Genomic DNA, 144,179 nt, shown 5'->3' with positions numbered 1-144,179 from the left:
CCTCAGTCTGGCCATTAGTTTGAGGATGGAAGGCTGTGGACTTAGTGAGTTTGGTGTCCAGCATCGACCAAAGGCTAGACCAAAATGTACTGAGGAACCTGTTGTCCTGATCTGAAATGATAGACTGTGGGATCCCAAAGTGTACCCATACTCGTTCAAAGAAGAGTTTAGCAGTGGCTTCTGCTGTGATATTCTTCTTGCAGGCCACCATAATGGCCATCTTCGAGAACCTGTCGACGACCACAAAAACGCAGTCATGTCCATGCCTGGTGGAAGGGAGGCCTGACATGTAATCCATGGAGATGGATTCCCAAGGTCGACTAGGGGTAGGCAGCGGGGTATAGAGGCCTTTCTTCTTGATGGTCGGTTTGGCAATGGCGCAAGTAGTGCATGATCTGATGTACTTCCCGACATCCTGTTGAAGATTCGGCCAATAGAAATATTTCTGCAGTACTGCCACGATTTTTTCGACCCCAAAATGCCCAACAGCCCGTCTGTAGTGTGCTTCCCAAATCATCTTGGCACGCTCGCTTGAAGGAACACAAAGGTGACCCAGGTGGCATAACAGGTCGTCCTGGAGGTGAAAATCTAGAACATACTGACCCTCCAAGAGTGTTTGGTATGTGTGGCCGAGTTCCAGGTCACTTTTGTAGAGCAGTGGCCAATCAGAAGTCTCGTGCCCACAAGAGTTGAGCACGGTGGTTAACTCCATGATCGGTGGTTGACTCAGGCAATCTGCAACATTATTGGTGCTGCCCTTCTTATACTTGATATTCAAATGGAACTGTTGCAGGTATGTGGATCACTTTTGATGGCGATCATTCTGCAATTTCCCTTGGGTCTGTATGAACTGCAGGGGTCGGTGGTCCGTGTGGATGACCGTTTCCTTCCCCAAAATGTAATGCTTCCATTTTCGATAGGCCTGCACAATGGAATACATCTCTTTGTCATATGTGGGATACTTCTGGACTGTGTCTGAAAGTGTCTCACTGTGATATGCCACTGGATGCCTGTGTTGAGTAAGGACTGCCCCAATAGCATAGTCAGAGGCATCTGTCTCGACCTCAAATGGTTGTTGCAAGTCTGGTAATGCAAGAACTGGTGTTGTGCAGAGTCGATCTTTCAACTCTGTGAATGCCTTCTGTTGAGATTCAAACCAAAAAATTTTTGCTTTCACTCCTCCCTTGGTGACCTGACTCAAGGGCCAAGTGATATGAGAAAATCCCAACACGAACCTGCGGTAGAAGTTGGCAAGGCCTAGAAAGCTGCGAAGCTCTGTCAGAGTGGTTGGAGATGGCCAATCCCGAATGACTTGGATCTTGGCTGGATCCACATGCACCCCTCGCTCATCAATAATGTATCCCAGATACTGAACCTGGGTCATGCCAAAAGTGCATTTCTCCAAATTGGCACATAACTTGTGTTGTCGCAGTGTTCGGAGAACCTGTCGGATGTGGTGGAGGTGCTCTTCCCAAGTCTTGCTAAAGATCAAGATGTCATCCAAGTATACCACTACAAATGAGTTGGTGAATGGCTGCAAGATGTCGTCCATTAGCCTCATGAAGGTTGCTGGAGCATTCGTCAATCCGAAAGGCATAACCAACCATTCGAAAAGGCCCTCATTGGCTTTGAAGGCAGTCTTCCACACATCGGAGGGTTCGATTGGTACCTGGTGATATCCTGACTTCAAATCGATCTTGCTGAAATATTTTGCCCCCTTTAGTTGGTCCAGGAGGTCATCAATCCGTGGGATTGGGTACCTATTATGGACAGTGATCTTGTTCAGCGCCCGATAGTCAATACAGAGTCTCCAAGCCCCATCCTTCTTTTGTACCAGCATGATCGGGCTCCCACAGGGTGATGAACTCGGACGGATGTGACCTTTTTGCAGCAGCTCCTGAATCTGCCTCTTGATTTCATCGTTCTCCAGAACAGAGCGCCGATAGATTGGTCCATTGGGCAGCGGCAAACCTGGGGTCAGATCAATGGAGTGCTTGACCTGACAGTGCAGAGGAACCCCTGCGGGGGAGGTGAAGATGTCCTCATACTCCTCCACGACCTTGTCCATCTGTAGTTGTCGTGCGGAGGGGCCCTGTTTGGAGGTCGTGGCCACCGTCTTCTTCTTTTCTTGAGGGCGTATCATCAGGAAAACAAACTTCCCGGTTTTTTAAATGAGCTTACTGCATTGTTTTGCAGTAACCAAAGAGATGGTGGTAGGCGGTGCTACCTCTGGTATCTTGTACAACTTATTTCCCAAAGTAACAATAACAGCACGGGGCCTTGACTCATACACAGCATGTCGCTTCCACAAGTATGGTTGTCCTAATAACACATCACAAACTTCAAGGGGAGCAATATCACACAATACCTCATCCGTGAAGGGCTTGATGTTGTATGGAAGGCGACACTGTTGGCTCACGCGAAGATCCCGTCCTTGGTGTAGCCACCCAATGGTGTATGGTTGTGGATGTGCTATGGTCGGTAAGCCCAGCCGTTTCACGACCTCTGTCGAAATGAGGTTCTTTTGGCTCCCGCTGTCAACAATGAACTGTAGCGGGGAGCCCTTTACCCACATCTGGGAGTGGAAGAGACGCTCCTCCTCCTCTGGATCTTCAGGTTCCTCCTTTTGGATCTTCGTGGTGGCAACGGTGGCGTTGGGCTCCGCATCGATAATCTGCTTTCCTTTGTCATTCCCCTTATCGGGTTCTGACTCAGAGTCAGAACATGCATCTGATTCTGAAACCTTTAGCTCGGCGACCAGTGACTGCTTGGCCCGACACTCACTTGTGTTGTGAGTGGAGCTCTTATGGAACTCACACCACTTTCCGGTGTCCTTTTTCGGCTTCGCGGCACTGTTCTTTGCTTGCAGCTTTGGCGGGTTGTCTTGGGTCACCCCGCCTTGGCTTTGTCCTCTATTCTACGGTTTGGGGGCACCTTTCCCTTGTTTCGGATTCACAGACCCAAAGTCTCGTTTCTTCTGTTTAAAATTTTGCTCGACTTTGACGGCATATCGGTATGCCGTGCCGAGCGAGGAGATGTTCAGGAATTCTATTTCTTCTTGGATGTACTTGTGCAGGCAGCCACGGTATTTGAGTACCAAATGCTGCTTTGTATCCTTGATACCCAACTTTGTGCGAAGGGTATGGAAATTATTGGTAAACTCTGGTACGTCTTGGTCCCTTCCCTGTCGTAGCATGGTCCACTTTATGTATTGATCCTCATAGCTTCTGACAGGGTAGTACTGCTCCTTGATGGCATCTCGGAATGAATCCCAAGTCGGTGCGACTGAAAATAGTGAGCCTATACTTTCATCCTTCTGCTCGCAGTACGTTTCCCACCAATCCTTGACGTGGGGGGTTGCTTTGAGAAGAGCGAAAATAATCTTTTCCCGACTGGAAAAATCATGAACAGAAAAATAACCCTCTAGCACATTTAACCATTTATCGACGGCATCTGCGTCTATCTGACCCTCGAAAATGGGGATTTCAAAATTAACTTGTACCTTAAATGGTGTGGCGTTTCCAGAGTTGCTGTTGGAAGCCGATGCGTCGCCCTTGGGTAGCCGCTGAAGGATTTGGGCAAAGTTGTCCATCATCGCGTTCCTTTGTCGCTCGAGGGCTTCTTCGAGCAAGATTTTGATAGGATCTCCTGCCCCCTCATCTTTCTTTTCATCCGCCATGGGAGGCCATCGGGATTTGCGAGGTTGGTCTTGCAAAGGTTCGACCAGTTCAAGCCCTAACTCCTTATATACCGACCTCGTTGGGGACATGCAAAGAAAAACAGAGAAGAAAAGCAGACCGCTCTGATACCACTAATCTGGATTTAAACAGGAATGCAATAAAATACAGAGATAACCATAAAGACAGATATGCAGCGGAAATAATACCTCAATTCATTACTGTAAAATACTGAAATATGCTTACAAACAGAAATGGAAATAAACCAGCTAGGGCGATGGTAGCTTATCTCTGAGAAGAGATGTGGTGGCTACATGCCTCTGAACTGTCTTACAATGAGGCTCGGAGGCCTATTTATTGTTGAGAAATAATGGAAAACCCTTCACATTCCAAAACCTAATCCTAGAAGATGAAACACCAAATTGTTGGCCCCGTTTTTGGGTAAGTTGGTACATCAACTTCCCGGGGTCGCGAATTGGTCGTACTATCTCCATTTGACGTGCATGATAGCTCGTTGGAAAGATCTCTCCGAGGACTACGATGGAAAAGACGATTTTTATCAGAAAAATCGCTGGTGGTAGATTTCCCAAAAAACGTCGTTTAGGGCCTCAAAACGGCTCCGAAAATTTAGGACCTGAAAAACTTCTAAAAATAGTAAACTGCGCTATAATTAAGGAAACTGAAAAAAACTGTAAGAAGCACTAGAGGGGATCCAAGTGGAATTAGTGGGTGGCCACCAATATCCACCTGGATCAAAAGACTCCCTAATTTTAAGGAAGTCGTTGATAGATTTAGTTGTATAAATAAGAAGGCCTAGGGCCTCATTAGTATTTGACTTTTTGTTGTAGCCAAGAGGCAATTTCAAGCCTAAGATATTGTGACTTTTATTCTCATGTAATTTTTGACATTTTGGTGTTAATGAAAAGGGTTTCTTTGATCCATCACTGAGTTGACTCATAGGGTTGAAGCTCTTGGGTTAGGGCCCAACCCTAATAGTAGAGGTTCCTCTTTTTTTTGGACATGCTGTTGAAATTATTTCTATTTTGTTGAATTTGAAAGTCTTTGAATGATTGGTTAATTTTGCTTCCATTAGTTGGAGAAGTAGATCACTATTATAATAGTGAAAAAAAACTTCAAAAAAGGTAGTGACAATGGTCTCATTATCCTCATATCCCTCATGGGATCATGATTTGAGGGCCACACTCTCATTGCCCCAAAATAGAGTTATATTTTGGTTATTACATAGATTAGGATTTCTTTTCGAGTAGATTAGTGTTAATGATTTCTTAGAAGCACCTGTAATTGTCATTTTGGTTATTTATGTTTGTTGTAGATTAGAAATCATTCCATTCCATAGATTTGATCCACTAGCCATCAATAAATTAGTTTCTCAAATTCAACTCATCTTTTCCACATTTACATAAAGTTGTGCATAAATGAAGAAATGCATATGTGTTGTTGCAGGAGTTTCTAATCTGTAGAGAGGAAATCATTCCACCAACCTCAGCTAAAGTTTTCTCCACCTCTTGCCAAACCCTACCAATCACCAATTCATATTTCTTTTTTGTAGCCACCGTATACAACCCCCTTGAGAAAATCCAACCATCCTAAAGATTTAGGCTTATCCTTGGGTAGCATGCACCTTCCCCATACCTTATCCCACCATCATACACCTTCCCGACACTTCCTTTGACCTTCCCTACCTTCCTACAACTTTCAGCTAAGTTTCCTATAGTAAGCTAGGACATCCTGTAGTAACTATAGGAAATCGTGTAGAAACTACATGAAACCCTGTAGCAGCCTGTTTTAGACTATTTTGGGAAGAAATAATGATAAAAGCCTAGGGTAGGCCTTCAAATTGACCTTCGTACCCCTCAATGCAATTTTTGACTAGTTTTCCCATACCTTCTTCTCCTGCAAAAGATCAACTTGATTAGTTTAACATTTACATTTCTAAATTGAAAACTAGAAGACTCTTTTCTACAATATTTAGCTAATGCATGCATACATTAGTCTTAGCAATTTTAGGATCATTTCCATGCCTACTTAGTTTAGATAACTAGATGATAGAATGCAAGGTTAAATTAGGTCTGTTTTGCAAGTAATGTATGTTAATTCCTAGCTATGTGATTTCATGTCATTTTCATAACACTTTATTCAACAATTTCATTTCCTCAACATAGGCAAGCATTCCATTTCTGTATTAAAGATACTTTACATTCACTGTCAGTAGTCAGCCTCCTCCTAGTCAATAGAATACTAGTTTGAAAAACCCTAATGGTCTATCGCCCGAGTTGAGAAGTGTCAAGAGTAGACTATTGCATCTGCTGTGCACATAGCACTGTCACCTACAAGTTTGTATGAACCCCAGGTTGATAAATCAAAGTTGGTCGCGCTAGGATTTGCAGCATCATTGCTGCAATACTGAGGCTCATCACCTGGGGTGTATATGGTTCTCTTATTATCAGTGGCATGGTTTTAAGATCAACCATATACACCCATGAAAAGCCATGCATGTCAAAAGAAACTAGTAAATCACACATGCAATATGTTACCTGCAAGTATTCCTAATAAATCTACTTGATCCTGCTCTTCCTTGCTTGATCTTCACTTTCCTTGTCCTTCCTTTGCTTTCTTTTTTCCTTCCTTGCTCCAAAGCTAGAGTGCTCCAAGAAAACTCTGTGTCCAAGGGTGAGAGAGAGAGAATAATGAGAGAGATCCAAAACTGATCTGACAAAAGGTACCAACTTATCCTCAGAAGCTTTATTATCAATTAGGCCTTTATTTTCTCCATTTTCCATTATTTTCCTTCAATTTATTCCTCACATGCAACCTGTGATCTTTCACCTTCCTTTTCTCTTATTTTCCTTTATTTTCATAAATAATTGTGCCAAAAATACATTTTTTCACTTTTAATGCCTTAGCCATTTCCTTTGCCAATTTCCCTTTGCTATAAACACATCTAGTGATGCCCACTAGGATATCTTTGCCCAACATTCATCTTCAAATAAGTGTCCCTTAACCGTGGCCCTATTTCACCTTTGTTAACTTTTATTACATGAAATTTAAAATTATTTTTGAATGCCTTGCTGCATGGGTTTCATGAGCAAGAGGTTTATTTGTTAGTGGCTCCCATTGAGAGCCTTAGGATTTATTATGCAAGTCACTCTCGCCTATGTTATAGTTTTTCTATAATTACATTTAAGTTACCCAATTCCTTGTGTTAATAGTTTAGATAATAGGTTCCTTAATGCATTCATTACTAGTTCTAAACCTACTGGTGTATACAACATGTATTTACTATTATTATATTCTTATGTTAATTCTTTAACAATTTAAATATGGGCTTCATTATTCTTGCCCATTGGTACTTCGTTCTACTACAGGGTAGGCTCTATCCTATATGTTATTATTAGTTATTTAGTTGGTCCAGTTTTCCTGCCTTGTACTTCAAGGGTTCCAACGTGGTCTTCCTCTCACTATTTTGATTACTAATAGCGAGACTCGATATTTTTATGGAGCTTGCTACTCGCATTTTTGGAGTTTTTAAGTATATTTATATAATTTTCAGAAGCAAGGATTATTCCACGTATTGAATCCGGTCCATTATTTTGGAATTAACATGTTTTAGTATCATTATTCGGAGTACATACTAGAATTGTCAACAAAGAACGCATCAACTATATTTTTATGGAACATTAGGTTTCTTTTCAAACCTTTTCATCACCTTATTAAGTACAAGTTTCTTAAAGATTTTTTTTTTCCATTCTTTCATAATAAACCAAATATAGATTTCTTACAAAGGGAATTACACCATTCCCTCTCAACTAGTCAAAGTTTGTCTTTCATAAAAAAATATGCAGAGAAAGCATACTTATGCAATTATAAAATTTACTTTCATGTTCCAGAACCAACAAATTAAGTTACTTATATGTTCCATTTAGATCTTGCAAAGGAATACACAGGGAACGAAGTTCAGTCCTCACGGCCATTGAGAATGGTACCCTTTACAAAATCTCCCCCCATGCTGTTTCATTTCCAGAACAATCGTAGAGAGTGACCTAACCATGTTTGCCCAAGGCATCAAGACTATACATGTCTAGCAAAAGGTACTCACAGATTCAACAACTTTGAATTAGGGATTCCATTGCCTCCAACTAGCTCAAGAATACCCTAACTAGCAGCGTCATTCCTTCCCTTGACAACATCTTATTCAAGGGATTAATCTTATTTCTCCCTCTTCTTGATTTCCTCTGGTTCCTCTCATACCCTCTGACATTTTTTAATTGAGATTATTTATCTCTAGGGGTGGGGGTAATTGTCCCCTAATTGTATAGTAAATGAAACTTTCAATTAGTGACTTTTCCCTGTAAATTCCCTAGCTGGACATAACCAACTTTTAACTAAAAAAACTCAAAAGAACCTAAACATCAAATTTTCCACCAGGCTTCCACATAGCCCACAGTTTATAGGATTACTACAGTAAAAGTAAATTAATTATTTACTTTTCATTGAGGGGTGTTACATTTTCCCCTCTTGAGCGAAACATCGTCCTTAGTGTTTGCTTCTAACCCTTCATGGCAGGATGGAATATACTTCATGCCTGAAATTTTCATCTGTCTGGCTTGCTTTTGTCGGTTAAGTTGCTGAAATATACTTTATCCTAGTGCTATCTTTCTTTTATAACACATTTTTTCTCTATTTGTGAATACATAGGTTTGACCGGGGAGCTCCCCAACCAGTTCGGCCTACATAAAGAATTATCAAAGGATATCATTAATTTTCCTTCAATCATTATTTAAGAAACATGTATATACATATAATTATCATTATACATATAAGTACCCATCAAGAGTCGACAACATGCTCTACAATCTCACAAGAGTTAGTAGCTTGCACCTCAATTAAAAATTAGCAACATTATTGCAAGTTCAATCATCAATAGAAGTAAATCCTTTCCTTACCAATGCTATGCCTATTAACTAAAACTCCATCACATGGTTCTGCTATAATTTCAAATTAGTAAAATACCAATTTTATTTACATTGCTTATATAGCGATAATAATGTTTTTCGAAAACCATCCATTGTTCTTATCTTTATGATAAATTGCAATTAGTGTATTGTCATGTTGGGTAGCATTATTATGCCTTTATTTTAATTCCAAACGTCACATATGCATTAATCATATATAAGTAGAGTTTTTAATAACTTTCCTAATTTCCTGTCATATTAAGCCAACTATCTTGTTGTCGACTTTGTCCAAGTAACTGAGCTATGCCCCTCCCGAGTTGGTTTGCTATTTCCTCTTTGAGAGCAAACTCCGGGGGGCCATTTGCAGTGTTGCTTCAACTTTGGCACTTGTCATTTTGCATTGCTAGCTATTGATGAAAGTTTTGATGAAATAAATACGTAAATTTGTTTACATTGGCAACCATAGGGTTTCTCCCTTTAGCGCTTGTGTGCATATTGATTGTCTCACATTGTCTATGTTATTTTTTTCTTATATATTAACCCTTAGCTTGTTGTTCATTTTTTGTTCCAGATCTGGCTATTCTAATATATATGACCTGGAAGGAGAATATTTAGTTACCTTATTATACCTTTATTCGATAATAAATTTTTATCAGTAATCCCTTTTTCCATTTCCTAAGAACATCACTAATGAACTGTCCTTTAGGTAACATCAAATTCCATAATAAAAAAATGTTGCAGCACAACATCACCAAAGTTCAAGGACAATTCTATTTTCCCTTGTCCTTTGTTCGAGTGGACACATTTGTGTCCATGCTAATTGTCTGTCAGTTATTTCATGCAAAAGTCTTGATTAATCTTTCATGGTTCAATTGGTTTCTTTTATTTATCTATTTATATTTATTCCTTTCCGTCTTTCTTAGTAGAATATCTAGGCCAAAAGTACAAGGCAATATCTGAAGAAAGCACTATGGAAATCAAGGGAAAAATCAGAAATGGTACGGGAATACTTAAATTTACATAAGATACTGAGGAAATTACAACTCCAAGCCTTACAACCACAGTTCTCCACACACTTCACCCATGCGTTTTTCACAACTCTCTTCTTAGAGTTGCATCTTTGTAAATTATTGACTAAGGTGGCTAGGGTTATATATGCCCCTCCTTTGGTTTAAGTGTATCTGCTACGAGGCTTCCCCCCTTACCTTTTTTCACTTGCTGTGGTTATCTTGAAGTAAGAAGTTTGTAAGCATATGGTCATTCTAGACAACAGTTTGACAAAACTTCCTTTATGCCCATAAAGTCATATTGAAGTTCTTTGAGGTATCTATTTGGGGTACTATTAATTGGTGGCACATTGCATTTTTCAAGATAGTTCATTGAAAAAAGACATGCATAGGTTACGCTTGCACCAATACTCTTCTCTTTATTATAACTTAATTTTTCTCAAGTTTACCTTACTTGGCTACCTAATAGTTTTAAAAACATTTTACCCTCAATCCTCCACATCACATTCGTTGTCGTATTTCCTATGTTGTATTTTGGCTTAATATATTTTCCAAGAAGCATCAGAGTAGCAAGGACTAGGGTAGGGATTTTTCCCTTGTAATTTATGGTTATATCATTTGGCCTTGTCACACACATACACACACATATATAACCCATAGTTCCACTAGACTGTCCATGTTATCTAGCTGGAAGTTATTCCTATTTAATCTATTGTACCAACTTAGATCAAATATTGCAATTAATCCTCCTTGCAATTGATCAAAGTTCTCTACTCATTTTGATTTCAGTCAAGCTTGGCTTTTTTCAATCACGTTGTGGTTATAAAATAGACCAATTAGAGAAACATTCCATGATTCACTTCTCTAAGTAAGTAGCTTACCACAATATTGATCCATTTTTATCAATTAGGCATAGGGAATTCAAGAACTAATTTGACTTTTTTTTTTTTTTACTGGCTCTAGAATTGTGCATTTATGCTTACTAAATCTGATGTAAAGTTGATACCAACAACACTATTTCCTAAGTATCAAGAACACTATTTCCTAGGTGATTTGGAGTTGCCCAGATACCACTAACATGTTATCTTCAACTTAAAAATTTCAATTATGTTTCTTATGTCACTATTCTCGAGACTTTATTTCGATCACAAGTTGTTATAGATGTCCATCACAGCTTATCTCCACTTTGTTAGTTTTTAACATAAGTTTTATCCAACAATTTTGTTGCAAGTCTCAATTTCTTAATACCTTCCTTGTAATTTAGTTACCTAGGTCTTTTGTTTAAGAAAAGGAACTTATGGATCATGTTTCGTGCCTTATTTCTTGACTTCTTGTAACTTGTTTGGAGGAATGTTTGCTTCCTACTAGTCACCTCACAAAAGTTTTCAAGTATCAAAAGATTGATCCTTACCATTTTTACCTTAAGAGATAAAAAATATTTCTTCTATATTATCTTACTGCACACAAGAACCCTTACAAGTTAAAATATTATCAAATGTTATTCATTTAGATATGATTATCCACATTGATGGTGTATGTCAGGGATTCACAATTCCTTCACCCGTTTTCTATATATATATATATATATATATATGTCAATCATGAAATCCAAACTTACTCATGCCAAGTAGTTATTACTATATCAGATTTATTTATACCTAAATCATATTGTTAACATGCAAGTTTGTATGTCATCATTATCGATTTCTAGCATGTCACTTACCAAACCTTAATGTGGTGCAAAGTAATCCAGCCCTACCAATCAATTACCCAAGATGACCCTAATGATATATATTTCACATTCACAAATGTTTTATATTTTTTTATTCTCTATTCCAATACACCCTCTTTATGTATTACAGGGTTCTTGATTTCCCCCCTCCTTTTATACAAACTAATCAAAGGGTCTCACAACTATTAACAAGCAATTGTCAAGTGGACCATCTTTCATTACCATCCTCTCTTTTCAGGGTGATCTCAGGTACAACACCCAATTTTTTATTATTATTATATATTCTTTAATTATTTTTTTTAATAAAAAACATATTTATTTATTGTTTTCATAATTGTTTAGCAATGGAGGAATAATTTCCTTGCACATATACTTCCTCATAAACTTCTTTTTCTATCTTTCTTCTTATAATCATGGAATATGATTTACCATTCCATATGTGTTCATAATTAAATCTTCTGAATAGTGATTCACTCTACTTGGCATCCAACATTTCAGTCTTGATAACTGTTCTATTTCTCTTGCTTGGTTCTATATGAATTTATTCGCTTCCTTACCTGATAAGAACTTTTAATATGTATGCTTAGTTGTAGTTAGACTCATAGGCCACAATATTGCAACTTGGCTCTGATACCACTTGTAACACTCATCAAAAGAAAATATGATAATTAAACATTCATTTGTTTCCTTGATATTTTTTTTATTTCTATATTTTACCATACATGAGTTTCAATGAGAATTCATTCATTAAAAATAGAGTGCACGACTGTAGTTGGATAATTTATGAATGTTATAAAGGCACTGGTGTATTAGATATTTCTCTTCGTAAGTGTTAAATTATTATTCCCTAGAGAACTGGGTCATGATCTATTTATTAACTTGGTGTTTAGTTAATATGCTAAGGTTTCAACATATCCATTATGCTCGCTTGATTAAATGGTTAACCTTGCAATGCATGTTTGAAGAATTCTTTAGAGCCTATCATTATAATTCCTGCCACCACTTAGAGTTAATTTGCACGTAATAGGTGTATTGATCTCCATCGTCCAAGTATTAGGGTTATCATTAGACGGTGCAGATGTCAGGGAAGAGGATAGTGGTAACCATTCCTAACTTTGGCTCCCTACCAGCTTGGTCATTCTTCCTCTCTATCCTAGCAACTCTACAACGTGTTATTTCAAGGAACTCTCGATTCAACCCTATCGATTTCTCATTAGCAAGTTGTGGCTACCCTTGTAATGGCATTATACACTGTTCTTTTCCTTTTTCGTTAGAGTTCTTCCAGGGTTGGGTTGGGTTGTTGCGTTGCCTAAATGGCATGGACGAGGAACCATTACATTTCTCAGCTACCCTTGCTCTGGCATGAAACCCTATCTTCATTTTGCCGAGTAACAAGGGTTCTTTTAATTTATTTTCCCTTATCCTCAATTTCTGCAGTAACGAGTGACAAACCCTTACTTTTTTTTTTCTACTAGGAATCCCTTCTGTAATTCGTTGTTCTGTGAATGCATCCTTTGAGGTATGATGCTTTATTGATGCTAGGACTACAATCCCCTTTGTGGTTTTTCCTATATAAACTATGTTATATTTATACAATTTATAGTTTTTGTTATTATGTACTTTGAGTTTTTGGCTTGATCTACTACTTTTCTTACTAGATTTTCATTGCTCTGCTCACGGGTTAATAGTCCTAGGTGCGCGATACAACCTCTGGCATTAATCACTTCATTCCCAATGAGATATTCCACTATTTATCATGCCACTATCTGACTAGGCTTCTTCTATGTTTTAGGTTTCACTTCGAGCTCTCTTTTAGGTGATTTAAGGATGAAATGGGAATTCATGGTTACGACTATTGTCAAGTTCTTTTTGGGTTTTGAACAATTCTTTCAGTTTGTTTTGCGTGGTAGTCTGGGGTCAATTTAGACTCTGTGTTTATTTATTACTGTGATAATCTGTGTAAATTTAGGGTGGTATTCAATTTTTTTCTATTTACATAATGGATACGATAATTTATGCCAGGAAGGATCGACTTTCTGTAACAATTACTCTTGTGTAATCTTGTTCAATTATTGTCTACGAAGAATTGAAATGACTTCTTTTGCTGGAATATATTCATGAATGGAATTTCCCATTTTTATTAATTTGAGCTTTGTTTCTTCATTGTGTTGAAATAATATGTTCTAGAATCTTGATTTGAGTATTTGTAATTCATGAAGTGAAATCTTCCAGGGTTTTGTTCTACAACCATATTTATGTTTTATTCTACTTACAACATTGCCTACTAGGATCGAGAATGGATGCTGGGTTTCTAGCCTAAGTTTGCTTGAGCCTGGTACCAAACCTGTATCTATAGGTTGCAATAATGGTCTCTGCATTATGTTGTAGGTCCTGTTATCACTCAGGTTGTCCTTAAAGCTCCTTAAAGGATACGACCGAGGTAACCACAAACCAATCTTTGGACTGCAGGTCCTAGCCTACCTGCAATCAGAGAGGGCTCTCTCTTTATAATTTAGCTTTGCTTTGGGTTGATTTTAGGCTAGTTATGATTTTCTTGGGTTTTGTTTTGATTTTGGTGGGATGGAGGTTTCTTTCAAACAGAGTTGGGATGTATAGTGTGAGAAGTTCAAACCATTGGGCATGGAGTCGTGGATTAGGCTTGCTGTTGCGTTTTCTTGGTCACAAGAGGAATACAGAGCAGGATAGTTACACATAAAACAATATCTAGCTGGAATAAGGATGGAATGAAGGTCAGTGAATGAAAGGAAACTAAGTAGCTCTCATTATGCTAACAGAGGGAAGGTGAATGAACATTTATATAGGAGCAATCAAGGATTCCTAAATAACATTCATATATGAAGGAAATAGTGTAAATATGAGCAAATCAGTATTCATATTTAGGACTAATTCAGAGGAAAACATAGATAAATCACAGAAATTGAGAACAGAATACAACTAAGTGAGCTCTGAACTATTCTTTCTTTTTGCTATTTAGATAGTAAAACAATGATGGCATAAACACATATAAACTGTAAACTGAGATAAGAAACACTTATTGGGCTATGTAGAAGCATTAGGATTCCATAGTCACTCTTCAGACATTAAAACACAACAGCCAGTTCATCTCCCAAACATTCCAGCGATCTTTGATTATAGAGACTCGTAGAAGATACAGTGCAAGTCTAGAGAGGAAGTTATCGACCAACCAACCCTTAAAACAGTGCAGAGGGTGGTTTAAATAGAAAATATTTACAAACATCAGATCTGGGATAGATCTCCTGAAATAAATGCCTTTAACCTAATTTGTACAGAAGTAAATGGCAGAAATATCTATCTAACAGCTGTGCTGGGGTAACTGGCATCTCAAAATATCTATTACAGTAGATCTTAGGCAGATCTGAGGAAAATGAGTGCTTTAATCTATTTTATCTTGAAGTAAATGCTTAAAACATTTATCTAAGTGTTGCGCTGGGGCAGCTGCCTCAAAAATGGATCAAAAGAGTTCCTTGAGCCACGTGCTGTCCTTTGTGTGATAACTGTTCATTTAAGGAAGCAACGCTGCTCCAAAAATATGACTGGGAACAATGTCTTTGTAATAACTCTGCCTTGAAAGCCTTCATCTATGCCTTTAGGTGGCTTTAAAGCAACAAAAGAAGTGTTGGTGTGCTTTAATGGCTGAATGATGCTTTGTTGACTTTGCTGGGCTTGCTTTACTTTCATCTGCTTTGAAAAACTAGACTGATACTCTTTGCCGTATCCTGATACACATTGGCACTGAATCTGGACCTTTTCTCACCGCTGATACTCTTTAGACTATCCCATCGCCCCCTTTCTGCCTTTTAATGCAAAAATAATTGTTGTTAATGTCCTCCGTGGCCTTTGGGTGCAATCGCTTGGATGATCAAAACTAGCCTTAAACTTTTTGAAAAATGGTGCAAACAGGAGGAAAAAGTGTTACCAACTGTGTCGAGGCCGAGACTGGCTATCTGAAGGCCTTGGAGCGATCCATAATGGCTTAAGGATGCATGAATTTCTTTAACTGGAGCCGGGCGCGGGCGCTAGAAGAAACCCTGTGAAAAATGGCTATTTTCCTTTTATAAGGCAAAAATGCCTTAAAAAATGAAATTTTACCACAACTAGGGCGGGAGCGATCACTGTTCATTAAATTAAATCATAGCCGTTGGATCTGGCATGGGTCGATCCAACGGCTAGCGCTAACTCGCATCGGGGCGGACCATTGGTCCCAACACATAAAACCTCAGAACTCCCGCGGACCCGAAATGCTTTGAGGCTGCCCTTTATAACTTTTCGGCTCCGCCATATCAGAGCTTTCCCTTTTTGCTGTACAAAGGATCCTTACGGACCCGAAATCCTTATTGTGCCACGCTATAATTTATTTCGGCTCCGCCAGTAGGACATGGGGAGAGCCGCGAACAGATCATGTCCGTTGATCTGGGAGGGTGATCCGACGGTCGGCGCTAAATCGCATCGGGGCGGACCGGGGGGCGGCACATAAACAATCGCCGAAAGCGCGGACCCGAAATGCTTATAGGCCCTTTCTTTATTTGAATTGGGTCCAGCCCATCGACGATGTCAATCGGCGGATTTAATAAAAAAGGGTTAGCGGACCCGAAATCTATATATGCTGTAGTTTATTATATTTCGGCTCCGCCCTGTCGGAGCCTTCCCTTTTCGCTGTGCAACGCCCCCTTACGGACCCGAAATCCTTTATACGCCGCGCCTTAATTTTATTTCGGCTCCGCTGGTCGGAGCCATATACATGGGGTGACTGCCGATTACATATGAGCCGCTGATTTGGGGCCCAAAAATGGATGGCTGTGATTAATTCGGTAATTCGCTATCGGCTGGGTCATGGGGCTGCCACATAGAAACGCCGAAATGTGGCGGACCCGATATGCTTTTACCAGTCCACTTTATATGTTTTCGGGTCCGGCCCATCGGCATTATGCCCCATGCCTTGAGACTTAGCCATTTCACTTATATATGCCACTGCCCCCTCCCGATAGCGATATCGCATCAGAGGGGGATCAAATAGATCCTTTTCTCATCGGGGCATGCATTTTATTAAAATGCAAAGGAAACATGAATTCACAGTAGTTATATATGGTGTTTGAACATATGACTGCCCCCTCCCAATAGCGATATCGCATCGGAGGGGGACCCAAAGGACCCATTTCTCATCGGAGCCATTATTTATTCAAAAATGCAAGTCTTTTGAATTCGGAGGGGGTAACCTTTATGCTTTTGCTTGGATTCTAAGGCATCGGAAGGGGTCCGATAGACAAAAAAGGGGAGGATTTTATCATTTTTTGAAGGTTTTTCATGGTTTTTGCATGGTTATTCTTATGCCTTGGAAGAAGTCCAAAGGCACTTAGGAGGAAAGTGTTGTGGTTTTGAGAGGGGTTTAGTGGCCAAAGAGGGTTTCATGCCTTATAAAGGCAAACCATGGTCAAAGGGGTGATTTTTAAACATGTGAAGGGGAATTATGCAAAGGAATGAGTCCTTATGCACTTGGGAGATAGTTAGGGTGGATGAAGGGTTCTATGCATTGGAAAGTGTCCAAAATGCATGAGAAGATGGTTTGAGGGGGCAATGAGGGTTCTTGCTGAGTTTCAGATAAACATAGCAATTCACAAGGATGCATATGGTTATTTTTCAACCAGGGGGAGGGATAAGTATATAGGGGAGTTATATACATAGTTTTAGTAGGGGAAGGGGAAATAGATAGGGAGCTACATAATAAAGTTAGTAGTTAACATGTCAAAGATGAGAACAAGCGCTAAGTATGATGTCTTAGGCTATCAATGGGGGAAAATGACTGATAGAAGATGTGTAAGCATTCCTTGAGTGAAGCAGATCTCCACCAAGGCAAATGATATGGAGAATGATGAATCTAAGAGGTATCAAGCAGATCTTGACCTCTTTGGGGGAAGTTAGAGAGTGATTTGGGGAAAGAGGAAAAAGGGGAGTTAGACATGCCTCGCTTGAAGTCCTCCAACTGAACAACTGCCTTCAACTTGTGATATGATAGATATAACACTTGACAATATGAGATGGATCACAAGCCATGATTTTGCAACCACAAAGCTACCTACTCGACCTACTTGCCTAGCATTTTCCCTTCTTTTTGGTTTGGGTGCACTTGAACTAGCATACCCAGCTTTTCATTCTTTTCTTCTTGCGTGTGCTCCTATCTACAACTACACTTATTGTATCCAGGGGCTCAGATTAAGCTGTTGAGCACCCTTGTTTCTCTACCTATCTACAAATCTGCCAAGATTAAGCTATTTGGACAGATGTTCATTCTCTATATTCTACAACAGGAAATTGAAACCTAGGGAAGCCAAGATTAAGCTGTTTGGACCTCCCTTAGCTAAAAACTCATCAAAAATGGATCAACCCATCAAAAATGGAACACAGCAGTGGCATTTAGACTAGCACACTCTCATGGATACTTCTCTGGCCATCTGTAGCAAATATGGAGCATTGCAACAAGCAAAGTATGACATATTTGGCATGTAAAAATGTCGATCATGAAAGATGATTAACCTGCTGCAGCAGGAGGCTAATAGTGGCTCCACTTGGGGATGGCTTTTCCTTGTGACAAGCCAAGAACAGCATGTCAGAATGCCTTGATTCTCTGTAGTTGTTGTTAACTAAAAACTTCTTCTGTGCTCACTGCTAAATGACAGGAAATTTGAGATCTGAACAACACTCTCCTTCAACTGAAATATTGTGAAAAATAAAGCATCGCCTGCTTTCTTCTGTGTGCTTGATATTGCATACACTTTTGCTTGATAACTGCATTTTGAAGTACACACAAAAAGGGAACCAACTGGAGCAACTCCTCTTAATTTTGTCTTTGAACAGGCTGTAGCTGTAACACTAAAAACTGCTCCTCTGCTTGATACCATTGACTGAAGACCTGGTAACCCGAATGCAACATTTTTAATTGAATTCACTGTTATAGATAACAGCACTGCCCCTTTACCATTGAGTGTATTTTAAAATATATCATAACTTGCCTTGTGCACCCTTTGAACTAAGTTCATAACCGGGGGAAAAATTGAGGTGCTTCTCTTTGAAATTCACCTCAAAAGAACAGAGGCTTCGAATGTTGCGCTCCTTTGGCTTCTTTTCTTCGGGACTGCGCTCTTTTCCCAAAACCAATGCAAAGACAGAGCTTTGAAATGGGGGATTTGCATGGGCTGCGCCTTCAAGCTTTGTTGCGTTGCTCTGCTGTGGTTTATGCTTATGGTAGGTTTTTAAAACGGAGGACCTGCGCTGCTCTGCCTCCATAACTTTGCTGCTTGGTTCCAAGCAATTGGATTGCTTACACAAACATAAAAGGAAAGCGCTTATATGTACATGCATTAATATACAAATATATACATCAGAACCATGTATCACTTAGATCACTGGGTCGAGGTAATGCTTCAGCATGCGGCCATTGACAGGGCCCTCTTTAGCTGCCCAGGCATCTAGAGTTTTGAGAAAATATGTATTGTTGCCTTGAATAGCGTTGATGACAAATGGGCCTTTCCACAGAAAGTCAAACTTGGCATGCTTTCCCTTGTCTTCTCGTCATGAGTCCCACCTTAACACTTTATCGCCAATAAAGAAATCCTCAGCCTTAGTCCTCTTGTCAAACGCCTTCTTCAGCCTTTCTTGTAGCATTTGAGCTTTGTCATACACCTGCTCTCTGGTTTGCTGAAGATGAATGGTCTGATTGATCCTTCGTTGAATATCATTTGGTTCAGCTTGAACCTCCTGCAACAGCTTGATAACAGGAATGCCTAAAGAAGATGAAAATCTGGCCTCCATGCCATATACTAGCTCATAAGGGCTCATACCAATGGATTTCTTGGTTGACAATCTGTCTACCCATGGGCATTTATGAGCTTTCTATGCCAGTTCTTCTTGTTTTCTTCTAATATCTTCTTGATAATACTGATCAGGCTCTTGTTAGATGACTCGGCTAAGCCATTACCTTGAGGGTAATAGGCTGTGGAATGGCCTAAAGTGATATGGAATTGATGGCAAAAATTGATCATCTTTTTGGATTTGAAAGCAGCGGCATTGTCAGTGATGATCTTCTCAGGGCAGCCAAATCTAGAAGGGATATTCCACTCAAGGAATTGGATAATGGTGGTGTCATTGGCCTGCCTGCATGGAATGGCTTCAATCCACTTGGTGAAATAGTCGGTGGCGGTTAGAATCCACTTATGTTGGCCTGAGGAAGAGGGATGGATTTCTCCAATGAAGTCAAGACCCCATTGTTGAAAAGGCTTTTCGGTTGAGATGGGTTTCAGAGGCAAGGGGAGCAACTTTCTTTTGCCCTCAAAGATTTGGCATTTGTGACATGAGATAGCAAACTTCTTTACATCTGCAAACAAAGAGGGCCAATAGAAACCAGCCCTTAAAATTTTATCAGCAGTGGACTTCCAATATAGATGTCCTCCACAGTCCCCTGCATGGAATTCTTTCATGACATTATTAGTTTCATTCATGGTCAAACAATTAAGCTATATGACTTCATGATTCTTCCAAAATAAAGCACCATCTAAGACACAAAATTTCAAAGCCCTCATTCTTAAAAGTCTCTTCTTGGTCCTGGACAATCCTGGGGGAGCAAACAGGTTTAACAATACAAAGCATATATCAGCATACCATGGGGATTGCAGAAAGGTGTCACTGATCTGTGGAGTCGCCAGCTCCTGTTCATTGTCCAGTTGGTTGATGTCTAAGGCTTGAAAGTTTGTTTCGGACATCAGTTTAGCTAAACCTTGTCCCTTTATTAGCTTGGTTGGCTTTATTTCTATGTCATACTCAAGAATGTTAGCAATCCACTTGCCTCTTTTGCCTTCTAACCCCTCTTGGGTTAATATGCCTTTTACAACAACATTTGGGACATAGGCAGTCACGTGTGAATATAAAATGTAAATTCTGAAGTCTTTGATTGCTTTAACAAGGGCATAGGCTTGCTTCTCCATGATTTGGTACTTCAGGGGTGCATCTCTTAAGGCTCGGCTGAAAAAAGCAATTGGCTTTTCATTTCCTTGGTCATCCTTTTGCAATAGGACAGTAGCTATGGTATTATCAGATGCAAATGAAAATATGATAAAGTCCCTATCAAATTGAGGACTTGTGAGGACTGGGGCTTGAGTTAAGGCAACTTTGATACTTTCAAATGCTTGCTTGGTTTCAAGAGATCATTTTACCTTGGCATCCTTCTTTAACATGTTGCTCAGCAGTCTTATCAGCTCGGCTAGATTTGGGATAAATCTCCTTAGGAAATTGATCTTTCCTAGAAATGCTTGCAGCTCTTTTATGTTTCTTGGATATAGGATTCAGAGAATGGCTTGGATCCTTTCCGGATCAATTCTGATCCCGTCTTTTGAAATGATATGTCCAAGTAATTTACCTTCTTCAAGGCCAAATAAAGACTTCTTGGGGTTCAAGGAAATGCCATATTTCCTACATGTTAGGAACACTTGTCTCAAATGTCGTAGGTGCTCTTGATCAGATTTGGAGAAAGGGGTAAGATCATCAAGATAGAAAACCAAGAAATCATGGATTTCCTTGGCAAATGCAATGTCCATGGCCCTTTGAAAGGTGGCACCTGCGTTCTTTAGGCTGAAAGGCATTTTAACATACTTAAATATTCCCCACGGTGTGGTAAAGGCTGTCTTGTCTTGGTCATCCGGGTGAACCAGTATTTGATTAAAACCTGAAAAGCCATCTAGCAAAGAGATTCTAGATGACCCCACTACTCTTTGTAGGATGTGGTCAATTTTGGGCAATGGGTAGTGGTCTTTAAGGGAGACTTGGTTTAAGTTTCTCAAATCTACACAAAGCCTAATATCACCTGTTTTCTTTCTTGTGGGAACAAGATTGGATACCCATTCAGAAAATCTAATGGGTGCTATGATACCTGCTTCAAACATTCTTTGCACTTCTGTCTCAATCAAAGGGAGAAGCACAGGATTGATTCTCCTCAGTTCCTGTTTGAAGGGCTTTTGATTTGGCTTTAAGGGAATGGTATGTTGAATAATTGAGGTGTCATAGGACTTCAAGTCCTCATAACTCCAAGAAAATACATCTTGGAATTCTTTGAACAAATCCACGTACTTGGGCTTTTGATCAGCTGGTAAAGATCTAGACAGTTTGATCATTTTGGGCTTCTCTGCTGTCCCAATGTTGTGTTCTTCTATGGCAGTGTTTATAGGATGCATTTTTGGCTTTTTGGGCACATCATTTGCATCAAACATGTCTTCTAGTGGAGTGAGTCCAACCGGGAGAAAATTGTCCTTTAGATCAATGATTTAGGCCTCTGTTTTGGCTATTTCCTCCAAATGCATATGTTTCATCTCTTCTATGTTTTCTTCATCAAAGATGGTTGGCTGTAGATATTTTCTAGCTGTTTCAGCTGTTACAGTTTGCTGGATTTGGTTTATTGCTTGCAGTGGATCATCCATAACATCCATATCAATGTTTAGGCCTGAAAACTCATGCTGTAAGGTAAGAAAATTGTTGATTTGAGCATCATTCTCAAACACTTGCCAATCTTTAACATTGTTAGGGAAAGCAAGCCTGTGTTTTATCTCAGCAGTAAAGTGGTGATTGGGCTCAAAAGGAAGCTTGCAAGTGCTAGCAAAAGTAGCTAGGTTGTGAGCATGCATGTTATTGCTTCTAGAAATCTTAGCAAGTTTGGATTCAGTGAATGTATCAAGTATTGCAGTGGCAGCAGTCCTATAAGCTCTTAGCCTTCTATCATTGGTAATGAAGTTGCCTTTCATTTGTTGGATTACTAGGTCTGAGTCACCTAGAATGGAAACTTTGGCAGCTCCTAAAGCTTTGAGCAGCTTAAGGCCTAAAAGGAGAGCTTCATACTCTGCCATGTTGTTGGTACATCTGAAGTTAAGTCTGTAAGCATGACCCTTTGCATGGTTGTTATGTGTATTGTGAATCCATATTCCTGCCTCTGCTCCTAACTTGTTAACAGAGCCATAAAACTCTAAATACAATGTGATTTCTTGCTTGTGGTTAGTATTAAGAGTTTCAGTCATTTTAGGATTGGGCAGACCTAGGTTTTGTGCTTCATGTGGTTCTTCTTGTATGCTGGTTGCACTGACTGTTTTGACAGTTTCCTCGTTGTGGGCAACCGATTCTTGATTGATGCATGTTTGTTGTTCTAAAGGCAAAGGCCTCTGATTAGTTGGAGGACTTGTTTCATCATTAAACAAAATAAAAGAATCCATATCAGAATGGATTGAATAGATAGGGAAATTCTGGGGCTTTTCCTCACTACTTACCACATACTTCATCAGTGTTTCTCTATACAGTCTCTTTGGTTGCCCAAAGACTGAATAGTGGCATAGGAGAGGTATAATTGGAGATATCCTTGGAGTTTTTCCCCCCAGGATCTTGACAACAGCACGCCATACTTTGGTGGAATGTCAGCAACCACCACGTCCATTAGGATTGTCTTGTTGGGAAATTGGACTAAGGAGACATACAAGTATTTGATTAAGCCTAAACACTTGACCTGACTTGAGTCAAAGGAGAATAGATCTTTGTAAGGTCTTGTGATATCAAGGTTTAGTTTCTCCATTACAGCTTTGGGCATAAGATTGTGTGAGGCACCTGAGTCAAACATAGCGTTGTGCAAGACTTTGTCATGAATGTGCAGACTGACATAAAAGGGGAGAACAACTCCATGTGCTGATTTGCCATCAACTTCTGGACCAAAAAGCAATTCAGGTTTATCATCTAAAACATTCACATCATCCCTATTCTCTGGCATTTGCAGTGATCTTTGGATTTGTTGCCTATACACATCATGCTTCGCAAGTTCAGATAATGGGATGGAAATCTTAAGTTTGCTTATTTCTGCTTCTAAGTTGAATGGTTTCTCCAATGGAGTCTTTGTGTTGGCAATAGCAGATTTCCCCTTTGCAAGTGTATTTTCTGTGTTTTCCTCTTGATTATCAGTGTTATAGTGAGTGATACCTTGCGGTATTTCTATTTTGGGAAGGCTTTTGGGAGTGCTTTTCAAGTTCTCTTTCGAGGAAGAAGGTGGCAGAGGCTGATCGACAGAAGGTTGTATGTCTGTTATGTCCTCTACAGTCACTTGGTGCAGGTTTGGGATAGTTATATCAGCTGTTTCTGTTATAATAGCCTTGCCTCTAATCTGGTTGGGTTGTTTGCCCTCCTTTGGTTTAAATTTTTCGGGCACATCTATGGTTCTTGTCCTCAGCTTATACTGTTTGTGGACTTCATAAATAGCTGAATCATAAACTTGTTTAAAGTCAAAAGAATCACTAGACTTAGTCTGAAATTGATTTATCTCATGGTCATCTTGGTCTTCTTGAGTTAGGAAAATTTGTTTCTCACCCTTCAAATCCACCAAGTTCATGTGAGTGTACTCTATGGCATCACTAGATGTGGATGCTTCTATATAATTTTCTTGGAAAGGAGGTCTTATATCATGGTCTGGGCTAGACCTACCAGCGTTTGGATTTTGATTTTTCCTGAAATTCGGGTTCCTGACAGTGTTAGCTTGCTGCCCATCCCATGATGATTTCCTCTCAACACTCTCTACTCTGTCTCCCAGCCTGTGCATTCCATTGATAATAGCATCTAGCTTTTGATCTAAGGCTGAGGGCTCTTCCTTGAAGGTGGTTTTTCTCTCAGTTCTAGCTCTGTTTCTTTTGGCAATTAAATTTTCCTCCACAGTGACAGCCATGTTTTGCATGTCTGCAAGGATGTTAGGGGCTCTTTCTTTTAATTGGTAGGCCATATCTCGTTCAAATCCATCAAGGAATTTATATAAGGCAAGGTCAGGTGGGGGCCTTAAGTTTTGTGGGATAGCATTATAAACGCTATTGAACCTTGCACAATAGTCCAAGACTGTTTCTTGTGGACCTCTTTTGATTGTATCCTATTCAGCTAGTATGTGCAAGGGATATTTCTTTTTCTCCCATCTGTTGATAAAAGAATGGTATAAGGCTTCTAGGTTTGCCATGGAATTGGCTGGAAGTTCTCTAAACCAAGTCCTGACATAACCTCACAAGCGTTGGACAAAAATCTTCATTCTCACAGCATCATCATCAATCTCATAGCTTTCAAAGTAATCCTGCATTTTCTTTGTATGCTGAAGGGCTGTGCAAGAACTCGTGCCACCAAAATATGTGATTTTAGCTTGGTAATCCTGAGGCATAGCCCCGGGATTTGCAGGCAGTTGTAAAGGTGCATATCTATTCACCATGTTGGCAGGGATAAGAGGGACAATAGGAACAACTGGGATAATAGGAGTAGTAGTGGTAGTATGTGCAGTGAATGGAGGTGTGGAAGGAGTGCTTTGAGAGGTGGATGAAGAACAAGGGGAACTAGGGGTTGAACGAAATAAAACTTTGACAGGGGTTGGGCCATAGTGTGGGTGAACTGCTTCAGGACTATTATCAGCAAAATCCTCTCTTCGCTCTAGCTTCCTGAGGTTCCTTGGGATTATATTGGGATTTTCAAAAGCTGTTGGGGGATTTGGGTCTGGATTTGACCTTGTATAACATGAATTCTTTTTGGGAGCCAACTTCCAGCATGTTGTTTGGGGATTTTTCTAAGAATATAAGGGTTGGAAAGAAACTTTTGAAGGTCTGGTTCCTTCCCAGTGGAGCTTTCCACCTTCATTTGTGAAATTATCTGAAGATGTTCCCCAGTGGAGTTTTCTTACCTTCTTTGTGAAACTTTATGAAATTATCTGAGGAAAGTCCCCAGTGGAGTCGCCATTATGTTATCACTCAGGTTGTCCTTAAAGCTCATTAAAGGATACAACCGAGGTAACCACAAACCAATCTTTGGACTGCAGGTTCTAGCCTACTTGCAATCAAAGAGGGCTCTCTCTTTATAATTTAGCTTTGTTTTGGGTCGATTTTAGGCTAGTTATGATTTTCTTGGGTTTTGTTTTGATTTTGGTGGGATGGAGGTTTCTTTCAAACAAAGTTGGGATGTATAGTGTGAGAAGTTCAAACCATTGGGCATGGAGTCATGGATTAGGCTTGCTGTTGCGTTTTCTTGGTCACAAGAGGAATACAGAGTAGGATAGCTACACATAAAACAATATCTAGCTGGAATAAGGATGGAATGAAGGTCAGTGAATGAAATGCAACAAAGTAGCTCTCATTATGCTAACAGAGGGAAGGTGAATGAACATTTATATAGGAGCAATCAAGGATTCCTAAATAACATTCATATATGAAGGAAATAGTGTAAATATGAGAAAATCAGTATTCATATTTAGGACTAATTCAGAGGAAAACATAGATAAATCACAGAAATTGAGAACATAATACAACTAAGTGAGCGCTAAACTATTCTTTCTTTCTGCTATTTAGATAGTGAAACAATGATGGCATAAACACATATAAACTGTAAACAGAGATAAGAAACACTTATTGGGCTATGTAGAAGCGTTAGGATTCCATAGTCACTCTTCAGACATTAAAACACAACAGCCAGTTCATCTCCCAAACATTCCAGCGATCTTTGATTATAGAGACTCTCAGAAGATACAGTGCAAGTCTAGAGAGGAAGTTATCGACCAACCAACCCTTAAAACAGTGCAGAGGGTGGTTTAAATAGAAAATATTTACAAACATCAAATCTGGGATAGATCTCCTGAAATAAATGCCTTTAACCTAATTTGTACAGAAGTAAATGGTAGAAATATCTATCTAACAGCTGCGCTGGGGTAACTGGCATCTCAAAATATCTACTATCTTAGCAGATCTGAGGAAAATGAGTGCTTTAATCTATTTTATCTTGAAGTAAATGCTTAAAACATTTATCTAAGTGCTGTGCTAGGGCAGCTGCCTCAAAAATGGATCAAAAGAGTTCCTTGAGCCACGCACTGTCCTCTGTGTGATAACTGTGCATTTAAGGAAGTAGCGCTGCTCCAAAAATATGGCTCGGAACAATGTCTCTGTAATAATTCTGCCTTAAAAGCCTTCATCTATGCCTTTAGGTGGCTTTAAAGCAACAAAAGAAGTGTTGGTGAGCCTTAATGGCCGAATGATGCTTTGTTGACTTTGCTGGGCTTGCTTTGCTTTCATCTGCTTTGAAAAACTGGACTGATACTCTTTGCCGCATCCTGATACACTTTGGCATTGAATCTGGGCCTTTTCTCACCGCTGATACTCTTTAGACTGTCCCATCTCCCCCTTTCTGCCTTTTAATTCAAAAATAACTGCTGCTAATGTCCTTCGTGGCCTTTGGGTGCAATCGGCGCTTGGCCGATCAAAACTAGCCTTAAACTTTTTGAAAAATGGTGCAAACATGAGGAAAAAGTGTTGCCAACTGTGTCGAGGCCGAGACTGGCTATCTGAAGCAAAACTGGGCCTTGGAGCGATCCATAATGGCTTCAGGATGCATGAATTTCTTTAACTGGAGCCGAGCACGGGCGCTAGAAGAAACCCTGTGAAAAATGGCCGTTTTCCTTTTATAAGGAAAAAATGCCTTAAAACATGAAATTTTACCACAACTAGGGCGGGAGCGATCACTGTTCATGAGATTAAATCATAGCCATTGGATCTGGCACGGGCCGATCCAATGGCTGGCGCTAACTCGCATCGGGGAGGACCATTGGTCCCAACACATAAAACCTCCGAACTGCCGCGGACCCGAAATGCTTTGAGTCTACCCTTTATAACTTTTCGGCTCCGCCATATCAGAGCCTTCCCTTTTCGTTGTACAAAGGATCCTTACGGACCCAAAATCCTTTATACGCCGCGCCTTAATTTTATTTTGGCTCCGCTGGTCGGAGCCATATAAATGTGGTGACCGCCGATTACATATGGGCCACTGATTTGGGGCCCAAAAATGGATGGCTGTGATTAATTCGGAAATTCGCTATCGGCGGGGTCATGGGGCTGCCACATAGAAACGCTGAAATGTGGCAGACCCGATATGCTTTTACCAGTCCACTTTATATGTTTTCGGGTCCGGCCCATCGGCATTATGCCCCATGCATTGAGACTTAGCCATTTCACTTATATATGCCACTGCCCCCTCCCGATAGCGATATCGCATCGGAGATCGATCATCGCATGCATTTTATTAAAATGCAAAGGAATCATGAATTCAGAGGAGTTATATATGGTGTTTGAACATATGATTGCCCCCTCCCGATAGCGATATCGCATCGGAGGGGGACCCAAAGGACCCATTTCTCATCGGAGCCATTATTTATTCAAAAATGCAAGTCTTTTGAATTCGGAGGGGGTAACCTTTATGCGTTTGCTTGGATTCTAAGGCATCGGAAGGGGTCCGATAGCCAAAAAAGGGGAGGATTTTATCATTTTTTGAAGGTTTTTCATGGTTTTTGCATGGTTTGCATATTCTTATGCCTTGGAAGAAGTCCAAAGGCACTTAGGAGGAAAGTGTTGTGGTTTTGAGAGGGGTTTAGTGGCCAAAGAGGGTTTCATGCCTTATAAAGGCAAACCAAGGTCAAAGGGGTGATTTTTAAACATGTGAAGGGGAATTATGCAAAGGAATGAGTCCTTATGCACTTGGGAGATAGTTAGGGGGGATGAAGGGTTCTATGCATTGGAAAGTGTCCAAAATGCATGAGAAGATGGTTTGAGGGGGCAATGAGGGTTCTTGCTGAGTTTCAGATAAACTTAGCAATTCCCAAGGATGCATATGGTTATTTTTCAACCAGGGGGAGGGATAAGTATATAGGGGAGTTATATACATAGTTTTAGTAGGGGAAGGGGAAATAGATAGGGAGCTACATAATAAAGTTAGTAGTTAACATGACAAAGATGAGAACAAGCGCTAAGTATGATGTCTTAGGCTATCAATGGGGGAAAATGACTGATAGAAGAAGTGTAAGCATTCCTTGAGTGAAGCAGATCTCCACCAAGTCAAATGATATGGAGAATGATGAATCTAAGAGGTATCAAGCAGATCTTGACCTCTTTGGGGGAAGTTAGTGAGTGATTTGGGGAAAGAGGAAAAAGGGGAGTTAGACATGCCTCGCTTGAATTCCTCCAACTGAACAACTCCCTTCAACTTGTGATATGATAGATATAACACTTGACAATATGAGATGGATCACAAGCCATGATTTTGCAGCCACAAAGCTACCTACCCGACCTACTTGCCTAGCATTTTCTCTTCTTTTTGGTTTGGGTGCACTTGAACTAGCATACCTAGCTTTTCATTCTTTTCTTCTTGCATGCTCCTATATACAACTACACTTATTGCATCCAGGGGCTTAGATTAAGCTGTTGAGCACCCTTGTTTCTCTACCTATCTACAAATCTGCCAAGATTAAGCTTTTTGGATAGATGTTCATTCTCTATATTCTACAACAGGAAATTGAAACCTAGGGAAGCCAAGATTAAGCTGTTTGGACCTCCCTTAGCTGAAAACTCATAAAAAATGGATCAACCCATCAAAAATGGAACACAACAGTGGCATTTAGACTAGCACACTCTCATGGATACTTCTCTGGCCATCTGTAGCAAATATGGAGCATTGCAGCAAGCAAAGTATGACATATTTGGCATGTAAAAATGTCGATCATGAAAGATGATTAACCTGCTGCAGCAGGAGGCTAACAGGTCCTATTCTTCCAATATTGTTGGCACAAAATTGACAATAGGTAAGATACCTTGGGTTTAGGCTCAAGGGGCCAACAAAGCTTCGATGTAGTCTAGGACAACGCTAGTACTTTCACATTACTCGGAGGGCAAGGAGCCTCTACAACCGAAGTTAGATGGGGTATCTAATTCTCTGTACTATCCAATATTGTCATTCTACTCATACCATCGTAGGAAACTACCTAACTATCTCTCATTCATTTAAAAATTTAAATAAACCATCAGGAACACAACAATACAATATGAAACCCAATCTGCTTCTTTTATTAACTGTAATATAAGAGAGTACATGAAAGATTACAAAAGGCTCGAATCTTGTTCATCAAATACAAAAAGCATACATTCTCATAAAACGCAACTAACAAGAATGGACATATGTAGAGTAGAGGACAGTCCTCACAATTCCACAACCGATCTGGCTCTTAGGATCCTGCCCTTGCTCACTTGCTTCATCACCAACCCTTCCTTGTGCTTTCTTTTTCCTTTTATCATTTTCTCTGCATTCCCACTTCCAGTTCCATTCGGCTGACTCTACCCTTGGCTGCCTTCTATTTCCCTTGCTTGGCTGCTTCTATACTCTTCTGCCACCTTGCTATAACTACCCATTCACTCTTAGTTCTTGTCCCTTTCCTTTGAATGTCAGATCCGTAATTTGAACCATTGTCCTTGCCACCTCTTCTTGGCCTTTCTTCCCACCAAAATCCAAAATAAAAAATGACATCCCCAACAAGCCTCAACCATGGTTCTTTGACTCGTCCCTGAATCATTCTATCTCAAGTGGTGTCGGCTCTATTGTTGTTCCTTGTGTTGTATATACCATTATTACTTGCGGCTGTGCTAGTTCCTCTTCTTGTGGCTGATGAGCCCCAATTTTTGGTACAATTTGGGCTCATATTGGCCTACTTACCTTGCTCAACCATTCATCTTTTATCACTTATGCATTCATTTCTTAGTATATTCGTGTTGTTTGTAGGAAGAAGGGCAGGCATTATATCTATGTGGCTAATACATGATGATTTCAGGTTTTTGGCATTAAAGAGAGCAAAAGACCATGCAGAAGGAGACAGAAAATGTGGCATTGCAGGTTTATAGGGAGGTTGTCTACAGCCTTAAATGACTTCCCTCATGATTGTCCCCTTAACTCCGAGCTCCAACAACTCTCCCCACCAAGCTTAAAGGCAGCCAACACGTTCTACATGATCAGTAGTTTTACAGCAGTTTGACTTTCAGTTGGACAGCCAAGCTCCACGAATGGAGGAAGCCAGCTTGATCTTCATTGTGTATAAATATGAAGGCTGTAGCCTTTGTTGGAAGCTTTTTGACCTTTGGAATTACTATTGTAATCTCGGAGCACGAGTTACAGCTCGGTGTTTGTTTGTTTTGTAAGCCAATTTTGGCATGACATTAGACTTTTGATTATGAATAAAGGCAAGAAGATTTGGATCTAATTCTGAGATTTTAAGGGAGCTATAGCTCTCAGGTTAGGGCCCAACCTGAGAGCAATAGACCTCCTCTTCTTGTAGTGTTATTTTCCTTTCTTTCCAGCACTTTGTTTCTTTGTTTGATATGCATTTCAAGAACATAGTCTGCTGATTTGATTTCGTTAATGAGAATTGAGTAGGATTAGTTTATGATTAAAACGCTTTCAGTTGCTTAGATCATAATAGGAGGTTTGTAATTCACTGGAGCTCCAAGAAAAAGGTTGTTAGTGCCTTCACTGCCATCTCTGTTTAGGGATTGGGGTGCAATCTATACCAACCACCAAAAAGAACGCAGTCTTTTACTTCCATGCAAGCTGCAACACAGTCATTTTAATTATAGATCCATCCATGCACTTTGATCTTGAACCATACTTCTTCATTTTAACTCCATGCACAACTTGTTTTCACGGTTTACATTGCTGTTCATAGGTTTAATAGCAGAGGTAGCATAAGTTAATGGATTCTCGTTTTTGGTGCAAGACATAAGCAATTTGTTTTATTTACACTGCTCGGTATCATTCCACTTCCTTCTTCTTCTTCCTAACCACGCCTAAAGCCATCTACTCGACCTCTGTCTAGCTCGTTTACCTTCCAACTCTTCCATTGCCCACCTAGCTCCATTCCCTTGACCTTTCGTTGTTTCCATCCCTTTATCCACCTACCAAATTCGTGCACTCTTTCTCCGTCCTATTTCTCTGCCCCTGAGTCACCACAAGCTCCATCTCCACCTTACCTATCCACCCATACCACTCCATCACCTCACCATCACCTAAAACTCCCATGGTAGAGCATCCTGTAGAAGTTAGCAGACTTCCTGTAGAATCCCTGAGTTTCCTGTAGGATCCCCTGCAGACATCCTGTAGAAGCCTGCAAACTTGGTTGCCGAGCATCCGAACGTTGTGGACTTCTGTGGACTGATGCTAAGGATCCCCTGGGACCTCGCCTAGCCCCGCTGACCTTTCCCAAGCTTTCCTTCCCTTCGCACCACCTCTGCACAACCAAACCCTAATAAGAAACAAAATCATCATCACTCCAACCATTTAAGAAAAAATACAAAAACATGTTCTTTTCAATAGAAGTAGTTTAAGTTCATGCATTTCACATCATTAGAAGTAATGGCATCATTTCCAGACACTTGCACTCCCACCATTGCATCATAGAGGTTAAGCTAGTCAGATTAGGGTTTACTAGGGTTTCCATGTTTTGGTTGGCTTTCAGTTCATTTTTGCAAAGTAGATTAATTTCCTTTGAGATAGCCTTCGTCCATCATTTAGAAAGCTTCTTCTGAGAGCATATAGAAGTTGGCTTGAGCCCTAGCGGACTTGTGCCAGCTGACCAAGTGACAGCTGCGACAAGAGCTAGTACTTGTGCATACAGCACCGTCGCTTCCAAGTTTGTACGAACTACCGGGTTGATAAAATTAGAGATAGGGAGCCCCAGGAGTTGTAGCATTATTGCTACAATACTGGAGCCCACCATCTTTTTGGCGCCGTTGCCGGGGAAGCGTCAGAGTATTAGTAATTGTTGCTTTTCTTCCATTTTCTTACTCTTACCTTCTCCTAAGTAGTTTATTTCATTTCCATTCTGCAAAAGTAGCATAGACATTTCCTGCTTTCATAGTTTAGTATTTCCTGCTTTCATAGTTTAGCATTTCCTGCTTTCGTAGATTAGCGTTTCCTGCTTTCATAGACTAGCATTTCATTTCTGCAAGCGTAGACTAGCATTTCCATTCTTGCAATTTCATTTGAGCAAAGTAGAGTAGTTCTTTCCTGCTTTCAGTTTAATTCTGCATCTTTTATAGTTAGTTGTAGATCAATCTGTTTCAGTTTTGCAGGTACCAAAGAAAAAAGCAAACACAATCAAAAGAAAAAAGAAAGTCTTTTCCATTTCATGCCTCGTAGAAACCGAGATAAATCAGGCAAATTCCTACCCAACACCCCCACCACATCACTGAATCACCCTTCTATCTTCTTTGGTGACAGTGACTCAGAAGAACCTATAGGTGAACATCCTGAGACAGACAAAGATCCTATAGAAGAAGAAGAGTTAGAGACCACTCCATCTGAAGCTATGGCTGACAATAGAAGAGAAGATGAGAGAATAGAAGGTGCCTTCCCCATCCGAGAGACCAATGGAGAGATGAAAATGAAGAACATTAGCCCCTCCGCCTTACCTCACTTCCATGGAATTACTACTGAAGATCCTGATACCTTCCTGTTTGAGTTTGCTGTCCTTTGTAGAACCTATGACTATACTGAAGATGAGCAAAAGCTGAAACTCTTCCCTTCAACTCTTAAGGATGCAGCATTGCGCTGGTTCATGGGATTACCTGGGAATAGTATCACCACTTGGGCTCAGATGCAGCAAGCTTTCAATACCAAGTACAGGGATTACTGTAGGTCCAAGGAAACCAAGGGAGAAATCTTTCGGATGACCATGGGAAATGATGAGTCCCTAGAGGATTATGAGGAGAGGTTCCAACTTAGCTATAAGCGGGCCAGGTGCACACTTGACCCTGAATCCCTCAAGTTGGTCCTGCTCCGAGGAGTCCCTGAAGACCTCTTAGATACCCTTCACATGTTAGCTGGTGGGGACATTTACCAACTGCCTTATGAGGACATCAAGACTGTGTTTAGAAACCACTCCACGGCAGCTCGGAAACGAGGTAGAGGAAACCTCCTCTCAACTAGTGTCCATTTCTCCAAACATGAGCTTGCAAATCAATTAGAAGATCTCAAGAGTGAGGTGAGACAGACCATTGCCATGCAGCTGGAGACATTCAGGATCCAGCAGAAGAAAGAAGAAGCTGAGAGAGCCTTGGCTGTCTTCTGCCCTAGGTGCACAAGGAGACACCCTAAGAACGAATGCCCATTGCATTCGGTTGAAGTGTGTTTCGTTTGTGAGGAGGACCATCCCACAAATCAGTGTCCAACCTTACCTGGGTTTAAAGCCATGTACCAAGGGACAGAAGCTCCCACTGAACCTCTCTATTTCATCAACCAAAGGAGGCCACAAGGATCTAGACCCTATCAGCAGGGGATGCAAGGGGCACCTCAATCTTATTACAGCCCCAACCAATCGACTCCTATGCCTTCCTGGGGTCCCCCTGCTCATCCTTCTTGGTCCATGCCTCCTCCATGGTCTTATCCACCTCAGTACCCTACTCAACCTACTTCTCATTCATATCATTCCCATGCCCAGCCACAACCTCAGTGGAATGCACCTCAGTCGGGGTGGGGGCCCCAATACAACACTCCTCTTGCCATTTTACCTCCACCACCAGTTCAACCTCAGCCTTTACCTCCTGCTCCTCCAAGGCAACCTCAAATGCCTGCTCAACCGAACCCGAACCCCAACAATAGACAGGCTCAGCAGGTATACACTGGGGAAACCTCATGCCCTACCTATGCTGTGGAGATCCAGGAGATCAATCTTCGATCTGGAAAGACTCTTCCAGATCGCCAACCTCCTCCCCCAGAGGATGAGGAAGATAAACAGGAAAGTGAACCAAAGGCTATTCCACCCTTTCCTGAGAGACTAACAGCCACCACACAACCCAACCCAGAAGAGGATGAGCTTCTGGGTGAGCTCAAGCAGTTGTGTGTGAAAATACCACTTCTCCAAGCCATCAAGGATGTGCCAATATACAACAAACTGGTTAAGGAAAAGTGCTTCAAACACCCAGGCAGGCGGAAGAAAGATGCTTCAACCATTAATGTCATAGGACAACTGTCTGACCTTATGCTAGGACAAGTCATCTGCCCAAAGTACCTAGATCCTGGAAGTCCTGTAGTAGATGTCCACATCAATGGCACCATCATACCTCACACCTTGATTGATCTGGGGGCTGCCATTAATGTGATGACCAGGGATACCATGCTCAAACTCAATCTTCAGGGTTCCTTGAAGAAGACCTCGACAGTACTGCAACTAGCAGATCGCTCCACTGTGACTCCCGAAGGGATTGTGGAGGATGTCTTGGTCTCTATTGACTCTTGGGAATACCCTGCAGACTTCCTGGTTCTGCAACCAAAGGCAAAGCTTACTGGATATCCTCTCATTTTGGGAAGGCCTTGGTTAGCTACTGCAGATGCTTACATAAGTTGTCTTGCAGTAAACATGACCATCAAAAATGGTCCCATGTCCAAGCAGCTAGTCCTATACCCTCCTGCCCAACCCTCCTTAGAGCATGAATTACCACTCTGGTTGGAAGAAGGAGAGGAAGACGAGGTGTACTCAGCACCTCTGTGCACCTTAGATACCACTAGAAGAGACCCCCTAACCGAGGATGACTTGATCGAGACCTTGATCCAGAATCCACCTTCCAGTACACTACCCTTAGAGAAATTGGTGGAGGATGCCCAAGCTAGCACCTTAGTGGATCTTTGTACAACCAACCCTGTTACTCCCAGAGTCAAGAATGTGGAGTTCGGCCCTGAGAGAGCATTGAAGATCAGCTCCTCCCTATCTCCTTCCCAGGAAAAGGAACTGTGTAGCCTGTTGGCCAGCCACCTAGATGCTTTTGCTTGGAGCTATAAGGAGATGAAAGGAGTCCATCCTTCGGTCTGTACCCATCATATATACATCAAAGAGGATTGTAAACCAGTTAGGCAGCCTCAGAGGAGAATGAATCCAGCCCTTAAGGACATATTTAAGGAAGAATTGACCAAAAACTGTTGGATTCCGGATTCATCTACCCCATCTATATGGACGACTTTACTCCTTATGGGGCCAACTTCCAGGAAGCATTGTCCAATCTGGGAAAAGTCCTAACCAAATGCATTGAGATGAACTTGTCCCTTAGTCCTGAAAAATGTGAATTCCTAATGACTGAAGGGACCGTGCTAGGCCATACCATTTCTTGCCAAGGGTTACAGGTGGATCCTAACAAAATTGCTCTCATCAAGAAGGTTCCACCTCCTCAAAAGGTAAGGGATGTCCGGAGTTTCTTGGGATTAGCAGGATATTACCGGAGATTCATTAAAGACTTCAGCAAGCTAGCCTCACCATTGTTTGGCCTGTTGGAAAAAGATGTGGAGTTTAAATGGACTGACGATTGTCAGAGGGCTTTAAATGAATTGAAGGACAAGTTGGTGTCAGCCCCAATACTAAGAGGTCCAAACTGGGCCCTACCTTTCCACATCCACACTTATGCCTCGAACAAAGCCATAGGTGCAGCTTTAGGACAAGTTGAGCAAAAAATTCCATTTGCCATTTACTTTGTTAGCAAAAACTTGTCCAAAGCTGAGCTGAATTACACTGTAACCGAGAAAGAATTCTTGGCTGTGGTCCATGCACTGAACAAGTTCCGACATTATATTACTGGCTACCAAACCTTTATACATACAGACCATGCTGCAATTAGATATTTAATGAATAAACCAGATGTGAATGCTCGTATTATTATATGGTTACTTTTATTGCAGCAGTTTGATTTGACCATTGTTGACAAACCAGGTAGAGAAAATGTTGTTGCTGAGTTTTTATCTAGATTGGATTTGTCTGTAGATGAGGATGGAACAGTGGATGACCAAATGCCCGATGAACATCTGTTTGCTATTTCAGTACTCTCTCCATGGTTTGCTGATATAGCAAACTACCTTGTTTCAGCACAGTTCCCTCCGCACCTATCTTCAAGAGAGAAGAGTAGAATCATCAGAAAAAGTGCCTCATTTACTTGGATCGGGGGCAATCTGTTCAAGCTTGGCCCCGATCAGATCTTAAGGCGTTGTGTAATGGAGGAGGAAGTCTTTGATATCCTCCTCACTTGTCATGATTGGCCTTGTGGAGGACATTTTGCAGCAAAGAGAACTCCCTTCAAAATCCTGCAGGCAGGCTACTATTGGCCCACACTTCATCAAGATGTCAGAAGATATGTCAGCCAGTGTGACCAATGCCAAAGAATGGGGAAACCGACCCAAAGGGATGAGATGCCTCTCCAACCTCAAGTGACTCTTGAGCCATTTGAGAAGTGGGGTATGGACTTTGTGGGCCCAATCAACCCTCCTTCGAGGCAAAGGTCTTACATCATTGTGTGTACTGATTACTTGACAAAGTGGGCAGAGACGAAAGCAATCAAAGCAGCAACAGAAGAAAAGGTGGCCAAGTTCCTAAGGGAAAACATCTTCTATAAGTTTGGCTATCCAAGAGAGCTGGTCACCGATCAAGGGAGCCAGTTCACATCCAACCTGGTTGAATATCTACTAGCTCATCACAAGATCAAGCATAGGACTTCCACCCCCTATCACCCTCAAGCAAATGGGCAGGTGGAAGTCACCAATAGAGCATTAGAAGGGATCTTGACTAAGGTGGTGAGCAGCAGCAGAAAGGACTGGGCAGATCGCCTGGTTGAAGCCACATGGGCTTACAACACCACTTGGAAGACCACCACTGGCTTCACACCTTATGAGCTGGTCTATGGGAAGAAAGCTTTGCTGTCCATTGAGTTTGAATACAACACTTTGAGGATGGCAGCTCAGCTGGACCTAGATCTCAGCCATGCACAACAAGAGAGGTTATTGCAGCTGAATGGACTGGATGAGCACCGAATGCAGGCCCTCCTTCACTCGGAAGTGGTTCAACTTCAGAGAAAGGTGTGGCATGACCAACATCTCCATGACAAGCAATTTCAGCCGGGAGATTGGGCTTTGTTGTATGACTCCAGATACAAAGATTTCAAGGGGAAGCTGCGAACCAGATGGCTAGGGCCATATTCAGTGGAAAAATGTCATGACAATGGATCTGTTCTTATTCAGACCATTGATGAGGAAGCCATCCCCATGCTTGTCAATGGGCATCGATTGAAGATCTACAGGAAACCTCTCTCAAGACAAGAGTTCATCAAAACTATGGAGAAGGCAGTGTTGGTCATAGAGAAGGGTTCTGCCTCTGCTTTGGGCATACCCTGAAGAATCTAAAAAAATAAAAAAATAAAAAATAAAAATAAAAAATAAAAAAATAATAAAGATCCTTGGGTGAAAACCTTTCTGAGGCGCCCAAGGCAGGTGGTAGGGGTGAAAACCTCATTGAGGCGCCCCTATTGTCTTTTCAAAAAAAAAGAAGAAAAAAAGGTAAAGATTTGAAAAGATCCTTGAGTGAAAACCTCTCCGAGGCGCTCAGGGCAGATGGCAAGGGTGAAAACCTCATTGAGGCGCCCCTGTTATCTTTCAAAAAAAAAAAAAAAAAAAAGAGAAAAAGAAAAAGAAAAAAGAAAAAGAAAAAGAGAAAAGGAAAAGACAAGGTTAGCAGATTCATTATGTAAAATTGCATGCAGGTGTTCTATGGAGGAGAGGAAGCCTCTCAACTCAAAGCCAAGGGTCCTCATCATGCAGTCAGGACACCTCACCAGCACCCCCCTCCAAGAATACTCGTTTTCTCCAAGGTATGTGCAATTTTATTACAGCTTGAGTCTTCTACAGGAAGACGCAGATTTTCTACAGGAAGATGCAGATTTTCTACAGGAAGGTGCAGATTCTCTACAGGAAACGCAGCCTTTCTACAGGAAGCTCTGTATTTCTACAGGAAACTTCCTGTAGAAGCCCAGAACGGCCCAGAATTCATTTCATGAAGAGATCTAACGGCTAAGGATCAGTTTGGACGCATGCAAGCCACTGTTATCACCCTTGCACATTGCTCTTATCTTGTTCCACCATCCTTGTCGACATGCAACAAAGTTACCTGCACCAGCAAAGCAGATCGATGAGTTCTCAAGAAAAAGCAAATTGTAAACAAAAAACGCTGGAGATCTCATACCATATCCATCTCAGTCATCCGGAAACCCTGAGAGCGTGATCGGGAGGCCATCCATCGTCGTGCAGCATGCACCCAAGGAGGAAGAACTGTTATCAGACATCCCGCGGGAGTCCTGTAACAGTTGAGCCCGCTAGAGTGTATACTCTTCACAGCACTGGCCATATGCAGTGAAACGTGGGCGCATGCAACTAAAGCATCCCATCCATCGTCGGCAGCTTATGAACATGGACCTCCGGGCCTATGTAAGTTCGCCAACAGCGGGTAAATCGACTCATCAACGTCCAAAGAACCGAAACATCGTGTGCAGCTGCACAGGTAAGTGTCTCGACCCTTCCTTCTGTTAGTGTCGGTCATGATGCCCTCCATCAGTGATCAAAAAACTCTTTGCATATGCATAAGTAGGTGTCTCATCGATGTCAGTTTTGCATTCCATTAGGCATGCCATAAAACTGATGGAAGAGCTGGTCCTTGTTCCCTTCTCGGCTTTGCTGGATCAGGTCATATCAGTTAATGAACTTGTGTCACGCTTGTTTTGTTTTGTCTTGAAGTCCAAAGTCTTAGGTCTAGGGTTTCAGTCAAATGTCATTGCAAGATCATGAGTCAGAGGTCCATGGGTCCCCAGCAAGCCGGAAGGAGGTATGTAAATATGTTTCATTGATATTTTCATCAAGTACAGCTCATTTATACCTTGTATTTAAAAACCATGTTTTTAAAGCCAAGGTCATGTCAATTTTGTAAAAAATAAGGAAATTTCAAAAAATTCTTCACAATGCCGACAATAACCCTGGTCTCCTCGCCAGAGTCCATCAGATGGTCTACCTGCAAAAAGAACGGAGTTAAAGCACTCAAAAAGTCTAATTCAGGACAAAAGTAAACTCAAAACAGTGTTAAAAGAAAGTGCCAAAACAAAACATTAGAAAGTGGGTTTGGTAAGTAAATTTTTTCAAATTGGGCTTATAAAGAGTTAAATTCCCTCTAAAACACCCTCATTGTGCATCTAAGAGCTCGCAAAGAAGAGTGAGAGGGCGAAAGGAGGCAAAGGGAAGTAAATTTGAACCATTTTCAGGTGCGCGACCTGTCAGAGGGCGTGCGCGACCTGTTGGGCAGTGTGCAACCTATCAGGTGCCCCTCCGCAGTGCAAAAACTCAACGGGCGCGACCAGTCAGGCTGTGCGCGACCTGTCCAAGCCTGTGCGCGACCAGTTAGCCTATCACTCACAGAACCACTTCAAATTTTCTCAAATCGCCCTCTTGCTTGCTAAATTGATCGAGGTAGGGTCTATTAACCTGTTGGATGCTTGAAATATGAATGATGGGCTTGTGTTCATATATATTTGCTACCAAGGATGCAAAGAGAAATGGATTTTAGTTATGGCTTGTCAATGTAGGCATAGTGCTAGGGTTGGTGTTTTTTTTCAAGGTTTTAAACTCCCATTTATTCCCTCCATTGTTTCCCATTAAATTCACAATTGTTATGATATGTCTCTATCTTATCTCATTTGCAAAGAGTATTAAATTTCCTATCTCCCAATTTCTAACCCTATCCCCCTCTCAAATACATCCCCAAAACCCTAATGCCCTCCACACAGCAAGAACAAAAAATAAACACAGCAAGGAACAAAAAATGTTGTGTAAAAAGAAAAGAGCAATATAATGGTAAAATAATAATAATAATAATAAAAAAAAAAGAGGCAATATGGCTGTGTATAGCTATTACAAAACAGAGAAAAGATGGCTGTGTATGTTCAAAACAAAAACAAAGAAATGCAGCTGTATATATTTATAAAAAGACATACTGCTCTGAATATTGTTTACAAAGGAATGTTTTTGTGTCTCACAAAAGACAAAGTCCTGTTTTCCCTTTTATCCCTAATATCCCTGTTTAAATAAAATTCCTTTTCCCTTATGACCAAATGTAAAAGAAGCCTTGTTCCTCTATGACTAAATGTACATGAATCCCTTTGAAAACAGAGTTTACCTTATGATGTACATTAGAAGACAAAAAATAAAATGAACAATGTTGTCCCATACCCCTGTTGAAATGCATGTCCTTTCCCTTTGTTATTCTCATACATGTTTTCCCTAATAAAAATATTTCTTTGCAAATGATTTCCGGTGATTAAGATGAGATTATATGCTTAACATTTTGTGAATTGTCCCTTGAAAATTCCCTGTTTTTACATATTTTCCATTCCCTATTTAAAAAAAAAAAAAAGTCCCTCCCCTAACATTTCCTTCATGATTTTTCCCCCTTGAAAACAACATACTTCTCAGCATTTTTGCAGACAGGGCAGCAGTTAACTTTGTCTATTTTCTCCACTTTGCTCAAAAGCACCATGTCAACCACTGAAACCTATGAGCAAGGTGATGACTGGTCTTCTTCCACAGAGGTTGAGGTACAGTAGAGGCCTCGTAGGGGTGGCAAAGGTGGTCATCATAAGAGAGAAGAGCCCACATCTTTAGAAGAATTACAGGCTTGCCCTTTGGCAGTGAATTGTTTCCGATACATGTCATGTTTGCAGTTTTGTGAGAGGCTTGCTCAGATCCAGCATCACAGGGAGTTGGCCCGCTTATTTTTTTTGCACCTTCATGGTGGGCAGGTCACTCTTGCAGGGGTGAATTTTGTGCTATCTCCGGAGGTGATTTCAGAGGCTACTGGGATACCAAATGTGGGTGAAGTGTGGCCCAAGCGCAAAATGCTGGATTATGTTTATTTTGAGCCATATGTCAGGCCAGCATTCATGAGCCACTTGTCGGTGGTCTTTCCTTTCAGATTCCTCCGGGGGAGAGTATGCTCCGATCATGCGGCTTATCATGCATTACTTCACATGTGAGGGGAGATTTTCATAGGTTTTCTCTTATCACATTCGCCTGTTGATGCACTTTACCCGAGTGAGGATGATGAACATCCCGGTTTTCTTCTTCCAGGACATTCAGAGGATGGTGTCCGTGTTTCAGAGGCGGTCCCCAGCTCAGCAGTATAGGAGTTTGTGCCATCATGGTCTCATCCAGCTCATTGTTTCCCATCAGTTGAGTCAGCAGGGCATTCCATGGGCAGACTTTATCTCATGAGTTCTTTACAGTGCCACCACAGCCACACCCAGAGCCAGAGGTCATTTATGAGGAGGGAGGTCCATCTCACCAGCCCGAGATCATTTTTCCGAGATAGGTTGCTTCCTCACCTCAGGTCACCTACCAGAGAGGTCACAGGACCTTGTTTGCAGCAGCTCGGCGAGTACTATCTCCACAGCAGGTGGAAGGGGTCTCGCCATCATCATCTACAGGTCAGCGAGTGTTATCTCCACACCAGGTGGAAGGGGCCTCGCGTTCTCCATCAGCAGTACGGGAGGGCAAACAGCCCATGACAGAGGAGGAGAGAGCCGGTGACACACAGGTTGACATCATTAATCTTGATGCTCGCTCCCCCACTTCAGATTTGCATGAGATCATCCGACAAAGAGAGGTGGAAAACTGCTTGTTACAGCAGAAGCTCGACATGGCCCAATGGACAATAAACTATCTTGAGCAGCACAACAAGCAACTTGAGGATGAGAAAGAGTTGGATGAGTTGTGGAGGATTCGAAGTGACCGAGTCATCAAATGTAGGAGGCCCGGTGACTTTCTGCCCAAGGAGAGGGAATCCATGCTTATCCGTGTGAATGCACACTTGCAGAGGCTGTTGGAGAAGGCAAACGAGGACAAGAGGTTGCTACGGAACATGAAGAATCACTATTGGGCGAGGATGCATGTTTGCAAGGCGAAAATGAAGATGTTCCAAAGGAGGTTGTCCGAGGCCCGTAAGAGGAAGAAGAAGACCAACCCGCTCCGTCTCTTGGCTGAGGCCTCTCTCACTCACCATGATACTCATTAGCATCCTCCTAGCAGCAAACCCAAGAAATTTTGAGAGTTTTGAAGCATTTTTGGGAATTTTACAGGTTTTGGCCATTTGACTAGTCTCACCCCGCGCGCGACCATACATGGGGGCAACTCAGAACGGGGAAAACTTTGCATTTTTGGAATTTTCATGCAAAAATACACTTGCCTATGGATGGGTTTCAGATTTTATGGAGATTTGCGATTCCAAAAGCTCAAAATACATGCAATTTTTGACTTTCTGCCCCTATTTTGAGTTGCAGAAAGCTGTCTTGGGAGAAATGACGTTTGAGGGATCAACTTAACTCCAAATTTAGAAATTCCAGTGGGGTTGGAAAGTAGACTCGTAGACCTTTCCAACGAGCTATCTTGCCCCTGATTTGGACACAGGGAAGGCCCTCAAACAGAGCTGTGAATGTGCGCGACCAGTCAGAGTGATGTGCGCGACTTGTCAGGGAAATTTGCCTATTTTGACCAGTTCGGCCAGCAAAACACTGTTTTCATCTTGGTTGACTTTTGAGGCATGTAAATGATGGATTTTTGTGTAATTTTCATGGCACTTAGATACTTTTACTCTCCTTGAACACTTCTAGAAGATTCTTTGATGTAAATGGTAAATATTTAATGCATGGATAGGTTTCCTAAGTTTTAGAGGCAAGTTGTTTTGACTGCCTATTATCTAGTGCTCAGTTTAGAATTAGTTGAAACAGCTCCTAGGAAGCTGAGCTCGACCCCTAGAGGTGGGGAAAGGAGTTAGATCATCTATATTATGCCTTCTCTTGCTCATTTTCATGGTTGGGCTTTGAGGGAGAAGCTCCTATTGTATATTTTACTTGTATCTCTGCAATTTGAGGAAAAGGAAGACCAGGGTTTTGCAGACATCATTGGGATTCTTGTGGACTCTTGTGTTGATGGTGTGTTCTCTTATTGTAATTGTAAGTGTGTTTATGTGTTCCATCTCTTTCTTAACTGCATCTTATTAAACAAATGAAGTGATAAAGTTTGAATTCATGCTTGCCATGCTCAGCTTTCAAATTTGTTTAATGTTTATGTTTTCCACTGTCTAGAGAGGATTCAAAGTCATTGTTTGCCCTCTTTAGCCTTCTTATCATTCTTCCTTGATCATCCATCTAAGCTAAAGGCATCAGCACAAACTCCTACCTTGCCCCAAAGACCCACCTGCAGAAACTGTGTCAAATCCCTGCACCCTAAAATTGCAGATCCTCAATTTGCCACCAAAAAAACCCCAAAAACTCCCAAATCAACCTTTTAATCAGTTTACTAGCCTAATATCAGTGTCACTGTATTGGTCATCTCTGTCCATTGAATATTTTACTGAGATTGACTGGAGAGAGCCTTCTCATACCCCGTAGGGCTAGCTACGAGGTGAAATCGTTTGATGTTGCCTTGAAGGTTTACCTTCCTCAGCCTAGGGTGAAATCTCAAGCGCTAACATAGTGGCGACCATACTGGAGAGAACAAACTTGTTTGTGGATTGATGTGTTTGTTTCATAAGTCTTAGACGGAGCCTGAAGTTATGCCAGGTAAACTTCGAAAACGCTCTTGTTTTACATCAGCGCAAGTAGATAAACGCTGCTTCAGTCAATCTCCGTGAGCTTGTGAATACAGCACTTCATTTGCATTTCACCCTAGTACATGTATCAAGTTCAGATCTGATTGTTGATAGTGAACAACGATCAGACACTTGAAAGGCTGAAATCATTCACTGGCGACTCCTTCACTGAAAACTCCAAAGATCAATGCTTCATGGTGACTTCACTGCAGAGAGATCAGTAGCTGTGAGATTTTCAAGATGGATCGGATTGCAAGAAGATATGCTCCCTTGAGTCGAGATCACATCTCCGGTTTTCCAAATAAAATTCCAAAGGTAGATTGGTCAAGGAATCTGCCTCTATTTAATGATGATGGTAAGAAGGATGTTGCTCTTCATCTAGTTAGATTTCACATGCATATTCGCAAGTTGAAGGTAGATTTTCCTGAAGATTGCTGGATGAAGATATTCTTGGCCACTCTGGAAGGTGAAGCCCAATCATGGTATGAAGGTTTGCCGCCTACTTGTATTTATTGTTTAAAAGATTTTCATGCTATGTTCATTGAAAGATATAAGGACTCTTATCCATCATTGAATTTAGTTCAAGACTGTTGCAAGCATGCCTATAGTTTTATTGAAAGCCTTGAGAAGTTTTATGAAGATGATAATTTCATGGATGAAGAGATCATGGAAGCCCTGTATGAAAAGCCGTTTCAGCAGCACATAGAAATCTTAGAAGATATTTGTCAAGATCAGCAGGTTGAAGATGGCCATATGGCTGTAATTGATGAAAGAGAAGAGCTTGTTTCAGATCTGCCTACAGAAGAAGACAGCGTGCAAGATAGCCAAGATTCAATTTTAGAATGTAATGCAGTCGACTCAGCTATTTCAGATCAAAATTCAGATCATGGTGACCAAGAATTCTTTGTGTTGAATCCTATAAAGAAGAACTCGACTGTTGAGATCAGCTGGCATGAAGAAAACAAAGTTACAAATCTAAGTGCTCCCACCTCACCGGAACTAGATCTTCATGAGGAGGTCATTCAGTCAGCTCATGAACAACAAGGTGAAATCTTTGCTCAAGTAAGTGAAAAAGTTTTTCTTCATGAAATTGTGGTAAACAATATAAATGATCATCTTGTGCTTCAAGGACCATCTGAAATTTCTTTTCTCATGATTGAAGAATGTAATAAGGAACTTAATCATTTGGTTGTGATATCATATGAAGATGACCTACAGTGCATTCACACCATAGAAGAACAAAACATTCAGGATTCCATTTCAGATTCTTCCTCATATGTCTCATGTTTTGAAATGTTATTTCAAGAGGAGATCTGCCCATTCATTTGTTCAGAGTTTTTTGAAGCCCGTGAGCATACTTTTACCGAAGCACATGATGAAGGCAGATTAGAATTTGAAACAAAGGACACCTTGTTCTTTCAGCAGGAGGTGGCAGTGGCAAATCTTCATGTTTTTCACGATCCTCTAGCAAGTTTGTTGCAGCCAACAGTGAAAGTGATTATTGTTGTGTTCAATGATGAAGGAGATCATGGTCAGCTATGTTTTTGGATGCCTGGTGATAGGTTTGTACTGTTGACCAGAAGATCTGATCAGGAGAATCAATCAAGTAGCCATCTGCTGGATTGGTTACATTGGAAAGCTCATTATACATGATTGTACATATTTCATTAGTATGCAGGTGGTTTTCATCATGATTCCAAATCTTGATGGATTGCTGCCGTTTTTCCAAAAGCTTTGTAAAGTTCTGTTTTAAGTCGGTCATGGGTCATTTGTGTTTGGTCTGTTGAGTGAGTTTTTTCAAGTTATTTCAGTTTGCCATCGATTCGGTTTGAGTCAAGTTTCAGACAGTTTTCAGTCAAGTTTTCATTCAATAAATGAGTCAAAGTATTGTGTCGTTTGCCGAAATAATGACTCCATTGCCCAATAAATAAGGCACTGGTCTGCTCTCCCAGAGGTCTAAAGTTCTTGGCACCTCCAAGGAGCTAACATCCCCATTGGAGCCAATGTTAGTGTCGGTCATGATGCCCTCCATCAGTGATCAAAAAACCCTTTGCATATGCATAAGTAGGTGTCTCATCGATGTCAGTTTTGCATTCCATTAGGCATGCCATAAAACTGATGGAGGAGCTGGTCCTTGTTCCCTTCTCGGCTTTGCTGGATCAGGTCATATCAGTTAATGAACTTGTGTCACGCTTGTTTTGTTTTGTCTTGAAGTCCAAAGTCTTAGGTCTAGGGTTTCAGTCAAATGTCATTGCAAGATCATGAGTCAGAGGTCCATGGGTCCCCAGCAAGCCGGAAGGAGGTATGTAAATATGTTTCATTGATATTTTCATCAGGCACAGCTCATTTATACCTTGGATTTAAAAACCATGTTTTTAAAGCCAAGGTCATGTCAATTTTGTAAAAAATAAGGAAATTTCAAAAAATTCTTCACAATGCCGGCAATAACCCTGGTCTCCTCACCAGAGTCCATCAGATGGTCTACCTGCAAAAAGAACGGAGTTAAAGCACTCAAAAAGTCAAATTCAGGACAAAAGTAAACTCAAAACAGTGTTAAAAGAAAGTGCCAAAACAAAACATTAGAAAGTGGGTTTGGTAAGTAAATTTTTTCAAATTGGACTTATAAAGAGTTAAATTCCCTCTAAAACACCCTCATTGTGCATCTAAGAGCTCGCAAAGAAGAGTGAGAGGGTGAAGAAGGCGAAAGGAGGCAAAGGGCAGCAAATTTGAACCATTTTCAGGTGCGCGACCTGTCAGAGGGCGTGTGCGACCTGTTGGGCAGTGCGCGACCTATCAGGTGCCCCTCCGCAGTGCAAAAAATCAACGGGCGCGACCAGTCAGGCTGTGCGCGACCTGTCCAAGCCTGTGCGCGACCAGTCATCTTGTCACTCAGAGAACCACTTCAAATTTTCTCAAATCGCCCTCTTGCTTGCTAAATTGATCGAGGTAGGGTCTATTAACCTGTTGGATGCTTGAAATATGAATGATGGGCTTGTGTTCATATATATTTGCTACCAAGGATGCAAAGAGAAATGGATTTTAGTTATGGCTTGTCAATGTAGGCATAGTGCTAGGGTTGGTGTTTTTTTCAAGGTTTTAAACTCCCATTTATTCCCTCCATTGTTTCCCATTAAATTCACAATTGTTATGATATGTCTCTATCTTATCTCATTTGCAAAGAGTATTAAATTTCCTATCTCCCAATTTCTAACCCTATCCCCCTCTCAAATACATTCCCAAAACCCTAATGCCCTCCACACAGCAAGAACAAAAAATAAACACAGCAAGGATTAAAAAATGTTGTGTAAAAAGAAAAGAGCAATATAATGGTAAAATAAAAAAAAAAAAAAAAAAAAAAACAGAGGCAATATGGCTGTGTATAGCTATTACAAAACAGAGAAAAGATGGCTGTGTATGTTCAAAACAAAAACAAAGAAATGCAGCTGTATATATTTATAAAAAGACATACTGCTCTGAATATTGTTTACAAAGGAATGTTGCTGTGTCTCCCAAACGACAAAGTCCTCTTTTCCCTTTTATCCCTAATATCCCTGTTTAAATAAAATTCCTTTTCCGTTATGACCAAATGTAAAAGAAGCCTTGTTCCTCTATGACTAAATGTACATGAATACCTTTGAAAACAGAGTTTACCTTATCATGTACATTAGAAGACAAAAAATCAAGTGAACAATGATGTCCCATACCCCTGTTGAAATGCATGTCCTTTCCCTTTGTTATTCTCATACATGTTTTCCCTAATAAAAATATTTCTTTGCAAATGATTTCCCGGTGATTAAGATGAGATTATATGCTTAACATTTTGTGAATTGTACCTTGAAAATTCCCTGTTTTTACATATTTTCCATTCCCTATTTAAAAAGAAAAAAAAGTCCCTCCCCTAACATTTCCTTCATGATTTTTCCCCCTTGAAAACATCATACTTCTCAGCATTTTTGCAGACAGGGCAGCAGTTAACTTTGTCTATTTTCTCCACTTTGCTCAAAAGCACCATGTCAACCACTGAAACCTATGAGCAAGGTGATGACCGGTCTTATTCCACAGAGGTTGAGGTACAGCAGAGGCCTCGTAGGGGTGGCAAAGGTGGTCATCATAAGAGAGAAGAGCCCACATCTTTAGCAGAATTACAGGCCTGCCCTTTGGCAGTGAATTGTTTCCGATACATGTCATGTTTGCAGTTTTGTCAGAGGCTTGCTCAGATCCAGCATCACAGGGAGTTGGCCCGCTTATTTGTTTTGCACCTTCATGATGGGCAGGTCACTCTTGCAGGGGTGAATTTTGTGCTATCTCCGAAGGTGATTTCAAAGGCTACCGGGATACCAAATGTGGGTGAAGTGTGGCCCAAGCGCAAAATGCTAGATTATGTTTATTTTGAGCCATATGTCAGGCCAGCATTCATGAGCCACTTGTCGGTGGTCTTTCTTTCAGATTCCTCCGGGGGAGAGTATGCTCCGATCATGCAGCTTATCATGCATTACTTCACATGTGAGGGGAGATTTTCACAGGTCTTCTGTTATCACATTCGCCTGTTGATGCACTTTACCCGAGTGAGGATGATGAACATCCCGGTTTTCTTCTTCCAGGACATTTAGAGGATGGTGTCCATGTTTCAGAGGCGGTCCCCAGCTCAGCAGTATAGGAGTTTGTGCCATCATGGTCTCATCCAGCTCATTGTTTCCCATCAGTTGAGTCAGCAGGGCATTCCATGGGCAGACTTCATTTCTCATGAGTTCTTTACAGTGCCACCACAGCCACACCCAGAGTCAGAGGTCATTTATGAGGAGGGAGGTCCATCTCACCAGCCCGAGATCATTGTTCCGAGACAGGTTGCTTCCTCACCTCAGGTCACCTACCAGAGAGGTCACAGGACCTTGTTTGCAGCAGCTCGGCGAGTACTATCTCCACAGCAGGTGGAAGGGGTCTCGCCATCATCATCTACAGGTCAGCGAGTGTTATCTCCACACCAGGTGGAAGGGGCCTCGCGTTCTCCATCAGCAGTACGGGAGGGCAAACAACCCATGACAGAGGAGGAGAGAGCCGGTGACACACAATTTGACATCATTAATCTTGATGCTCGCTCCCCCACTTCAGATTTGCATGAGATCATCCGAAAAAGAGAGGCAGAAAACCGCTTGTTACAGCAGAAGCTCGACATGGCCCAATGGACAATAAACTATCTTGAGCAGTGCAACAAGCAACTTGAGGATGAGAAAGAGTTGGATGAGCTGTGGAGGATTCGAAGTGACCGAGTCATCAACCGTAGGAGGCCCGGTTACTTGCTGCCCAAGGAGAGGGAATCCATGCTTATCCGTGTGAATGCACACTTGCAGAGGCTATTAGAGAAGGCAAACGAGGACAAGAGGTTGCTACGGAACATGAAGAATCATTATTGGGCGAGGATGCATGTTTGCAAGGCGAAAATGAAGATGTTCCAAAGGAGGTTGTCCGAGGCCCGTAAGAGGAAGAAGAAGACCAACCCGCTCCGTATCTTGGCTGAGGCCTCTCTCACTCACCATGATACTCATTAGCATCCTCCTAGCAGCAAACCCAAAAAATTTTGAGAGTTTTGAAGCATTTTTGGCATTTTTGGGAATTTTACAGGTTTTGGCCATTTGACTAGTCTCACCCCGCGCGCGACCATACATGGGGGAAACTCAGAACGGGGAAAACTTTGTATTTTTGGAATTTTCATGCAAAAATACACTTGCCTATGGATGGGTTTCAGATTTTATGGAGATTTGGGCTTCCAAAAGCTCAAAATACATGCAATTTTTGACTTTCTGCCCCTATTTTGAGTTGTCGAAAGCTGTCTTGGGCGAAATGACTTTTGAGAGATCAAATTACCTCCAAATTCAGAAATTCCAGTGGGGTTGGAAAGTAGACTCGCAGACCTTTCCAACGAGCTATCTTGCACCTGATTTGGACATAGGGAAGGCCCTCAAACAGAGCTGTAAATGTGCGCGACCAGTCAGAGTGATGTGCGCGACCTGTCAAGGAAATTTGCCTGTTTTGACCAGTTCGGCCAGTAAAACACTGTTTTCATCTTGGTTGACTTTTGAGGCATGTAAATGATGGATTTTTGTGTAATTTTCATGGAACTTAGATAATTTTACTCTCCTTGAACACTTCTAGAAGATTCTTTGATGTAAATGGTAAATATTTAATGCATGGATAGGTTTCCTAAGTTTTAGAGGCAAGTTGTTTTGACTACCTATTATCTAGTGCTCAGTTTAGAATTAGTTGAAACAGCTCCTAGGAAGCTGAGCTCGACCCTAGAGGTGGGGAAAGGAGTTAGATCATCTATATTATGCCTTCTCTTGCTCATTTTCATGGTTGGACTTTGAGGGAGAAGCTCCTATTGTATATTTTACTTGTATCTCTGCAATTTGAGGAAAAGGAAGACCAGGGTTTTGCAGACATCATTGGGATTCTTGTGGACTCTTGTGTTGATGGTGTGTTCTCTTATTGTAATTGTAAGTGTGTTTATGTGTTCCATCTCTTTCTTTACTGCAGCTTATTAAACAAATGAAGTGATAAAGTTTGAATTCATGCTTGCCATGCTCAGCTTTCAAATTTGTTTAATGTTTATGTTTTCCACTGTCTAGAGAGGATTCAAAGTCATTGTTTGCCCTCTTTAGCCTTCTTATCATTCTTCCTTGATCATCCATCTCAGCTAAAGGCATCAGCACAAACTCCTACCTTGCCCCAAAGACCCACCTGCAGAAACTGTGTCAAATCCCCGCACCCTAAAATTGCAGATCCTCAATTTGCCACCAAAAAAACCCCAACAACCCCCAAATCAACCTTTTAATTAGTTTACTAGCCTAATATCAGTGTCACTGTATTGGCCATCTCTGTCCATTGAATATTTTACTGAGATTGACTGGAGAGAGCCTTCTCATACCCCGTAGGGCTAGCTACGAGGTGAAATGGTTTGATGTTGCCTTGAAGGTTTACCTTCCTCGTCCTAGGGTGAAATCTCAAGCGCTAACACCTTCCATCAGATTGCATGAATGTTACTTTGATTGATTGCTAAGTGTAAAGGTGAATGGGTTGAGCGGCCGTATGGCCATTTGGCCGGCCACATCGGCCAGTTAATGGTCTAGTTGGATGTGTGGGTGGCGGCCATGACAAGAAGAATGGGCAGCATGCACGTGAGAGCGATTCCGTCGAAGAGAACGAGTTTAACCGAAGAGGCGGCGAGATCTGCGGGAATTGATGCGGCAGCAAGTGAACGCGCAGTTGAATGATGGGCTGACATCACCCAATGGTCTGGCGGGGACAACTCATCCCCCGCGCCACGGATTCCGCCGAATTCAAAATCTAATCGGCTAGATTGCACTCATGCATTTATCAACCACCGTTTTGAACTCGAGCGGCTATCCGGATCTCTCTGCAGTTCGATACGCCGAGCCTTTGGCTATCAGAATGATTGTGAAGCACGCCCAAGGCGCAGACCGACTGTAGTCATCCCGAAAAATCGCGCGCTGCATTCTACAGGAACGTTGTCATTCTACAGGAACACTGTCATTCTACAGGAATGCTGTCATCCTACAGGAACGCAGTTTCTACAGGAAAGCGGGTGCCTCACGTAAAAAGGTGGCACATTAAAAAGGTAACCCTGAACTCTTCATGCAACTGGTTATTAAAGGTGGCAGAATCGTCGTCCACAGTCTGGTCATAGGAAATTGGTGAAATTATTGTCTGTTGTGCCTATACTGTCATTCTACAGGATGTCAGGGTAGTCAAACTGTGTTAAGTTCCTCAGGGATAAACTTTGTGGATTATGTGCATGACAGTAGCATAATTCTACGCTCTACCTCAGTAGACCAAATTCCTTCCACAATCACCACCTCTGGTTAAGGAAACTGTGTTATCATGCCGGGTGGGTTTATTAGACGAGAACCCACTGACTCAACCAAATTAAGGGAAAACCAGGGGGTGGTAGAGCCCTTCACACGAGCACAATGGATATCCTTTTGTGATAAGCTGCAGGGTTACGACGATGAAGTGGACGAAGAATTCTTGCAGGCTCTAAGGCCAAAATCCAAGACACTGGCCACAGTGAATTTCAGGGGCCTAAGCCTCAAGCTCACCCAGCAATATATCAGTCGAATCACTGAACTTCCAATGGGTCTGCCATGGGATAAGGAAGAACGGAAGTTGAGCCAGCATGCCAAGAAAGAATTCTTTCCACCTGAGGAGGAATTCTCGGAGGACAAAAATGGGGTGCGAAGAACAAGTCTGTTGCCACCATGGAACGAAGTTAGCCTCCAAATCATGAAGTATATAACCTGTGAAGGCCGTTATAGCATCGTGTACAGGTATCACTTTCGGTTGCTCACTGAATTGAGGCACCAGATTGATCTTCCTGTAGAAAATAAACTGAGCATTCCTTATTTCCTGCTACAGTCTTTGATGGAGTGTGCTACGAAGCTAAAAGAAGGCATACCGGATCAGGTAGCCCACCATGGGTTGATCAAAATTCTTGTGGAAGATGCACTTCATTCATATAAGGTTCCCCTCTCATGGGAATCATTCAGGAACTTAACAAGAGATGGAGACATAAGGATGCTGACTGAAGAAACTGGTTCCTCCAGCAGTGAGGAAAAAGAATCAGTGGCAGAGGGAAAGAAAGAAACAGGCCAGAAGACCCCGACCACAGTGCAGAAGAAAGAACAAAAGAAGAAGCAGGAGAAAAAGGATGACAAAGAAAAAGGTGACACACCCATCTTGTCAGCAAGAGAAAAGAGGTTGAAGAGCAGAACGGACAAAGCTGAGGTGGTCCACATCAGCCCAGGTACCTCATCAGCACCTGCAACCAAGCCAAAAAGAAAAACTCAGGCAGCAAAGCAAGCCAAGGTGGAGACACCTGTGCCTACAGGAAATCAGAAACAGGCTTCTACAGGAAGCCCGAAAACAGAGAAAGGGTCTTCTACAGGAAGCCCGAAATTGGTCAAAACAGGGTCTTTTACAGGAAGCCCAAAATCGGTCAAGGAAGGGTCTTCTACAGGAGGCCCGAAAGGGGTTAAAGCAGGGTCTTCCACAAGAAGCCCAAAATTGGTAAAGGAAGGGTCTTCTACAGGAGGCCCGAAAGTGATTAAAGCAGGATCTTCTACAGGAAGCCCAAAGTCAGAAAGGAAGGGGCCTTCTACAAGGAGCCCTGGGAAAGCAAAACGCAAGGAAGAGAAGGCTGGCATTCTCGAAAGGGAGGCAGCAGCTGCGCTGGCCGCACTCAGTACACCACCGAAGCCAAAGGAGAAGAGAGAGAGGGAGAGCCCTCTACCTTTTGAAGCTAGGAGAAGTCAGAGAATAAAAACGGGCAAGCCGCAACCTCCACCCAGCAGCCAAACCATCTTAGGGGGTGTCCCTACTTCACCTAGTGAGAGATCCCCCTCCAAAACATCGGCCACCCCCGAGAGGGGAAGCCCAAAAATAACTTCCTGGACACAAAAAATAGGCCAATCGGCTTCCGAAGCCCAGCTCAAGGAAACGGAAAAGAGGGAAGAAGCGCCACCCTCGTCACCACCAGGGGCAGAAGAGGTAGGGCCACCAAGAACAGGAAAGGAAGAGCATGCTCCGGGCCCTAGTTCTCGGCCAAGGACAAGGAGCTGGAGCAAGGTTGCTCAAGGATGAGCAAATATTTTAGCTGGGGGGTGATGATGAGCCCCAATTTTTGGTACAATTTGGGCTCATATTGGCCTACTTACCTTGCTCAACCATTCATCTTTTATCACTTATGCATTCATTTCTTAGTATATTCGTGTTGTTTGTAGGAAGAAGGGCAGGCATTATATCTATGTGGCTAATACATGATGATTTCAAGTTTTTGGCATTAAAGAGAGCAAAAGACCACGCAGAAGGAGACAAGGAGACAGCAAAGGTGGCATTGCAGGTTTATAGGGAGGTTGTCTACAACCTTAAATGACTTCCCTCGTGATTGTCACCTTAACTCCGAGCTCCAACAGCTCTCCCCACCGAGCTTAAAGGCAGCCAACACGTTCTACAGGATCAACAGTTTTACAGCAGTTTGACTTTCAGTTGGACAGCCAAGCTCCACGAATGGAGGAAGCCAGCTTTATCTTCATTGTGTATAAATATGAAGGCCGTAGCCTTTGTTGGAAGCTTTTTGACCTTTGGAATTACTATTGTAATCTCGGAGCACGAGTTACAGCTCGGTGTTTGTTTGTTTTGTAAGCCAGTTTTGGCATGACATTAGACTTTTGATTATGAATAGAGGCAAGCAGATTTGGATCTAATTTAGAGTTTTTAAGGGAGCTATAGCTCTCAGGTTAGGGCCCAACCTGAGAGCAATAGACCTCCTCTTCTTGTAGTGTTATTTGCCTTTCTTTCCAGCACTTTGTTTCTTTGTTTGATATGCATTTCAAGAACACAGTCTGCTGATTTGATTTCGTTAATGAGAATTGAGTAGGATTAGTTTATGATTAAAACGCTTTCAGTTGCTTAGATTAGAATAGGAGGTTTGTAATTCACTGGAGCTCCAAGAAAAAGGTTGTTAGTGCCTTCACTGCCATCTCTGTTTAGGGATTGGGGTGCAGTCTATACCAACCACCAAAAAGAACGCAGTCTTTTACTTCCATGCAAGCTGCAACACAGTCATTTTAATTATAGATCCATCCATGCACTTTGATCTTGAACCATACTTCTTCATTTTAACTCCATGCACAACTTCTTTTCACGGTTTACATTGTTGTTCATAGGTTTAATAGCAGAGGTAGCATAAGTTAATGGATTCTCGTTTTTGGTGCAAGACATAAGCAATTTGTTTTATTTACACTGCTCGGTATCATTCCACTTCCTTCTTCTTCTTCCTAACCACGCCTAAAGCCATCTACTCGACCTCTGTCCAGCTTGTTTACCTTCAACCTCTTCCATTGCCCACCTAGCTCCATTCCCTTGACCTTTCGTTGTTTCCATCCCTCTATCCACCTACCAACTTCGTGCACTCTTTCTCCGTCCTATTTCTCTGCCCCTGAGTCACCACAAGCTCCATCTCCACCTTACCTATCCACCCATACCACTCCATCACCTCACCATCACCTAAAACTCCCATGGTAGAGCATCCTGTAGAAGTTAGCAGACTTCCTGTAGAATCCCCGAGTTTCCTGTAGGATCCCCTGCAGACATCCTGTAGAAGCCTGCAAACATGGTTGCCGAGCATCCGAACGTTGTGGACTTCTGTGGACTGATGCTAAGGATCCCCTGGGACCTCGCCTAGCCCCGCTGACCTTTCCCAAGCTTTCCTTCCCTTCGCACCACCTCTGCACAACCAAACCCTAATAAGAAACAAAATCATCATCACTCCAACCATTTAAGAAAAAATACAAAAACATGTTCTTTTCAATAGAAGTAGTTTAAGTTCATGCATTTCACATCATTATAAGTAATGGCATCATTTCCAGACACTTGCACTCCCACCATTGCATCATAGAGGTTAAGCTAGTCAGATTAGGGTTTACTAGGGTTTCCATGTTTTGGTTGGCTTTCAGTTCATTTTTGCAAAGTAGATTAATTTCCTTTGAGATAGCCTTCGTCCATCATTTAGAAAGCTTCTTCTGAGAGCATATAGAAGTTGGTTTGAGCCCTAGTGGACTTGTGCCAGCTGACGAAGTGACAGCTGCGACAAGAGCTAGTACTTGTGCATACAGCACCGTCGCTTCCAAGTTTGTATGAACTATCGGGTTGATAAAATTAGAGATAGGGAGCCCGAGGAGTTGTAGAATTATTGCTACAATACTGGAGCCCACCAGTGGCATTGGTGCTTCTGCCTCTAGTTATGTTGGTCTTGTGTGGGGCTACTTATGCTATAGTATGGCCTTATTTTCTAAATGAAGGCACCAACTCAAGTACCATTACAATTGTTTCCTCAAGGAAGTGATTATAATCTTCCAATGCCATCTTCCAGACGCCTGTGATGATTTTGGAGAAATTCGACTGTCGATGTGGAGTTCGGTTGATCAGGTCAGGTGTTCTGTAGGGTGCTCCACTATTCTTCAACCTCATTGCATACTTCCCGCAGAGAAATCACATACTTACGGACCGATGGCCTAAGGTAATGAATTTTATTTTTCATCTTGGTTGATATCTCCTCAATTTCTTGTACCCTAGCCTCCAGGGAGGCGATATCATCATAAATTTTCTTTAGCTATCCTTTGTCCCTACAAGTCTTGCTATTAGTGATGCGTTGTTAGAGTTGTTGGCGAAGTGAATACACTGGCTGGTTTTTCATGGCCAAGTTGCTTGACCAATCATTGACCTACTCCATTAGCACATAATCGTCCTCTAGGGCATCAGTTAGCGAAGATTTCAGTGCAACGATAGTGTAGAGTTTATGCTTGATCTCCGCAATGTAGCTTGTAGCTGGATCGGGCAGCCCTGGTCTTGCCGTATCTAAACTCTTCTTCAACTCCTTGTTGGTAGCCACAAGTTCCGTGCATGCTATTGTTAATTAGTCTGTCAGAGCTGATCTCACTCCACCGTGATATTGACAAGTTGGTTCTTCTACTATTCATGCTCAGTGACCAGGTCATTATGGATCTATTCATCCATCTAAGCTTCCTATTGGATAACTCCGAAAAGCTATGTAGATGACCTGTGTTGAAGGTTATCGGGTTGCATTGTTGATGGGTTTGGGAAGTTTCTTTGTTGGGGTTGGCCGTTAGCAATAGATGTTGTGAGTGGCCTTGGGGGAAAGTTGTAGGTTGCGTGGTTTCAAGAAATTGAGGAGTGGGAGGGATAATTACTAGCTTTGGAACAACAAGGAAATTTATTGGAGTTGAGGCCTCAAACGGTTCGATCGCAGTGGTGTGTGGTTGTGAGGTGAGTGGTTCCTCACCCAAGAGTGGGCCTGACTGCAACAATAGTGATATCAAGGATGTTTGAAAAACAATATGGCCTTCACCCTTGTTCAATGACATGGTGGACTAGATAGCTGAATCGACTTCCATTTCTTCTGTGACTATGGGTGCGCCTCGAGGGATTGTGTCAAACAAGGTCGCAGAGGTGGAAGTTGTATCGGGGGATGGATCCTGTGACCTAGGTGAAATAGTAGAGATGTATTGTGGGTTTTATTCAATAATTGGGGATGTCGATGCTAACTGAAGTCCATCACTGATGAGGTTAACAACAGGCACAACATGCATTGTCTTTTGCTTCTTGGTTGCTGGTACCTTGGTACATTTGGGCTACGTGGGCTTGGGGATGGTTGGCTTTTTCTTAGAGTGAGGGTCACGATGGGGGATAGCCATAATGAGGGGAGTAGTTATGATTGGATTGAACAAAGTAAACCCTTGAAAAGCAATGAACTGGGGAGTCATACTTGATGAACCCTTGAAGTTGGCAATTGTCTGCTTAATGGAGCTCATCTGTTTCTCCATTTGATAGACAATCGACTGCAATTCCTCCTCAAGCCCCCTCTTCCTATTTCTCCCGGCCGTGTCTCCTCTCAGTGGTTGTGGTTGCATTCTGCCGAAAAAATATTTGTACTGGCCATTTGTGATATCGCAGGCGACCCCTGGCCATGATCTGACCTCCATGTAGAATGCCCCTTATGCTAACGTGAACCTCTCCAGCCTCATTTGGAAAGTCTCCAGGTGGATGCATTATGGCCTGATATAAGTCTGGCCATGTATTACCCTAAACCATATTTCTTACAAGTAGTTATTGATCAATCCATTGTGGATTCTTTCTGTCGCCCTTATGGTCACAATCATCTTCTAGTACTAGTATTTAAAGCATGTCTCATTGATATATTTGCTGCTGGGGTCCTCAAACGTCCTCTATGGTGTGTATCTGAGTGCTAGTGGTTGCTTATCTGTGATTTCCGCGAGGTTCCTCCCTACTGGCCAGCACTATTTCCACATCGCCAAGGTCATAATAAAATAACTGTAAATAAAATCTATGCTTCTTCTGTAGACATCCTTGAAAGCTTCAAATAAATCATTAAGTAGAAATTCAGACCAATTGAGCAAAATTCCTTCGCAACAATGCTCCGCAACTGATATGGTGTCCAACATGCACTCATTTCTGGAGAAGTGTCGTATTACTTTCCTTGCAATGATGTAGCAGGTGAATAGATGTGGTCTTTGTTGATCAAATCTATTTTTGTGCCCTTTCCACCACGCTTGGTGTTATACTTGCTGTAATAATCATTAGCCTCCTCTTTCTTGGCTCGCTTCGACACTGTTTGGAACATTGTCAAGATTGCACCTCCTGTTGCTGAGAGTCTAGTGAAGCGTTGAATGTCCACCACATGAATTGGATATTCCTTGTCTAACTAGAGTGAACCACCATGCATCCTTCTCACTAGAAGTTTAGTGCATTGCATTGCAGCAAAAGACGTTTCAAAGACTGACAAAGTCCTTAAATTAATCAAGTAGACCATTGGAGTGCCCGAAATGTTCCTTTAATCTTCGTCGCCATTATGCCATCGCCCTTCAAGACTTCTTCTATATATACCTCTCGCTTGAGTGCTGGAAACTTGAAGCAATCTGAAAGGTTGTTGTCTAATAGCGTTGCCTTCTCATATTTCCCATACAATGATTCAAAAACATTAATTTGTTCATCTAATTTATCTTCACGAACTGAGATTATCTTCATCATTCTTCTACATCGCTGATATACAAAAGTTACTGAAAGTTGATAGAGAGTGCTTCAGTGACATTGCTTAGGTTTGAACTGAGACTCAAACAATTGTGTCACCTGAATTGGAAATTCTGAAAATTCCTGCATAGCCATTCAAATTGAGTAGACCTGCTTTGACACGATGTTTCTGACTAGACTCACTAACTAATTACTACGACAACATTCCCTATATAGAATCGATCGTTTTAACTTGCTGCTGGATGTGTTGTACCTGACTTGGATGACACATGATGGGAAAAGTACAAAGTGGAGCAGATGGGTAATAATGTGACCATAATGGTGGCTTTTATTAGTTAACTCTATCCATAACGGGAAAAGATTCTACGGAAATTTACTTGACAGGGGTAATATTACTTAATTATTATGGAAAAGGCTCTAAGTACGGTGGATAAAACTTGTGAAACATGTGACTGACCTCCCTGACAACAATTGGTTGCGGTGAGGCTGCACCAGTGCCTCAACTGAACTCACACGTGAGAATTATTGTATTGAAAATAAAGAAATAAACAGACTAACTACTTGATTGACTTATTCATACTAACTCTAAACCTACCTATAGGCCCTTTTCAAAGACCTCATCAATTAGAAGATTGGGTGTTGTGCTGGTGGAAAGGCTCCACGCGTGCACCATTCACCCATCTTGGTATCAATATTCCATCCAGTTGCACAAGTTTCACTGCTCTAGACTCCCTGATTTCTACGACTATGAAGGGACCAAGCCAATGGATCTGCAACTTACCCAGGAACTTCTGAAACTTTCTGTCGTATAATCAAACTTGTCCCTATGAATGATTTTTCTTAATGTGCTTGTAGTGCCATGCTTTTGCCTCCTTTTCTCAATAGACTGGTAGAATTCAACTAGAAATTTGGCTTCATCTAATTCCATCAATTCTTAACAATGTAAACTTTGAAACGGGAACTGATACAGCTACCCGTTTCGTAGAGATAGCAAAAAGGTGACCCGATTTTGAAAAGGGACGATGCAGAACACATATTTTTTTTAAAGCATAGTTTTTGGCACTTTAATTTTTTTTAAATGTCATTTTTTTAAAAGATCTATTTTTTGAATTTAAATTTATTCTAGTGTCACCCATTATGATTTTCAACTATAGAACAACAAACTTTATTTATTAATACTTATTTATTAATCCAAAAAATATTATTTTCCAACCAGAATCAACTAATCTCAATTCCTAATGTTTTAGGTTAAATCAAAACCCTTAATGTCCAAACTATTATCATTATATTTTAAGTGATACCAAAGTTGCTAATCCACTTTATTAATTCCTCATTTAAAAATCCAAGATTTAAAATGATAAAATAGTAACTTCATAAACATTAACATGGAATCAAATAACATGATACCTTTTTAACAATAATGAGTAATCAAATAAATCTACATGCATCATTTTGGAGTGGTTACAGTTATAATAATTGCAACGTAACAAGATCAAAGTTTTAAAGTTTTTTCTCGTAATCGCTCTGCCAATATATTTTAAATTTAGGAATTTTAATTTGAATCTAATTAAGTTTAGGAATTTTAATTTGAATCTAATTCTTGTAAATTCTGGCAAAGTATCATTTATTTTGGTGTCACCCATTATGATTTTCAACCATAGAACAACAAACTTTATTTATTAATACTTATTCATTAATTCAAAAAAATATTATTTTCCAACCAAAATCAAATAATCTCAATCCCTAATGTTTTAGGATAAGTATCATTTATTTTGGTGTCACCCATTATGATTTTCAACCATAGAACAACAAACTTTAATTATTAATACTTATTCATTAATTCAAAAAAATATTATTTTCCAACCAAAATCAACTAATCTCAATCCCTAATGTTTTAGGATAAATCAAAATGCTTAATGTCCAAAATATTATCATCATATTTTAAGTGATACCAAAGTTGTTAATCCACTTTATTAATTCCCCATTTAAAAATCCAAGAGTTAAAATGATAAATAGTAACTTCAGTAACATTAATAGGGAATCAAATAACATGATACCTTTTTAACATTAATAGGGAATCAAACAAATCTACATGCATCATTTTGGAGTGGTTACAATTATAATAATTGCAATATAACAAGATCAAATATTTTTTCATTTCGGAATCGCCCGGCTACCTTTATATTTTAAATTTAGGAATTTTAATTTGAATCTAATTCCTCTAAATTCCGGCAAAGTATCATTTATTCTAGTGTCATCCATTATGATTTTCAAACATAGAACAACAAACTTTATTTATTAATAATTATTTATTAATTCAAAAATATATTATTTTCCAACGTGAATCAACTAATCTCAATCTCTAATGTTTTAGGTTAAATCCAAACCCTTAATGTCCAAACTATTATCATTATATTTAATGTGATACCAAAGTTGTTAATCCACTTTATTAATTCCTTATTTAAAAATCCAAGAGTTAAAATGATAAAGTAGTAATTTTAGTAACATTAAAAGGGAATGAAATAACATGATACTATTTTAGAATTAATATGGAATCAAATAAATCTACATGCATCATTTTGGAGTGGTTACAGTTATAATAATTGCAACATAACAAGATCGATCAAAGATTTTCTTGTTTACGTGGGGGGATTCCTAATATATTTTAAATTTAGGAAGTTTAATTTGAATCAAATTCCTCTAAATTCTGGTAAAGTATCATTTATTCTAGTGTCACCCATTATGATTTTCAACCATATAACAACAAACTTTATTTATTAATACTTATTTATTAATTCAAAAAAACATTATTTTCCAATGAGAATCAACTAATTTCGATCCCTAATGTTTTAGTTTAAATCAAAACCCTTAATTTCCAAATTATTATCATTATATTTTAAGTGATACCAAAGTTGTTAATCTGCTTTATTAATTTCTCATTTAAAAATAAGAGTTAAAATGATAAAATAGTAACTTCAGCCACATTAACATGGAATCAAATAACATGATACTTTTTTAACATTAATAGGGAATCAAATAAATCTACATGCATCATTTTGGAGTGGTTACACTAGTAATAATTGCAACATAACAAGAGCAACATAACAAGATCAAAGCTTTTCTCGTTTACGTTGGGCGATTCTCGAAATCGCTAGGCTGCCAATATATTTTAAATTTAAGAATTTTAATTTGAATCTAATTCCTGTAAATTCTGGCAAAGTATCATTTATTCTCGTGTCACCCATTATGATTTTCAACCATAGAACAACAAACTTTATTTATTAATACTTATTCATTAATTCAAAAAAATATTATTTTCCAACGAGAATCAACTAATCTCAATCCCTAATGTTTTAGGATAAATCAAAACCCTTAATGTATAAAATATTATCATTATATTTTAAGTGATACCAAAGTTGTTAATCCACTTTATTAGTTCCTCATTTAAAAATCCAAAAGTTAAAATGATAAATAGTAATTTTAGTAACATTAACAGGGAATCAAATGACATGGTAATTTTTTAACATTAGTAGGGAATCAAATAAATCTACATGTATCATTTTGGAGTGGTTACAGTTATAATTATTGCAACATAACAAAATCAATAATTGCAACATAACAAAATCAAATATTTTCTCATTTACTTTGGGCGATTCCCACAATCGCCCCACTGCCAATATAATTTAAATTTAGAAATATTAATTTGAATTTAATTCCTCTAAATTCCAACAAAGAATCATTTATTCTAGTGTCACCCATTATGATTTTCAAGCATAGAACAACAAACTTTATTTATTAATTCAAAAAAATATTATTTTCCAACGAGAATTAACTAATCTTAATCCCTAATGTTTTAGGTTAAATCAAAACCCTTAATGTCCAAACTATTATCATTATATTTTAAGTGATACCAAAGTTGTTAATTCACTTTATTAATTCCTCATTTAAAAATCAAGAGTTAAAATGTTAAAATAGTAATTTCCGTAACATTAATAGGGAATCAAATAACATGTTACTTTTTTAACATTAATAGGGAATCAAATAAATCTACACGCATCATTTTGGAGTGGTTACACTTATAATTGCAATATAACAAGATCGAAGATTTTCTAGTTTACCTTGGGCTATATTTTAAATTTAGGAATTTTATTTTGAATCTAATTCCTCTAAATTCCAGCAAAGTGTCATTTATTCTAGTGTCACCCATTATGATTTTCAACCATAGAACAACAATCTTTATTTATTAATACTTATTTATTAATTTAAAAGAATATTATTTTCCAACCAGAATCAACTAATCTCAATCCCTAATGTTTTATGTTAAATCAAAACCCTTAATCTCCAAACTATTATCATTATATTTTAAGTGCTACCAAGTGATACCAAAGTCGTTAATCCACTTTATTAATTTCTCATTTAAAAATCCAAGAGTTAAAATGATAAAATAGTAACTTCAGTAACATTAATAGGGAATCAAATAACATGATACGTTTTTAACATTAATAGCTAATCAAATAAATCTACATGCATTGAATATAACAAGATCAAAGATTTTCTCGTTTACCTTGGGCTATTCCCGTATTCGCCGGGCTCCCAATATATTTTAAATTTAGGAATTTTAATTTGAATCTAATTCCTCTAAATTCCCGCAAAGTATCATTTATTCTAGTGTCACCCATTATGATTTTCAACCATAGAACAACAAACTTTATTTATTAATACTTATTTATTAATTCAAAAAAATATTATTTTCCAACGAGAATCAACTAATCTCAATCCTTAATGTTTTATGTTAAATCAAAACCCTTAATGTCCAAACTATTATCATTATATTTTAACTATTTATTCTAGTGTCACCCATTATGATTTTCAACCATAGAACAACAAACTTTATTTATTAATACTTATTTATTAATTCAAAAATATATTATTTTCCAATAAGAATCAACTAATGTCAATCCTTAATGTTTTATGTTAAATCAAAATCCTTAATGTCCAAACTATTATCATTATATTTTAAGTGATACCAAAGTCGTTAATCCACTTTATTAATTTCTCATTTAAAAATCCAAGAGTTAAAATGATAAAATAGTAACTTCAATAACATTAATAGGGAATCAAATAACATGATACTTTTTTAACATTAATAGCGAATCAAATAAATCTACATGCATCATCTTGGAGTGGTTACAGTGAAAATAATTGCAACATAACAAGATCAAAGATGCAACATAACAAGATCAAAGATTTTTTCATTTACTTGGGTGATTGGCCAATATATTTTAAATTTATTAATTTTAATTTGAATCTAATGATTCGCCAATATATTTTAAATTTAGGAATTTTAATTTGAATCTAATTCCTTTAAATTCCGGCTTTTCAACCATAGAACAACAAACTTTATTTATTAATACTTATTTATTAATTCAAAAAAATAACTAATGTTTGAGGTTAAATCAAAACCCTCAATGTTCAAATTATTATCATTATATTTTAAGTGATACCAAGGTTGTTAATCCGCTTTATTAATTCCTCATTTAAAAATCCAAGAGTTAAAATGATAAAATAGCATCTTCAGTAACATTAACATGGAATCAAATAACATGATAATTTTTTAACAATAATAGGGAATCAAATAAATCTACATGCATCATTTTGGAGTGGTTACAATTATAATAATTACAACATAACAAGATCAAAGCTTTTCTCGTTTAGGTTGGGTGATTTTCGGAATTGCTCCGATGCCAATATATTTTAAATTTAGGAATTTTAATTTGAATCTAATTGATCTAATTCGTGTAAATTCTCACAAAGTGTGACAAAATATGATATATTTTAACTTTAGGAATTTTAATTTGAATCTAATTGATCTAATTCGTGTAAATTCTCACAAAGTCTCATTTATTGTGGTATCATCCATCATGCTTTTCAACCATAGAACAACAAACTTTATTTATTAATACTTATTCATTAATCCAAAAAAATATTATTTTCCAACCAGAATCAACAAAGTCTGAGTCTCATTTATTCTGGTATCACCCATCATGATTTTCAACCATAGAACAACAAACTTTATTTATTAATACTTATTCATTAATTCAAAAAATATTATTTTCCAACGAGAATCAACTAATCTCAATCCCTAATGTTTTAGGATAAATCAAACCCCTTAATGTCCAAAATATTATCATTATATTTTAAATGATACTAAAGTTGTTAATCCACTTTATTAATTCCTCATTTAAAAATCCAAAAGTTAAAATGATAAATAGTAACTTAAGTAACATTAACAGGGAATCAAATAACATGGTAATTTTTTAACATTAGTAGGGAATCAAATAAATCTACGTGCATCATTTTGGAGTGGTTACAGTTATAATAATTGCAACATAACCAAATCAAATCTTTTCTTGTTTACCTTCGTTTAAATTTAGAAATATTAATTTGAATCTAATTCCACTAAATTCGAGCAAAGTATCATTTATTCTAGTGTCACCCATTATGATTTTCAACCATAGAACAATAAACTTTATTTATTAATACTTATTTATTAATTCAAAAATATATTATTTTCCAACGAGAATCAACTAATCTCAATCCCTAATATTTTATGTTAAATCAAAACTCTTAATGTCCAAACTATTATCATTATATTTTAAGTGATAGTTGCTAATTCACTTATTAATTCTTCATTTAAAAATCCAAGAGTTAAAATGATAAAATAGTAACTTCAGTAAGTAACATTAATAGGGAGTCAAATAACATGATACTTTTTTAACATTAATAGGGAATCAAATAAATCTACACACATCATTTTTGAGTAGTTACACTTATAATAATTGCAATATAACAATATCAAAGATTTTCTCGTTTACCTTGGGCTATTCCCGGAATCACCCAACTGCCAATATATTTTAAATTTAGGAATTTTAATTTGAATCTAATTCCTCTAAATTACGACGAAGTATCATTTATCATTTATTCTAGTGTCACCCATTATGATTTTCAACCATAGAACAACAAAATTTATTTATTAATACTTATTTATTAATTCAAAAAATATTATTTTCCAACCAGAATCAATTAATAATAATTGCAATAAAACAAGATCAAAATTTTCTAGTTTACCTTGGGCTATTCCGAGAAACTCCCAAAATATTTTAAATTTATGAATTTTGATTTGAATCTAATTCTTCTAACATTTATTCTAGTGTCACCCATTATGATTTTCAACCATAGAAAAACAAAATTTATTTATTAATACTTATTTATTAATTCAAAAAAATATTATTTTCCAGCGAGAATCAACTAATCTCAATCCCTAATGTTTTATGTTAAATCAAAACCCTTAATGTCCAAACTATTATCATTATATTTTAAGTGATACCAAAGTTGTTAATCCACTTTATTAATTCCTCATTTAAAAATCCGAGAGTTAAAATGATAAAATAGTAACTTCAGTAACATTAATAGGGAATCAAATAACATGATAATTGCAACATAACAAGATCAAAGACAAGATCAAAGCTTTTCTCATTTAGGTTGGGCAATTGCCAATATATTTTAAATTTAGGAATTTTAATTTGATTCTAATTCCTCTAAATTCTGGAAAGTATCATTTATTCTAGTGTCAACGATTATGATTTTCAACCATAGAACAACAAACTTTATTTATTAATACTTATTTATTAAATAAAAAAATATTCTTTTCCAAACAGAATTAACTAATCTCAATCCCTAATGTTTTAGGTTAAATCAAAACCCTTAATGTCCAAACTATTATCATTATATTTTAAGTGATACCAAAGTTGTTAATCCACTTTATTAATTCCTCATTTAAAAATCCAAGAGTTAAAATGATAAAATAGTAACTTCAGTAACATTAAGAGGGAATCAAATAACATGATATTTTTTTAACATTAATAGGAAATCAAATAAATCTACGTGCATCATTTTGGAGTGGTTATAGTTATAATAATTACAAAATAACAAGATCAAAGCTTTTCTCGTTTATGTTGGGCAATTTTCGGAATTTCCTGGCTACCAATATATTTTAAATTTAGGAATTTTAACTTGAATCTAATTTTTAAGGACTTGCGGTTCGTGTGTCGGCCAGGGCGACTCAACCATGCGAAGGACGTGCGAAAGAAGAAGTGAACGACCAAGAAGCAAGTTTATAAGGTGTTGGGCGAGTTGAGGGGGTGGTCCCACGAGTTTGGTAGGCCGACCCTCCTCCTGGACGAGACAACACATTGTGAATGAGTCGGCTTGGGCATTCGGCGTGGGTTGGCCGAGTGACATAACCTGCCACCTACCCGTATATATTGGAGGGCATTTGGAGGCAAACGACCATCATTCGGCCAACACGAGTTCGAACAAGGAGTTCTCTAGTGCGTGGATGAGCTCACATGATGGGCAGAACTTGGGTGAAAAACTCATTCAAAAAAGTCAGGTGAAAAAGTCAGGTGAGAAACTCGGGTGAAAAACTTGTGCAGGAAACTCATGCAGAAAACTCGGGCGAGATCTTTCAGGCAGAACTCAGGCAAGGTCGTCGGGCAGAAAACTCGGGTGAGGTCATCGGGTAGAAAACTCGGGTGAGGTCGTTCGGGCGAGGTCTTTGGGCGACCTGGGCGAGGTCGTTCGGGCGAGCCAGGTGAGGTCGTCGGGCGACCCGGGTGAAGTCGTTCGGGCGAACCGTGTGAGGTCGTCGGACGACCCAGGTGAAGTCGTGTGGTGACTCGGGTGAAGTTGTTTGAGTGAACGAGTTTGGTTGAACGGGTGGACGTGCAGACAGGCGGCCGGGCGAGGGCACGCCGAAATGAAGAATCGTGCGGAAGGGCGACTTGGGTAGGGTGCGCCGTTCACAACAAAACGGTGAAGTGTTGGAGTTGTGAACGAAGATGTGACTCGTGCGGAGGCGCCCATGTGTGGCGACTTGGTTACGACGAGGCACGCCCAAGTTGGGCAAACAACACGATCGTGTGACGAGGTGAATGAAGGGTTGGTGAGTCGTGCGACGATCGTGCGGAGGCACCGACAAGCTGGGCAACCGAGTTTGCCAAAGTTGGAAAATTGGCTAAGTGTAAATTTGGGGTTTCCCAAGATTTGTAGTTTGTAAAAGTGGAAAATTATGTATATTGATATCGGGCAGACTCATATTTTCGGGAGTTGCCCCTCCCTTTATACTGTTGTGCAATTGTATATGTGTTAATTGTTGTTAATGATGAATATGTATGGGTTTTCATCTGTATAAAGGCTAATAATAATAATTGGTAATGAAAATAAACTAAGTATGAATGTTAGGCGTAGTCTACAATCGTAAGTATTGGTGAAAAGAAAACGGTTGGTAGTGCCACACCTCGCTATAAGCGGTTGAAAGACTACCACAGGTGTAGGGGCGTGACAGGTGGTATCAGAGCTAGTGTCGGGGAGCTGGTGCTGGTGTTGAAGCATTGAAGCTGATACACACCTACACTTTGTGACAGGTGGTATCAGAGTTGGTCCAAGTTTTGCAGGAAACTTGGTGAACTAAATCAAGGAGCTGATTCTACGAAGACCGAAGACTTGGCAGGGAGTTCAAGTTTTGCAGGTAACAGGTGGAATATCAGGGTGATTCAGGTGAATGGTGAAACAGGTTTAGCAGAGGTGAAGCTTTGTGTTTGGACCAAGCTGAATGACAAGACAGGCAGGTTTGGAAGAATGTGAAGGGAGGCTCTTGCTTACCTTATACAGGTTGAAGCAGATGAAAGAAGAGAATCCCCGGATTCGAGGTAAGCCTGAAGTCTTGGAAAAGAATGTTGAAGACAAACTTCTTTAACTTGGTTGGACAATGGAGCAGGATGAAGTTGCAGATTGTGTCGACAAGGAAGAGGAAGCTATGATGATTGAGGATGTTGCAGATGTGACAATGATGGAGGATGAACTTGAGATTGATCAAGTTGGACCAAGATCGTGCAGTTTGCAGATATGGATGGATGAAGATACTCACATGGAGGAGCCTCATGATTATGATGTAAGTACTATTGATACTTGTGTTTCATTTGAGCATTTGGTGGATGGACCATATGCAGGGAAGGGCAAAGTCAGTTTTCCGATGCAGGAGAGCATCTTACCATGGATGTCTATGATGAGACCTTGTATGGAGAAGCAAGGATTGTTGATTGTTGCAGGAATTGTTGGGGTTGTTTGTAACCTTATGGTAGAAGGTACAAGGGCCCGTGACAAGGGAGTAACATGATGATCATTGCAGAGGACTCGGTCATGCTTTAGCCACATGGAGAATTGGCTAAGTGCCTGGCATGACTCATGGACAGATTGGAGGAGGGCACACGGTTGAGGTACGATGATACTTGGGTGGACTTCTCATGGCTGAGACTAAGAGCAAGTCTTAGTGGAACCTTTAGTGGGGAGCTATGATGGAAGAGACTCATGATGTGATGATGATATGGTTGGGTGACCGAGTTCACTAGACCGAAGATTGCAGACTTGGATGAGGATGACCAATTGTTGTGATGGGTCTACTTAGTTGGACTACATGGGCAACATAGTCACGGACACCAGGTTGGAGACATGGAGCATGGCAGTCTTATGAAGGGACATTTTGCAGGAGCACTTGTAGAGGTGTCACTTATGGACATCCAATGAGGAGTGCCAAGGCAGGGATGTTGTGTAGGTGGATTCGCTGGTGTGACATGGAGATGTTTTACTTATGAGCTGATGGAGAGGTTGTGCACTCTTGTACAACAAGACCATGGACTTGGATGGAGTTGTGAGTAGACTATGGAGCATTCTTACTACATGGAGAGTTGAGGCATCTTGAAGAGACCATTGGGCCGAGACATGTATGCTTGCTAGATGTTAGTTGGAGATGACTCATGGAGCTCACAATGACATGAGGTTGTGACTTTTGGGGACTTCATATATAGTGGACTTGGAGGATTTAATGCATTGAGGAGCTGAGGTTAGAGACTTTGATGCAGAATGGGATGCATACTTCCGAGTACATGTATGGGTGTAGCTTGGAAGAGTGACTTGATGTGGAGGAATGATATGAGACACTTTGGAGTGATGGAGTTACAACGATGATGATGCCTTGGTGGCAACACTTGGGCATGGGTTGAGTCGAGACTTAACCACTTTTGACACATGGGAGTTGATTGATCTATGATCATGGGTAGCACATGGATAGATGAGACAGGTGTATACTTGTTTCTATGGCAGACTTGAGGGATGGCACATTGCAGATATGATGGAGGTTGCTTCATGGAACTGGATGTGGCAAATCGAGAGTCGGAGTTTGATGAGATGATCTCTTCATATTGAGGAGATACACATATGGATGATGTATTGGGATAGATGCGGCTAATTTCATGCAACACATTGACACCAAACATCATGGACAACATGTTACAGATGAGATGGAGACTACTTCATGGACCTGAGCATGGCTTACACTTATATGGAGATGGATTCTTGATCAAGTTGAGGATGTGACGGGATGTTCTGAGAAACAACTGATGATGGCATGAGGATGTGCATTATCATGGTTTGAGCGTGATAGTTGGATTAGCTACCCAACTAGTTCAAGCTATGGGGGCTAGCGGTGTGCAAAGATGTGTTAGCATTGTTGGAGTATCATGGGAACAGTTCACACGAGGACGACACATGATGAGGTCGACACGATATGTTGCAGGAAGCATGTAGCTTGAGATGGAGGAACCAACCTTCCACGATGGAGAGAAACATGTGGAGATTGTGACAGGGTGGTTGATGGTCATGTATTGAGATGATTTCCGATGTACGACATACCAGTGGGATGTATGCCTTGGTACGGATATCTTGGTGACAGGTGGTTGCTGGGATGAGATATTGTCGAGGACGAAAATGACTTCAAGTGGGGGAGGATGTAAGGACTTGCGGTTCGTGCGACGGGCAGGGCGACTCAACCATGCGAAGGACGTACGAAGTAAGAAGTGAACGACCAAGAAACACATTTATAAGGTGTTGGGCGAGTTGAGGGGGCGATCCCACAAGTTGGGCGGGCCGACCCTCCTCCTGGGTGAGACAACACATTGTGAACGAGTTGGCTTGGGAATTGGGCATGGGTCAGCCGGGTGACATAAGCTGCCACCCGCCCATATATATTAGAGGGTGTTTGGAGGAAAATGACAATCATTTGGCTAACATGAGTTCGAGCAAGGAGTTCTGTAGTGCGTGGATGAGCCTGCACGACGGGTGGAACTCGGGTGAAAATCTCGTTCAGAAAAGTCGGGTGAAAAAATCGAGTGAGAAACTCGGGTGAAAAACTCGTGCAGAAAACTCAAGCGAGGGCAAACTCGGGCGAGGTTGTTCAGGCAGAACTTGGGAGAGGTCGTCAGGCAGAAAACTCGGGCAAGGTCGTCGGGCAGAAAACTCGGGTGAGGTTGTTCGAGCGAACTGGGCGAGGTCGTTTGAGCGAGCCGGGTGAGGTCGTCGGGCGACCCGGGTGAAGTCGTTTGGGCAAATCGGGTGAGGTCGTCGAGCGACTCGGGTGAAGTCGTGTGGCGACTCGGGTGAAGTTGTTCGGGTGAACAAGTTTGGGTGAATGGGTGGACGTACGGACAGGCGGCCAGGTGAGGGCACACCGTGCACATCGAAACGAAGAATCGTGCGGATGGGCGACTTGGGTAGGGCGCGTCGTGCATGATGAAACGGTGGAAACAGTGAAGTGTTGGAGTTGTGAACGGAGGTGTGACTCGTGTGGAGGCGCCCGTGTGTGGTGACTTGGTTATGACAAGGTATGCCCAAGTTGGGCAAACAACACGATTGTGCGACGAGGTGAACGAAGGGTTGGTGAGTCATGCGGCGACCGTGCGGAGGCGCCGACGAGCTAGGCAACCGAGTTTGCCGAAGTTGGAAAATTGGCTAAGTGTAAATTTGGGGTTTCCCAAGATTTGTACTTTGTAAAAGTGGAAAATTATATATATTGATATCAGGGAGACTCATATTGCAGGGAGTTTCCCTTCCCTTTATACTGTTGTGCAATTGTATATGTGTTAATTGTTGTTGATGATGAATATGTATGGGTTTTCATCTGTATAAAGGCTAATAATAATACTTGGTAACGAAAATAAACTAAGTATGAATGTTAGGCGTAGTTTACAATCGTAAGTATTGGTGAAAAGAAAACGGTTGGAGTGCCGCACCTCGATATAAGCGGTTGAAAGACTACCGTAGGTGTAGGGGCATGACATAATTCCTCTAAATTCCAGCAAAGTATCATTTATTCTAGTGTCACCCATTATGATTTTCAACCATAGAACAACAAATTTTACTTATTAATACTTATTTATTAATTCGAAAAAATATTATTTTTCAACCAGAATCAACTAATCTCAATCCCTAATGTTTCAGGTTAAATCAAAATCCTTAATGTCCAAACTATTATCATTATATTTTAAGTAATACCAGAGTTGTTAATCCACTTTATTAATTCCTCATTAAAAAATCCAAGAGTTAAAATGATAAAATAGTAACTTCAGTAACATTAACAAGGAATCAAATAACATGATACTTTAACATTAATAGGTAATCAAATAAATCTACATGCATCATTTTGGAGTGGTTACAGTGATAATAATTGCAACATAACAAGATCAAAGATTTTCTCGTTTACGTTGGGCAATTCCTGGAATCTCCTAGCTACCAATATATTTTAAATTTAGGAATTTTAATTTGAATCTAATTCCTCTAAATTTCGGCAAACTATCATTTATTCTAGTGTCACCCATTATGATTTTCAACCATAGAACAACAAACTTTATTTATTAATACTTATTTATTAATTCAAAAAAATATTATTTTCCAACGAGAATCAACTAATCTCAATCCCTAATGTTTTAGGTTAAATCAAAACCCTTAATGTCCAAACTATTATCATTATATTTTAAGTGATACCAAAGTTGTTAATCCACTTTATTAATTCCTCATTTAAAAATCCAAGAGTTAAAATGATAAAACAGTAACTTTAGTAACATTAAGAGGGAATCAAATAACATGATGCTTTTTAAACATTAATAGGGAATCAAATAAATCCACATGGATCATTTTGGAGTGGTTACAGTTATAATAATTGCAACATAACAAGATCAAATCTTTTCTCATTTACGTTGGGCAATTCCTGGAATAATTCAAAAAATATATTTTAAATTAATATATTTTAATGATACCTTTTTAACATTTATAGGGAATCAAATAAATCTACATGCATCCTTTTGGAGTGGTTATAGTTATAATAATTGCAACATAACAAGATACTTTTTTAATTTGAATCTAGTTCCTCTAAATTCCGACAAAGTACCATTTATTCTACTGTCACTCATTATGATTTTCAACCATAAAACAACAAACTTTATTTATTAATACTTATTTATTAATTTAAAAATATTATTTTCCAACGAGAATCAACTAATCTCAATCCTTAATGTTTTAGGTTAAATCAAAACCCTTAATTTCCAAACTATTATCATTATATTTTAAGTGATAGCAAAGTTGTTAATCTGCTTTATTAATTCCTCATTTAAAAATCCAAGAGTTAAAATGATAAAATAGTAACTTTAGTAACATTAACAGGGAAACAAATATCATGACACTTTTTTAACATTAATAGGGAATCAAATAAATTTACATGCATCATTTTGGAGTGGTTACAGTTATAATAATTGCAACATAACAAGATCAAAGCTTTTCTCGTTTACGTTGGGCATACTAGGCTAGGCACTACTGATGCTTATAACAAATAGATTATTTACGAGCATGTTCTAAAGTGGAAAATATCATTAGTAACGAGAATCTCAAATCCTCTCCCTCTCCCTCTCCTTATGGTCGAGCACCTAAAGGTCCTTATGGTCGAGCCCCTCACCCATCGGAATGAGTGAGTGACCCCTAAATAATATAGGGCGATGGCGGCCTTAACAGTCGAGCGTGCTTACGCACCCTGCCGGTTCAATTTACTTATTTGGTGGCCCCTCTCAAATAAGTAACTAAAGAGCAACTAAAGTTCCTCTCCTTATCAGTCGAGCCCCGTTGCCGGTCCTCATTTCTTCAACCAGCCCGGTCGGTTCTTCGACTATCCAATCCAGCCCAGATATTTAGTTCCTTCAATCCTAACGTCTAGCCACCACAGACAGGTTCTAGCTAGATAACGGGTTCTTCCATCCCTTGGGTTTCTAGCTATTGGGCGATACCCGGAATTGCCCGAGTGCCAATATATTTTAAATTTAGGAATTTTAATTTGAATCTATTTCCTCTAAATTCTAGCAAAGTATCATTTATTCTAGTGTCACCATTATGATTTTCAACCATAGAACAACAAACTTTGTATATATATATATATATGTATATGTATATATATATATATATATATATATATATATATATATATATGTATATGTATATATGTATATATGTATATGTATATGTATATGTATATGTATATGTATATGTATATGTATATGTATATGTATATGTATATGTATATATATATATATATATATATATATATATATATATATAGGGGTATGATGTATTGATATAAACTAAGACATTCAATTTTTAAAAATATACACATAATGTTAATATTTTTAAGTATTTTTCATCAATATGTTATGAGCGTTATATTTTTTTCCCGTAGAAAAAATCGTAATTTCCATTAATTTTGAAAATTACATTTTGTAGATGCCGAAGCATTGCAAAGACAGGGCTGTGAAGCCTGGCAAAAAAATGGTTGACACAAGTGTCAAGTACAGAGATAAATATAAACTGCTGTGTAAAAAACCGTGCTTAGAGCACTGAGGTGCCTGGTGGGGGGAAGATCAAGTTTTCCTCCCCTTTTTCTTCTCTACCTTGCGCCACTCGCCTTGAGCTGGTTGCATGGCGACGAGTTGATAAAAAATTTCCTCTCCAGGTCGTGGGTTTTCCTTGTCTGAGTCCGAGGTGTCTGATTTATGTTGCCTTTTGGTTCCACTTAGCTCCATTGTGTCAGGGTCCTTTCCTGGTTGTGATTCCATTGGCACTTGAGTGGATTGTTCCTGTTGTTCTGTTTGTCTGTTCTCATTTGGGTTGGGCAGTTCCTCCTCTCCTTCTTCCTCTTCTGGGTCTGGTGTGGGAAATGTCCACCCTTTTTTTTTCCCGGATTTCCTCCTTCTTTGACTGTCTTTTTTGAATTCTGGGCAAGCATTTTGTAGGTGCCCTGTCTGCCAACATATTCTGCAACAGAAAGCTGTGTTTTCATAGTCTATTGTTTGTATCGAGCAGCGATCTTTGTGCTTCAGTACTATGCGATCCGGTAGTCCTTTTCTGAGATCAACTTCCACACAGATTCGTGCGAAAGTGTAGATTCCTTCTTCCAATCGTTGGGTATCCAATTTAATGTATCTGCCCAAAGAGTTTCCGATGCATGCTAGTGTCTTTTGGTCCCAGAAATGTGCAGGGAGGTTATGTAATCGTACCCACACTGGCACCCTAGAGATTATATAAGTGTTTGCATCAAAATCTGGGGTCCAAGGTGTAATGAAAAGTCCTGAAGATCCCCAAAACCATGGTCCCATCTGTATAACTGCTTCCCTAACTTCTTCTGAAGGAAATTTAACTATAAAGAAACCTTTTGAGCAGAGCCTGATTTCACTATTTAGAGACCATTTTGTGAAAATCCACTGAAAGAGGTCCATAGGTTTTGGCCAGAAACCATTGAAACGACAGATGAGGGCTTGTTTTTCGTAAATGTTACGTACCTCCTCTGCTTCTGCTGTATCTATTATTAGTTCTGGTGTGTAGTTCAGCTGCTCCACAATGTATGGGCTGGGTTCTGTTCCGGCCTGCTGAGGGGCTGTAGAGGAAGTCTTTCCTCCTTGCAGAATATGTTTGTAAGATATTCCTTCGCTTTTGTGCTGTTGGTGTTGATTTGGGCTGTGTTTTGCTTGAGATCCACTGCCCCCTTCTGATTGTTTACGTGAGCCACTAGCTGCTGCACCTCCTCGTAGCCGCATATTTGCTATAATATTGGATCCTGGCTTGATGTTGTAGGATCCAATTGCTCTGTGATCTTGTAGTGATCTGCCCTCGGAGAGCAGGTGTTGATATCCTTCCGGGAGGCCTATGTGGTTGGCAATATTTTCCTTCAGATCTGAAACATTATCTGATGCTTGCACCCAGATTAGGGTCGATTTCCCAGAGGGGGGTTTTATACAGATTTGAAAGCGCAGATCTGGTGAAGATGCCGCCCCTGAGGCTGTGGGAGCGGTGCTTCTCTGATTTATGTGCTGGTTTGCCTCGTTCTGTAGAACCCCTTCTGAGATCTGAGGGATCAGGTCATTGAAAAATGCCTGTGGGGATCCCTTTCTCACTACCGAGGCAGGGTTCTTGAAGATGCATTGAGTTGGGTAGCGGAATGTTTGTGCGTCCCCTTTCGGCTGGTCTTTCGCTGCCCATAGTTCCAGGACCTTTGAGGTTTTACTTCCCCTTTGTTTGTTGACCGGATCTGGTAGATCCAGTCCTGATCTGAAGATTTTGTCGCTGATCGCTTCAGGCTGGAGCAGATCCCCTTCATGCAGTCGATCTTCTGCACTTGTTCCGCTTGTGAGACCCCTCTTGGGTTCATATTTCTGAGTATGCTCCCCTCTATCATAAGTCAAGCCAAACCCTGACGGTTTTTCATCTTCAAGACGGGTTCTGTATGCGGAGACTGTTATTTTCTGCGGATCTCTGATCTCGAACCGCAGCGCACCCTTCACCTTCAGATCGGCCTGAGATGCCGTTGACCTGTATAAAACGCTCCCTTCACTGGTTCCGCAGAGGTGAACGGAGGTGGCAGACGGGGGGTCTGCGACCAGAGAAAATTGAGAAGAGTTGTATATGGCCATTGTAGAGCAAGTGCCGCAGGTTCGATCCCGGGTTTCCCGACTGAAACTTTATATATTATTGATTACACATCCTCCTATGAGCGTTATATAATAATAATAATAATTTTAATTTTTTAATTTGAATCAAAATTATATTTATATTTTTATAAGGTAGTGTGAGTCTTTTTTTTTAAATAATTTTTTTTTAACAATCTTAAAAAAATTAAATCGAAATTTTAAATTTTAATTTTTAAATTCGGTTTTACTCGCATTTTTTAAAAATGTTGAAAATTGACACTAAAAAAAGCCATCATTCCACTATCAATACATTTCATATTCAGGGTGTTTTTTACACAATTTTTCCACAAAAAGAAATCGTTTTCACTGCCATTTTTAAAACATATTCAAAATTCACCCTAAAATAAAAAACCATCATTCTAGTATACACACTTTTCGTTCTTAGCATTGTTTTTCATGTTTTTTTCAGGGTTTTTGGGCTAGAGTTCCTGTTTTGAGTTTATAGTTCCCATTTCAAAGTTTACATTGTTTCCTCCAAATGCTTTTGTAGCGATGCATCGACCGTCATATTTGTAGCTTAAGCAATGAAGATGATCGATATTGCAAATTCAGTTGGTGCCACAAATTCCCATCCATATACCAACTGGAAAGATGTTTGCCTGTGTGATCACTTGACTATCATTCTATATGCCCACAACATGGCTAGTACACGCTCATCCCAATCGTCTCAACTTGTTGAACATATCTTCGTTATTCCATTTTCAAGTATCTTGTTGAATGCTTCAACCATCCCATTAGCCTGAGGGTGGTATGGGTTGCTCTTATGATGTTGGACTAGGAAATTTTGTAGGAAGGACGCAATTGTTTCATTTATAAAATGAGTCCCTTGGTCACTTATTAGGCTTTTTGGGCACCCAAACCTTGATATGATGTTTTCAAAAATGAACCTCGCGGTTGTGTCTATTGTAAAATATTTCACTAGTGTCACCTCCACCCATCGCGTGAGATATTTGGTAGCTATGATGATATATTGTGCTTGATAATGACGCGCTAATGGGTTGATCGTCCCAAGAAATCAACTGCCCACTTCTCAAATATCTGCATTGTATGTATCGGCTGTAATGGTAATTCATCACGATGCGATGGTTTTCCAACTCTCTGACATACATCACACCCTTTCGCCATCATAACACTGCTTACAAGACCTTACTCGCCATTTCTTTTCCCCCGACATGCCCTCCCGTGACTCCAAAGTGGCACTTCCATGGGACATATTTCCTTTCATACTCGAGGAGACACCTTCGCAACACTTGATCTAGGACCAACTTATATAGATGTCCTATGATCAGCTGATAGTCCACTACTCGCACCACCATGTGTCTCTTCTGCGTCATTGTATGTCCCTTCGGACATTGCTCTGTGGTTAGAAAAGCTGTGATTTCCTCCAAGTAATCACGTATTGTTTCTATCTAGAGTAAATCAGTGTCCGATATTTGATCATCTAGCGAGCCCCCACTTTACCCTGATTCCAATCTTGAGAGGTGATCCGATCCCACATTCAACTAGTTGGTTTTAATGATAACCTCGAATGTAAACTCTTGGAACAACAGTAGCCACATGCAATTATTGCCTCTAAGACTGGCTTGTTCACCAAGTATTTTAATGCTGAGTAATCTGTAAAGAAATTGAATGGGGTTGCAAGTAAATAGTGCTGAAACTTTTGCAAGGAGTATAACATGGCTAGTGCTTCTCTCTCAGTCATGGTATAGTTATTTTCTGCAGTCGACAGCTTCCTACTTACAAAGTAGATAAGATGATCCAAGTTCCCTTCTCTTGGTTGCACCGACACTACCCCTAGAGAAATGTCTGATTCATCGATGTTTACGTGGAATTTTTTTGTTCCAGTTTGGGTATACTAATATGGGCACACTTACCAACTTTTCCTTTAAGGTGTTCAATGCCACTTGAAAATTCTCCATCCAGTTGAATGCTTCCATCTTCTTGAGCAACTTCTCCATGGGAGCGGTTATGGATGCATAGTTTCGAATGAATCAATGATAATACCCTGTGTGGCCCAGTGCTGATCGCAATTGCTTCACATTGGCCAGTGGATCCATATTTACAATTGACGCAACTTTTGCAAGGTCCACACAAACACCGTCTTTGCAAATGATGTGGCCCAACAACGTACCAAATGGAACTGCAAAGATACACTTCCTTAGGTTTATGGATATTTGTAGCTATCTGCACCGATCAAACATTACTGTAAGTAAGATAGCATGCTTATTCAATAGGTTGTAAACTATCTAATCATCCATGTATACGACCAAGAACCGATGAATGTCATCTCTGAAAGCGGCAATAACAATTGGGGAGAACACAACAGTTGCATTATTTAGGCATAAAGGCATGATGTTGTATGTGTATGAGCCCCATTCTATGGTGAATACTATTTTATTCTTGTCCTCCTTTGCTATTCGAACCTACTTTTACCATGAGAACCTATCTGTGAAGGAGTAGGCTTGTTGAGGTTGTGGTAGTCTACACAGACCCTTATTTCCGTGACATCCTTTTTGTTATGGATTACTATTAGGTTGATCCATTCTACCTTGTCTACCGAAAGGATGAGTCTTGCTTCGAGTATTTTATCTATCTCCTTCTTAACCTTTTATTTTACTCTTGGGTTCAGCCTATACGGTCAGTGCTTCATAGCCTAGGCATCAAGATTTAGCATGATTTTAATTTAACCGATATCTAATTTGATTCATTTTAATTCAATGACATATGCTAGGAATAAATCCTTATACTCCCGTAATAAATAAAAAATTTCGTTAGTCATGTGCTCATCCGAGTAGTCCCATATTGATTCCATCTTTGGTTTGTCCTCTGTCTTGATGTTATGCTTTCGTAGTTTTACTGGGAGCATGTTGGGGGCATCTGTTACTGGTCCCTCTTGAATATCAATTTCTCCTTAAGTCTCTTGAAACATCAGGAGGTTTATTCTCTCCAGGTTATCGTCCTCTACATATGCGCTCACCGTCTCACAAGCCATGGACTCTAGGTACCCTCACTCATAAAAAAACTGCATGAATTTTTTGTCAATGCATCCTTCCCACAACTGTCCTGATGTGAAGGGTATTATTTTTATGGCATATAGAGCCTTAGTTAGCTATGTGTCACTATCTTTGAATGAAACACTACTACTGAATTTTTCAGTCAGTGTGTCCCAGTCCCCAGTTTGTCTTTGAATTTCTTCCTCTATGTACCACGCTTGAGGGACTGTACCCAGGGTGTGTACAAACATGTGTACCCATAGCTCCTTCAATATCGATTCCCTGCTCCATTTGTCTGTGCAATGTTCCAAGTGTTGTCTAGGATTAGAGTCCCCCTATATTTTACACTCTCTCGTTACCGGTCCCCTTTTTGCTTGAATCTTTCTCTCATGGCCCACTTAATCTTATCCCAATCACGAAGGGTGTTGCAGTGAGATCCACACCACCGTGTTGGGGTTGCTTATGTCTAACAACGGTACCTTGTGGCTTTCCCTTATGGTTCTATCAACCTTACTTATAAATATGTCTATCGAATCTATGGCATGGAAAGTAGGATAATCACCTACCTTTGTCCCAATCCAGTTGATGACATATTGTAGAGCATAGTCTTGTATTGACTTCATATCCTCTTAGATGCCAAGCATCCCATGCAACCTCAGAACCAACCTTTGAGCTCTGTATACTCCTCCAGCTGACTGACCCCTTCGCTATGGGATTGATGTAATCTTCCCTCCTCCTTGCTGTTAGTCGATAGAGCAAGTCCAATGTTCTAGGTTCATCTTGGTCATCTAATGGTTTAGTGAATCTTGGCCCTTGATATAGATCCAATAGTTGTATTACCCGCATCCCTTCCACCTCAAAGATCATCAACTCCTTCTTGAGATTGATGACAACATAATTCTCATAAGCCTAGTGGATGCCAAGCAGTGCTGGGTAAGGATCTTTGTCCCCCATTATATATATTACCTCAAACTTTGCATGTGTCTTCACCCCTATGACATCTACTTCCAGATCTTCCATCCTTTCGATGGGCAGAATGTAATACCGGTTAGCCATCCGCAACTGGAGCAGTGAGTACTTCAACTATGGTTTTCCCAGTGACTCCCTTGCTTTCCTCGGTAGAGTGTTAACATATGAACCCAAGTCCAACATTGTATCTATAATCTGGAATCCTCCCACTTTTATATCAATTTAGAACTCCCTCTCTGTTATTTTCATGTTTCTTCAGACTCTTCTCATGTGCTTCTCTACCAGATTTGTAAAGATTCCTTCTTCCCCAATTTCTTGCGGTAGAACTACTTTTAGACTCCTGCATAGCTCTGCTAACATCTAATAACTTTCAACAATTTGCAAGAACAGTTTGAACCATTCCTCAATCTGGTGGGAAACAGTGGGCTTTACTAAATTTGGCACCTTGTTCTTTTGGGATTCCACCAAGTTTTCGAAGATTTTTTCTACCTTCTGATAGTATTGTTTTTATTGTCGAGGGTCATATGATTGTTTTGGGGAAGCTACTCGAACAATCGAGGGTTGCTCTAGCACACCCAGGTCAGTCCCCATCTTCTTTCCTCCTCTAGTGACTATGTTTATATTGGGTAGTAGAATTATTTTAGTAGCCTTCAGTTCTACATTGATCAAGTTAGTTCCCCGTTGCCTGGTTTTCTCTTCCCATCTTGCAATCAAATCGGGGCAATCCTCTATTGCATGTGCATTAACCCTACATTGAGCTTACCAAGGTCTTATTGGAAGAGGATAATCCATGGCGACATTTCCATCGTAGTCGAAATTGTAGCATCGCACAGGTCCCCTGCCCCTATTCTTCCTCCTCCCTCTCCTCGCCCTCCGTGAGTGGTCTCATTGATTCTGAAAGTCGACAGGTCTAGCCGCTCCACTAGTGCATCCAATGCTTGACACTAGTTGGTGTGGTGAGTCATGGATGTGTAGAACTCACAATATTTATTGCTTGGTACGGTTGAGTAATTCTACAATATCAGGCACAACCCTGGTGAGTGTCCATAGCTCCTACAAACCTCATAGTAATGAGGTTGGTTTCAGCTCGGAAATGCCCCTTGCGATCTTACCACCACAACCCCATCTGTAGGTAGAGCCCTCGATGGTCGAGTGAGCCCTGATTTAGGATTCATGTCTCTTAGCCTCAGACACTTAGTCGCGACGTGACCCTCAAGCAAACAATGGGTGAACCACATGTTGGGTATCGCTGGTTGGACCAACTGTAAGTCTTTCAATTTCTTTGTTAGGATGTCTATTTGGTGTAAGAGTCCCATGATCGACAGGTCTTGTGATGTTTCCCTCCCAACCCGATATTCATGTGGGTATCCTGTCATCACCTCAATGCGAGTTGCCTGCTCTGGAGCATCCTGTAGGGTCTCAATCTTCTATTGTGTTAAGGGCATCCGAGTAACAGGTAGGAGTTCCTTGATAAATCAATCCCTCTGGTGATTGGGGTTTATGGTGTAACTTATCTTGTTGAACACATCCTTGAACCTATGCATCAACTCCGAGGTGGTCTCTCCATCCCGCTGGTTTATCTCCCATAACTTCGACAACACTTTCTGATCTGTATGTGGAAGCTTGAATTCTTGTACGAAGCTCTTCTTGATGTCATACACCATCGAATTTTGGTTTAACTCTCCCCATTTGATAAACCACCTTAGGGCTCTCTCCCTAAGGGTCTGGAATTCGATCAACTTCACATTGTCTAGTGTTTGGTGAGCTCTCCATATAGCTTCGCAGAGGTACCAATGTTGCTCCACATCCTCATTCCCTCGACCATAGAACTTCGTGTATCTAGTAAAGGATCCTACCATTATGGCTTGAGCGTGTGCTAGAAGCACAAAGCCTTGGATCCCAGGCTGTTGAGATCCTTGCAATCCTAAATTACTAATATCATTATTCCCACTACTATTAGAGTTACGAGAATCTATTCTATATCTAACATGCACATTATGTATCTGTATTGTTTTAAGCAACTTAGAAACAAATTTACTAGGACTATTGTAAAGTACCAGGGGAAGGTCGGGGTGAATGCTACTTGAGCTTCGGGGGGTCATATGCTTGATTTCATCTAGCACGTTACCCTTCCATTAGACACCTCCCCCACAATTGGGGAGGGAGGGCTCATACTACCTTCAGGGCTTCCGTGTGGCCCATTTGTGTCTATTCCTTTCTATGATTTCTTTGCAATCTCATCTCTTCCTTCTAGACCCCTCGACTCCATTCCTGCTTGGTGTGGTCCCTCCGCATGCACCTTCATTGCCTACATGGCCCTTTCCTACCACGTTTCTACTATGAGCACCCTCTTCTACACTCTTACTTCCCTAGCCCTTCGTGAGTCTTCTGGATCCATAATTTCAGTGGCATCACAATCCCCCGCTAATTATCATTTCCCTCCTTTGATACTTCCCTCAACACTGGGTCTTAAACTACCATGCTCAACTCTTGGAAAGAAATTAAGCCTTCCTCCGCCATCAACATTTTAACCCAAAGAGGTACCTCCTTCAACGATTTTCCTCTTAGCCCCGATTTGAACACAACATTAGCCTTCGAGAATGACTGATAACTTTCTGCTGCAAACTCGACCACATATCCCTCCAAAGTAAAATCTACTGCTCTTGTCAGTTCGGTGTCTAGGTGGTTGAGTGCTGCAAGATCAGCAGTGCCCCAACCACGACGAGATGGTTGTTGTCCTTTCGGTTGACCCATAACTTGCAGTCTCCGCAGCCAATTGTATAGTTCTTATGGGAAATTACAACATAAGATCTCGTACTGATCGCTTGCAGATTTTGAGTCCAAGATCTCGTCGTTCACATTAGCAACAATCCGTCTTCAAAGGACAACTTGTATTGACACAAACTGATCCACTTGGTCATCTCACTAGTTTTGTATTTCTTTCTTAAAAATCCTTGATACCATATTTCGAACCCCTCTTTTTGATTTCAGGTCCCGATAACCGAATCATTTGTTGGCACAAAAATGACAATAGGGAAGAAACCCTAGTTTCATGCTTAAGGGGCTAACAAGGCTCTGTTGTAGTCTAGGAAAACGCTCACATTTTCACCTTACCTAGAGGGAAAGGAGTCTCACCCAAGGCGTGCCACAACTAAAGCTAGATGGGTCGGGATGGGCTATAAAGGAAATGAAAATAACATACAACAATAGCTCATCACACTCAATTCTTTGTACTATCCAGGACTGTCATTCTATTGATACCATCGCAGGAAACTACCTAGCTATTGATCATTCATTTAAAAATTTAAATAACCCATAAGGAAAAAAGCAATACAATATGGAGCCAAAACTATTTCTTTCATTAACTGGAATACAATAGAGTACATGATAGATTAGAAAAGTCTCAAAGCCTATTCATCAAATACATAAAGAGTACATTGTCATAGAATGCAACTAACAATAATGGACATAAGCAGAGCAAAGGATAGTCCTCACCTTTTCGCAACCAATCCGGCACTCAAGATCCTGCCCTTGCTCACCAACTTCATCCTCACCTTTCTGCAACCGATCCGGCTCTTAGGATCCTCCCCTTGCTCACCCACTTCATCACCAACCCTTCCTTGTGCTATATTTTTCCTTTTATCCTTTGCTCTACATTCCGAGCCAGTTTTGTTCAGCTGACTCCACCCTCCATTGCCTTCTATTTCCCTTGCTCAGCTACTTTTGTACTCTTCCACCACCTTGCTGCAACTACCCGTTCACTCTCAGTTCGCATCCCATTCCTTTCAATGTCAGCTCTGAAACCCGAACCCTTGTCCCTGCCACCTATTCTTGGCCTTTCTTCCTACAAAAATCCAAAATTCAAAACGAAGGCTACAACAAATATGCCCCATGGTCAAAACCTGGTTCATGAATTGAAATACTATTCTCTTTTTAAAGTTTACGATACTTTGTTATTTCTATTAAATTTGAATCATATGCTTGAAAACATTCAGGAGTCCTTCACATTTGTTATTATATTGATTTATACTCCCTTTTAGCCGAGTACAGATAGATTGCGTAGTTGGATTTTTTAGTCTTTTGTTTTTATATAGCTCACTCTGGCCTACATTATAGTTCTTCTGTTATTACATTTATTTGTTCAACTATGAATTCTTGCAGATGAGTTACCAATTTCCTTATGGTAATATTTTAGATAAAAGGTTCTCTAATGCACTCCTTACTCGTTCTAAACCGACAGTGTATAAACCAAGTCTTTATTATTATTATATTTTTTTATGTTAATTGTTTAACAATTTAATTATGGCCTTTGTTATTCTTTCCCATTGGTACTTCATTCTACTACAAGGTAGGCTCTATCATGTATGTTATTATTAGTTATTCGGTTGGTACAATTTTCCTGCCCTGTACTTCAAGGGTTCCAATGTGGTCTTCCCCTCACTATTTTTATTACTAATAATCCCACTGGTAAGTGAAACCTGATCCTTTTGGGAGTATTATGTATATTTATATAATTTTCAAGAGCAAGGTCTATTCCACGTGTGGACTCCCGTCCATTATTTTGGAATTATTCGGACTACCTACGATACCAGAATTGTCAACAAAGAATGCATTAATTCTAGTTTTATCGAACATTAGGTTTCTTTTCAAACCTTTTCATCACCATTATTAAGTACAAATTTCTTCACAAAAGGTTTTTCCATTCTTTCAATAAATCAAATATAGAATTGTTAAGAGAGAACACATTAATTCCATGTATGGACTCCCATTATTTTGGAATTAACATGTTTCAATATCATTGTTGAGACTACCTACGATACCCGAATTGTCAATAGAGAACACATTAATTCTATTTTTATTGAACATTAAGTTTCTTTTCAAACCTTTTCATCACCATTATTAATACAAATTTCTTAACATTTTTTTTTCATTCTTTCATAATAAACCAAATATACATTTCTTACGAAGGGAATTACACCATTCCCTCTCAACTAGTCAAAGTTTGTCTTTCATAAAAAATTATGGAAAGAAAGCATACTTATGCAATTACAAAATTTACGTTAAGTTACTTATGTGTTCCACTTAGAGCTTTCCATGGGATAAATAGGGAATGAAGCTTACTCCTCCTAACCATCGAGAATGGTACCCATGGGATAAATAGGGAACGAAGCTTACTCCTCCTAACCATCGAGAATGGTACCCTTTACCAAATCTCCCCCATGCCATTTTCATTTCGAGAACAGACAATGACCTAATGAGGTCTACCCTTCAAAGCTATACAAGTACAACCAAGGTTCTCAAAGATTCAACAACTATGACTTAGGGAGTCCATTGGCTCTAACATCTTATTTGACCCATTCTTGGGATTAATCTTATTTACCCCTTCTTGGTTGCCTCTGCTTCTTCTCATACCATAAATGAGATGATTTATCCCTAGGGGTGGGAGTAACTGTCCCCTAACTATCTTGTAAATGAAACTTTCACTTAGAATAGAGCTTTCCATGGGATACATAGGGAACGAAGATTACTCCTAACCATCGAGAATGGTACCCTTTACCAGTACCCTTTACCAAATCTCCCCCGTGCCATTTTCATTTCCAGAACAGACAATGACCTAATCAAGTCTACCCTTCAAAGCTATACAAATACAATCAAGGTTCTCAAAGATTCAACAACTCTGACTTAGGGATTCCATTGGCTCTAACATCTTATTTGACCCCTTCTTAGGATTAATCTTATTTCCCCCCTTCTTGGTTGCCTCTGCTTCTTCTCATACCATAAATGAGATGATTTATCCCTAGGGGTGGGAGTAATTTTCGCGGTAAATTCCCTAGGTGGCCATAACAAAATTTTAAATAAAAAAACCAAAGATTAATATTATTTCCCCCCCTTCTTGGTTGCTTGTGCTTCTTCTCATACCATTAATCTCATACCATTAATGAGACCATTTATCTCTAGGGGTGGGAATAACCATCCCCTAACTAGTGATTTATCTCTAGGGGTGGGAGTAAGTGTCCCTAACTAGTGAACTAGTGACTTTTCCCAGTAAATTCCCTAAATTTCCTAGGTGGCCATAATTAATCTTATTCCCCCCCCTTCTTGGTTGCCTCTGCTTCTTCTCATACCATAAATAAGATGATTTATCTCTAGCTTCTCATACCATAAATGAGATGATTTATCTCTATGGGTGGGATAAAAGCCACTTAGTGACTTTTCCCTGTAAATTCCCTAAATTCCCTAGGTGGCCATAACCAAATTTTAAATAAAAAAATCAAAGATTAATCTTATTTCCACCCCCCCTTCTTGGTTGCCTCTTCTTCTTCTCATACCATAAATGAGATGATTTATCTCTAGGGGTGGGAATAATTGTCCCTAACTAGTGACTTTTCCAGTTAATTCCACCAAATTTTAAATAAGATTTATCTCTAGGTGTGGGAGTAACTGTCCCATAACTAAAAGCTTTCACTTAGTGACTTTTCCCCATAAATTCCCTAAATTTCCTAGGTGGCCATAACCAAATTTTAAATATAAAAAATCAAAATAACATTAAACATTAAATTTTCCACTAGGCTTCCACATAACCCACTTAGTAAAAAGTTTACTTTTTTACTTTTAATTGAGGGGTGTACACAGTTTATTGAATTATTGCAGTAAAAGTTTACTTTTAACTAAGGAGTGTACACAGTTTATTGAATTACTACAATAAAAATAAATTAATTATTTACTTTTCACCTAGGGCTAATAGAGAAGTGTTTGTCCTTTTTATTTTATGTAAGTCTTTGTTGTATTTATTTTAATTTTATTGCAGTAAAAGTTTACTTTTAACTAAGGAGTTACAGAGTTTATTGAATTACTACAATAAAAATAAATTAATTATTTACTTTTCACTTAGGGCTAATAGAGAAGTGTTTGTCCTTTTTATTTATGTAAGTCTTTGTTGTATTTATTTTAATTTACAATAAAAATAAATTAATTATTTACTTTTCACTTAGGGCTAATAGAGAAGTGTTTGTCCTTTTTATTTATGTAAGTCTTTGTTGTATTTATTTTAATTTTTATAACTAAGGAGTGTACACAGTTTATTGAATTACTACAATAAAAATAAATTAATTATTTACTTTTCACTTAGGGCTAATATAGAAGAGTTTGTCCTTTTATTTTATGTAAGTCTTTGTTGTATTTATTTTAATTTTTATGGGGATACCATGCAGTTCACTTTATTGTAAGTGAAAGGTATTGAATGATTATTGTAAGTGAAAGGTATTGAATGAATACAATTTTACAGTGAAGCTATGTATGAATTATAATTATAATTATTTTCTTCTTCTTTTTAAGTTGATATTTAATTAGCATTAATTTTTATTATTGTAATATAAATTATAAAACATTATAAGATAATTTATTTTAATATGTTCTTTCTTAAAAGTTGATATTTAATTTTAGTTATTAATTTTTATTAAAATTGATGTGTTTCTTTATTAAATTACTACAATAAAAATAAATTAATTATTTACTTTTCACTTAGGGCTAATAGAGAAATGTTTGTCCATAAGCTAAGTTTATCTTTTATTTGTAAGTACAAACATATTATATTGTAAGGAAATTATTGAATGAATACAATTTTACAGTGAAGCTATGTATGAATTATAATTATAATTATTTTTTCTTCTTTTTAAATTGATATTTAATTAGCATTAATTTTTATTTATTGTGATTATTCATAAAAATTATAAAACATGTTAGATAAGATAATTGTATCTTTATAATATGTTCTTATCTTAAAATGTATGATAATTTTTTGAATTTGATAGTTATTTTAAATTTTATTAATATTGATGTGTTTCTTAATATTAAATATAATATGTTCTTATCTTAAAATGTATGATAATTTTTTGAATTTGATAATTATTTTAAATTTTATTAATATTGATGTGTTTCTTAATATTAAATATATTACACAATGAATATTTTCTTTAATAAGAGCTAATATTTATCTCTAAGAAAAACATTATTTGAAAGTACAAACATAATTATATTTTTATTATACATTTTTATTTTGGAATATATACTATTATTGAAATATGTGATAATTATCTAAAACTTTATTTTTATTGGTGTATTTTCATGTGGAAAGATGTGTAGTTATTTATAAATTTTCACTTGCTATAAATAATAAAAAACAAAAATAATATATTCAATAAAATCTTTGAGTAAAAATATGTTCTTATCTTAAGATGTATGATAATTTTTGGAATGTGATAATTATTAAATTTTATTAATATTGATGTGTTTTCGGTTGATATTTTCTTAATATTAATTATATTCCACAATGAATATTTATCTTTAATAATTTATCTCTAAGAAAAATATTATTTGAAAGTATCAACATAATTATATTTTTATTATATATTTTTATTTTGGAATATATATTATTATTGAAATATGTGATAATTATCTAAAACTTTATTATTATTGGTGTATCTTCATCTTGAAAGATGTGTAGTTATTTATAAATTTTCACTTGCTATAAATAATAAAAAACAAAAATAATATATTCAATAAAATCTTTTGGTAAAAAAATGCATTCAGATGGTTGGGTTTTGGAACCACATAGGTGGGTTGACCACCGTGATCTGGATTTTGAAATAAAATATACCCATTGGATTTTGAAATAAAATATTATGGAAGGCTGTTTTTTTTGGAAGAACTCAACATAGTTATATCTTTATAATATGTTTTTATTTATGTATGATAATTATTTATTTATTTATTGTTATTGTTATGTTTTTATCTTGAAAGATGTGTAATTAGTTATAACTTTTAAATTATTCGAGAAAAAATAAAAATGAAAAGTACTATTTCAAAGAGTTGTCTTTTAGTGTTTTTTAGGTGGGTTTTTCCTACCTAATTTCTCTAATCCTACCTAATTGAATTTATTGAAAAATTACAAGTTTGATAGGTAACCCTACACAATTGAAGAGCCCTAGGGCCTAGGGGTTTTTTAGGGTAATGAATCCATATATACAATCAAAAAACAAGTTTAAATAACACACATCAAGATTTCACCATAATTTTTTCCAGGAAATTCTAGCACCGAAAAGTCGCTCCATTTCAAACTAAGTTTATTTATTTTATCACATGAATTTTTTTAAATAAAATATTTTAAAAAGATGTATCCTCTATCTAATTGACCATACAAAATAATAAATTTTTAAAACTTTATTATTATTTTCACCTTGAACAATGTACAACTATTCTTAAAAATTAATATAATAAAATAAAAGGTAAAAAATAATATTTTAAATCAAAATTCATACAATATTATGGAGAAACTTGCCCCTCCCACTATCAAAATATGCATTCACAATCTTTTGTTAAAAAGATTGTACCAACATAATTACAAGTTTATATCATCTTCTCATTTGCATGAGAATTATAATACCATGTTTTCATTATACCCTCATCTTGAAATGAGAAATAATTATTATATAATATTATTATATGAAAAATAAAACAATTCTTTAAATTTTTTTATTAGTGTGTTTTTATCTAGAAAAATGTGTAATCATTCATAAATTTCTAATTAAAAAAATAAATAAACATTTTAGTTCAATATTTGCTACTTAACCTTTTTCCAAATAAAATATTATGGATATATATACCCCTCCATTTACCTCACAATCACTAAGCAAGTAAGATACATCCAACAATGTAATCTTTTTATATAAAACTAAGTTAATAAATAGATTTTTTTTTTTTTTTTTTTACTTTCTCTTTTTATTTTTTATTTATACCTTGAATATTTTTTAAATAAACTAAACTCTCATAAACACAATTCTAAAATTAAAGTTCCCATTAATTAAATGAAATTGTAGTTTTTTTTTTAAATTTCCACATTCATATCATATTCTCATCTCAAAAGACATAATAATTATGATACCATGTTCTCATGTCAAAATTATTACAACATTTTGTCAATTAAAAATGTATAATAATTATTTAAAACTTTTACATACCTTTTCATTTAGAAAGATGTGCAACTATTCATAAATTTTTAATTTATATAAAAAATAAAGATAACATTTTAGTTCAAATCTCATGTTACTTAACCTTTCTTTCCAAATAAAATATTATAGAGAGACATTCCCCTTCATATAAAAATATAAAAAGATATGGAGAGATGTAACTTTCTATTTGATTAACTATCACAAAGCAAACAATATGTATCTAGCAATTCAACAATATTTGTATAAAATTAAGTTAATAAGTTTAATCCCCTTTATTAGTTTCTTTTCTCTAATTAAGTGATTTTTTGTTTATTTATTTATTTTTATTTTTATTATTTGAATTTTTTAAAATTAGATCCATCTTAACTCTTCATCTACTATCTTGGATCTCAATACTTGATAGATCTAAAGTTAAAATGGATCTAGGATAGTTTAGTTTAATTAATAATAATAATAATAATAATAATAATAATAATACTCCCGATTGGGATGCGGGTCGATGTCAGAGAGGCCACGCTGGGAGTTAATATGTGAAGTACGAAGGCCATAATGATTGCCACCCCCCACATGCTCAAGGTAGGGGGTGTGGTGTCCTACGGAATGAATGCATGGATGGTAAGTGGGCAAGGTGGCGGGGAAGGGAATAAGGTAGGGTGGTGGAGAAGGCAAGGCCATTCGACATGCGCAACAGGGGAGAACAACTGTGGAAATGGGAGGCGATTCAGAACCAGCGAAGGTCGACGACAATAGGGGAACCTTGGTCACGAACAAAAGCCAGAATCTCGATATGTAGTTTGGTCTTGTCTCTGTGTTGATTCTATGGCCTCATTGGGGTTCTGTTGGGGGAAGGAAGGGGCAAGCGCCTGACGCAATGGGGATCATAATTCTATGGGTGGAAATGGTGGTGACAAGGGCATGCCATGACCTGGTTCTGCATTTTTATTCTCGCCCAATTGAGTCAAAACCATGGTTGCAGAGTGGGCAAGTGTGGCTGCGAAGTTATGCATGTTTATGCTTAGTTTTTGAGGTCAAGGGGATAAGGAATAACAACATGGCAATTCCAGGGGGCCTAGGAGCTGTAGAGAGAGGCAGGAAAGAGCCAAGGGCAAGGGGATGGGACTACAACCATGGCAGTAGGATTCAGAAAAACCATTGGGAGAGTGGGAAACCGCATGGCACCGAAGGCAAAGCTAGAAACCTTGTGTGGCAAACTTGCGAGAGCGGTAGGCGAAGCCATGACTATCATCTGCTCGGTGAGGGTGCAAGAAGATGGAATAAGTGCGGGCATCCTACCAGGATCTCGAAGGGCCTATGGGCTCGGCTAGAGATGAAGTAGGACTACCAACATATAATCCATAGCAAGGGGGAGGGGTACTATGATGGGCCCTAGGAGAAGAGTCTCAAACCCATCCTCCTCTGGCATCTGCAGGCTTTGGGTTACCCATACACACACATAGAGAGGTATGGAAGAGAGGAAATCCATGAATGGAAAAGGTGGTGTGTTGAGAAAAATTCAATGAATTTAACTTCGTTTGGATGTCAACACGACTCTATTGAACAGGCTATGGCTCAAGTAGTGAGAGGACATAGATGAGGAAGGAGAGGCCTGCCTCCCTGGATAGACAAGGGGATGAGCATGTCAAAAGCTCACACGGGTCGTAAATCTTTAGAGCACCTCATCGCAGAGGCAACAACGACATACCGAGACATGATGGACGTGGGAATTCAGAAGTTGATGGAAGAATGAGAAGGAGAGATTAAGAAAGAAAGTGAGTCTGAGGACGAGCTGGACAATTAGAGGACGATGGTCCCAAATCTAGGGAATACTCAAGGGAGAATTACTCAGTTTAAAAATACACTCAACCTGTATTATTTGATGAAGATCCTACTTGGTAAGGAGATGGAAAAAATCTCTATGGGGATGGCGGTTACAATCTAAGGATTGTCGAATTACAAAAAATATATGGAGAAAATTCTATTCCAGCTGCACAAATAGGACGTGAGGATGGATAGGATTGACCACCACATCCCTTGCATTCTAAAGTTGTATCGAATGCCTGGGGCTACTGTTGAAGACCCTACTCGTGTTGCATCTGCCTCTGAGGAGTAGAAAGACTAGATTCCCCCATGCATAATGCATAATTTTTGTTGATGCAATTAGCTTTTAATTTATCAGTTGCATATGTTAGTTTTTACAGTTATTTTGTATCTGGACATGAGATTGAGACTTATCTAACCTGGCTAGAAAGACTGAAACAATTCTGTTTTTGGATGGCTTATAACGCTGACCAGTGGCCAGCAGACTTGGTTTCCCCTCGGGGAAAGTTGAGGCCACCCGATTAATCTATGGTGTAAATTTGCCTAATATAATAGAAAATGGAATGGATCTCCCAAGCTTAGCAATTAATAATAATAATTATTATTATTGACATGAATAAAAATATTATTATTATTATTATTATTATTATTATTATTATTTAATTTGACCTGAATCAAAATATTTACACAACTACATTACAACATCAATATTCATATCATAACTAAGACATTTTCATTTAGTGATTCATGATAATTATTTATAACTTTATTATTAAAAAACAAGCAATATATTGAGATCTACATCATAAATGTGAAAGCATTCCATATATACATAATTAAATGTGAAGTTATTCCACATTAAATATTAATATTGGAAATGATATTTTTTCGCGAGAATTCGACAATACCATTTCAAGTAAGATTGTAAATTTGTATTGTTTAAAACACATTTTGAATGCATAAATAGATTTAGCACCTTGAATGCATAAATAGATTTAGCACCTTAAGGTCCGCAGTAGGCTCGTCACTATAGGGAGAGATATGTGGCAAATCATGTAGTACTCAGAGAGACCTTTCCAACAAGGTAGTGCACACGAAAAACAAAGATAATATGATGAAGTTACGACCCTCGGAAGTTGGCTGCCCAACTAACCCCAATGACACCCACAAACTCTTGGTGTTCCATCTCCTCGGTTTAGGGTTTTGGTTGTTTAGGGTTTGGCCTTATTATTCAATAATAAATAGGACCTTGAGCCTCATTATAACACAATTCAGAGGCATGTAGTCACTACATCTCTTCTCAGAGATAAGCTACCATTGCCCAAGCTAGTTTATTTCCATTCTGTTTGTAAGCATATTTCAGTATTATGATATTAATGAAATGAACTGTTTTTTATGCTTCATCTTTGTATTTATGATTATATCTGTAATTTGTTTCATTCTTGTTTAAGTTCAGATCAGTGGTATCAGAGCGGTCTGCACTTTCTTTGTTTTTCTTTGCATGTCCCCAATGAGGTCAATGTATAAGGAGTTAGGGCTCCATCTGGTTGAACCTTTGCAAGACCAGCCTCACAAACCCTGGCGATGTCCCATGGTAGAAGAAAAAAAAGACAAGGGGGCAGGAGATCCTTGAAAAATATTGCTTGAGGAAGCTCTCAAGTGACAAAGGAACACGATGATGGATAACTTTTCCTAGATCCTTCGACGACTGCATACAAGCGACACATCTTCATCCAGTAGCCACTCTGGGGGTGCCACTCTTTTTAAGGTACAAGTTAACTTTGATATTCTAATATTTGAGGACCAGATAGATGGAGATGTCGTAGATAAATGGACGAATCTATTAGAAGGAAAAAAAAATTCAGTTCATGACTTTTCCAGTCGGGAAAAGATTACTTTTTCACTTCTCAAAGCTGCCCCACATGTCAAGGACTCATGGGAAACTTACCATGAACAAAAGGATGAGAGGAAATCCTCACTGTTTTCAGCTGCACCCACTTGGGATTCTTTCCAAGATGCCATCAGTGAACAATATTACCTTGTCGAGAGCTATGAAGATAAATACATAAAGTGGACCACGCTACAACACGAAGTTGGGAATCAAGGATTCTGAGTGGAATTTGGTACTCAAGTACCATGACTGTATACACAAGTACATCTAGGACGAGATGGAGTTTCTGGATATCTCCTCGCTCGGCATGACATATCGATACGTTGTCAATATCAAGAAGAAGTTTAAATAGAAGAAGTGAGACTTTGGATCTATGAATATGAAGCAAGGAAAAGGCACCCCCAAACCACAGAGTAAAGACCAAAGCCAAGGTGAGGCGACCCAGGTCAACCAGCCAAAGACGGAAGCGAAAAAAAAACACCACGAAAATAAAGAAGTGTAGAAAATCTATGTAGGTTAACCCGATAATGCAATATAAATCAAAGAAGAATACTATAACCTACTTCTACTATCAATTTGCGGAAGCTTAAAGATCGAGCTGAAAAATATAACGAGAAGAAGAAGAATCAATGGCACAATACACATGAAAATACTTTGGGGAAAGCCTCAGCTAAAAACCCCACACTATTGTATTATCATACATGGTGGAAATACATAGGAATTATACAAAGCCTTAGCTCTCATAGCTAGCCAGCTCTTAGTACAATCCTCATAGATGCTCATAGGCAATCTTGGCTTCTCTCCAACCTTCCTCTCTACCCTCCAAGCTCCTATTTCCTTGTGCTGTTCCTTTTGTATGATTAGCCTCTTACCAAGTGGAAAACCCATCCTCCAAAACTGCACAATCCTCAAGGATAAATCCTTGACTGAATGCATGAGTTTTCTTCATGAGAAAACACATGCATTCAACTGGGTCTTTCTCAGAATAGACATGCATGAGTTTTCGATGAGGGAATCTTCAGTTAACTGGAGTAGCAATAGTTGAGTGCATTAATGCATCAACTCACTATTAACTCACTATTAGTTCCTCAAACAATTTGTAACTAATTTAACTGGACTTAAATCAGTAAACTGAGTTAACTAATTACAACTCAAATATAACTCAATCTTATCTCCTTAATTTAAGGGATAACTCTTGCATGACTTCACAAAGACTTCTAACTTGAATTTCTCCAACTAATTAATTTAAAATAAATTAATTAATTATTTCCAGTAGTTGTTAAAACTAAATTCGATTTTAATTCACAATTTAATTCATGGAAAAATTAAATTGGAATACTCTTGTTGCCATATTTCAACAAGAAGGACAGAGGAAAATGGTTTGAGTTCCATAAGAGCTCCACTCACATCACAAGTGAGTGTCAGGCCAATCAGTCACTCGTCTGAGCTAAAGGCTTCTAAATCAGACGCATGTTCTGACTCCGAGTTAGAACCCGACAAGGGGAATGAAAAAGGGAAGCAGATAATTGGCGCGGAGCCTAGTGTCATTGTGGCCACCATGAAGATCCAAAATAATGAGCTTGAAGAAGTAGAGGAGGGGGAATGCCTCTTCCACTCATAATGTGGGTGAAGGGTTCTCCGCTACAATTCATTGTTGCGAGCGTGAGTCAAAAGAGCCTCATTTCAATAGAGTTCATGAAGCGGTTGGGCCTCCTGACGACAACACCTTCACAATCGTACACCAGTGGGTGGCTTCACCAAGTATGAGATATTCGCGTCGGTGACTAGTGTCGCCTTCCCTACAGCATCAAGCCCTTCACAGATGAGGTACTATGTGATGTTGCTCCTTTTAAAGTTTGTGATGTATTATTAGGAAAACCATACTTGTGGAAGCGACATGATGTATATGAGTCTAGACTAATTATTAGTTTCGGCAATAATTTGTATAGGATACTGGAGATATCCCCACCTAAAGCCATCTCTTTGATCACTGCAAAACAATGCAGTAAGATTATTTCCCGGACTAGGAAATTTGTTTTCCTTATGATTCGCCCTAGGGGAAATAAGAAGGTTGTAGCCATGGCTTCTAGATATGGCTCCTCTGCACATCAACAATAGATGAACAAGGTCATGGAGGAGTATAGGGACATTTTCTCCTCACCTACACGGTACCTTTGCACTTTTAGGTCAAGCACTCCATCGATCTGAGCCCGGGTGTGCCGCTACCCAATGGGCTGATCTATCGATGATTTGTTATGAAGAACGATGAAATCAAGAGGCAGATTCAAGAGTTGTTGCAGAAAGGGCACATTAGGTCAAGCCCATCACCCTGTGGGAGCCTGATTGTATTGGTACAAAAGAAGGAAGGGACCTGGAGACTCTATATTGATTATCGGGCGCTGAACAAGATGAATGTCCAGAATAGGTACCCAATCCCACGGATTGATGACCCTATAGACCAGCTAAAGGGGGCCAAATATTTCATCAATATTGACTTGAAGTCTGAATATCACTAGGTGCCTATCGAACCCTCTGATGTGTGCAAAACTGCCTTCAAATCCAAGGAGGGCCTTTTCGAATGGTTGGTCATGCCTTTCGGGTTGAAAAATGCCCCCACAAGCTTCATGAGATTGATGGACGACATCTTGCGACCCTTCATCAATGCATTCATGGTGGTGTATTTAGATGGCATCTTGATCTTCAGCCAGAGTTGGGAAGAGAACCTCCACTATATTCGACAAGTCCTTCGAAGCCCACAACAACACAAGTTGTGTGCCAATTTGGAGAAATGCACTATTGGCATGACCCAAGTTCAATATCTGGGTACATCATTGATGAGAAGGGTGTGCATGTGGACCCAGCCAAGATAAAAGTCATTGGAGATTAGCTAGCCCCAAACACTCTAACAAAGCTTAACAACTTTCTAGGTCTTGTGAATTTCTACCACAAGTTCGTGTTGGGGTTCTCTCATATCATTTTGCCTTTTAATCAAGTCACTAAGGGTGGAGCGAAAACAAAGTTTGTTTTTTTCACCCAACATAAGGTGTTTTCCAAGTTGAAGCATTGCCTTTGCTTTGCACCAGTGATCACATTACCAAACCTGCAACAACCATTTGAGATTAAGACAAACGCCTCCGACTATGCTATTGATGTAGTCCTTACTCAATAGGGGCATCCAGTGGCTTACCATGGTGAGACACTTTCAGATACAGTTCGAAAGTATCCCACTTACGACAAAGAAATGTATTATATTGTGCAAGCTTGCTCTCAATGGAAGCATTCAATTATGGGGAAGAAATGGTCATCCATACCATCGACCCCTGTAATTCATACAGACAGAAGGGAAGTTGCAGAACAATTGCCATTAGAAATGGTCCACATAACTGCAACAGTTCCATTTGAAAATTAAGTACAAGAAGGGCAACACCAATAATGCGATAGAATTCCTTAGCTGACCACCAGTCATGGTGTCGGTCACTGTGCTCGACTCCTATGGGCATGAGATTCCTAGATGGATGCATCTTTACAAGAGCGATCCCGAATTCGACAACACATACGAGACACTCCTAGAAGGGAAGCATTTTGATATTAAGTGTAAGTAGTGGCCCTGAGACTTTGAAAAATTTGATCCTAAGAGTGGAGTGTGATGCTAGAGGATTAGGTGGTCTATACAAAGGACCCCTTTAAGGGGGTTCACATTTGGACTTCTCCTTGTGCAATTAAGACACTTGGTCATCCTTGGAGTAAGTTTTTCCATTCAAATTCCATGGTATTTCATATAAATATTTAAAAATCCTTAGATTTATATGGAGAAAGGTGGATTAGGTTGATTTTGAGAGTTCTTTGTGAGATCGGTGTTCATATACCAATCAATGCAAGCATCTTTGAGATCATACGAGACATATCTTTCATGGTTGTATGTTTCCTTGATGTCATGGTATATGGACGAAATAGTATGGGTATCTTGACTTTTACCTATGGTTTCTTGTAGCTACCTAAGAAAAATTTGTGTATGACCTTAGCGCATCCACATCAATGATGATTAGAGCGAAAAACTTACAATGTATATAGCTTACTCAATACTCATCAGAAGTATAAAATATCATATATCAAATCAAATGGTTCAAAATCCTTTTCCCAGTGGTGATAGTTTGATGGAAAGTTTAGGTCCCTATTAAACGTAATGAGCCTTACATCTATGCAATTGTCACGAAAAAAACACTAAATTTTTTATTTCAAATTAGTGATACCTTAAATACCAAAAATATATATCTAAAAATAAAATTGCACACAATAGATCTAAGAATATTATGGAAATTCTCTTTTATTAATATCAAACACTTAAGCTTGGGAAATACCTTACAATTTGATTCCTTTTATGGAAGGAGTCCACTTATGTTCACTTGCCTCTTCGAGAGGGGGACCCTTCTAATGTGTTAATGCCCCAATAATCTTCTCACAACCCATAAGGAGTTATCCATCCCTATTTATAGTTATCAAGAGAATTTTAGAAACCAATGTCTTTGAAATTTCAAATATAGAAATCTTTGAGTAAAACCAAGATGAATTATTCTCCATAATCAAGTGAAATCTCAGCATTAATGTTAAATGCAAAAATGCCTCTAACATAGCCCAAGGCACCAGATACTTTAATTTCTTTCACTGAAAAGTAAATATTTTAATTGCTTTCACTCCGCGGATTTCGTAATCATGGGCTAAGTGTAAGGCCTAGTGTGAAACTTTAATTTTAAGTTATTATAAAAAGGTTATGGAAAGTCTTGGAATTCACGGGATAAGATCCTAGATGAAAATTTTCATTTACCAGATAGTTACAAGACAGTTACTCCTCTCCCTAGAGATAAATAATCTTGGATAGTTACTCCCATACCTAGAGGTAAATAATCTCAGAGAGCTAGTTACAAGATAATTACTCCTCTCCCTAGAGATAAATAATCTATCCCTAGAGATAAATAATCTCAGTTGGGACAAGAGAGCCAAGATGGTGAGAGGGAAGAAAACCTAATGCAACCTTGGAGACTTGGTAACTAGTTGGAGGATGTCCAAGAGAGGACAATCAAGTAGCTGGCTCGTGTGGTTAATGGAAAACCCAGGACGGACTATGCGTCTATGAGTTCTCTCGTTAGACAGTTGTAGTCTTGATGCCTAAGAACATAACTTTATAGGTCATTGTCTATCAACTACTCTGGCATTTGAAAAGGCTTAGGGGGAGAATTGGACGTGATTGTCATTCTCACTAGTTGGGAGGAATGTTCTCTCTCCTAGTTGAATTCCATGACTGCGAAAACCTAAACAGGAAAGTATTTTAGTGCATGTTGGTAGAAACCTTCTAATAATTATCTCTTTCTGTAAAATTACTTTTGCAAACTATTTTTATAGTTTTATGGTTGGCCTATCAAGTTGAAAAGCATAAATATATAAGTGAGAAATGTATTGTTGAACCATTCCATATTTGTTACATGTTTTAAGTATCATGGTTGTAACTGTAATAGTAAGATATTTGTTGTAAAGGCTGAGATAATTGTTACGGTTGGAACATTGATGAAAATGGTGAGTTTCTATTGATAAGAAATAGTAGGAAAGAGAGTGGTTGAAAAGACCTTAGAAATAAATGTTAATATTACATAGTAAATATATATTATTTTACTGGTATGGTATGAGACTAGATGAACAAGGTTAGTTCCAGTTGGCAAGCAGCATTTTACCATCCAGAATGGCCCTTGTTCAAAATATATAAATACAATATCCTCCAAATGGTGAGTCGCAGGTCCCGCCTAATCACTGGAGAAGTAACAATACCAACTCTCTAATGAACAAAAACAGTAAAATTGCAATAGGTTGTAAGCCAACAGTAAACAAATACGAATTGGAAGTGCAAATAGTATCTGAATACCCGTTTACAACAAGGATTGATTCACAGCAATAAGCTAGAAATACATAAAAAGTCGCACTTAAAAATTTGTTGGTAACTCTAAAAAGTCGCTCTTAAAAATTACTCCCATTTTTTAGAGCGGTAGTCCAATGTGACTGCGTTCTTGCCCTGAAAATCATGGAAATTCGGCCATATTATGATAAAATCTGGCAGGATTTTTTGTAAATCCAAGTTACAATTGTCAAACATCAAGATTTTGGATGCCCGAGATGTTTTTGATTGATAGCATTGAATCTATTTCCACCATTAAAAACATGATTCAAGCACTCTTATGCAAGATTTTTTGAATCTTTTTTGCTTGGATTCCGGCCACTTTTGGTCGTTCAGGCAATTCCTCCACCTCAGTGGATGACTCTTTTTTTAAAATACAAATCAACAATTTGAATATTGAAAAATAATAAAAGCTTGACTACTTCAAGATTTTGGGTGCACGAGATGTTTTTGATTGATGGCATTGAATCCATTTCCACCATCAAAAACATGATTCAAACACTCCTACTGCAAGATTTTGTGAATCTTTTTTTTCGGATTCCAACCACTTTTGGCCGTTGAGGCAATTCCTCCGCCTTGGTAGACAACTCCTTTTTTATTCTATAAATCAACATTTTGAATATTGAAAAATAATAAAAGCTTGACTACTTCAAGATTTTGGGTGCCCGAGATGTTTTTGATTGATGGTATTGAATCCATTTCCACCATCAAAAACATGATTCAAACACTGCTACTGAAAGATTTTTAAAATCTTTTTTGCCCAGATTCCGACCACTTTTGGTTGTTCAGGAAATTCCTCCGCCTCGGTAGACGACACTTTTTGTTAATATAAATCAACAATTTGAATATTGAAAAATAATAAAAGCTTGACTTTTGGTTATTTAAAAAAAATTTTTATCGAATTTATCTATTTATTAATTCACTCCAATTCCCCAATATCTTCTCTAGAAAACAATGGAATTTCTCACACTATTTTGATAAAATGTCGCAGATTTTTTTTTGGAAATTTGAGTTACAGTTGTCAAGCTTCAGGATTTTGGATTTTGGTGTGGCATAGGTTTTTGATGGTGCTAAATCATTTCCACTATAAAAACCGATTCAGTTGATTTAAATAAAAATACCAAATTCCTATGAAAAAAGACCATTCTAGTGAAATTGTTGCAATGCTCATCAAACACAAATATGATAATTAAACATTAATTGTTTACCTTGATAAAGATTTTTTATTTTTATTTATAACCATACATGGGTTTCAATGAGAATTCATTAAACATAGAGTGCACAATTGTACTTGGATAATTTATGAATGTTATAAAGGTATTGGTGTATTAGATATTTCTCTTCCTAAGTATTAAATTCCTATTCCAAAGAGAATCGAGTCATTCTCTATTTATTAACTTGGTGTTTAGTTAATACACTAAGGTTTTGGCATATGCATTATTCTCGCTTGATTAAATGGTTAACCTTGCAATGTCTGTTTGAAGAATTCTGTAGAGCCTATCATCGTAATGCCCGCCACCACATTGAGTTAATTTTCAAGTAATAGGTGTATTGATCTCCACCATCCAAGTACTAGGGTTATCATCAGATGGTGCAGATGTCAGCGAGGAGGATAATGGTAATTGTTCCTACCTTTGGCTCCTTGTCGACTTGGTCATTTTGCCTCTCTGTGCTAGCAGCGCTGCAACTCGTTATGTTTAAGAACTCTCGATTCAACCCTATCGATTTCTCATTAATTAGTTGTGGCTACCCTTGCAATGGCGTTAGACGCTATTCTTTTCCTTTTTACTCAGATTTCTTCTAGGGTTAGGTCGGATTGTCATGGTACCTAAATGGAACAGAGGAGGAACCATTACAGTTCTCACCCACCCCTACTCTAGCATGCAACCTTATCTTCATTTTATAAGGAAATAAGAGTTATTTTCATTTATTTGCCATTATCCTCAATTTCTACAGTAACTAGTGGTTATGCAGAATATACGACTGCAGACAAAAATATCTTCCCTAGGCCTGGTGGACTAACATAGAACCACACAAAGACAAAGGGACTAATGTTTTCCTTAAAGTAAATAGATAATGGGATGAATCCTACTTGGGATTTATCGTATGCTTCACTTCTTCCTTCTCTTGAATTTTCATATCCTAGCTCTGATTGCTATTATTAGAACTCACACAGTCAAATAACACAAGCCAACGATCCACGCAATCTATGCAGCATCATCTAATTGCTTTATTCAATAGATCAACATGGTATTGAAATATATGAAACCATAACATCATATATAGGAAAACAAATAACTCTTTGCATTAATAGAAATGGAGTGAGTTACAACAAAAAATAGGTGTTGATCTTGTAAAAGAGCTCCTCCAAGTTGACTTATCCTTTCCTTGTCATAAAGTGCACCTCTAATCACTTGTCACAAAGTGAACCTCTAATCACCCTAATGCATGGAAATATATCTCTTTCACATCAACAAAACAAGGGTAGAAGCACTCTTCAAAAGCCAACAACAACCAACCAAGTGCTTGTGGAATGAGGTAAATATATAGGTGAAGGAGGTAGTTCATGAATTATCCTTTTACCTATCTAGATTTGAGATCCACTCTTGATGGGAGGATGAGCTCACGGGATAAGGGATGAAAACTTCGAGGTAGGATAGGATAATATTCTAGACTTTTATCTGAGGTAAATAGTCACAACAGATCTTGGAAGCTTCTAGAAGAGGAAGCTTTAAGATTCTTTCTCTTTTTCCTGAATTTCTAGAACCAACGTTCCCCCAACACTGAGAAACTTGCTAGTGATCAACATAGGTGCAAAGTATGGAAACCTGGTAGTCAACGCTGTCCACTAAGAGGCTAGGGAGCGTTGATCCTTAAAACGATTGAAACAAGGTGCTTTCAGGCAGAAACTCAGGGTTTAGAATGAGTCATGCTCAGGGCTTTGTGCAAGGATGATGAAAAGGAGGCCGAAGGATGTTGATTTGTATTGACCAGATGTGACAAAATGAACTGACAAAATGAACTATAATAGATTGCCTCCTAAAGCGCAAAGTCAGAAATGATAGCTGATGACTGAAGTGTTTTTCCTTGTGACAAGTCGAGATCAATAATAATCGACAAGATCATCATCTGTTACAATACATTTACATCATGACATCTTTAATGAGGGAAGCATACCCATACTCAACACATAAGCTAATCATTACATGTACAATGACCAAAAGACACATCCACAGATGACTGATGGTTGACCCATGACTGAATGAATGCATGTATGATCATATCCATCATATGTTGTGATCTTATACTACTCCTGAAATCGCAGCCCGGATGGATGAAACTATATATGGGGTCTTCTATCTCATTCACATGACCTACCAATGTACAAGTCTAACCATGTGAATCAATGAGATGAGGCAAAACATGGTAGACACCATATGATTATTGCCAAATGATGTGAGTTATTCACATATGTGAGAGAAGCCATTGATGATGTTAATTACCCTCAAGGTACTGTAGTACAATCCATACGGTGTGAATAAATGAGTCGATGTCGAACAACACACATAATATTTCGGTCAAGGCCAATGATGTAAACTCATTGCCAAGAGCGAGGAAACTTTCCATTGATGTATGCAAGCACCAAGGCAACAAGGGATGTTTCTAAGTCAACTTCTTGGATAATAATCTAATTTTGACAAGCGACCCATCGTAGGAAGGCCTTGATGTATCCCCCATCAACAACACGAAATGGTTATGATGATTTGAGACAGAATGGTCATAATGACGATGATACAAAACTGGATCAGGAAAGGAAAACATGGAATGAAGGATTAAGAGTATTGTAGCAGATATTAAATGAATGACTTCTCTTGAACACAGTGGTGACACTGAATGGAGTTGGCAACATTGACCAAAAAAAAATGGAGGCTTTGAAATGGTATGACAAACCAAAAGACAAGCAGATTTCCCAACCCAACAACCATGGAGATGAGGTGGAAGATTGTTGTGTTTAAGAGTGACTCGTTGCCATTAACAAATGGACTACCTTGTTTTCCCAAATTCCCCAACCATACTCGTTTATACCTCCTAATTTATTAACAGGCTTGAGGAGGATAACATATGCTTGATCTGTAAGTTCATCCTTTGGATGAATCCCTCTAAGAATATTTAACGAACCCAGAGAAGGAGTGGTTTGGTCCCATCATGAATGATGAGTCCATCGTTGTTTTATGTTTTAATGAGTCGAGCGAAGGTACAAGAGTTTGAAAAAAAAGATAGAAAAAAAAACTCCAGATGTTCCTTTTCGTTAATAGTCCCTTAGGTCCAAAAAGGAAGAAAATAATACTCAAGAGAACATCTTATCCATGTTCAACTAAGGTATTCATTTTTCGTAGTTAGTATATCTCAGTTTGGAAAAGGGTTCAACTTACACTGAGTAGACTTCTTTTCATTTACTTTAACGAGTTCGAAAACACGAGTGCTAGGAAATATTTTTATATTTTGGGAGTCTAAAAGAGTTGAAAGAGGACTCCACGGGGTTTCTTTTTTGTAAGTTTATGGAGCCCGAAAAAGTGATAAAAGTGTGTTCCTCCTAGAGGAATGAGTGGTATAAAGGATAGCGATTGGTTTCAGTCATGATGGAACTACTCAAAGCACACAAAGGTCGAGAGGAAAGGGTAAAAACCACTCATTACAGTAGTTCCTTAGGAAAGGATAAAAGCCAAGTGAAAGTGTATGATCGGCCAAGAAGATGGTGACGATGGAATAAGAAAACCAAGGCTCATCTGGTAGAAAAAGGCTAATATAAATAACAATCACAAGATAGGATGAGAATGGTTTCATTTTTTACACAAGCCTGAAATATGGGAAACTATGCTTGAAATTGGTTTCATTTTTACAGAAGCTTGAAACAGAGAAAAAACTATTCTTGAAATTGGTTTGCATGCCCCCAACATAATGACTCAATTTGAGGTACATGCCCCCCAATTTTCATTTCATTCACCTAACTAGACTATTGGTTGCCGACAAGTTGGAGGGAATGCAGGTTAATTTATGAGATCAAATGAAAGACTCGACTGGGAATTATTTACAAGATATAATCAAAGACTCAAATTGGAAGGGAATCTATTTAATTTTTTAACGAGCTTGACACAGGAAACGAACTATGCTCAAGCGACCTTCTTTCATTTTTATAGAAAATGAGATTTGCTCCAAAGAAACTTGATTCATTTTCTAATGAGCATGACACAAGAAAAAGAACTTTGCTCAAAGGACCTTGATCATGACCACCAAGAGGCCATGGCTTCCAAGAGGTTCTCATCAGTTTGGAGAACAACACTCTGGAAGGTATCAAAGGATCCAATGGATAGATTAGACTAGAATGCCCCTAGTAAATGATGCACTACATCACCTACTAGATCATCAGTAGACGCGGGCATGGAATAGGTTGCCACATAATTAATCTGCGGCATGGGAGATAAGGCTTGCATATAAGGACCATTTAGGTAAGTTGGTTGAGTCATATTAGGACCAACGAACGAAATCTGGTCAATTCTCACGATTCTTCCTTCATGTGGGAAACACATTACACGAAAGAGTGAAGAGACAAGAGTTGCCATGACATAAACATAGTCATGCCCAAGGAGTAAATTAAAATCCAAAAGACCTTGGACTACCATAATACCAATACATACATTTTTTCCTCCCAAGGTAATAGGAAACTTAGGAAGGATCCCTAACGGTTGATTGGTTCCTTTGTTAAAAGCTAACATATTCGGGGAGATGAACAGAAGTTGTAGTGAACCTAGAGCTTGCCAAGCAGTGGAGGATAGAATACTAATAGAAGCCCCTTCGTTTATGATTGTGCTACGTATGACCACATTATAAGCATGTACTATGATTTGAAAGGGCATGTAAGGAGGAAGAGCATATCATGCTAGTTGAAAAAAATCAAAGGAAGTGACCATGCTACTTGGAGGGGGTGCCGTGGAAATCGGAGAATCGCTCTCCAGTGTTGTGGGAATGGGAGGACTATCCCCGAGTCCATTGGAACATGAAGAAACGAGAAGAACCGAGTAGTATGATCCTCACTCTCAATGGGAAAAGTATGATTGACTAAAGGTAGAATCAGGTAAACCATTTTCTCAACCAATGGTTGGCCAGAAACAGACTCATGGGACTCATGTTCAGAAAGAGTTGGATTGATTGGATTCCAATTTTGATCAATCGCTTCATCAACTAGTGGAGGATTGGGAGAAAGCTTCTGGTAATCAGCTAGAAGTCGTGTAAGGTTTTCAAACACTTTTTAGGCTTCATCCATATAAGGACAAAGGTGAATAAGATGATTTCCTTCAAATAAGCTACATGAAAACTTAACTTTATCCTTTTTCCCATGGACCTTTTTGCCACTAGTTGATGTTTTATAACCAACATGATCTCCAAAGGCTGATGAAAAAGGTCAATGTGAGCCTATAGACCACACTTATAATATCTTGGGAATACCAGGAAAATCTTTAAGAAGGTAGTTGTAATGCTCTCCTCCCACATCTACCCAAGCAACCGAACAACGAGGGTAAACATGTGATGAGAAGTTACTATGATATGATTCAACCTCCTAAGTTACATTAAGGAAGTGGAAGCGACGAAAACACTCCATACCAGACCTTCTGCACCTGCTACGAGACTCCCAAAATGCATCCCTGTCATTTCCCTAACCAACCCCTGGGTCCCACTAAGCTTTTAGATCTATAAATCCATGGACGCTCCCTTAATATGGACAAGGGTGCATCTGAGAACCTCTGGATGCATGCACAACATGGGTATGCCTATGCTTAGAAGCCCGGTCATTGCCCAGAAACCATTGTAACTTTTAGAATCCATAATTTACATAATGAAAAGACTTACAAATCAAAAATTGACTCTAGGACTAGGCCTAACCATCCCCAACCAGGACTGACATTCTGTCAAACACTTGGCATCAACACACTCTATAGGAAATGAATACAAGACAAATCATAAAAGACTGTTATCTCATATGGGACTAGACAAGAAAGATCAACAACCTCTTCCCTTAACTGTTTTGACATCAATTAGGTCTTGCACCTATTTTCTTTTCAGTTACAAGTAAATACATGAAATAACCATGACAATAACTAGTCATATAACCATGTTTATAACCAACATTAAACCATGAAAATAACAATGAGATAACAACCATTAAATCCACATATTAACAAGTAAAAAAACAAGGGATCTTAGCTTTTATTAAACATAGGCAGAGCCGACCAGGTTCGGGACTTCCACATACCACTTGACCATAGTGATGAGGCTCATCAATAGGTAAATTATATGGGCCTTAATGCCACTTTCGAGCTTATTAAAATCAGCTTTTCTCACATTTCTTTACACATTTTATTATATTTTGCTTAGTGAGAAGGGTAAAGGTGAGATGTTATGTCATGTGGCCTAATGTGCATTAATTGCATGATTTGGAGTGGTTTTTGGCTAATTTAAGTGCAGGAATTAGAAGTAGACAAGAAAGAGGGATTTTAGGAGATTGGATCTCCCTCCTTAACTCCTCAATCACTTGAATATTCCTCCACCAGATCTCATGAGCTCGGAGTTACAAGAAACCAAGCCCACCGAATTCATTGGCAGCCAAGCCAATGATAGTTGAAGACAAGTTAATCTCGATTTTGGGAGCCAAGCCTCCCTAATTTTAAGGAATTTGTTGGTAGCTTTAGTTGTATAAATAAGAAGGCCTAGGTCCTCTTTAGGATTCAACTTTTTATTGTAGCCAAGAGGCAATTAAGAGCTTAAGATATTGTGACTATTATTTTAATTTTATTTTTGTCATTTTGGTGATAATGAAAAGGGTTTCTTTGATTAAGCACTAAGTTCACTTAGAGGGATGAAGCTCTTGGGTTAGGGCCCAACCCTAGCAGTAGAGGATCCTCTTCTTTTTGTACATGTATCCTTAGATTAAAATCATAGATTAGCTGCTAAAATTATTTCTGTTTTGTTGAATTTGTAGGTCTTTGAATGTTTGGTTAGTTAGTTGGAGAAGTAGATCAGTTTTAGAGTAGTGAAAAAAAACTTTAGAAAAGCTAGTGATAGTGGCCTCATCCTCATCTCCCTCATGGAATCATGATTTGAGGGCCCCATTCTCACAACCCCAAAAACAGAGTTATCTTTTAGTTATTACATAGCTCTAGATTTCTTGTTGAGTAGATGATTGTTAATGATTTCTTAGAAGCACCTACAATTGTCATTTTTGTTCCTTAAGTTTGTTGTGGATTAGAAAATATTCCATTCCATAGATTTGATCCACTAGCCATGAGTAAATCAGTTTCTCAAATTCAAGTCATCTTTTCCACATTTGAATAAAGTTGTGCATAAATGAAGAAATGAATATGTGTTTTTGTAGGAGTTTTTGGTTTGCAGGGAGGAACTCATTCCACTAGCCCCATCTAAAGTTTTCTCCACCTCTTACCAAACCCTACCAATCACCAATTCAGATTTCCGTTTTGTAGCTACCATGGACAACCACCTTGAGAAAATCCAACCATCCTAAAGAGTTGGGCTGATCCTTGGATAGTTTGCACCTTCCCCATACCTTATTCCACCATCATACACCTTCCCAACACTTCCTTTCACCTTCCCTACCATCTTACGACTTTCAACTAAGTTTCATCTAATAAACGGGGACATCCTGTATTAACTACAAGAAATCCTCTAGCAACTACAGGAAATCCTGTAGCAGCCTGTTTTAGACTGTTTTGGGAAGAAATAATGATCAGAGCCTAGGGTAGGCCTTCAACTTGATCTCCATACCCCTCAATGCCATTTTTGACCAGTTTTCCCATACCTTCCTCTCCTGTAAAAGATTAGCTTGATTAGTTTAACATTTACATTTTTAAATTGAAAACCAAAACTCTTTTCTGCAATATTTAGCTAATGCATACGTACATCAGTCTTGGAAATGTTAGGATCATTTCCATGCCTACTTAGTCTAGATAAATAGATGATAGAATGCAAGGTTAAATTAGGTCTTTTCTACAATTAGTATGTGTTAATTCCTAGCTCGGTGATTTCATGTCATTTTCATAGCAGTTTCTATTGAGCACTTTATTTTCTTTAAGATTAGGTAAGAATTTACTTTCTGCATTAAAGATAGCTTTACATTCACTGTCAGTAGTCAACCTCCTCCTAGTCAATAGAAGACTAGTTTGAAAAACCCTAGTGGTCTATCGCCCCAGTTAAGAAGTGACAAGAGTAGACTGGTGCATTTGTTGTACATATAGCACTATCACCTCCATGTTTGTAGGAACCTCGGGTGGATAAAGTAAAGTTGGTCACCCTAGGAGTTGCAACATCCTTTCTGCAATATTGGGGCTCGTCACTTTTTGGCATCGTTATCGAGAGGTGTCTAGGTAGATGTGATTTTTTCTTTCCTTTTTGTTTTACATTCAATACATAGTTTGAATTTATGCTTTATTTCCATTCGATAAGTAGTTCCATTCAAAAAATAGTTTCAATTTATGCTTTCTTTCCATTATGCAAGTATTTCTAAAAAAACCCTAAAAAAAACAAATTTCTTTCAAGCCTCATAGGAGTAGAGACAACTTAGGAAAATTTCTGCCAAATACCCCCACACCATCAAACCATCAAAGCTATAGGACCCATTAGGCAAACAACCATAGATCTTTGAAGATCCAATTGGGGAAGAAGATGAAGAACCATTCCACCAACCTACACCGTGGCTAAAAATAGAAATGGGATTGAAAACAAAATTGAGGGTGCTTTTTCCATTAGAGAAACTAATGGAGATGCTAGGATGACAAACATAAACCCCTCTACCCTTCCTCACTTCCATGGCTTAACCTTAGAGGACCATGATACCTTTTTATTTGAGTTTGTTGTCATTTGTAAAACTTATGATTATACCTATGACGATTAGAAGTTGAAGTTGTTCCCATCCACCCTTAAGGGTGCAACTTTGTACTGCTTAATGGGTTTACCTGGGGAAAACATCACTACCTGGGCTCAAATGCAACAAGCCTTCAATAACAAGTACATGGATTATTGTAGGTCCAAACACACCAAAGAAGAAATATTTAGAATGAACTTGGGACATGATGAATCCTTGGAAGATTATGAGGAAAGGTTCCAAATAAGCTACAAAAGAGCCAGATGCACCCTTGATCCTGAATCACTCAAGCTAGTCCTTCCTAGAGGGATTAGGGAATATCTCCTAGAAACCCTAAACATTCTATCGGGAGGGGACATCTACCAGTTACCTTATGATGATATCAAGACAATTTTCAAAAATCATTCTGGGGCAGCCAAAAAGAAGGGTAGGGCTAGTTAAGATTTGGTCAGTTCATCCTCCTCCAACACATGCATCAAAAGTGAAATTGGGAACATGTTGGAAGACTTTAATAGTGAAATGTTGCATACCCTTGCTCTGCAAATGGAAACCATGCAGATTAAGAGGAAGCGGAAAGAGCCATAGCTTCCTTTTGCCCTAGATGTGTTGGGTGTGGAGCCTGATTATCTTCTGTATTCAAAGGTATCGCCACATTGGACCCCAGTTCGTAATGGGGTGGGAACGGCGCCCATAAAATATTCATTGCAGGGGGGTCCAAGGGGGGCAGTTGTGACCTTTGGGAGGCCCCCCCTTGGTGGAGGGATTGAGGGCAGAGCCCTCAGCTAAAAATAGATGTAAAATTTCGTTGTAAAATGTTGTAATTTCGTAGTCAATCTAGGCTTTTCATTAGGCGAAGATCTGACAGTAGAAGCTATGTTTAATTTAGGGTTTTTTCCCTAGAAGGCAACCCCTCGTTATATATGAGGGAATTGTATTGCGTCTATGTAGATTTGTATTCTGAGTGAGGAAGAGAGAGGAGATTGAGAGCGAAGAGGGAATTACAACGGATCTATTGTAGGTTGTATCTCTTCAGTTTGCTGGATAATATAATAGGAAGGACTAACTGTTTCTCCATGGACGTAGCCCAAACTAGGTGAACCACGTATATATGTCCTCTCTTGTTTTATGTGTTTTATGTGTTTATATTTCTGCAATATTTTATGTGCTCCATTGCTCTGTAATATATAATTTCCTAACGACTAGTATCGGAGCCAAAGGTCTATTTGGTTGATAAACTCACAAGAGAGAAGGGTTTCTGGTTCGAGTGGGAGAAATGGCGGAAGATGGTAGGTTTAGGGTCGAAAAGTTTAGCGGCCAAAACTACCAACTGTGGAAGATGCAGATGGAAAATTATCTGTATCAGAGAGATCTGTACCAACCAATGAGTGGAAAGGCAAAGAAGCCGACAAGAATGATAGACATAGAATGGGATATTCTCAACATAAAGGCACTTGAAACAATACGGTTGTGCCTAGCGGCGTCGGTAGCATTTAATATTTCAAAAGAAATGACAACAAAGGGTTTAATGTCGACATTAGCCAAACTATATGAAAAACCCTCGGCTTTAAATAAGGTATTTATTATGAAGTGTTTATTTAATATGAAAATGTCAGAAGATGGATCTGCTGCTGATCATCTAAATGAATTTAATACAGTTACCAGTCAGTTAAGTTCTATAAGGGTAACTTTTGATGATGAAGTTAGGGCTCTGTTATTTCTGTGCTCATTTCCAGAAAGTTGGAATGGTTTAGTTATGGCCATTAGTAACTCTATCTTTGGATCTAGTACTTTAAAGTTTTATGGTGTTGTCGGTGCAATCTTTAGTGAGGAAATGCGACGGAAAAGTTCCAGTGAGACATCAGGTAAAGCTTTGACTACAGAGACGAGGGGAAGAAAAATGGAAAGAGGAAAGAGCCCTCGATATCATAGTAAGTCAAGAAAAGGCAGATCCAAGTCCAGATCAGGGATAGTGTGCTGGAAATGCGAGAAGAAAGGACACGTGAAGAAAGACTACAAGTCTTGGAAGGGAAAAGAAGGAGACACACATCAAGAAAATAATCATGAAGCAAATGTAACAGGTGATGTGTTGCAAGATGCTTTGATTCTTTCTTTAGAAAATATTATTGATGCATGGGTGGTAGATTCAGGGGCCTCATTCCATGCCATGCCTGATAGGAAACATTTTCATGATCATGTTCAAGGAGATTTTAGACAGGTTCAATTGGGTGATAATAAAACCTGTAAAATCATTGGAATGGGTACATTTTTCATAAAACACCAGAATGGAAATCAATGGCTATTGAAAGAGGCAATGCATGTTCCAGATCTAAAGAAAATATTATTCCAACAGGGTAGTTGGGAGGTGAAGGCTGTGTGATTGTTGAGAATGCAACAAGATGATGGAGCTTAGTGGAAAGGAGTCACCTTCACTAAGTGGGCCCACTGGCAAATTATGGCACAAAGTCTATTTTTAGACTATGTCTATTTTTAGACATATGGATCATGGTCTATGAGTTGCAGGATGTTGTTTATGGATGATTGGTCATGTTGGGAAAAATAAATGGACTTCTATTTCTGGTTCACAGAGGTGTGATCAAAGTCTATTTTTGGACTGCGAGGCTAAAAATAGAAAAGTCAAATATTATTGTCTCATAATAATATTTAGACTATAAACATTATCTTATCCTCTTGGAGAACTTCAGTTTGAGCTATAGATGTGGCACATGCAGGAAGGAGAGATCTGTGGCACTCAGTTCAGCAGAGGCCGAGTATATGGCAGCAAGTTTGGCTGCATGCGAGGCTATATGGATGAGGAAGATTCTGGTCGGTTTGTTCAGTTCTTACTTGGAGCCTACTGTGATTTACTGTGATAACCATAATTGCATTAAACTCTTAGCTAATCCTGTATTTCATGATAGATCTAAGCACATTGACATCAGGTACCATCATATCAGAGATTGTGTGCAGCGGAGAATCATGTTACTTTCATACATTCCAACGGAGGATCAGGATGTTGATATCTTGATGAAGGCGCTCACCAGGAGCAAATTCGAATACCACCTAGGTAGGATAGGGGTTGCAGATAATCCATATCTTGTTGAGAGGGAGTGTTGAGAATGCAACAAGATGATGGAGCTTAGTGGAAAGGAGTCACCTTCACTAAGTGGGCCCGCAGGCAAATTATGGCACAAAGTCTATTTTTAAACTATGTCCATTTTTAGACATATGGATCATGGTCTATGAGTTGCAGGATGCTGTTTATGGATGATTGGTCATGTTGGGAAAAATATATGGACTTCTATTTTTTTTTCACAGCAGTGTGATCAAACTCTATTTCTAGACTGCCAAGCTAAAAATAGAAAAGTCAAATATTATTGTCTCATAATAATATTTAGACTATAAACATTATCTTATCCTCTTGGAGCACTTCAGTTTGAGCTACAGATGTGGCACATGCAGCTGTCAGAAGGAAATATGCTTTTCTTATGTGTTAGTTGAGCTATTTCATGGAGGACTTCAGTCAGAACTCATGCATGTGAGTTCTATGGAGTTGGATGTGGAGTTGATAGAGTTGTGTTCAGTTTGACTTAGTTGAACTAGTTGTATTTAGTCTAACTAAAGAATACACTAGTGATGATTTGTGTGAATTAAATATTAATTAATTCACTAATTATTAACTCATAAAGAAACTAAAGAATACATCAGTTAACTCAGTGCATGGACAGTTCAACAGAGACAGGTGTTAGAGGTAAGTGAAAGGGTGAGTTGTGACTATCAGTTGTGCATGAGATTTTGCACATGCATGGATTGAGTTATGCCAATGAGGACTGTACAGTGTGGGCCAATATCAAGGCAATTGTAGCCTGTGCTCACATGATTTCCAGGGTGAGTGATTTTCACTTGGTATTGTGTGCAATAGAGGCAGACAAAGCAGCGGAGAAGATTTGAACCTGTGACTTGTTCATATCTGAGCTAGTTTTGTATGTAACAGGTGGAGATAGTGCTGGATACTTGTGAGGAGTATTGTACTATGTATTGTTACATGTTCTTAATCATTAATATACAGATAGTGTGGGGTTTTCAGCTGTAAGCTTTCCCCGGGATACATACTGTGTTAATGTGTGCATGTGATTGATGTTTCATTGTTTTTGTTGCTACTAAATTGTTGATCAACGTAGAGGAGGTTATGTATTATGCATGTATTCCGCAATAGTGTATAATCGGGATAATCTCTGTTGAATAAGTGTTTATTATTCAAAATTTCTGCAGTGACTACTTTTACAGATAAAACCTTGAAGGTCACTAAGGGATCCCTGGTAATAGAAAAGGAGAAAAGGTTGGTACATTGTATTTATGGAATGGTATTTCTAATTCTGTTAATGCTTTAACCTCTATAGGAGAAGATACGATATTGTGGCATCATAGGCTCGGGCACATGAATGAGAAGGGGATGCAGATTCTTCACTCAAGAAATTTGTTGCCAGTTTTGAATCATGTTGATTTAAAATTCCGTGAGAATTGTATTTATGGAAAACAGAAGAGAGTCAGATTCCTCAAAGTGAAAGAAAAGAAGAGCGAAAAATTGAAGCTTGTGCATACATATGTATGGGGACCTGCTCAGGTATCATCTCTTGGTGGGTCTTATTATTATGTTACTTTTACTGATGATGCAACTAGAAAAACTTGGATTTGTTATATTCGAAATAAATATGATGTATTTGATACTTTCAAGAAATGGAAAGCTTTGGTTGAAAATGAGACAGGAAAAAGGTTGAAGTGTCTCAGATCAGACAATGGAGGTGAATATTGCAACACAAGTTTGATAGGTACTGTTCAGAGAATGGAATTCACAGAGAGAAGACAATTCCAGGAACATCACAAGAAAATGGTGTGTCAGAAAGGGTGAAGAGAACAATCATGGAGCTGGCAAGGTACATGAGATTGCATGCAGGATTGCCTTTACAATTTTGGGTAGATGTTGTAGATATTGATATTTATCTAATAAATAGAGGACCTTCAAGTTCTTTGGATGGTGGTATTCAAGAAGAGGCATGGACAGGTAAAAAGGTAAACTACTCTTTTTTAAATACTTTTGGTTATGAAGCCTTTGTCCACATTAATAAAGAGAATAGAAAAAAGCTTGAGGCAAAATCAAAGAAATGTACCTTTATTGGATATGGTGTTAATGATTTTGGTTATCACTTTTATGATTATGAAAAACACAAAATCATTAGGAGCATAGATGTCATATTCAATGAAAAGGTTTTGTATAAGGATCAGTTGTAGGAAAAGAAACAGGAAAAAGAAAATAGAGAATACACAGTGCTTGATGAGATCACAGAAAAAGTGATAGTGCCTGAAAATCATAATGATCAACATCTAGAACAACAACCACAACAACAATGAACATCTAAAACACCTGAAAGTGGTGTTAGAAGATCGACCAGGATAAGTAGACCCCCTGAACGATACTCTCCTTCATTATATTATGTATTGTTGATTGATTTTGGTGAACCAAAATGTTATGAAGAAGTAGTACACGTAGAAACCAGGAAGAAGTGGGACTCCTTAGCACATAACCAGACTTGGGACTTAGTCAGGTTGCCTACAGGTAAAGCAACATTGCAAAATAATTGGTTTACAAGTTGAAGGAAGAAGATGGAGTAGATTAAGGTATAAAGCTAGATTTGTGGTGAAAGGGTTTGCACATAAAAAGGGTATAGACTTTGATGAGACATTTTCTCCTGTTGTTAAAATGACTTCAATCAGAACTATTTTAAGTCTAGTAATAGTTGAATATTTGCATCTTGAGCAATTAGATGTAAAGACAACCTTTCTCCATGGGGATTTGGAGGAAGAGATATATATGCAACAACCACAAGGATATGAGGTAAAAATGAAGGAGAAACTAGTGTGCAGGTTGAAGAAGAGCTTGTATGGCTTAAAATGGTAGTGGTATCTAAAATTTGACAGGTTTATATCTGAACAAGGTTATACTAGATGTCACTCTCATCATTGTGTTTATCTCAAAAGGCAAAGTGATGGCAGCTATATTATATTGTTATTGTATGTAGATGACATGCTTGTTGCAGGTTCTAACATGTAGGAAATAAATGTGTTCAAAAGAAAATTGGCGAACTCATTTGCAATGAATGATTTGGGTGCTACAAAACAAATCCTTGCTATGAGAATAACTAGAGACAAGAAGAATTGTTACACAGCAACTTGTCACCGTTTGTCACCGTCCCTGTTACCCCTCACCTGTACACTGGAGGACACATTCCGGAACCTGTGAGAAGTGACATGACTTGAAACCACTTGCATTATATTCCTCTGAGTATGAGCTTCATTTGCCCTGAAGACATCTCTTGCAAAATACTCATGAAAACAACTCTTTTTGCATTAGCGCGGGTCCACAGTTCACTGCCCGCGCCAATGAGGGAAATCCTCTAAAAAGGGCGCGCCATTGGCGCTCTGTCACAGAGTCGCACTCACGCCAACCGAATTGAGTAAATTTTTCAACCACAAAACTCCTGAAGGTTCTCTTCAACCCATTCACCAACTGAATCTATGTTGAGCTAGGATGGTTTGGCTTCGAATCTCCATAGAAGGGAAAGTGGTTTGCCACCTTTCATGGAATTTTCCAAGTGATAAAGCCAATCCCATGAATAATGTGGTTGATCCTATCTCTTTCCCTCTCTATCTATAAAAGCTTGTCTCTATGCCTTGAGAAAGATAGTTACAGTCACAATAGTCAATAGTTCCAGGAGTTTAAGAGTTTGAAGCTGCAAGAGCCTTCTTTGCACCCATAAGGCCAAATCTAAGTAAGGAGATTCTTGTCACCCAAAGAGAGAGAGGCTTGTTCCTCATCCCAACAAGCTTTGCAAGACTTGTGTAGCTGACTACCCAGCCAAATGAGGATTTGACGTCAGAACAATGGTTGTATTCTTCTTTGTTATTTATTAATAATAGATGACTATCATTATGGTTCCACTCTCATTGTCTTATGTTTGATGTTGAGTTATATCTTTTCTGACTGATATATAATTGCATCTACTAGATTTTATTCTTGTTTCGTGTTGTTCTTTGCATGTGCAGGTGTCCAATCACGAAGATCGTGGGGATCGTGACCGGCCAAGGAAAAGGAACGAGGGCGACATCTCTTCGACGAATACTAGCGTTGGAATCCAAGTAGGTTCTCACCATCTACTTTGTATTTGCAATTAGGAACTTGCGTGATAGCATTGTGTGATTTTTGCTAGACCCGGTCTGGGCTAGTAGGGATCGTCTCTGTCCGCAGAGAGGATTTACCTCCACAACAATTTGGCAACTCCGCTGGGGAGATCTTGTTGTTTGATTTGTAAACTTTAGACGGAGCCTGAAGTGCGGCCAGGTAGCCTTCGAAACGCTATTGCTTTGCAATAGCGAAGTAGATCAACGCCACTTCAGTCAATCTCCGGTTTGGTTTACGGACTAAACAACTTGGAGTTTATCTTGTCTCTTTGGTTTTTCTTGCTTTGATTGCTTAGATAGCTTTCTGGGTCGAACTTCTTGCTGTTTCTTGCTTCCTGGTTTGCCTAGATACTGTTCTCAAGCCCTGGGTTGCTTGCTTTTGTTTTTGATTTAGCAAACTTGATTAGTGTGCTTTTTAGCCTTACAGTCGCGCTATTGGCGCAAGTTGCTCAAAGACAACCCGCGCCAATCCTATAAAAGCGCGAGTTGCAGCCTGACAGGCGCGCCAGGCCTGTCAACTTTTCAAGTTCGCTTGTCCTTAAGCCCTCTGAGCTTGGATTTGTGTCTTGCTGTGTCTTTTCCAATTACTAGAGTGTGTTTGATCCTGGTTTGACTGGTTTTAGACCTTCATCATTCGGGTGTTTGCCTTTTTCTATCGATTTCACATTTTAGCCCTAGGGCATCTAGTGGCTTTGTGCATCGAGCCTCCCGTAGGTGTTTTGTGTTCTTTGATCATCCGATAAACATTGTGATTATCATTTTGCATTCGCTCAGTAGTTGTCAAAGTTTTTTCTTGTTATTCAAGTGATTTGCTTCTTTTTCGCTTGGGTTTCACTTGGCTTCGTTTGGGCTTGGATTACATAGCTCATAAGAGGTCTTTGTGCTTTCTTCTTGGTTTGAAGGACTGTTTTGGTGTTTTGGGGATTCGATTGTGTTCTCATTGAGTGAAATTGATCTTTTGCTCGGTGTTACTGTCTCTCAAAATTTATTTAGTGCGCTTTGCCATTGAAAAAGAAAAACGAATAATCTCTTTTGCATTGCATTAGTTAATTGAAATTAGAAGCTTTTCATTGATTAAGTGATTTAAAACAAAAGAAAAGTTTCGTTTATTTGTCATTAGCTGCATTAGAGTGATTCTTGCTTGTTTGTGGTCGTTTTGTTCGAAAAATCCTTAACTCTTTCGTAGTTAGTATTCATCGAACGAAATGATATTCTTTGGCATATAGTTTGCATTTAGGAAATTGTGAGAGATTACATACGGTAGGACCTGAAAACTGAAACTTAACTAAAGATCAACCATAAAATGAACTGAATGAACTTAAAAATGCATTGCAACATAACGCTCACTAATTAGAGGTCTAGGCTAGGGACGTGCTCCAGCGTCGTTAAACCTAGTTACTGTTGTTTCACACTACGGTTGGGTGATTCCTCCTTTTGTGACTTGATAGTGGTCTAGCACGGATTTGAGCTCCCACGTACTGTCGCGTATATAGGGGAGACCCCACAAGGTTATCATCCTTTATCCATAGGAAGCCGTGTCTACCGCCTTACAAGCCGTAACGCACCGAACACAACATTCGGGAAGATTGACTGCCGTACGGGAAGTCCTTGGTTTTCATATGACTGCCAAGGTGTATATGCAGTTTTACGGATTTGTTTGGTAAACCCTTTGCCTAGTCTCTCCAGAGTAGTCACTTTTGATCCTTTTCAGACTCCTTAAAAGAAAAGGATCACTTGAGCAGTTTGTCACTTCGGGCTCACAAAACATTCGAAGGCGACTAGAGTCACCTTTTTGTCCTTTTCTCGAATCTTAAAAAATGAAAAGATCAAGTTGTGTCCTTGCGTCTTAAAATTCATTTGGCCATGATAAACATTACCTGGTTAGATCTTGTGTGCGTTAGTTTGAGTAGGGTCCTTTATCGTTAGAGTCCCTTAGGTTTGTTTGAAGTTTGCCATCCTGGCTGAACCGTCAACTTCGGTTCCAAGTGATCAAGGCTCTCCGTCTTCCGCTGCTCTTGAGGTACCAGTTGTAAGTGATACTCTTCCTGTTATCCCGAGTATCCAACCGATCAACTCCCGTGCCCCGGGCGACGAAGATTACGAAGTCGATTGGAACCCCATTTGGGAGCCTGACGAGGACGATATTCCCGTTACCCCCCCTGGTGTTTCGTCTCCAATGTCTACCTCTCACATGGATGAGACATCTCCTAGAGTGAGTGAGACACCTGTGGTGTCGAATATCGACACTCCCATCCTGGCTACTTCTCCACTCCCCCCACGCTATCAGTCGTTGAGGGATAGGGTAAGTGCCAGGACCCCTGCTTCGACCATGTGGGATCCCCATATCACTCCCACCACGCGACCTTTTGTTTCACAAGCCCACACTACACCTGTTACTTCAGTTCTGACGAATCCAACTGTTTGTGTAGCACATTCAACTCCGGTTGTTAGTGCCGTAACAGCGTCCTCAACTTCGAACACTGGCGCTGGTCCCCCTCACGGTCAAGTGAGTAGTGGCCAGCCGGCACTCTCGCCTAGAGTTGTCCACCCTGCACAAAGTGCTCCACCCTCTTCTGGTCCCGTTCTAGGAGGGGGGCCATATGATGCCTCTGGACAAGCTATTCAGGATCCAAATGCGCAGGGTCCATTCTTTTATTATGATTCTACCGGTCAATACCTTCAACTCTCTCAACCCTTGCCTACTCAACCTGTTGTTGAGGTTTCGGTACCATTATCCATTGCTTGGAACCCTGGTACCACCTCTTTCCATGGGGGCCAAGCAATGCCTGCACAGCTTCAGGGACCACCTAACCAAGGCCAGCCATCTTATGTGCAAACCCCCAGGGGCAGCAATATTATGGCCAGTCTTACCCAGGACAACCTGGGGGCCTACAAGGACAACCCTATCAGGGACAACCTTTGGCCGCTGGCGGTCCATCTTTTACCTATCTGACTCAACCTTCTGGTTATCTGGGGCAACCTGGTACCCAACAAGGTTATCCTTCTGGACAACCAGGACAACCTTACGTCCAACAAGGCCAACCTAGTATTCAGCAGAGTTATCCCTCTGGACAAACCGGACAGACTTACATTCCACAAGGTCAACCGGTAGTCCAACAGGGGTATCCTTCTGGGCAAGGGGGGCAGTCTTACATACAGCAGGGCCAACCCACTGCCCAGCCTAGCCATCCTTCTGGGCAAACGAGCCAGCTCTCTGCACAGCAAGGCCAACCCACTGCCCAGCTTAGTCATCCTTCTGGATAGGCTGGCCAACCTCAAGGTCAACCGGCCATCCAGCCGGCTCAACCATCCACTCCGCAAGGACAACCCTTGGTTGCTCAAGGACAACCTGGTACCCAACAGACACATCCCTCTCGGTAAACAGGTCTGTCCCAAAACTAACTAGGCCAACCTTCCGGCCAGATGGTCCAAGCCCAACCTGTTCAAGGACATTCTTATGGGAACCAGACTCAACTTGGTTATCAAATGCAAGTTGGGCCACGACCCCAACCTTCCTACCAAGCGTAGCCTTCTTATCAGGCTCACTATGGAGCTCAGCAAATGTATGGCTACCAGCAACCCCAGGGGCAAACTCAATTTACCCCTTACCAAAATTATCAACAAATGTAGGTTACTCCTTATCAAAATTATCAGCAATAGTACGTTACACCTGCAGGTCAAGTTGCTAATCCATGGGGTGCTGGGGGGCAGACCCAGGTTCAACTGTTTGCTTATGGACAAAATCCTTATGGACAGAACCCCTATGGGAAAAATCCCTATGGGCAGAACCCTTATGGGCCAGGCCCATCCGGACAAAGTCCATGGGGGCAACCACCACCTGGTTGGAACCCTGGTACTACCTCTCTTCCACACCCACAAATGTCCTTTAATCCTCAGTTTCCTTTCTTAGCGACGTTGGAACTTTTAGATGTGTCCAAGTTGACAAATGATCCTATTCTTCATAATCCATATTGGCCACGAGTTCCAACTAAAATACCCGGTGATTGCCCAAAATTCGATGGCAAAGCTGGTGAAGATCCTCAAGCCCATGTCATGACCTATCACCTTTGGTGCTCATCCAACTCGTGGCTTGATGACTCCATCCGGCTCCGCCTCTTCCAAAGGACTCTCACCGGCTCAGCCGCTAAGTGGTATATTGAGTTGAATCGCGGAACATTTCAAGATTTCAACTCGCTGGCTATGGCATTCCTAACTCATTTTTAGTTACCCATTTGGTACGAGACAGGGACACATCTCCTTACGTCTCTCAAACAAGACACGGCCACGCATATATCTGATCATATACATGAATGGAGACGGCGTCGTCGCTTGATCAAATTTTGGATTCCTGATCAGCTCCTGACCGATTACTTCACGACTTCCTTTGTCCCTGTGATCGTGCGAGACATTGCTATGGTAGCTTGTGTAACTGAAGAGTAAGCTATCTCGCGTGCTCAGTACCTCGAATTAGTATATTCTCAGTCAGGTACATTATATGATTATTTTCCAGACGCCCCAAGACCCGGAACATCCAAAGCTCTGCCAAAACCATCTGTTGACGGAGTTATTGGCTCTATAAACGCGTCATCAAAGAAATCAACCGCGAACCCTGGGAAGCAAAAACAAAACGCTTGTAATGGAAACACTTCTCAGGGTCCATCTAATTTTGGAAGTACCTCCGAGGTTAACACCATTCAGTCCACTGCGGCGGATAAATCCTCGAAAGGGAAAAAGAAAGGGAAGGCCAAGAATAAGACCGAACAACCCAAACATGACTCCCCTAAAAATCCACCCGAGGAAGGAGCCAAGCAAAAACCTAACTATCCTTGTCTTATCTGTGATGAGGATCACTAAACTAAAGACTGCCCTAGGCGGTCCGAAGTGAGTCGATTATTGAAAGGTGCTCCTGGGACTCCTGCCGTGCTTAAGGAACCTTTCCCTTCTCAACAAACTCAAATGGTGGCAGATCCATCGCAACCCTCTTCTTCATTTGGCTCTCAAGTATTTATGGCTGGCAAAATTCCCATCCATGTCACTACTCGAGCAAAATAATATCCATCTCCCAACAGGAAAGAGCCGGAGGTCCCCTCCAGCGCTCCTCCGTCCAGTTCTGGTCCTCTCCACATCGAAAGACCCAACACTGAGATGATTCCCCAACCCCCTCCAAAAGGTGTACTCCGGAAGTCTTCCTACAACCCTAATGCTCATGCTGCTCAGCACTATAGCATTGTTGAGGACTTAGCTCAGTCTCCGTCTGCTATGTCCGCTCTAGAAGTCCTCTAGAGCTGCCCCTCCGAGAGGAAGTCCTTGCTATCGGTCATCGGTGGCATAGACCCGGTTGACTGAGATCTGATTTCTTTTGATCTCGAGGGCTATACGCTGAGACTGCCCCACCAAATCACTTTCCTGATACAGGTCATCATCAATGGAAAAACAATTCATCGTACAGTCATTGATGAAGGTGCCTCAACTTTCATCATGTCTGTTGCTTGCTGGAAAGCTATTGGTTCTCCTAAATTAAGCCAGTCTCCTACGACGTTAGAAGCCTTTGATGGAAGAGAGTCTCGTCCTTACGGTATCCTCCAACGCTTGCCCATCTCCTTGGAAGGAAAGATGGTAGAAGTGGAGGTCGAAGTTGTCGACGCTAATCTTACCTACAACCTCCTCCTTGGACGTAGCTTGACATACGCCATGCAAGCCGTGGCTTCCTCCCTTTTCTGTGTCATTTGTTTCCCTCATCAAGGGAAGATTTTCACGGTGGACCAGCTCTCCTTCTTCGCCTCTTCTTCCGAAGGTAATGTGCCATTCGTGGAGCATACCTCTAAATCCTTTGAGAGTGTGGGAGCCGGACTCTTTAAGGATCCCGCTCTAATGGGTGTCTTTCCCCTTCCACCTCCGAATCTCGCCCCTATTAAAACGATTTTCGTGCATCAAATAGAATCTCGGGGCGATATGATGCCATTCGAGCGCAATAACAGTGATGTCAAACCTCACCCCATTTTCAATGGACTGAAGCTTGGGGGGCATATACCTCGAATTGAGACACCATGCTAGGGGGCATGCCCATCCCTTTATTCTCAAGTTTAATGCGCTTCGATTTGTATTGCGTGTGTGTGTGTGAGAGTTTTCATGTTTTCGGTTTGGTGTGAAAGTGTGATTGCCCCTTATTGTGTATTTTTGCTTCTTGTGCAGATGTCGGGTGCATTTTACATTGGTTTCGCTGATGGTGCCTCCCGCAGTACTCGTAATTTGTCCTCTGCAGCGTGGGTGATCTACGATCCTCACGGTGAGTTGATAGACCTTCAAGGTGTCTGTTTAGGTTGTACTACAAATAATGTTGCTGAATATAGCGTTGTTATTGAATTATTAGCCGAGGCAATTAATCTCGGTATTCGTACATTACTTGTGAACCTAGACTCTCAGCTTGTCATCCATCAGCTCAATGGGTGATATTCTATCAGAGACCGTCACATTTTAAGGTTGTACTTACATGTTAAATTGTTAGAAAGGAATTTTGATTTTATCACATATCAGCATATTCCACGATGATTAAACACATTATCTGATGCATTGGAAAATCATGTATTAGATAGACATTTGCGTAATTTATAATCAAAACATCATACAAGCAAGCCATAAAAGCACAATAATAAACCATAGGCATATGTATATATATATGTGTGTCATAATGTTTGCACTATCTGCGTTACAAAACCCAAAAATAATACATGTTCATCCTGATACATCCTCGGACAACATGTCCCTCAAAAAATATGCATGAAAGAAACCTAGGAGTCTACTCGTGGTGGTTCTCATGATAGCACGCCACCATGCGCACCAAGCGTCCCAACAGACGATGGATGCGGGTCGGCACCCCCACCGTGTGCCTCTGGTATGCGAACGACACATCCGCCAATCTATCATAGCCTGGAATCCCTTGGGTAAGCCCCTCGAGATTCTGCACCAGCTCTTCCCCCACGGCACCTCTTGCCTGAGGGTCAGCTGCAGGTTGGTCCCTCCTCGCTATAGGAGATAAGCCGGCTGGTCGCTGTGGGCCCACATCTGCATATATATACAACTGTCATCAGAACATGCATGTATTGACAAATAATATAAAAAATACATAAAAAACATCAAAAAGAGAAGATCATACCTAGCTCCTCTTCCCATTCCTCTCCCTCTGGCAGTGGGAGGTCTGGGTCCCCCATGAAGTTGGTTCCCGTGTATGGCCAGTCCTCTACCACAATCAGCTGGCGGCAAAGCCATATGAAGAACTCGGGCCGCGAAGATATCTACTGGCCCCCTCCTCCTCTGGGCATCAATGCTGCCTAGCGAGCCATCCTGGGCTCTCGTGGTAATGGGTCCGCTACTACAGCTCCCTGGTACTGGAATAAGGGTAATAGTTCCAAGAAGAACGATACCACAATCGAGCCATACCCGAACTGTTTCACTCCCCCGCGCTTACACTTTGTAAGCTGCCTTTTGATATTAGTAGTCATCGCTGTAGCCCAGTCAAAAATGGTGGGGCTGAGGCATTCTGTCATAGATGATTCTTGCTTGCCTCATGGGGCGCCTGTACCCTAGCTGCATGTGTGATGGTGAACAATATCACCTTAAGAACCAAATCATGGATGGTGGCGATATCCACCTTGGCGGTGTTCTTCCCAAATTGTGCCTCTGGGCACACACGAGCCTTCACTTCACCTATTTTCTCCCCGGAAGGCCTGCTTCCGGTCAAAATGGGGCTCGCCCCTCTCCGTGACAACCCAGTAATGAAGTACACATCAGATACATCCAGCTCTAAGGTCTGATCCCGTAATCGAAATACTTGGTCATTGACATCCCAAGCATCCACTATGAACTGTAATAGCTCTGGTTGAGCTCACAGATAGGAGGTGAGGAAGAACTTCTTAAGACCACAGTCTCTCAAGGCATTCATGCATCCCTCATCCGCGATGGCCAAGGCGTCTACGGCATCATGCTCTCGTTCTTTCCATTCCACCACCATTTTTGCTTGTTTCCTGCACCCACGAGGATGAATAAATCATTAATGAAACCTTGGTAGGCATACACACCAGAAAAATTTCAGAAATAATGGGAAATTTTAAGTTAAAAATTAGGTCGCGCGGTTGGCGCGACTGTTTCTAAAACAGTTGCGCCAATGGCACGACACCTTTGGGTAAATCACCCCATTGGCGCGGACCCATGCCGGATACCCGCGCCAATGGGGCCCAACCCTAAATTTTAAAATCCCCCTTGCGGAGGCTCAATTAGGGAACAAAATGCATAAAACAAGTATGGAAATAGAGCTGAAGGGAGCGCCTCTTACCTGGAACTGGCGGAATCGCGAACAGTTGCCCGGATTGGTGGTAATCGCTGCTCGAAGTTTGCACCCCAAATGGACCACTACCACTATGCAAAAGGTAAAAGGTAAAAGTAATTTTGTTTTTTACATTTTCACCACATTTATAGACTTTTTGACTCGTAATAGGGTTTAAAAAGTTGATTTTTGAATATTTTAATATACTTTTGGTCAAAAATGGGTTTTACGCTTGTTTCTGGTACTATGACAGGTCCTTTTTGCAACTTCGATGGTGAAACGAGTTGTATTTTATACTTTTTCGGACTCGGTAAATACACGAAAAAGTCACTATGGAGTTATCTTTCAGCCCTTTTCTGACTCGTTAAAAGTGAAAAGATTGCCGAGTTACTCCTCTTGACTCGTTAAAAATAAATAAGAGGCAGTCGTCTTTAAACCCTTTTCCGACCGTGTAAAAACGAAAAGATTGTCGGACCCTTGTCATTTCCGGTTCGTGAATGGTTATGAAACGACGTGATGTTGATCGCTTTTCTACTTTTTCAGATCGATGTCACTATAAATGAAAAGTATTCCTCGATCGTAATGGTCGGGCGGTTCTTTCGGGCATTGTTTTATACTTTTTCGGGTTCGGAAGACACAACTTTACGAAAAAGGACCCCCCTGGAGTTTTTCTTTTTGTTGTCTTTTCAGACTCTCTAAATAGGAAAAGACGTCGAGTTTTTCCTTTGTCGGACTTTTTAAAACTTAATGACATCGGATTCCGTCATAATGACGCTCGCAAGCATATGCTATAACCGGGGTACTCGCCAGAAATGGTGGGGAAAATGGATCCATAATTGTCGTCGTGTCAGCAGTATGTCGCTCTTGAACATGGCACTAGTCTGCATTCGTGTCGGGGTGGGGACATCTCATCTTGTTTTACACTAGCCTCCGTGGGTTTGGGTTATTCTATTCAGCCTCTCATCTGCTCATTGCCTTGTCACCATGACCTCTGCTCATTTGATGTCAAATACTGCCAAATCCACTGTCGTGCGGCCGATATGTTCAAGAGAAGTTGGCCTCTGCAGCAATACAACTTCCTCTGATACCTCACATAATTTTGCATCACCACGACATTCTTCCTCTGTCTCGTGTCAATGATGTGGGAAACACTATGGCCCACCTTTGATCAAGGTCACTTCCTGTCGACTTCAGCTCATTATCCAGGAAGCTGATCTAGAGAATCCCTTCCGGTGCCTTGGAGCCTGCATGCCTCAATGGTAGGTTCTTCGTGTTCGACGAGATGTTTTCATCATTGGCCTCCGATCGAATGATTCTACGGGTGTTCGACACCAGCTCATTGATTCACATGCCGTAGATTGTACCTATAGTACCTTGAGGGCCATTGTCATTATTGGTGGTACCTCTCGCGTCTGTTAACAGTTTTCATCATTGGCTGGTAATCAGACGATGTTCATGCATGTTTGAATTCAACTCATGCATTCGCATGCTTGAACTTGTACTCTGTTCAGGTCGAGATGGAGCGCAAGACCCTTGATTTTGTCTATTGGAATCGAGGCTGCGATTTGTGGCTTATTATGATTATTACATGACTCATTCACTGGATGGCTGCGACCATGCCTGAGTCTATTTATCGATCCTCTCTGGATGGCTGCGTCCATGCCTTGGATCTAGATTATTATGTACTCTATTATGGATGGCTGCGCCCATACCACTTCTATCATGTACTTGAGATATCAATTGTACTTCTTTACGCAGGTTCTCCGACGGCCGTGTTTTCAGTCACGCATGTTCTTGTAAAGCATTTCACCCCTCTCTCTCTCGGGCCTCATGCTTTAGGGGGCATCTGTTACACAGCAATTTGTCACCGTTTGTCACCGTCCCTGTTACCCCTCACCTGTACACTGGAGGACTCATTCCGGGACCTATGAGAAGTGACATGACCTGAAACCACTTACATTATATTCCTCTGAGTATGAGCTTCATTTGCCCTGAAGACATCTCTTGCAAAATACTCATGAAAACAACTCTTTTTGCATTAGCGCGGGTCCACAGTTCACTACCCGCGCCAATGAGGGAAATCCTCTAAAAAGGACGCGCCATTGGTGCTCTGTCCCAGAGTCGCACTCGCGCCAACCGAATTGAGTAAAGTTTTCAACCACAAAACTCCCGAAGGTTCTCTTCAACCCATTCACCAACTGAATCTATGTTGAGCTAGGATGGTTTGGCTTTGAATCTCCATAGAAGGGAAAGTGGTTTGCAACCTTTCATGGAAGTTTCCAAGTGATAAAGCCAATCCCATGAATAATGTGGTTGATCCTATCTCTTTCCCTCTCTATCTATAAAAGCTTGTCTTTATGCCTTGAGCAAGCTAGTTACAGTCACAATAGTCAATAGTTCCAGGAGTTTAAGAGTTTGAAGCTGCAAGAGCCTTCTTTGCACCCATAAGGCCAAATCTAAGTAAGGAGATTCTTGTCACCCAAAGAGAGAGAGGCTTGTTCCTCATCCCAACAAGCTTTGCAAGACTTGTGTAGCTGACTACCCAGCCAAAGGAGGATTTGACGTCAGAAAAATGGTTGTATTCTTCTTTGTTATTTATTAATAATAGATGACTATCATTATGGTTCCACTCTCATTGTCTTATGTTTGATGTTGAGTTATATCTTTTCTGACTGATATGTAATTGCATCTACTAGATTTTATGCTTGTTTCGTGTTGTTCTTTGCATGTGCAGGTGTCCAATCATGGAGATCGTGACCGGCCAAGGCAAAGGAACGAGGGCGACATATCTTCGACGAATACTAGCGTTGGAATCAAAGTAGGTTCTCACCATCTACTTTGTATTTGCAATTAGGAACTTGCGTGATAGCATTGTGTGACTGTTGCTAGACCCGGTCTGGGCTAGTAGGGATCGTCTCTATCCACAGAGAGGATTTACCTCCACAACAAGAATCACAAATTAACATTGTCTCAAAGTGAGTACATAGAAAAGGTGTTGAAAAGGTTTAATATGCAGAATGAAAAACGAGTTAGTATACCTTTGGCTAGCCATTTCAAATTAAGTAAGGAGGAGTGTCCTAAGACTCAGGAAGAAATGACTCATATGTATAAAGTTCCATATGCATCAACATTTGGAAGCTTAATGTATGCAATGGTCTGCACAAGGCCTAATATTTCACATGCAGTGGGAGTTGTAAGCAAGTACATGAACAATCTAGGAAAAGAACAATGGATGGTGATGAAGTGGATTCTTAGGTATTTAAGAGGTATCACGATCAAGCATTATGCTTTGGTGGTTAAAACATTGCTCTACAGGGATGTGTTGATGTAGATATGGTGGGTGATAGAGATAACATGAGGAGCACAATAGGGTATGTGTTTACTATAGGTGGAACAACTATCAGTTGGGTCTCAAAACTACAAAGTGTTGATGTACTCTCAACAACAGAGGCAATGTTTTTTGCTGCTATAGAGGCTATTAAAGAAATTATTTGGTTACAAAGGTTTCTGGGTGAATTGGGTAAGAACAAGGAGTTGGGCAGGTTATACAGTGACAACCAGTGTGCCATACATCTTGCAAAGAACTCTGCATTTCATTCCAAGACTAAACATATACAGCTCAAGTACCATTTCATACGGTCAACGTTGAAAGATGGACATTTGAAGCTAGAAAAGTTACATACTAGTTAGAATCCTGCAGATATGTTAACAAAAGTTGTAACCAGGGAGAAACTGAGAATCTGCTCAGCTTCAATTGGTCTTCAAGTATGATGAAGAAGATGAGAAACAACCAAGTCCAAAGCGGATTCATTGTCCAGAAAATGAAGTAGCGATGGAGTTGCTATAATAAGTCTCCGAGTGGGAGATTGTTGGGTGTGGAGCCTAATTATCTTATGTATTCAAAGGTATCGCCGCATTAGACCCCAGTTCATAATGGGGTGGCAACGATTCCCATAAAATATTCATTATACGGGGGTCCAGGGGGGGCGGCTGCAAGCTTTGGGAGCCCCCCACTAGTGGGCAGATCGGGGGCAGTGCCCCTGAAGCTAAAAATAGATGTAAAATTTCCTTGTAAAATGTTGTAATTTCATAGTCAATCTGAGTCATTCATTCGGCGGAGATCTGATGGTAGAAGTTATGTTTAATTTAGGTTTTTTTCCCTAGAAGGCAACCCCTCACTATATATGAGGGAATTGTATTGTGTCTATGTAGATTTGTATTCTGAGTGAGGAAGAGAGAGGAGATTGAGAGCGAAGAGGGAATTACAACGGATGTGTTGTAGGTTGTATCCCTTTAGTTTGCTGGATGATATAAAAGGAAGGACTGGTTGTTTCTCCATTAGCCCAAACTGGGTGAACCACGTATATCTGTGTCTCTCTTGTTTTATGCATTTTATGTGTTTATATTTCTACAATATTTTATGTGTTCCACTGCTCTGTAATATATAATTTCCTAACAAGATGCACCAGGAGGCACCCTAGAAATGAATGTTCATTGAATCTTATAGAGATCTGCTCGGTCTATGAGGAGAACCACTCCACAGACTAGTGTCCTTCTCTGCCTGGATTGAAATCTGTGTATCAAGGAACTGAAGGTGTGATTGAGCAACTCTACTATATCAACCAAAGGAGGACTCAAGGACTTCGAACACACCAGTAGGGCTTGCAAGGGGTCTATCCATTTCCCCTTGGTGTCCTTCTACTCATCCTTCATGGTCCACACCTTCTCCCTAGTCGTTTTCACCTTAATCCCTTCCCAACATGCTAGTCAATCATTTGAGCCATATGCTCCCCCAAAACCTCAGTGGAATACACCATCACAGTGGTGGAGGCCCCCATACAACCAATATCAAGCCTTACTACCTCCACCTCCATCTCAACTCGAGCTCCTTCACCCTGCTCTGCCTAAGCAACCTCAGATGCCTGTTGAACCAAATTCGAACCCGGACAACAAATAGGCACAACATGTCTATAATGGAGAGACATCCTACCTTGCCTATGCTGTGGAAATTTAAGAAATCAACCTCAGGTATGGAAGAGTGCTTCTAGATAATCAACCTCCATCTCCACCTGAGGAGCTTGAAGAGGAAACGAAAGAGAGTGTTCCTCAAGACAATCCACCTCCTTTTCCTGGGATATTAATCCATCCTAGCCAACACACCCAAGAAGAGACTGGAATTCTAGGTGAATTGAAAAACTTATGTGTTAAATTCCCACTACTCGTGATCAAAATCTAGATTACGGGCAAAAATTTGCTCAAAACCAAAGTGCTCAAAATTGATTGAAAACTAAATGACTGTGTCCTTCCTAGTGATACAATACCAAAGCAACTCATTGCACTCAAAATGGATCTCGTATGAGAAAGATATCGTGTTTTGATAGTTTCGTCAAACATGCAAAATTTTGGGTATAGGGTTGACTGGGATGTTGACTAGGCATCCGTACAGCTCAGTTAGAAAAAAGAATATTCCAAGGAATATTTCTTAAAATATTCCCATGGGTGGTTCAATTGAATGGTGACAAGTGTCGGCACATTAGTTGGTGAAGGGCATTTAGGTGGACCAATGAGAGGCTGACATGTGGCAAGCTCAGAGGCCGCCACTTGCCCTCTCAAAGGTTTGGTAAAATGTTATTTGGAAGGCCTGGGAATTGAACTTGCGACCTCACCCGCACAAGCCCCACTTTGCACCGCTATGCCACTACAACCATTGGACTTAACATATGGTGGGTGCACTTTTCATTTAAAGAGATTAAATGTGTTGGTTGGGGAGGAGAGGGCCAACCCCCTCCGCATGTGACCAACATTGTAAACCAGGAGAACGCCGATTTCTGACCGCGTGCTTAATGCGCTAACTGAAGTTTAACACTAATTAAACCATGCTTATCCTTAATTAAAGTGCAGATTAACTTGACAATAGTTTTGGCATGTACGAATAATTTGACATTGCTCCAAATTTGGTTGGGTTAACTGGAGTTTCTCCAGATTTGGTAGAGTGTTCCTAGGGAAAACTGAAGAGACCATAACTTCTTCATTATTCGACCAATTTTGGTTCAGAAAGAGTCATTCCTAGATGATTCGGATGTTTTGAACACAATGAAATATGTTGTAGGGGCAGAAAGGCACTTCTTTATGTGATGTTTCTACCTTAAATTTTAAGGAAGCTTAGGGCAGCAAGGAGAGGAGGTCAAGCATAGATTAGCTGAAGTCCAATTACAGAGCCTTGATAGTCATTTTTGGGGTTTTTGGGTCTTCTTAATCCAATGGACCAGGTTACAAAGCCATTGGACCAATGTAGGTGCATATAATGAGATAATTGACCATTAATCCAAAGAGGCTCTAGCCATTGAAAGAGGTCCAAGGCGATGTAGCCTAGGAGGAGTGAACTCCTTTATCAACTTTGTGTTAATGAGTTGTTGTGTTTTACTTCTCTGTAATTTGCTTGTCGTATATGTGTTTTAAACAACCAATTAACCTCATACATTTCTCATAAATGACACTCAACACTCGACACATAATTCCTCACATTTTGGTTAATTTGAGATGATCCTAAACACATTTATTTTTAATACTGATGAGGGACCTTATATAGCATTAACTTTTTTTCCAAACATTCATATCAAGTTGGTATCAGAGCAAGTTATCTCATTTTAACCCTGAGATGGTTTTCCAAGGTTAGCTAGAAAATTAACTATTGGTTTTGTATTTGTGCATGGAGAATTTAACTACATGCAAGTTTATGTGTGTAAGCTGAAGAAGGGAAATGTTTCTTTGTTGAGAAACTTTTTGAATATTTTTGATGCATTAAAAGTGTGATGGAAGCTTCAACAAGTGATGTTTATAATCCATCTTCCTTAGCAAGACTCTTTGATTTAGAGATGTTACAAGAGCTTATCATCATGAGAGATATGGCGCAAGAGATGAATGAGGATAGGAAGGAGAACACTATACTTCAAGAGGAGTTGGTGGCCATGAAGGAGGAGCTTCTTGAAAAGATGCATGAGATGGAGATTCAACTCCATGATGCCAAGGAAACCCTAGCCAAGTATGTGCATGAAAATTAGGTATGCAATTCAAGTTTATCTTCAATTTCCTCTCAAAATGAATGTTTTGGTGCTTTTGAAAGGCACACTAGAGGAATATGGCCCAAATGATTGATGAAGATGGGCTATGAAGGTAAAGGGTTAGGAAAACATGTACAAGGCATAGTTGAGCCAATTGTTGTTAAGGAAAGGCCTATTTATTTGGGTCTTGGTTATGGACAACATGATGGAGAATGCTCCAAAGCAAGGATGCACATGAAGGTGTTCCAAGGAAGACTTTCATTACATGTTCATCACCTCAAGCTTGTGAAGTTTGTGTTCATGAGGAATGCAAAATTTTTATACCCACTCTGCAAGAATATGCTCATAAGCATCCAACTAATGGAAATGGAAAACAAGAGGATGTTGAAAGATATAAGGTCATTGAAACCATTATTGGTATTCCGAAGAGAGCCACTACCTCATCAAATTCACCTCTTCAAGAAGGAGACAAAGGTGAATGTGCAAGGTATAAATATTCCTTTAATTAAGTTTCTTTTGATTATGATCAACATGCTAAATCTTCAGATAAGATTTGGAGAAAATTTACATGTTCCTTTTGTGGTTTAAATAACCATACTGTTTTGAGGTGTTGGAAGAGGATAGCCATACATAGGAAACTTTCAAAACAAAACAGACAAAAAGCCAAAGGTCCATTGGATAATGGAAACCATGTTGAAAAGAATATGCAATTATTTTTCACTCATTGCCATAAGCAGGGTCATCTTGTAGACAAGTGTTAGACTTTGCATCCAACAATTCATCCACGAAATTTGAAGAAGGTGTATATATATTTTGGCAATAATGGAAAAGAGGATTCCATAATTGGTGTGGGTCAGGATGATACACATGATGAAGTGCATCTGAAGGAAGCGCCATTGAAATGGTTTGGAAAGAGATGGTTAGATTTCTTAACCAATTAAGGCCTTGCATTTCTTTTGATAATTGATGCAAATTTTTCCTTATTGATGCATTTCTTTTCTCCTGAAAGTATGCTGCATATTGCATGAAGCGATATGTTGGAAAAGTAGAGTTATGTTGACTCACTTAGATGCAACAAAGATGGAAATTTTCAACAACAAATTTGCATGCATGTTTCATTCTTGAACTTGCATGTTTATGATAGGAAGCTATTCGAAAGTGAAGTATGTTGACTCACTTTATTGTAGCAAATTCAGTCATTTCAGCTCTTTAAGTACTCATACATATGAATGGGATTCTTATACTTGTGAGAGAGTTGAGAATTGTTATACATGCATGATAGTTTGTGTGTGTGAACAATGGAATTTTTAATAGCTTCATTGTACTTGAACATGCATGAGTGATTGACTTGTGTTGGTTGATTGCTTTGTTAACATGTATGTTGTCAACTTGAGAATGTTGATCATTTTCACATGCATGAGTGTTGGCTTGTGTGGTTGATTGATTGTTACATGTATGTTATATCAAATTGGAAGAGTTGATTTTGTCTCCAAAGAATAAAGGGAGATGTGACAAAATGTTTCATGAGAATGTGGAATTATTTTTGTAAATGGTCAAGTTGTTGTACATGCTTTTCCTTGACTTGAAAGTCAGTTGTTTGAAGAAGCATGTTTTGTCGACTTGTCTTTAGTCGATGGTTTGTACACCAAGATGTAAGAGTACATGGTGATGTTGACATGATGTGACATTTATTGCTTTGAGAAAAAGGAAGATGTTGTCAAGTTATATTCTTGCATGAGTGTTTTTCAAGGTTAATGGTGTTTTTTGTGACAAGATGTCACAGGATTTGGGAAGGTCTACACTTGAGCAAGAGGTTCATGATTAGCCTTCATTCTCAAATCATGACATGAGTAGCATGTTAATACTATAGGATGATGGAATCAAAAACCAAAAGTGGACAAAAATGGAAAAAAAAAATTGCAGCCATTGTAGACCATTTGACGTGTTGATGCCAAGAAGTGAAAGAGATGGCGAATGCATTCTTCTAAATGTGGAATTTGGAACCGTGGAGGTAAAAGAATGGTAATTTATTTTCTTGTTATTACTGATAGTGGAACTCATCTATGTAGTTCACTCAGATGGGCTTAACTTGGAAAAGTGGTTTCTAAGGAGAAGCTTGCATCGAATGCATGTGTTGCAAAGGAGGAACATGATTCTCATTGGGAAGGCCATCAGTCAAATTTCCAAGCACCAAGGGATCACTTTTATATAGCAAGGCATTTAATCAGAAAGTAGCCAACAAGTGTTGGTTTGGGTCAACAACAAAAGGAGAACATTGGTTGAAGTGCCAAGCCATTTGCAAGGCAAGGCATGTGAGTGAACCCAAGTGGTTGTCATGGAGATTTTTCCAAGTAGAATCAATTGATAGAACTTGGGAAGGCTAAGAGTATTCAGCTTTCATCAGATAACCATGTTTTTTGAGTCTAAAAGCATGTTAGTGGGAAGGAGTGATTAGAATCTGGATTAGGGGCAAAAATTTGCTCAAAAATCAAAATGCTCAGAATCACTCGAAAACTAAATGAATGTGTCTGTCTCGGTGATATGATCCCAAGGCAACTTGTTTCACTAAAAGTGGAGCTCGTATGAGAAAGATATTGTGTTTTTATCGTTTTGTCAAACAGGGAAAATTTTGGGTACATGGCTGACTAGGATGCTGACTAGTCATTCGTACAACCCAGTCAACAAAAAGAATATTCGAAGGAATATTTCTTGAAATATTCCTAGAATATTCCCACACGTGGCTCAATCGAATGGTGACAACTATCAATATTTTATTTGGTCAAGGGAATTGAGGTGTACCAATGAGAGCATGACATGTGGCAAGCCTGAAGGCCGCCACGTGCCCTCTCAAATGTTGGGTAAAATGTTATTTGGAAGGCCGGTAAATTGAACCCGCAACCTCACTCACACAAGCTCCATGCTCCATCACTATGCCACAACCATTGGACTTAACATATGGTGGGCGCACTTTTCATTTAAAGAGATTAAATGTGGAGGTTGGGGAGGAGAGGGCCAGCCCCCTCTGCATGTGACCAACATTGCAAACCAGTAGCCGACGCCAATTTCTAACCACACACTTAATGCGCTAACTGAAGTTTAACACTAATTAAACCATGGTTATCCTTAATTAAAGTGCGGATTAACTTGGCAATAGTTTTGGTGGGTCCGAATAATCTAAATTTACTCCAAATTTGGCAGGGTTAACTAGAGTTTCTCCAGATTTGGTAGAGTTTTCCTAGGAAAAACTGAAGATACCATAACTTCTTCATTATTCGACCAATTTTGGTTTAGAAAGAGTCATTCCTAGATGATTTGGATGCTCTGAAAACAATTGAATATGTTGCAGAGGCAGAAAGGAATTTTTGTACGTGATTTTTCTACATTGAATTTTAAGGAAGCCTAGGGCCACGAGGGAGGAGGTCAAACCTAGATTAGCTAAAGTCCAATTGTAGAGCTTGGATAGTCATTTTTTGGGTTTTTGGTTTTCTAAATCCAATGGAGCTAGTTGCAAAGCTGTTGAAGCAATGTAGGTGCATGTAATCATAAAATTGACCATTAATCCAAAGAGGGCCTAACAATTGAAGCAAGCCCAATGAGATGTAGCCCAGGAGGGGTGAAATCCTGTATCAGCTTTGTGTTATGAGTTGCCGTGTTTTACTTCTCTACAATTTACTTTCCATATAGTGTTTTAAACATGTAATTAACCTCATAAATTCCTCATAAAATACACTCAACACTTGACGCATAATTCCTCACATTTTGGTTAATTTGAGACTATCCTAAACATATTTACTTTTAATATTGATGAGGGAGCTTGCATAGGATTAACAAGTTTTCCCAATATTTAGATCACCTCCAAGCTATCAAGAATGTCCCCAACTATAACAAGTTAATCAAGGAGAAATGCTTCAAACATCTTGGGAGGAGAAAGAAAGACACCCTTACCATTAATTCCATTGAACAGTTGTCTGACTTAATTTTGGGGAGAGTGATTTTCCAGAAGTATCTAGACCTTGGAAGTCTTGTGGTAGATGTGCACATCGATGGTATCATGTCCCCCATACCTTGATTGATCTTGGGGCTGCCATCAATGTGATGACTAAGGAGACTATGCTTAAACTGAATCTCTAAGGTTCATTAAGGAATACCATAATAGTCTTGCAACGTGCCGATAGATCCATAGTAGCTCTTAAGGGAGTTCTTGAGGATGTGATGGTTTACATTGATTCCTCAGAATACCTGTAGAAATTCCCACTATAGATCAATAGATTATGCAATATACTAAAACACAATACAAGATCTACATCTACAACATTTTGCGGAAGCTTAATCAATTTGAGCATGATCAATGAGAACAAATATAACTGAGAATGAGAAGCAATCACACATAACACATATGAAATAACCCAGGGAAAGCCTCAGCCTAAAATGCCAACTCTGTATTATCATACAAGTGGAAAATAGTCACAAAATTACACAAAGCCTTAGCTTGGAAGCCAACCAGCTCCCAGTATAAGCCCTCTACTACTCATAGACAGTCAAAGGCCTCTCACAAACCTTCTCCTCTGCCCTCCAAGCCTCCTATTTCCTTGCACAATTTTTCTTGGGGTCCAGTGCTTCCTCACATGTGAATTCCCAACTCACACTGCTCACTTGGCCCGATAGTAACTGCGCAATACTGAAGGAGATAATTCCTCCTGCATAGATGAGTTTCCTTTATAGGAAAAATCCATCTAACTGATAGTACGTTGTCCCTCCTCTGATATCAACTCGGTCTCTATCTGAACTGACATGAATCATGAGTTATTTATGAGAGAATATTCAGTTATCTGAAGTGCATTAGTTACATGCATGAAAGCATTCACTAGCTGAACTCACAATTAATTCAACGCACTGTTTGAATTAATCTAACTCGACTTGACTTAATTAACTAAGTCAACTAATTACAACTCATAATTACAACTCATCCTTATCTCTTTAATTGATGGATAAATTCCTCAATTAATGGAAAAATTGTTGCATGTCCCCACATAGACTTCATGCTTGATTTTCCTTAACTAATTAACTCAATAAGAATTAATTAATTAATTTACAAACATCTGCTAAGATCAAATTCGAATTTTACTTCACTATTTAAGTTCAGGGACTAACTAAAATAGGAATCTATCCCGAACTGCTAAAAATAACAATGCTACTTTTAGAACTTCCATTTTTCATTCCTTGTTGCTCAGTCTTACATTGGTACCTAAACTGCTATTTATAGCAGTGCTATTTTTAGCACTTCTATTTTTAGCATTTCTTGTTGCCATTTTCAACAATACCCTATTGAATTGTTAGTTCTCCAACCTAAGACCAAGTTCAATGGTTATCCTCTCATCCTTGGAAGGCCATGGTTAGCCACCACTCATGCTTACATAAGTTATAGGGTTGGGGATATGACCATTAAAAATGGGCATTTGTCTAAACAATTGGTCTTGTACCTTCCTCCTCAACAATCTTTAGAGCATGACTTACCTTTATGGTTGGAAGAGGAGGAGGAAGATGAAGTCTACTTTTCCACATATTACCCAATCTATACCCTAGATGCTATTATAGGAGGGGGGCAACGTGATGAAGACAACCTAATTGATTAAATCCTCCATAATCAACCCCCCAACACCATGTCCCTTGATGAGTTAGTAAAGAAAGCTGAAGATAACCCTTAGGTTGATTTTTTCCTAGCTGACTCAAGTCCTGCTCATGTTAAGATGATATAATTTGGTCCAGATAGAACATTGAAAATCAACCCCTCTCTCTGCACATCAATAAAAGGAGTTACATGACATGCTAAAGAGCATCTGGTTGCCTTTCCCTATAGTTATAAGGAAATGAAGGGAGTGCACCCTTTGGTATGTACTCACCACATTCAATCAAGGAAGGATGCAAGCGAGCACGCCAACCTTAGAGGAGAATGAACCCAACCCTTAAAGACATAGTTAAAGAAGAATTGTAGAAGTTGTTGGATGTAGGGTTCATTTACCCCATCTAAGATAGTGAGTGGGTGCCTCCTCTGGTTCTGGTCCCAAAGAAGAATGGAAAATGGAGGATCTATGTGGACTACAAAGAGTTAAACAGAGGCACAAAAAATACCATTTCCCTCAACAATGTAAACTTTGAAACACGAAGTATAAACTCGGGAACTCTAGCCAAAAAACCCCGAAAAAAATTAAAAATAGTGCTAAAAACGAAAAGTGTGTATACTCGAACGATGATTTTTTTTTTTAGGATCAATTTTGAACATGTTTTAAAAATGGCAGTGAAAACAAAATTTTCGTGCAAAAAACACCTTGAAAACGAAAAAGTGATGATACTGGAATGATGATTTTTTTTTAGGGTCAATTTTCAACATTTAAAAAAAAATGCTAGTGAAATTGAATTTTATGTGCCAAAAAAAGTTGTTTATGAGGAAAAAAACACACTAAGTTTTTGGTAGAATAACATTTTTCTTTCCTAATTATAAATTCAACATGTTTTCAACCATAACATGCTAGAAACAAAAGAAAATTGAATTTTTTCGACCATAAAATTAAAAAACCATGACATTATGAACAAATTGCATGACTAAATGAATTCAAATGTCATTATTTGTATATTGAATGAAACATACATTAGATCTCCAATTTAATGTTGCATTGTAGATATTCTAAACAAAAAAAATTATCATAATTAAGACATATAATCCAACAACATAAAAATGACTCATAACTTCTCATTTAGCACCATATGGAAATCAAAAAATTTATTTCAAGATACTATACAAACATTATTTATATAAAGTGTCTTAAACAATTATTCTAAATTACTCATATTTTCTTGCACACCATTAGAATTCACATCTTCACATGAGTGATTGGATGCTTAAATGGGAACTCTCACCAAAAAACTTGCATGCTTTTTGCGGGGTGGCGAGAGTTCCCTTTTTGAGTTTATAGTTCATTTTAATCACATAGCTTGCATGCTTTTGTGGTGTGGTGGGGCGAGGGCGATTCTTAGGTGCCCACTTCTTACACTCTCCATAATATTTTAATGCAAACTTCTTACACGCAGAAAATTTCTCACTTACTAATAACTGACTCCATTTATGGATAACAACATTTATGTTTAACCAACTCCACTTATAAATAATTAAATGACTAACAACCAATCTATTTTTTGGTTTTACATTTACATGAAAACACATCCTAATGCCCAACAATTTATTTATTAAAACATAAGATATATATATACTTTTGCACTTTACACTCTTTGGGAAAACATATAAAGAGATGCAATGTGTAAAGAATTTTTCTAAGATTTTTTAAACATCTAGCTAGAATTAAATGTCTATTTAATAACATTGATATTAAAGTTAGAGAGGTGTATCGATTTTTTTAGTAGAGATTAGAAATTAATCTAGTTATTTGAAACATCTAGCTATTTGAATTAAATGTCTATTTAATAACATTGAAATTAAATTTAGAGAGGTGTATTGAATTTTTTTGTAGAAATTATAGAAATTAATCAATTTATTTGAATTGAATGTGTATTTAATAACATGGAAATTAAACTTTGACATATATATTGATTTTTTTAGTATAGATTATAAAGTATGTAGTTCTTTAAACAAGCTTTAGTAATTGAATAGTGGAGTGATATCTTTTCATTCAAAAGCATGGACTCTAAGAACAACTTCATATTTATGGAATAAAATATGGTATCTAAAGGCCACACTACTAATGTACAAGTTTGTGTGCAGAATAAAAATATTTCGGAGCTAGAGTTAACACTGTCCAAGGTTGCAAACCAAAACAGAACGGTTATAATCACGTCACTGAATGCAACATGGGTGTAGAATAATAGCATGATCGATCTCTTCTTGCAAAGTTTCCAAGAGGGCAACAAAACTGAACACTTGCTCAAGAATCTTCTTAGCCTTGGTGTGGATGACAAGGCACTCCATCACTGTGGACAGATTCACCAACATTGTTATCTGATGACGACAGAGGGGGTCGATTTCTGAGCTGAGAAGTTGTTTATGAGTAAATATTATTTGAAGATGATGTGGAGAGTGTAAGAAATTTACATTAAAATATTCTCGAGAGTGTAAGAAGTGGGCACATGGGGCGATTCTCGCCCTCGCCCTGCCACTTGACAAAAGAATGGAAGTTATGTGATTTGATGATGCGAGATTAATCATTGTAATCACATAACTTGCATGCTTTTGCAGGGTGGCGGGCCGAGGGCAATTCTCGGAATTGCCCCATGTGCCCACTTCTTACACTCTCCACTTGGAAATCCTGTAAAACAATTGTGTTGAAGTAACCACTTCTTACACTCTCCACTTAGAAATCCTGTAAAACAATTGTGTTGAAGTAATAGGGCGATTCTGAGAATAGCCTTATTACTTCACATATGGGAATATAAGGAAATGGATGGATCACCAAAAGGAAGCAATATTGACGTGCACAAAGATATCATGCATTGGGCAATTGAATTATTTCAAAGGATACACATTTTTATAGAAAGCCAGCCGTGAACATTTGAAGCTGCCATAACAGTGCCTAATACCGCTGTAAGAGGGCTGGAGATAACCAGCTATATATTGGGTATTTAATGCCCTCAGAGTAGCACGCCACTTAGCCCGATAACACGGGAGCAGGCAAATATTATTTAATGCCGAATTTGCCCGCTCCCGTGTTATCACGTTAAGTCGCGTGCTGCTCTGAGGGCATTAAATACCCAATATATGGCTCGTTAGCTCTTTCCGTGTAAGAGAGCCAAGTGAGAAAGAAACTAATCATGTCATTCCCGAGGAGGGCTTGGACGGTGACGGTGCTCAACCCCACTTGATCTCGAGTGTGGTGTTTAGATGGATGACACATGAATACGGAGAAGAGTGGGTAATAGGGCGATTCTTAGAATCTCCCTATTACTTCAATGCAATTGTTTTACAGGATTTCCAATCGGTTGACAAAGCAAAGGATTTCCAATGGGAAACACATGGTGATTGTTTGACAAAGCAAATTCCATGAGATTTTCAAGTTTCTGTCAATTTCAATTTCAATTTCTATGTAGAGAGAGGATGATAAAAATGGAGTGTGGAAATTGAGTGGGGTGAGCTGTGTTTACTAGAAGTTCTATTAGAAAAACACTTTCCATATAATTAATATCTTCAATTTACCACTACTCATATTTTAATATTCATGTCATGGTCCAATATATATTAAAAAAAACAAACTTTAATCCCACATCTTCTTTAAATAAAATAAGTGTCAACCTAACCATACATATCAAACATAATTTTATTAATTTTCTGAATTTTAGTTGTATGTTTGCTTTTTGATTTGGAAGCTTTTCTCTTCTTCTTGATATATTGAATAACTATTTTGAGTTATTATTCTTGCCTAATGAAATAACTATTTTTCTACAATTCTTGACAGCTGGTTGATTATTAGATAAGAGATAAATTTTAAGTAATATGAGATTTAATAGGTTAATATAAAGTGTTTATGACAATATAAATTTACTAAAAAATTAAAAATTATGAGTTTTATAACTAGTAATGTTTTTTAATTGTTGTTTCAATTTCAATAGTCATGTTACATTTCAATACATTATTTTTATTAAACAAATTATTATGTCATATCTTTTTTTAATAAAAGGCATATAAATTTTCATGTTTTCTTCTTAATTTTGTAAAACAATTGCGTTGAAGTAATAGGGGGATTATGAAAATCGCCTTTGCCTAGCCACCGTGCAAAAGCATGCAAGTTATGTTTTTATTTTGTTTATGGTTAAATTGTTTTGGTGCTAACTCATTGAAGTTTCCCATGTTTTTTCGGGGACGCTGTAGTCATGTTAACGCTGCTCAGGGTCGGCCTATGTGTGGCGCACGATGGCTACCCTTACTCTTTCAGTGAATCATTCATGTAATGTAGATTATCTAAATGTTGTGTACTCATTAGAATATAGAAAACCTTGTGCATAGCTTTACTGCATAGTTTATACTTACAAGTAGCTCAACTAACACAAAATGTAACTGCACTAGTTGATGCATTAGTAACTGCTAACAAGTATACATAAGGAAAATTCTCTATAGATTGCAGAGACATTCTGATGACTTTTATTGAGAATTAGTATATATGAGCAACTTTAGAATTTAGCATTGCAGCAATAATTACTCAACACTCACATGTTGGCAATGCCAATAAATGGCAATTAATGTTTTTTTATTGGTATTTCAATTTCAATAGTCATGTTACATTTCAATACATTATTTTTATTAAACAAATTATTATCTGATATCTTTTTTAATAAAACGCATATAAATTTTCATATTTTCTTCTTAATTTTGTAAAACAACTGCGTTGAAATAATAGGGCAATTTTCCAATTGGAGAGTGTAGAAAGTGGGCACATAAGGTGATTTTGAGAATGGCTTTGGCCCCGCCACCCTTCAAAAGCATGCAAATTACTTTTTATATTGTTTATGGTTAAATTGTTTTGGCGCTAACTCATTGAAGTTTCCCATGTTTTTTCAGGGAGGCTCCAGTCGTGTTAATGCTGCTGTACATGAGCGTGAGGTGTTTTGAGTGTCTCCCTAATTCCGTACAAACGCATTGTCCAACCTGCACCGTACCTAACCAAGGAGAGCTATGGGTTATAAACATTGCTTGGAATAATAGACTTTCTTTTCTGATCTTGGTAATATTATATAGTAAAGACAGTTGCATATCATCTTGATGGCTTTAGGAAACAGGTACATATTGCCCAAAGGACATGCATTTCCCTACAAGCCTGCACAGCAAAATGTTCTATGCGAGATTCGATCTTAAACAACGAAATATAAGGTGCTCAAAATCTAAATGGCAAAAAATGAGTAAATTATGTTTAAAGTAAAGTGATTAAAACAAAAATCCAAATCGCTAGAAATGAATAAATTATGTTAAAAGTAAACTGATTACGAATTATTCAGTCTATATCTATAATTCAACCAACTATAGACTTCAATCCTAATTTTCCACCAACTATTATCTATATTAGACAAACCATACGATGCAAGCCTAAATTTCCAACAACCATACTCATAAACCATTGCACACTCAGCTAATTTGAATGTTCACTTGCAAATTTTTTTGCCTTCTCGTTTGCCGTTTATTTGTATATTAATTTTCCATACAACAGCAAAGCAGTACCGAACGAAAAGAAGGAAAAGTAAATGCATAAGCAGCTTTCTAGAACTTTGGAGATCTTGCCAAACTTCGGAACGGCTGGTGCAGAACTGAAACAGCTCACGCTCTCAGTTAAAAACTTTGGTAGCATTGAATCCAATGTCCATACGTCAACGATGCCATGTTACACCGCTCATTTTCTTGGGTCCTCCATTCCGCGCCTCTAACGTGTAAAGAAAGACGCCTGCGGTTCCACACGTCTTCACCGAACCCACAGTCGCCTGTTGTGGTTGCTGAGAGGATGGAGGATTATAAATTATATATAATGATTAGTACATCATATCTCTCGGTCCTGACACCTTTGAATTTAAGAATAAGATGTTTTTCTGCAGATCAATCAACATGCACGCAGCTGGCATCCTGCACGACCGAACAAGGACATTTCATAAGTAAAACATTGCATGAACGATTCACTGAAAGAG

The sequence above is a fragment of the Pinus tabuliformis genome, chromosome 8 (assembly GCF_031772625.1).
Source record: "Pinus tabuliformis cultivar Carrire ecotype Pingquan chromosome 8, CPIR1, whole genome shotgun sequence".
NCBI classification, from domain to species: domain Eukaryota; kingdom Viridiplantae; phylum Streptophyta; class Pinopsida; order Pinales; family Pinaceae; genus Pinus; species Pinus tabuliformis.
Note: the sequence above shows the minus strand (reverse complement) of the source record.